The sequence below is a fragment of the Anolis sagrei genome, chromosome 1, assembly GCF_037176765.1.
Source record: "Anolis sagrei isolate rAnoSag1 chromosome 1, rAnoSag1.mat, whole genome shotgun sequence".
Classification (NCBI taxonomy): Eukaryota; Metazoa; Chordata; class Lepidosauria; order Squamata; family Dactyloidae; genus Anolis; species Anolis sagrei.
Window position 1 is genome coordinate 36,117,804 of NC_090021.1, and position 144,179 is coordinate 36,261,982.

The window sequence follows — 144,179 nt, forward strand, 5'->3', positions numbered from 1 at the left end:
AAACTTGATCACATAATTTTCAAGTTAACAGGAAACAGAAGATGCTGACACTCAATGAAGTAACTTTCCAGGTGTCTCCATCTTTGTAATGAACAGTAAAATGTTTTTAATATATCTATATATGTGAAAAAAGGAAAACACTGTGTTGAGCTGCAAGCCTGGAAAGTAATAGGGTTTTGTTCTTTCTTTATATTAACAGTTAGGTAAGCAAATTGGCTTTGCATGAGAATAAATAATAGAAAATCTTTTTTGCAATCCCAAATTCGCTTAGATAATGTATAATGTCAGGATTGTGTGTCACCCCATGCTTACTATAAGAAGGAGTACAAATCATACTTGCACTAATTTATTTTCCCTACTAGTATCCCCAATTTCAACTCCTCCAAAAAGGTCAAGGAGAAGTATGTGGCTTTCTATCTGTCCACAACAGCCTTGTGAAGTAGATCAGCTTAAGAAAAAAAGCTAATGACCAGCCAATGAGTTTTGTGGCTTAGTGGGGAATTCAGTCTGGATCTCCTTAACTTTGGTCTACTTGTTTCTGTGGAAGAGTGCCAGAGCAAGCTAGAAGGTCATGGTGAAATGGAAGAGGCCTTTGCAGCAGATACTCATGGACCAAGGCAGAGTTAAGCTCCACTTGAACAAAGGAATCTAGAAGAAAAATATATATAACACTTGCACTTTTAATAATTCTGCAGAAGGGGGCACTTCAGCAGGATCAGTGTGTAGCTCTTCCAAACAAATATCATTAAGACAAGAGCTCCATCTTCTTTTGAATCTTATTATCCTGCCACGCATTTGCTTTACAAGAGTGAATAAACTTGGAAGCTTTCTGGCTACCTACTTTCCTGAGTGTGTTTTATTTATTTGACACAGTGGGTTAAACTGCTGAGCTGCTGAGCTTGTTGACCAAAAGGTCGCAGGTTCGAAGCCAGGGAGTGGGGTGAGCTTCCACTGTCAGCCCCAGCTTCTGCCAACCTAACAGTTAGAAAACATACAAATGTGAGTAGATCAATAGGTACCGCTCCAGCGGGAAGATACTGGTGCTCCATGCAGTCATGCCGGCCACATGACCTTGGACAACACTGGCTCTTTGGCTTAGAAATCAAGATGAGCACCAACCCCCAGAGTCGGACACGACTAGACCTAATGTCAGGGACAAACTTTACCTTTTACCCTTATTTATTATATCAGGAGCGAACCAAGGATGCAGCTGAAATGTATTTAAAAACAAACAAAAGAACCACAAAGTTTGAAAACTTGGCATTTTATTAAATGTCCTTTGACCAGTAGCTGGCCACTTGGAGTGCCTCTGATGTTGCTGTAAGAAGGTCCTCCATTGTGCATGTGGCAGGGCTCTGGCTGCATTGTAATAGATGATCTGTGGTTTGCTCTGCTTCACACTCACATGTTGTGGACTCCACTTTGTGGCCCCATTTCTTAAGGTTGGCTCTGCATCTTGTGGTGCCAGAATGCAGTCTGTTCAGTGCCTTCCAAGTTGCCCAGTCTTCTGTGTGCCCAGGAGGGAGTATCTCATTTGGTATTAGCTATGGATTGAGGTTCCGGATTTTAGTCTGCCACTTTTGGACTCCTGCTTCCTGAGGTGTTCCTTTGAGTATCTCTGTAGATCTTAGAAAACCGTTTATTGATCTAAGGCATTGGCGTGCTGGCTGATATCCAAACGGGGTGGGCCAGGGATGTCACTGCATTGGTCCTTCCACTATTGGCTGCTACTTCCCAGTGAATGTCAGGTGGTGCAATATCAGCTAAGCAGTATGATTTCTCCAGTGGTGTAGGGCACAGGCATCCTGTGATAATGCGGCATGCCTCATTAAGAGCCACATCCACTGTTTTAGCATGGTAAGATGTGTTCCACACTGGGCATTCTTAAGTGTAAGACCCAGTATACTTAAGGCGGCTCATTTATGAATAAACACTCAGATACTTGTTTTGTGCATTTTTCCATTTTATATAGAGCTTTTTCTTCAATTGCAACACAAGTATTAATTGGTATTATTTGACTCAGTAGTGTATAAAAGCAAGGTTGTGCCCACTGACACATTCAAATAGGCTATTGTTCAAATTCTCCTCCTGTTGACGTTTTGGACTTCAACTTACATGCATCTCAGACATTATGGCTGAGGCACAGCAACTGTGGGAATTGAAACCCCCATCATCTGGAGGACCAAAGATTGGGCTAATTGATCCTTGTAAGTCATAAAACACAACACATGCCTAAATGTTTGCATCTTTCATTAATTTAATTTTCAAGGTTTAAATATGCAATGGAGGAATTGTGCTCCCCTCACACTACTAATGAGTTGTCCCATTATCCATGGCCATGGACTAGGTTGGCTATGGATTATGAGAATTGCTGTCCAACATGATCTGGAGAGCCACATGTTTCCTATCCCTGGGTTAAAGCCTCTGATCAACAATCTGAGAAGATGCACTGGTTACATTAAGCCTTTTGAATGACAGTAGCCTAGCCACCCTTTATTATAGGCATGATCTCCAACAGGAATACTGTCTTATATAGAGTGAGAGCACTGACTCATCTGACTGGCAATGCTTCTTGGGTTTCATGCAGGATTCTTTTCTGGCCCTATCTGAAGATCTCAAATATCACCTGATGGTCTGCCATCCAATCAGGGATGCATCTACATTATAGAATTAATGCAGATTGACATCACTTTAACTGCCATGGCTCAATGTTATGGAAGAGGATGGGTCATGAAGAGTGCTTCTGACAATTAAACATATCTTGTGCATCCAACCTATCCTCCTAGGAATATTTACATAATTCTATCTGATTAAATCTCCCAAAATCTTTTGTGTTTTATTCTTACCAGTGCGGAATTCATAGAACAATAGTGTTGGAAGAGACCACAAGGGCTATCCAGTTCAACCCCTTGCTGTGCAGAAGCCATTCTGTCTTTTGGGCTGTTAAGCACCTCGGCTCCACTGTCACCAATACACACCCACATAGGTATGGGCATCGAATCATAGAGCTGGAAGAGACCACAGGAGTCATCTGTTCCAAGCCCATTCTGTCATACAGGAACACACAATCAAAGCACTTTGGATAGATGGCCATCCATTCTCTGTTTAGAAACCTCTAGAAAAGGAGGCTTCCTCACACTTCCACAGTTGAACAATTGTAATAGGAAGTTCTTCCTCATATTTAGGTGAAATCTCTTTTCCTGCAATTTGAAACCATTGCTCCATGTCCTAGACTCTGAAGCAGCAGTATACCAAACTTTCCCCCTCCTCAATATGACATCATTTCCAATACTGAAACATAGTTACTATCATGTGCCCTTTTAGCCTTTTCTTCACCAAGTGTGTATGTACACAGTAGAATGAATGCTGCTTGACCCCACTTGAACTGCAATCGTTCAATGTTTTGGAATAATGGGAGTTGTAATTATACAAGCTTTTTAGCCTTTACTGATAAGAGTGCTGGTGTGTGTGTGTGTGTGGTTTTGTAATGTAATTTTTGTTGTTTTGGCCTTTTAAGTCTCTGCTGCTGTGTTTTTCAGTGTTTTTATGAGTGATGGTCACTAGCTGACCTGATAAGTGTATTGTGTCCAAATTTGGTGTCGACCAGTGGTTTTTGAGTTATGTTAATCCCACAAATGAACATTACGTTTTCATTTATATAGATAGTAGTTTCCAAACTTTGGGCCCCCAAATATTTTGGTCTTCAGCTCCCAGAAGTCCTGATTGTTGGTCAAGTTCATCTGGGCATAACGTGAAAAGAAAGAATAGGCTGCTGGAAGATGAAGTCCAAAAACACCAGACTTCTCAGGGGGGAATTAATCTTATTCCAGCTGTCCTGTAGGCCTCTTTTCATGTAGAATGTGTAAAGCAGTAGTTCTCAACCTGTAGGTCCCCAGATGTTTTGGACTTCAACTCCCAGAAATCCTAACAGCTGATAAACTGGCTGGGATTTCTGAGAGTTGTAGGCCAAAACACCTGGGAACCCACAGGTTGAGAACCACTGGTGTAAAGTCTACCAGAGCAGAGCTATACTCAGTATAACTGTGAATGTATGCACCACCTGAAATACCATGTCCAGTTCTGGGCGTCTCAATTCAAGAGGGATATTGATAAGCTGTAATGTGTCCAGAGAAGGGTGATCAAAATGATCAAAGGTCTGGAAGCCAAGCCTTATGAGGAATGGCTGAGGGAGCTGGGTATGTTTAGCTTAGAGAACATTGAGAGGAGACATGATAGCCCTGCTGAAACATTTGAAAGGATGTCACACTGAGGAGGGAGCAGGCTTGTTTTCTGCTGCTCCAGAGACTAGGAGAAATGGATTCAGATTGTGGGAAAACAGAGTCTACCTAAACATGCGGAAGAACTTTCTGACTGTAAGGGCTGTTCGACAGTGGAATGTACTCCTGGAAGGACAGCGGAGTCCCTTCTCTGGAGGTTTCTAAACAGAGACTGGATGACCATCTATTTCTGCATGGCAGGGGGTTGGACTGGATTCCTGCATGGCAGGGGTTTGGGAACCTCTGTATGGTTGAACATCTGGACTCCAAGTCCTATGAGAAGCTGGGTGTGTTTAATGCAGTGGTTCCCAACCTGTGGGCCGTGGCTCAAGGGTGGGCCATGAGACCTAAAATAAGGTCTGTGAGACATGTGGGGAAAATTGGTGCCAGGGTCTGTTCCTGGAGTTATTTGGGGTGCTGATTCAGAAAATTGCACTGGATATACCACCTCAGCTCTAGATTATTAAATATGGTTTTCTGTGGGTGAGTAGATGGTGACTACTGGATGGTATATGTTCTGTATCAAAAACTAGAGCTGAAGTGGTCTATCCAATGCAATTTTCTGAATAGGCACCTCAAATAACCAAACTGAATCTGAAGTTGACCAAAACCTTATTCGTACCCAGGTTGTTAAAGGTTTTTCGGGCTATATGGCCATGTTCTAGAAGCATTTTCTCCTGATGTTTTGACTGCATCTGTGGCAGGCATCCTCAGAGGTTGTGAGGTCAAAAAGCCTTCGACAATACATTGATTTGTAATCCTTTTGGTACTAATGTTGGAGAGTAGTCCCTGGTCAAAGTGGTCCCCGATCAAGTGGTCCCTGGTCAAGTGGTCCTTCGTCAAAAAAGGTTAGGAACCACTGGTTTAGTGGGAGGTTCAGTCAGCTACACTGTACAACAGGCATGGGCAAATCTGGGCCCTCTAGGTGTTTTGGACTCCAACTCCCAGCACTCCTTACAGCCTTGGGCCCTTTCTTTTTTTCCCCTCAGCCTTTTAAGCAGTGGGAGTTGAAGTTCAACACAGTTGGAGGGCCCAAGTTTGCCCATGCCTGCTGTACAATGAATGCAGTTTGACCCCACTTTATCTGAAATGAGTCCATGCTGTGGAGCCATGGGGACTTGGTGAGGCACCTTGTGGTCTCTACAACTTTATGGGTTTTCTTTTTAATGGCGACATTGGTTTGAGTAGCGTTCAAGAGCCTGAAGTGGACTGTCTAGGGTGCCTCGATCTGGCCCCGGGGGCCTCTTCCAAGGGGTGAGGTCTTATGCCCCTATGCTGGCGAGGGAGGGCTGGAGGCGCCCCACAGCCGGCGAGGGCGCCTGGCTGTGCCCTGGGAAGGGCTGTGGGCCCCGGCGCGGCTCGGAGGCAATCCCACCCTCGGCTGCGCCGTCCCCCTCCGTCAGGCGGAAGCCTCTGCCTCTCGCCTCTTCTCCCGGCCAGCCTTATAAATTCCCTCTCCCGGCTCGGAGCGTGATGCTATCTGCTGGCGAAAGTGGCGCTGGTCGGCTCCAGGCGAGCGAAGGGGCGCTGAAGAGGAGGAGGAGGAGGAGGAGGAGGAGGAGGCCGAGAGGGCCGGAGGAGGAAGGGGAGAAGCAGCCCCGGGGGCAAGCGAAGAGGAGGGAAGGGCCAAGGCAGCGAGAAGCGCAGCCCTCCGCTCTTTTTCTTGGCAAAGCGCACCAGGCGTGAGAGGGGGAAAAGAGAAAGAGCAGCAGGCGCAGCTCTGCCTTGTTGACGGGGTTCTTTAAAGGAAAAAAAAAAAAACCTGTGGAGAAGGAGGAGGAAGAGGAGGAGGAGGAGGAAGAGGAGGAGGAGGAGGAGGAGGAGGAGGAGGAGGGGAACTCCTGGAAAAAAAGTGGTGGAGCCAAAAGTAGCCGGAGAGAGAGAGAGAGAAGGGAGGGAGGGAGAGAGAGAGGAAGGTTGACCAAGCTGGTTGCTTGCTTGGTTGGTTGGGGCAAAGAGTTGGAGGAGGAGAAGGACTTGGAGAGGAGAAGGAGTTGGGCTCGGTCCCGCTCGCTTTTTGCCACGAGACGGTGGCTGCGGGACAGAGAGAGAGAGAAGGGGAATAGAGAGGGATAGAGACAGAGAGAGGGGGAGAGAAAGAGAACAGGAGAGTCGTGGAGAGAGAGAGAGAGGTGGAGAGAGAGAGAGAGCTTTTCTGGCCCGAAGGGAAGGAAGGAGGGGAGGCAGGAAGGCGTCCAGAGCCGCCTGCCCGCTGCTTTGCCGCGCATCGAAGTCGCATCTCCCCGAGAGGCGCTCCCACGCGCGAAAGGCACCGACACGTGTTCCCATCCTCCGCGGGAGAGAGGGAAAGGCCGGCAGCCGGTGCCGTCGCCACGGAAGGAAGGAAAGGAAGGGAGGGAGGAAGGAAAGAGAAGGAGAGAGAGAGAGAGAGAGAGAGAGAGAGCGGCGCGGGCAGGCGAGTCTGGGAAGGCGAAGCAGCCCTCGGGGGAAGAAGCGCGTTTTCCCCCCCACGCCACTCTTGCGTCTCTCCAAGAACGCTTCGCCTCGCTGTGGTGATCCTCTCCTCCGCTCTCGTCCCTTCTGTGCTTTTCAATAATCTATATTACGCTCTCTCGGTCTCTTTTGGGGGGTAATATCTGGAGAGATTGAGAGAGAGAGAGAGCAAGCAACCTGCTTTGCGGAACCTGTCGCATCCTCGCTCAGAGCCCCGGCTTCCCACGACTCTCCAGCTCCACCGAAAAGCCCACCTCCCTCTCTTCTCAACCTGTTGGTGCTCTTTCGAAGAGGACGCGGTTTCTCCGGCTCGGGGGAGAAGCAACCACCCGGGACGCGCTGGACTCCTGGGGTCCACTTTGGCCCTCTTTCCCCCTTGGAGGGAGCTGCGCCCACCTCTTTCACGCCCCGGGAGAGCCGGCGCCGCCCCCTCCCCTTCAGAAGCCCGCTCCCGAGTTCTCTTCTGAGTCTTCCCGGAGCCTTAAGATGCACTGCTACCTCCTGAGCGTCTTCCTGACCCTGGACCTGGTGACGGTGGCCTTCGCCCTCTCGACCTGCAGCACCCTGGACATGGACCAGTTCATGCGGAAGAGGATCGAGGCCATCCGGGGCCAGATCCTGAGCAAGCTCAAGCTCACCAGCCCCCCGGAAGAGTACCCGGAGCCCGAGGAGGTCTCGCCGGAGGTCATCTCCATCTACAACAGCACCCGGGACCTGCTCCAGGAGAAGGCCAACCACCGCGCCGCCACTTGCGAGAAGGAGCGCAGCGACGAGGAGTACTACGCCAAGGAGGTCTACAAGGTCGACCCCAAGCCCAACTACCAGAACGCCAGTAAGTCCCCGGGATGGGGGACGGAGGTGGGCGTGAAGGAGGGGAAGGGAGGCACGGGTGGGTTGGCAGCCACGGGCACCTCCTGGCAGCTCCGGGCAAAGTCCCTTGCGGGGATCCTGCCTCATCACACTCGAGAAAAAAATCCACTTAAAATCCAGTTCCTGCCTCCTGCAGAATTCTGGGGTTTGTAGTTTAGGGAGGAGCCTTTAACAGCCTCACAAAACTACAAACCCCAGAATTCTGCAGGACGCAGAAACCGGATTTTAAGTGGATTTTTCCCCTAGTGTGATGTGAGCTGTTGCTCCCAAAGGGGGATAGACGGTCTTCCACTCCTTAGAATACCACGCACATGCTCAGTCTGGTGTTGCTTGCCCTATAGAGACCCCAGGTGGTAATCTGTAGTTAGGAAAGAGTGATCTCTCTCTTGTCAAAGGCTTTCATGGATTGCTGAGAGTTTTCCGGGCTGTCTGGCCATGTTCCAGAAGCATTATCTCCTGACGTTTTTACCTGCATCTATGGCCGGCATCCTAAGAGGTTGTGAGATCTGTTGGAAACTAAGAAAGTGGGGTTTATATATCTGTGGGATGCGAATCAAGGCCATCTTGATTAGCATTGAATGGCCTTGCAGCTTCAAAGTCTGGCTGCTTCCTGCCATCACTTTTATGAATGCCTGATATCGAATTGTGCCACCTTGAGTCGCCCTATGACTGAGAAAGGTGAGCTATAGTAAATAAATAAATAAATAAACCAGGGGGAAATCCTGACATGAAAAAAATCAGGGCCAGCTAACACCTCCCAACAAAGTATTCCGCCAGGCAGGAAGCAGCCAGGCTTTGAAGCTACAAGGTCATCCAGTGCTCATCAAGGTAGCCAGTTGCAACATTCACACCTGCCCTCCAACAGACAAGTGTTCTTTCTCCCACCTTGGACATTCCACAGGTATATAAATCCCACTTACCTAGTTTCCAACAGACCTCACAACCTCTAGGGATTGCCTGCCATAGATGCAGGCAAAACATCAGGAGAGAATGCTTCTGGAGCATGGCCATACATCCCGGAAAACTCACAGCAACCCAGTGATCTTTCTTTCCAAGCTCTCCTCCCTTGTCTCTCTGTTAGGCTCCTAAAAAAATTGAAAGCAGCATTCCTTGACACACCAGGATGTTTAATTTAATCTTTTGCTCAGAATGATCGAGAGTTGAAAGAGACTACAAGGCCCATCCAGTCCCAAACACTCTTGATAGATGCCAAGCAGCCTCTGCTCAAAAACCCCCAGAGAAGGAGACTCCGAGGCAGCCTATTCCACTATCCAACAGGTCTGTCAGGAAGTTCTTGCTAATGTTTAAGTGGAGTCTCTTTCCCTGCAGTCTGAGTCCATTGCTTGGTGTCCTAGTCTCTAGAGCAGCAGAAAACAAGCTTGCCTTCTTCTCAATGAGACCTTCTTTCAGGCATTTAAGCCTGCCTATCATGTCCCCTCTTTCATGGAATTTGTGGTTCTTCCATGGAAAAGTGTAGTGGAGTCGGATTCCTGTGGCCTGATAGTGTCTCTCTTGAGGCCTGGTGAAAAGTCTATCAGGAATGAAGGTGTCCTGGCTGAGGCTTAACTCCAGACTGGGGCTGAGATGGAAGGGAATTCCTCTGAGCATCTGCAGAGTGTCTCCAGTTTACTTCTGAAGCTCGCAGAACAACTGTTCTTGAGAAATCCAAGATCAAGAGGGCTTCTTTGGCTTGCGAGACCAAGTCTCTCCCACGTCTTTGAGTTATTTTGGAATATAAGCACGAAGTGGAGAGGGGAGAGGAGGAGGTCAATCTCCAAATTATGGGACATCTGGCAGTGCTGGCAGGTCGCCCCCACTTTTGGCGGTGCCTGGTGCCTTCGGATGCCAGAGGCATTAATATGCCTCCTTATCTGTTCTCATCCTCCAATTCTCTCTTGTTTACTTTTCAAAGTTTTCCTCTGGGTGGGAACGGTGGCTTCTCAGTCTGTTCTCACTGGACGCTCTCCGCCCAGTTCATCCTGCCGCTAGCCAGCAGTCAGTGCAAGTTTCCCCTTTAGGACTTTGCCAGCACCTGGGTCAACAAACCTCCCTTTAATAGGATTAGTTTACTTTGTTCAGCAGTGTCCCAACTCAAATCTCTTCAGCTCTCTTATCGCCCTCCTATCTCCCAGTTCAACTGGTAGCCTCTAAAGCAGATCCATTCTCTCAGTGATGCAGGGATTCCTTTCAGGTTTTTTTTTTATGTCAGGAGCAACTTGAGAAACTGCAAGTTGCTTCTGGTGTGAGAGAATTGGCCATCTGCAAGGATGTTGCCCAGCTGGAGCTAACAAATGGGAGCTCACCCCACTCCCCGGATTCGAACCGCTGACTGTCAATCAGCAGTCCTGCTGACACAATGGTTTAACCTATGCACCACCAGGGGCTCCATTCATTTCAGTGCATCTTGGAAGGAAAAAAGAAAATAGAGAGATCTGTAGCATCTCCCTTCCAAAAACTAGTTTCCTCTGAAGTTCACAGCTTAGGTTGGTATAACTAGACAGTGACAGGTCATAGAAGTGCCCATGTGGCTCCTCTTTTCAATGGACTAGGCATTCTTGTTACCGGTGACCTTATTTTCAGGTATAAAATGATACTCCTATTGTTCCTTTTTTTTTAAAGTCCAGCTTCCCAGACACAGTGTGAGTGTTTCAGCTGGAGCTGATTACATGCATTCATTTCTGAAAAATAAATTAGGACTGGAAGGCGCTGGCATTGTGTGTTGGTCAAGAGCCACTGTGGTCCAGAGATAGAGCCTTGCTATTGGAGGTGGCAGAGCTGAATTCAAATCCCGTTTCCGTTTTGGCTTTGCTTTTCTGGGCTTTGGCTAAGTGAACTGTCTTAGTAAGTTGTTCAGAGTCATTCTGCACATTTTGTCTCAAATGTAAATCCTGTTGAGCCCAGTGTATTTTTCCCCCAAGACTGTGGATTCATAATTTAATCCTACCGTATCTCCTCTGGAGCCCCTGGTGGCACAGCAGGGTAAAGTGCTGAGCTGCTGAACTTGCTGAGTGAAGGTTGGCAGTTCGAATCTGGGGAGCAAGGTGAGCTCCCGCTGTTAGCCCCAGCTTCTGCCAGTCTAGTAGTTTGAAAATATGCAAATGTGAGTAGATTAATAGGCACCGCTCTGGTGGGAAGGTAAAGGCGCTCCATGCAGTCATGCTGACCATATGACCTTGGAGTAGTCTACGGACAACACCGGCTCTTTGGCTTAGAAATGGAGATGAGCATCCTCCCCCCAGAGTCGGAATGACTTGCCTTAATGTCAAGGGGAAACCTTTACCTTTTGTCTCCTCTGAAGTAAGCTGCCTTGTGCCCACTTGGGCTCATTTCCAGGAATTGCTGTCTTAGACTCTTCAGCTGTAAAGTGCCATCAGAGTTTCATCTTGAGGATATATGAACGATATTATATGCATAACTTACATTACCAAATTCAGTGACATCTAATCATTGCTGGTTTTGTTGGGATGGGGGAGGGGGGCAGAAATAAGGCACAGAAATAAAATCTCTAATGTAAGTCATTATGGCAAACCGTACATACAAGGAATGAAAAATTCTACTGTGTGTCCAAGATACAGTGTTTTGCTTTGTTTTGTTTTCCATTCTTCTCTTTCTCCCCTTACCCACCCCCCATTCTTTTATTGCCATGTCTCTGGAAAGCAAATACCTCTTGTTATAATGGGTAATGCAGCCATCTTGGTAACTTTATCCCAGACTTACTAATTGTAGCCTCTTCTATTTATTTTGAATGCAACAAAGGTGTAGCTTTAAGGCTTGCTGAGGCTTGCTAGAAATAGTCCCAGGATGCCAGCCAGAGATCTCAGAATCCCAGTTGCTGGGGAGCTGCCTCTTCTCTCCTTCTTTCTAATTGTTAAATGACAATCCCTGGAAGAGGACAGCCTGGCAAGCAAAGGGTTTTATTATTGTAATTAAGGCACTATCTTGCCCTAAGGGAAGGAAGAATTTACAAAGTGTGCTGGAGTCAGCCTGCCATGTGTGAGCACTCTCTCCTTCTCTGGTAATTTGTAGCAATAAGGCAGAGACATGCAGAGGAGAACTCAAATACACATGCAGGCACACGCGCAGGCACACACACACATAGATGTAAGTGCATTTGTATTGAAATGCCCACCCACTGACATGGATGCAGAACTGAGGGAAAGTGTCTTATTGAACTACTTTTTGGACACACTGGGAATCATAGTGCAAAAAACCAAAAAAACAAAAAACAGCCCTCCCCTACTTGCACTGATGTTGCTGATATCTGGGAGAAACTCTTAATGCTTAACTTTTTTCCCATGTCAGGAGTGACTTGAGAAACTGCAAGTCGCTTCTGGTGTGAGAGAATTGGCCGTCTGCAAGGATGTTGCCCAGGGGATGCCTGGATGTATTGATGTTTGACCATCGTTGTGGGAGGCTTCTCTCATGTCTGTGCATGGGGAGCTGGAGCTGACAGAGGGAGCACATCCATGCTCTCCATGGGTTTGAATCTCCAACCTGTTGGTCTTCAGTCCTGCCAACACAAGGGTTTAACCCTTTGCATCATCGGAGTTCCTAATTCTTTACCGAAGACATAGTTTTTTTGCAGAGGAGAATTCCCAAACTCTGCCACCAGTTTACTCTCAACCATATAAAGATGTGACCCCAAATAAATGAATTCCTGTGACTTGCATTTTGTCAAACTGAACTATCAGAAATCCTACTGTTGTCATCATTGTGATCCTCATCAGCTTAGACTGCAGCAAAAAAAAAAAGTGAAAGTGTAGATTGCAGGTAACCACCAACAGAGAGCATCAGAAGTTTAAGAGTTGAGAACTCTGCTAGCGTTTAGCCAGCCCAGCTGAGCTAATGTTTGGTTGGGAAGATCTCTAAGTGGGTTAACTATTTTTCCACTGCTGTCTAGTTATGTGTGTTAGGTTGGACAAGCTATTCTAACAAATATGCAGCCAAGAAAAGATGTGTATGTGTAGGTGTGTGCATATGTGTGTGTATATGCTCTCTCTCTCTCTCTTTCTCTCTCTCTCTATATATATATGTGATGAGAGAATGAGATCCCACTCCAGAGTTAATTGAAAATACATTGCTACATAGCTCTTCCCCCTTTCCTTCACAGTTAAACCTTTTTAACTCTGCAGGTCCTGCATTAGTCAAGGAGGCAATGGTGTGGGAGGGGGAAGGAGATCTCCACAAATCTACTGAGGTCATTGAGTGAAAGGCATGGGAAAGAGTCATCACTCAAAGGGCTTTTTTAAAAACATCTTTTTTTAACACAGAGATATTCGCATTTAGTAACTGAGTACAGCCCAAGTATTACAAATATGTTCTAATTATACTTGAAGTCCACTATATATCACTGAACAGATTCCCCCGATAGGTCTTTGTGGGACATTTTGTAAAGTTCAGTCTAAATATTTTTAGCAATGTAGAGATTTTAAGAAGGGGGAAAGAAAAAAAATGCAAAGAGATATTGTATATATCTCAAGGCATATTTTTGTCTTAAATATTATCCTTGGCCAACTGTGCTATATAAATACCGTAAATATGAATAGCCCTGGCATCGTGCCAATCTCCTGGGATGAATTTTAGTCAAGAAGGTATTTATGGGATATAAATAATACTGTGTCAACATTTAAAGAAGGGACCTGATTAGCTCAGAATTTATTCGTATTAATCTTTCTCGTGCTGTTAGTTTAAGGCTCAAAGTGAAGTTGTGCTAAGGTTTTGCCGTAAGTTTGCACCAAGGGGATAAAAAACGGAGGAGCTATTGCTAGATGGTCCTACAGGGGCTTAAAAAGACAGTGACTTTGAGAGTGGACATAACAATTTGCATGTGTCAAGAAAAGAGCTTGGAAGGGTCATCTTGGGGATTACAGTTCCCAACATAAAAAAAAGTCTGGTAGCTCAAAAGGCTAAGTTTTCCAATCTCTAGTCAAAGAGAAACTAAAAATACAAACAAAGAAATATCATGGAAGATGCACTCTTAAATCAAAGATTTACCTGTTGTAGCTGTTTAGAAGAGTTCTGTGGGTACCAGGCCCGTAGCCAGGATTTCGTTTTTTTTTGGGGGGGGGGGGCTGAATTTTTTTCAGGGGGGGTTCGGGGGGGGGGCTGAATTTCGGGGGCGGGGGCTGAGTCTGAGTGAAAGAGGGTCTAGCCTAGCAAACCTTTTGTATCATTACCCCAATACCCCCATGCATATAGGGGATATATTGAGTATGGTGATCAGATCATGATATGAATAAACATAACAGTTTAAATAATGCACCAGTAAGGCCTTTTCACGAACCACCATGAGAATTTCGGGGGGGGGGGCTGAAGCCCCTCAAGTCCCCCCCCCCCCCCCGCTACATGCCTGGTGGGTACCATAAATGGCAGAAAAGACATATTAATGGGTCTGATAGAAATTTATTCTTGAACCTTACTAGAAGCTAAATAACTGATCTGCAACTATCATACTTTAGACTAGTGGTTCTCAATCTGTGGGTCCTCAGATGTTTTGGCCTTCAACTCCCAGAAATCCCAGAAAGCTGGTAAACTGGTTGGAATTTCTTGGAGTTGTAGACCAAAACACCTGGGGACCCATAGGGTGAGGACCACTGCTTTAGACATTTCATGAGATGACAAGATTCCTTGGAAAAAATGATAAAAATGGAAAAGCAGTAACAGAAGAGAAAGAACACAACCCAAGTGGAATCATGGAAGCCAGAGTCCTGACTTTGCAAAATCTATCAGAACTGTTGATGACTGGAACTGTTGAAGGTGTCTCATTCATAAGGGTGTCATAAGCTAGGGTCTTAATAGCAATTGACAACAGTAGGCTAGGATCACACATTCTATGAATAGAATTGTTGCCTGATCACAAAGATCTACAAACAGAGCAATGTGGCATCGGGGAGGAAATATTCAAGAGTTCATCAAAAGATGGAGGCTGGCATTTAAATATTTGGAAAGAAAGACATATAGTGATGGAAATCATAAGTCAGCAGTTCTCAACCTGGGGGTCGGGACCCCTGGGGAATCGTGAGGGGGTTTCAGAGGGGTTACCAAAGGCCATCAGAAAACACATATTTCTAATGGTCTTAGGAACCACTTTGGCAGAGAAAGCTGAATATCTCTCTGCTTGTCCTTCTCTTCCTTTTTGGAAACAGACCTTCTCTTGTCCTTCTCTTCCTTTTTGGAAATCCTCCCACCAGAAGCCCTCCTCCTGCTGTGATTGGCCAACCTCTCAGCTGGCCTCTCAGCCAAGGGGAGAGCTGTTTCTGAGACTCCAAGAGGGGAGGGGAGAGCAGGTGTGCTTGGCGCATGACAATGTGGTGAGATGTGCAGGTGAGAGAGTGCGTGTGAGGCTGGAGGCAGGCTTGTGTTCCTTCAAGGCAGGGGGAAAAGCACTCTTTGATTGTAGGTTAACTATGAATACCAGCAACTACAACTCCCAAATGGCAAAATCAACACCACCAGTATGCAAATTTGGGCATATTGGATATTTGTGTCAAATTTGATCCAGTGAATGAAAATGCGTCCTGCATATCAGATATTTACATTATGATTCATAATAGGATTCATAACAGGAGCAAAATTACAATTATGAAATAGCAACAAAACTGATTTTATGTTTGGGGATCACCACAACATGAGGAACTGTATTAAGCGGTCACAGCATTAGGAAGATTGAGAACCACAGTCATAGGTGGTGGGCTCACGGGTGAGAGGAAGGAGGGAAAGGATTTGTTAGAATGTTGCAATGTACCTGTTTTGCTAATAAATGTAATTTTTGCTTGTCAGTTGTATAAGATTAAACATTTGAACAACCTCCCCCAAACATACAGAACAATGTGGCAATAGAAATAGTCTGCTGAATAAGAGCTGCTGGCAGAACAGCCAAAATGGAGTAGGGAAGGGATAATGAGAAATGCAAAGGAAGTGCAAGTTATACCACATCAAAACGTTTTCTAGCCACATCCACTCTGCTGGCACAAAGTTAGGTTAAAGTAAAGACCATGCTAAGTATTTTCTAGCATCCCTTGCTGGGAATGGTTTGGATTCAGCACAGCTTCCTCTGCCATAGTGTTGACTCAGGTGGCTCTTAGCCAACTAGGCTTGTGCTCTCAGGCTGCAAACCCATGCTTACCTTAGAGCAGTGATTCCCAAACTCTAGTCCTCCAGGAGTTTTTTTTTTTTTTGAGCTCAACTCCCAGAAACCTCAGCAGTCTTGGCCAATAAGAATTCTGGAAGAATACCTCCAAAACTCCTGAAAGATCAGAGTTTGGGAATCGCTACTGTGGAACAAGCCCAACCACATAAAATGAGATTAACTACTGTGTTTGTGCTGTTTTTGCTTCAGGGCATTGAAATCTAGCAGTAAAACCTCAGTTCAGCTTTGTTATCTGTTTCCTCCTATGTTTCTATAAACCTCTACTTTTTTGTAATCAGGGTCACATGATGTGATGTTCTATAGGTATGGACATTGTGTGATCCTCCAGTGTTGGTGAACTGCAATTCAGTTTTTTAAAAATGAGTAAATGATGTGGTCGGGATGCAAACATGCAGATGTAATTGACTGGCTTTCTGCACCTCCAACGTTCCTAACTATTGACTATGCTGGCTTGTTCTGATGGGACTTAAAATCAAGCAACATTTAGAGGAAAATACACCTCCCAATACAGTATTATATAAATGTCAGTGAAAAAACTGACTAATTTCACTATATCCATTTTCCACATTAGTGCTATACATGCACACAAAACCTGGATAGCCATTCCCCTTTCCTGGGACCACAACAAACTGTTCAGTTAGAGCAGTTAAGAAATTCAGAGTATTCTGACACCAAACTCTAGTCTCCAGAGTTCAGCTGAAAGTAACTTCCATGAATGTAGCCCATGGAAGGCAAAGCCTTGTCCAAACCATTATCTTGATGTGTTGTTGAAGGCTTTCATGGCTGGAATCACTGAGTTACTGTGAGTTTTGTGAGCTATATGGCCATGTTCCAGTAGCATTTTCTCCTGACATTTTGTCTGCATATATGGTAGGCATGTTCAGAACCTGATGGAAATAAGACAAGTGCAGTGTGTGTATATATCTGTGAAATGCCTAGGGTAGGAGAAAAAACACTTGTCAGTTTGAAGCAAGTGTGAATGTTGCAATTAGCAAGCTTGATTAACATTGCGTAGCCTTGCAGTTGCAAAATCAATTAGTGAGGGTATTTGCATGGAGGTAATCTGGTAACTCAACCAAGAGTTCTTTCTCCCACCCTGGACATTCCACAGATATATACACACTCCACTTGCCTCATTTCCAATAGACCTTTGAACAAACCTCTGAGGATGCCTGCCATAGATGCAGGCAAAACGTCAGTAGAGTATGCTACTGGAACATAGCCATACAGCCCGAAAACCTCACAGCAACCCATTCTCTTGATCTTGTTTTTAATTTGCTCATGTGTTTGTTCACCAATGTGTCAGGGGGGACTTGAAAGCCAACCACCATAATAAGAGAAGCAACAACATATATTTAACTTACGCATATTTAAAAAAACAAAACAGTTTTTGTAAAGCTTCGTTATCTGAACTGAACTATTTATTACTATCATGAGAAAATAGGCTACTTTTGATATATATAAACTATTCTATGAAACACACTCTCAAGGACAGTAACTCACAGCTGGAATGCCTCCAGATGTTGCTGAACATTAGGCTTACAGAACTCCTCACTGTTGGCCACAGTGGCTGGGTCTCCAGGGAATTAAAGTCCAATAATATGCATCCAGTAAATGTTATTTGCCATGAAATGTACATGGGACTGTGTGTTATTCACTCTGGCAGGAACAAATTAACAGAGGGCCAGTTCATATGCCCTACAACTTCTAACTTGCATCTTCTGTGTATGTTCATGGTGCAGCTCATTTCATTTCAGTTCATGGTGCATGTTCATTTGTGCATTGGCCACACCTCAGGGAGAAGTGCAAAAAAGAGCATTGTTCCGTCAAATTAGATTTCTGCCCCTGAAATAAAATTTTCCTCCAGTCCCCAAATTCCTAGCATTACAGAGTGCAACTCTGAATTTTCTTCACACCCAGAAATCTGAACTTTTCAGTGTTCACATTCACTTTCTAACTTTGCCAGTCCCTTTTCTTTTGATGCCTCAACTATAGTTCTAAATGCACAACTGAAGTTTTAAATTACTGCAGTACTAGAAATCTGGGGACTGAAGGACAATTTTGTTTGATTTTGCCATTTTATATAGGTCACCAATTTACTGTGCCACTGTATATAATGGGACAAGCATCCACAGATTTTCTTATCCACAGAGGGTTCTGAATCCAAACCCAGCGGCCACTGTACAGTTATTATTTTGCTTTCCCTTCCCTTTGCTTTCAAAATCCAGTTGGGCTTACTGAAGTTGCCTACTTCTGTTTTAATGGGTCTGAATTGTACCCAGATTTGTTTATTTATTCATCCTTACTGCTGTGGACAGACATGTAGCCGGGGGGGGGGGGGGGGGGGGGCTTGAGGAGCTTCAGCCCTCCCCCCCCCAAATTCTCAGGGTGGTCCACAAGAAGGCCTTACTGGTACACTATTTAAACTGTTTTGTTTATTCATATCATGATCTGATCACCATGCTGAATATATCCCATATGCATGGGGGCATTGGGATAATGATACAAAAGGTTTGCTAGGCTAGATCCTCTCTCACTCAGACTCAGCCCTCCCAAATCAAAACCAGCCCCCCCCCCCCCTTCAAATCAAAATCCTGGCTACGGGCCTGGCTGTGGAAAACTATAGCTTTGGTTTTAGTATTGCTACAGAATGCCAACATAAGGATAGTGAGTGAGAGATTACTATTTTATTTCGAGGAGAATTAGAGTGCATCTATAATCCCATTTAGCTCCACTTTAGTGGCCAAGGTTCAACGCTATGGAAACATGGGAGTCGTAGTTTAATAAGGCCTTTAGCCTTCTCTGCCAAAGAGTGCTGGTACCTCACCAAACTACAGCTTGCAGGATTCCACAGCATTGCACCATAATAATTAAAGTCAGCCTGTATTAATTCTACATTGTAGATGTAACCTTCATTAGTAGTGCATCCTTCAGACCTTTGGTTGTATAGTTGTATTATGTTTTTTGAAGTTTATTATTAATTATTCTCCCTCTCTCTTTCCTAGTTGAGGAAGAACTTGGTTCATTTTATTGAGAGTTTTGCTTGAGTAAGAACTGGGCTGAAGTTTAGAGAATTACTTATCACTTTGATGTTTGGAGGTTGGGATATAAATTTACAGAGTCCTGAAAAACTGCAACTGTTTATACTTTTCATAGCAGTTCCACATGAAAGCTAAACTAATGTAATGCAGAACAGGTCACCCCCACCTCTACTCCTTAAATTGAATCTCTAGTCTACACCTCAATTTTATGGGAGCCACTGGTGTGATTTATCCTTCTATTGCCACTATTTCATGAATATTTGCTTCTCATTGACTTTTTTCTTTGCTAAATATTTCACCTAATGAAAGAAAACATTATAAACTAACTATGCACAACAGCATGATTCTACTTTATCAACAAGGAATTGATTTGCTCATGTTTATGTGTGTGGGTCTCTTGGCCTGAGAGGCATTCAGTTGACTACTACAGTATAGCAGCCTCTGTTGGATGTATTGTCGAAGCCTTTCATGGCTGGAATCACTGAGTTGTTGTAGGTTTTTTGGGTTATATGACCATGTTCTAGAAGCATTGTCTCCTACATTTCACCTGCATCTATGGTAGGATGCAGGTGAAATGTAGGAGACAATGCTTCTAGAACATGGTCATATAGCCCAAAAAACCTACATCAACCTAGCTTCTATTGGGTTTCTGTCTTTGAGGATTATATGATGCTACCAGGAAAGAATGGATAAGAGCCAAATTAAGACAGCTATCTTAGAGCCTTTATGTTTCTATCTTAGCTTTTTGTTTCTACCTTAGCTGCATTGAAGGGATTCAGGGCATCTGCACAGAGATCACCTTGCCAGTCTTTCCTGTTATGGTGAGATGCATGCTCTTTTGTACAAAATGATATTATTTATTTCTTTGCATGTGTGCATATAAATTAGAACACCAGGCTTGTAGAATGTCCTTCCCTTGGACTCAGAGGCCTGATGACCATCAACACTAGCCTCAAACTAGGATATTCATCACTTGGCTTTTTGAACCAACTGCTCATAGCTTGAGTGGGTTGTTAATTTGTTTAACTCCTTAAAAGGCATTTTAGAACCAGGATTTGGGGTGGCCTTAAAACTGGATTTTAACCTGCTAAAACTTGTTTTGTTACTTGGATTTCACTATAAAATCTTCAGATATGTTGGTGATGGATATAAATAGTTAAATAAAATTTAAAAGTAAACATTCACCATTGTTACATGGAATAATATCAGCATCTATCTCTCTATGCCACTGTCAATCCCTATCCTTCTCAGATTAAAAATGTAAAGAGTCAAACCGAGGACTCAATTAATCCAACATTTTGATCCCTTAGTGATCAGAGAGATGCCCTTGGGAAGCTCACAAACAATGCAGGAATGCAATTACATGTTTCTGCTAATGTTGCCCTTCTACTGAAAGCATTGTTCCCCTGAAACTGGAGATATTATAAAATTATCACATTCAGTTGCTGTGTCAGCTAATGACTTCTATTCAGGGAATAGAGAAGCCTATCTAGGGTTTTGTTCAAATGTTAAAGGGGCTGTCCAAGGTGCTGAACCTATTTTATGGCTCGGTTGAAACACTTTGGACAGTTCCTTTAAGTCTGAACAAAAGAAGAGTATATTTATTATCCCATTGACATTAAACCATTGGCCACCATTACTAAGAGCCACTGTTAGTCTTATTCCAATAAGCCCCTCTTGAAGCTGTCTAAATTGATGTATCTTGTGGCTTCACACTCTGTTGTTTAACTATGACCAGTGTGAAGATCTACTTCCTTTTTTCTCCTGTACCTCCCATCTACTTTTTTCCTTTATTGCTTTAAAGCAGCTGTCTCCACCCAAGCACACCACTGAGATGTGTTGGACTGCAATTCCCATTATCATCAGCTTGTATATGCAGTCTGTCATCAACAAGTACTTGATTAGGAAAGGCTACGTTAAGTGTGACAAAATGTTAGGAAAATGGGATAAACTTATCTCTCCCATTTCAGGGTCTCATGATGGATCATACAATCATTCTTTAACTATGAAAAGAACAATGTTTCATTGCCTTTGGACAGATCTATTCTATATCAAGCTTTTGGTTATTTATCCCGAAAGTCAGAATTTAAGACACAACTGAAGATCTAGGTCTTCCGGCAGGCCTACCAGTCAGTTTTAACATGTGAATTTTAACCTGCATTTTATTGGTGAATTTTGATGTGCATTTTACCTTATTATATGTATTTAATCGTGTTTAATATCTCTTTGTTTTAACCATGCTGGTAATAAACCAATTAGTGTTGTTGTTTTTGTTGTTGTTAAGAAGAAAGTAAGGAGGGATACCTCCCCATCTTGAGTTACAAGGCATCTTCAGTTTGGCTGGACTAGTGGTCATTGCTCCCCATTCATTCCTTGTAGAACATGCACTACTGTGGCATTAGTAAGGCATTTTGCATGGAACTTGCGTTGGTCTTCCTTTGTGCTGTTGTGTGGAAGGGGTGGCAGGGGTTTTGAGTTCAGTCCACTGCTATACAGGAATACACAGTTAAAATGCTCCTGAGAGATGGCACTCCTGCCTCTATTTTAAAACATGCAAAGGAGATTCTCTGAGGCAATCTATTTCATTGTTGAATAGCTCTTACCTTATATTTAGATGGAATCTATTTTTCATGTAATTTAACTTCATTTTTAATGTCCTAGTGTCAGGAGCAGTAGAAAATAAGCTTGCTCTTTCTTTTCATGACATCAGATATTTAGAGCAAAGCTTTCCAAACATTTCATGTCGGTGACACACTTATTAAGCATGCAGCATTTTGTGACACAGTAATCCAGTTTTATTAGCAACCCCATAGAAGAAATATGGATGCATACATAAACTGTAATGATGAAATGTATGGGGACACAACATATCTCAATAAAATCTTTCTTTTATATTTAAGAAATATGACTTAATGTTTATTTCGCATAGACTGTGAGATTTCTCATTATGTTCACATGACACACCTACACACTACAGCCAACATACTAACGTGTCATGAAATACATGAAATACGTGTCATGAAATACTATAATGCCAGCACTTTCTTCACCAAGCTGAACATATCCAGCCTCTTAAACCAATTCTCATAGGGCTTGGTTTTCAAACCTTTGATGATTTTGGTCGTCCTTCTCTGGACATGTTCCAGCTTGTCAATATTTGACTTGAGCTGTGGTTCTCAAAACTGGAAACAGCATTGAAGAGGAGGACTTACCAAAGCAAGATAGAGTGGTAGCATTGCTTCCTTTTATCTGCATACGTATTTTAAATGTTACGTTCTTGTGTGGAACTGGGATACATTAATTGTTGATAGTATATCCAAGGATCTCAGGGTAACACACAATTTAATAAATTGGAACAATTTAAATCATTAAAATATCAATTTACTGGCTAAAACCATATTAAGCATTTTTACAAATATCAATATTCTAGCCAGTTTCTAAAATGACTGGGAAAAATGTGTCTCCCCAGAGATTGGTTGCTATCCCTGACAATTACCAATAATGCCTGGGATATACAGGAGTTACAATGCAAAAATATCTGAAGGGATATATATAGGTTTCTCACCCTTGCATTGTAGAGTATAAGACAGCTTTCTCCCAAAGAACATTAGCTTCTAAAATCTGAGATAAAAGCACAATATCCCAAATCTAGATAATGCTGCATGTGTTTGACAATGCAATTCTCTAAATAAGCACTCTGAAGTGAGCCAAATTGAGTTTGATAACAGTTTCAACACAGATATATATAACTACATAAATCCCACTGAGTTCAATGAGTTTATTCCTAAATGATAAAGTATGCAATTACTATCCCATTTACTTGAAAATCAGTATCAAACTGCAAATGAAATGTGAAGTCCCATACTTGTTTATTTAATAAGATCTTCTATGTCAGTCTCACAGGAATGACTGGGCTTGACTTTTTCTTGTCCCCACATTCCCATAGCAATCTTGCTAATTTTTGTCTATTTACATCACTCCATAGAATTTTATGGGAGTCGGGGCTAAATGAATGTGCACTTACTGACAACCTGATTATTTTTTGGTCATGTTAGAACATAACAAAAAGGAGAAAGCAGGAGCTGGCCTTTATAGTTACAATGCTAGCCAATGTTGCTTCCTCCCCTCTCCACCCTCCAAGTTTCTACTTGCAGTCACCTCCTCTAAAGTTGCCAGATTTCAGTGTCTGGTCATGAGTCCCAGGGTTTGGATCCTCTTCTCCTGTTTTCAGGGCATGAAAGAGAAATCTAAGTACAAGGGCACTATCTTTAAAGTGTCTCTCTATATATGTCCATAATTACTTAGATTTAGTGTGTCTTTAATTTGAATGGTAGGAGCTCCCGGTGGCACAATGGGTTAAACCCTTGTGCTGGCTGAATTGCTGACTAAAAGTTCAGTGGTTTGAATCTGGGGAATGGGGTGAGCTCCTTTCTGTCGGCTCCAGCTTTCCATGTGGGGACATGAGAGAAACCTCCCACAGGATGGTAACACATCTGGGCATCCCCTGGACAATGCCCTTGCAGACAACCAATTCTCTCACACCAGAAGCAACTTGCAGTTTTTCAAGTTACTCCTGACATGAAATAAAATAAAATAAAATTGAATTGTATATCTATGTAACTTTGGTTGATGATTAATATGTCATCCTGAATGATGATATCACTAGGGGCTACCCTTGTAACACTGCCCTCATAACATCAACATGGTCATCACAAAGGGATGTTCCTAGATCTCATGTTTTAATACTGAAGTCTCAAGGTATTGGGATAGTTCTGACCTGGCAACCCCACCCTCCACACAGTTGGCAAACGCACACATACTAACCAATTATGAAGAGTCTGGGCTATTAAAGAGCCTCTCTCAACATGTGCTGTTAATTGTGATAAAGCATAAGAAATAAATACAGGACTTTTTTTTTCTTTTGAAACAACATTGTCCTTTCAGAGACAGAAAGAGCCTAGAAGAAGCCTCTTCCAATCGGCCTCATTTTTCTTATGTCTGCATAGTGTCTCTCATCTTGGGAGTCTGTGCATTATGCCTTCAGCGGAGGTTCCCATTGCATCTTGACAAAACAAGTGATTAGTGAGAATATACAAATGTTTCCACTCCCATTACACAACCATCTGCTGCACTTCTTTCTCCCACCTTTTGAAAAATGCTTTTTTTTAGTCTGGGAAAACTGTATTTCCCAGGTATTCTAATATAATTTGGTAAGTTAGGAGTGTATCATCAAGCACATTGCTTAGATTATTAGTGGACAGCTATGGCCCTCCAGATGTTGTTGGACTGCAGTTCCTATTAGTCATGGTGGACAGAGCAAAAACGTGGTATATTATGTTGCAGTCCAAAAACATCTAGAAGTTTCCAGTTGCCCAATAATTGTTTAAACTAAAGTGGGGAGGGGGGGGGGGAGGACAGAGAGGTGTATTGCTTATCTGTTCACAGTGGTCTTACCCAACCTCATAACTTCTAGATATGAAGAATAATATATTCCAGAAGACTCCAGAAATAATAGTTTTGCTGACTAAGGGTTTCTGAGAGTTGTAGTCCAATTTATCTTCAAGGCATCAGACAGAGAATGGCTGTTTTATAGTGTATTTTTGGAGTGTCTGCATGTATGTTACCTTTCTTTCAAGGAAAATTACTGTCTATGATTAGATGTCCAATTCCATATTTTTAACAGTTTGCTTTATAAAATGGTATAGTTTTAAGTACTTGCTTTCTTCCTCTGTCATTTTTCTCTGTCATTTTTACCTTGGACTCAGAGCTAGATTATATGGCAGTGTAGACTTATAAAATCCAATTCAAAGCAGCTGGGATCGGATACAGGATTATATGGAAGTGTAGATCCAGCCTTAAGTATTCTTCAGCTGTATTGGTCTCTAACTCACAGAATTCCTGACTATTGAATAAGCTGGCTAAGGCTTTTGGGAATTGGAGGCCAAAATAGCTGGAGGGCTATAATTTGAAGATGTTTGCTGTAGGGATTTGATGGATCCTCCAGGCAATTCTATGTATGCTTTACTCAGGGTTACCATGGAGTCACCCTGAAGACCTGACAAATTCCTAGATTTGAAGTCTGGTAGTTTAACAGAGCTTAGTTATATCAGGTTAGGAACATATCCCTCACAAATACAATAGTCTTCCCTGTATTTATCAGATAATTATTGTTTTAAAGTTTGTTTTTTTTTAAAAAGGATGGCCCGGAACAAAAATTCTGACTTGCACAATGTGCACCACTGCCACATCATTCTAAGTCAGAGATGGGCAAAGCACAGTGCTGCAGAAGTTCCTGAACTACATCTCCCATCAATGTTCATAAGCAGAAGAATGTGGAAGTTTTTGTTTAGCAATATCTGGAATACCAAACACACTCTGCTCCAGTTATAACTCCAAAGTGTTTTGTGGGGGAGTGGGAATAAGAGGTACTATGAGGTAGTGATTTGAGTGCTAGAGTAGGACTGTGATAGGCCATGGCTCAAATCCATGCTTGGCCATCAAAACTCACTGGGTGATCTTAGGCAAGTCACACTCTCTCAGCTTCATAAGAAAGCATTGTAAAACCCTCTTTCAACCAATTGTTCCAAGATAATTACATGGTAAGTTCAGCTTAGGCTCCCTATAAATAAAAATGACTTGAAGGGACACGGCAACAACTAGATGAGAAGGAATATTGTGAATTTGACCTTGGTCACATTTATTTGGTTCTTTACCTCACTATCGCATCCATGCTATATTGACAAAAGGTGCATTTGCTCTGTCACACATGTAAACATTGTGGAAAGTTCTTATAAGAATTCATTCAATACAATATGATCCTTTTATTATATTATTATTATATTTATTTCTACCCCACTTTATCTCCCCAGAAGGGATCCTTGTATCCACAGCACCAATATCCATAGTTTTTTTTTATGCACAACCCAACAAAATACATCATTTCTAGGCATTTTATGTCATTCAGTAAACCTCTATGGTATTCTTGGGTAAGTGGTCATTTATGTCAATAGAATTCACTATTTTCCATGGTTTTGCATATTCATGTGAACTCCAGGAGCATGTCCTCCACTATGTAGAGATCATACTGTACTTTGACATTTCTTATTTATACTTTGATGTCTAAATTTCAGTCTTATAATATGGATATCTGATTGATTTTTTTTTTTAAAAAAAAGATCATTGCAAAAAAAAAAATCTAAGCGGGAGGTCTTGCCTGGAGTGGAGGATTGCCTTATATATGTTTTTAAAGTATCTATATATCCATTTAGCAGCATTAAACTATCTACTGTTGCCAAAGCTCAAATTGGAATGTTCTGGGAAAGATAATTCAATTTTTAGTGGTTGGATCTGTGTCAGCAGTGGTAATTTCAACACTTCCTGGGGAGAGTCTATCAGTGATTATTCTACACGTACAGCAAAATGTAGCTGTAAATCTCTCATTCTTTCCAACTCCCCTTTTCTCTCTCATAGAAATGTGTGATATTTTCCTTGTTTGGCCAGTGTCAGAGTGTTTACACTGGCATCCTCTCATTCTAAACCCTGCCTTGAATTTTAAAAAGAAGCCCAACTGCTTCAGGAGGCTTTTTGTTTTCTGATCAAATGGTTTTTTTGTTTTTGTTTTTCTGCTTTGTTGTTGTTGTTGTTGTTCATTCATTCACTCGTTTCTGACTCTTCGTGACCTCATGGACCAGCCTACACCAGAGCTCCCTGTCAGCCATCACCTCTCCCAGCTCCTTCAGCATCAAGCCAGTCACTTCAAGGATGACATCAAGGATGTTTTTCTGCTTACATTCAGCTTTTGGGATTCAACAGCTTCCTCAATACAGGTAGAATGTGGGGGTTAAAACAAAACAAAACAAAAGCCATTTGCCATAGTGCCTTGAACAGAATGTAAATACTACAGCCCTTTATCACATTTCTCTTTACAACTATTAGATGGATTTTTTTTTGTTTTTTTTAGGAGGAATAGAAAATCAGCTGGGCACTTTTGGCCTTTAAAAAGTGGTGCAAAATTCTATTAGAAAAGTAGATTGTAAATATGCCCTGTGTGCTAAATAAGCTTGGTAGTGGACAGAATTTGGAAAAGTTGCTTTCCTGGGACTAGAAACCCAGAGTTGCTCAGCCAGGATAGAGTGGGCCACTGGTCAATTGGATGGGTGACCCCGTAGCTTACAAAAACCCAAACTCAGGGATGGATTGATATGCAGGGATAGCACCAACTTACATGTAAATTGATTTGGGATTGAAACCTAAGATAAGAAACAAGAATAGAAAGTAGCAAGAAAACCTGGAGAGAGAGAAAATAATGGCAGACAAATCATCCATTGGGAGTTGAAGTCCAAAACACCAGGAAGGCCAGAATTTGCCCATGCCTGTTTTATATTCTTGTACACTTCCAGCAACTTTATCTATTTCAATTTTCAGGAAGGGCCAAGCAAAAGCAATATCTAGATTGGCCCTCCAAGGGCTGGTAGAATTATATCCCAGTGAGGTAGGCCTTTATAGGCTGGTCCTGAAATTCCTATTCTTGGGTTTTATTATTATTATTACTCCTCTCTAAATTCCACAATGAAGTCCCTCAACTGTCTTTTCCCAGCTGTCACCAACGAACTTCCCTTCCTTGGCAAAATTCCTCCTGTCACTCACAGAAGCCCCTCCCTCACTTCCGTAAGAGTTCTCTGCACTGGGATTGGCTGCCTCTAGTGTTTCAGCTGTTGCATAGCAACCACTCAGTGCCATGCAACAATGCCACAATCCCTGTTTCCCCCCACCAGACTGGGGCTGAGAGGAACTGAGACTGACCAACAACTGGAGGGCCATAATTTCCCTAACCTTGTTCTATGAAAAAATGACTACTGATCAGCCAAAATCCATGGTAATCCTGATTTAGGGTTTTGTAATATTCTATTTTATAGAGATATTTTTATAAGGGACATTTTTCATTTGAGCTTGACCAAAAGGTTGAGAAGATTGAAGGATGATCACAATGATTTACTGGTAGAAAAAGATATGGTTTACAGCTATTATGGGGAAACTGTTCATATTTTATTGCATAAAGGAAAAGGTAAACAGGATGCATTTTATTTTAATTGGTATCCATTTATTTTTTTATTTTTTTTTTATTTACAGTATTTATATTCCGCCCTTCTCACCCCACAGGGGACTCAGTGCGGATTTCAATGTACATATACATGGCAAACATTCAATGCCATAGACACACAATATATAGAGACAGATGCAGAGGCAATTTAACATTCCAACTTTTCATGAGGGTATTCTGGCCACCAGGGGAGCCGTTTCTTCACCATCCATTTGTGACACAGATGAAGTACTTCCTCATTCTTTGCAGGCTTGATGGTGATTTTTATGGCACCGTAAATTAGTTAAATTAGCCTCTCTGCGTAGGCAGTACCTAAGTTTCCTACCTGACAGATGCAACTGTCTTTCAGGCTGCAAAGGTCAACAGCAAGCTACACAAATTGGTCGGACACTCACTCCAACCCGGGCTGGCTTTGAACTCATGACCTTTCAGTCAGTAGTGATCTTAATGCAGCTGACTCCCAGCCAGATGCTCCACAGTCCCGGTGCTTATTTAACGTATTTATCCAATACGTTAATGATAAAAACACAGATACTAGTGTTTCAGAACGAGAAAAAATAAGCGCAGTTTGAAGAAGGAGGACCAATTTGGATAGTATGTACTGTTATCTCTTATTATGGGCTCTGTAATTTAGATAGTGGTGAGAGATCTGGACAATAATTAATTTTATACCTTTCTGTTGTTCTACTTGTCCTTCTTGTAGAATTAATTGCTGGCATGGGATGAATAACAGAAGAAGGGAATATTGTTTATTTTGTTTGATTCTATGTTTTGCAAATTAATTATCCAAAATGGGTTGTTGTAGGTCTTTCAGGCTATATGGCCATGTTCTAGAAGCATTCTCTTCTGACGTTTCACCTGCATCTGTGGCAAGCATCCTCAGAGGTTGTGAGGTGTGTTGGAAACTAAGAACATTGGGTTGATATATCTGTGGAATGCCCAGGGTGGGAGAAAGAACTCCTGTCTGTTGGAGCTAGGTGTGAATGTTTCAATTGGCCACCTTGATTAGCATTTGATGATCTGACAGATTTAGGTGTGGCTTGTTACTGCCTAGGAAATTCCTATGCTGAGAGGTGATTTGGTGTTCCTGGTTGTTTCTTGCCCGGAGTTCTCCTGTGTTTGAGTGTTGTTTTTTATTTACTGTTATAATTTTAGTGGGGTTTTTTTTAGTACTGGTAGCCAGATTTTGTTCATTTTCATGGTTTGTTCCTTTCTGTTAAAATTGTCCACATGCTTGTGGATTTCAATGGCTTCTCTGTGTAGCCTGACATGGTAGTTGTTAGAGTGGTCCAGCATTTCTGTGTCTCCAATAATATGCTGTGTCCAGGTTGGTTCATCAGGTGCTCTGCTATGGCTGACTTCTCTGATTGAAGTAGTCTGCAGTGCCTTTCATGTTCCTTGATTCGTGTTTGGGTGATGCTGCATTTGGTGGTCCCTATGTAGTCTTGTTCACAGCTGCATGGTATACGGTAGACTCCTGCAGAGGTGAGAGGCTCCCTCTTGTCCTTTGCAGAATGTAGCGTTTGTTGGATTTTCTTAGTGGGTCTGTAGATTGTTTGTATGTTGTGTTTCTTCATCATCTTCCCTATGGTTCCCTTGATGTATGGCAAGAACACTTTTCCTCTGCGTGGATCTTTGTGTTTACTCTCGTGGCTTGTTCTCGGTCTTGCAGCTCTTCTGATGTCTGAGGTAAGAGTATCCATTGGCCTGTAAAGCCCAGTTTAAGTGGTTCAGTTCATTTTGGAGGAGGTGGGGTTCACAGATTCTTTTTGCATGGTTTGCCAGGGATTAGTGGTGCTTCTTTTTTAACTTGAGTGATGATTGGGGTTTTTATGTAGATATCTATCTGGGTGTGTAGGTTTTCTGTAAACTATGTGACCCACATGTTGATCTGGTTTGCTGATGACTAGGACAATTACCCAAAATGTTTGGAAACAGAAGTGTTTTGGACATTTCTTTATTTATTTACTATATTTATATACCACCTTTCTCACTCCAGGGGAAGGGGACGGACAGACTCAAGGCAGTATACAACATGTTACGTGAATCTAATATGTACCGTGAGCATTAGATTTGAGTATATATGGTATTTAAAAACAAACACTGTGCGGATATTCTTATCTCTGTCCAGTTTGATTTTCGTATCATTGGTCATTTGTGTTTGATATGAAATCATGACATGCAGGACCTCTTAACTATAGAAAAAAACGGTGCTTGCAGACAATTTGTGGGGGTTTTGTTACTGACTTTCAAGTTGACTTCAATTTATGATTACACAATAATAGGATTTTATTGGAAAGATTCATTCTGAGTATACTTCAGCCAAGCTTTTCCATGGCTGAGTTAGGATTCAAAGTCCTACTTTAGCACTCAAATCACTATACTATGTTAGCAGGTAAGACCATTGCACATTTGGAGACTATACTGTGATAAAAACCACAGCAGTTTCTCATCTTTGATTTCTGGCAGTTTCAGGAATGTAGTATGTATATCTGTATTTGTTTATAAACTTGCTAGCAGATGTGCAATGGCAAAGTACATGTGTTGCATGAAGATGGCTTCTACTTCAATCCTTGACATCACCAGGTAAGCTCAAATCCTGGAAAGCACAGTGGTGATATTCTTGGAAGTACAAGATAGATTTGCACTGGTCGGACAAGAATGCCTCAGAGTAATAGGGTTAGATACTGTAAGTGATCCAACTTGTCCTCCCTTCTTGCCTACCTATCCTAACTCCTTTGTAATGTAAACTGCTACTCTTGGGGATGTTTCTCTACTTCTTCCCAACTTTCTGTCTTTCCGCTCTTCCCTAGAATGGAGCTATTTAAATTAAATTCAGTAATGTTTGTATCTTAGAATGGAGTTTCTATAATTAAGTCTTCAGTTTGTGTCTCTAATTCATTGTTATCTTTGCTCCTTAGTCAGAATGCCTAACTGCTGCTTGCACGGACAATGGGATTCTCTATCACTTTATGGGCCCAGCACACTTCTGCTGCACAACTCTGCTTCCTCTTCTTATGGGTTGGGTGCCTTGACTATCACATTGGTGACATTCCGGGTCCAGCACATTTCTGCTGCACAACTCTGCATCCCCTTCTTGTAGATAGGATCTAAATAGACCAGGGGACCTCAAACGTTTTAAGAAGAGGGCAAATTTACCTCAGAATGTTGGTAGGACAGACTATAGTTTGAAAAAAATGTAAGGATTCCTATGCACACTGTGTATATCTTATCTGTCATGAAAAAAAATATGAAAGAACAATACAAGGTATAATGAAGTACAATTTTAAATAACATAAATTGACCAGTATTTCAATGTGAAGTGGGGCTTGCTTTTGGCTGATAAGATAGTCAAGTTAATTAGGATTGTGTGCCTTCAAGTCATTTCAGACATAGGGTGTCCCTAAGTTTAAAGTTTAGGGTGTGTGTGGGGGGGTAAATGACCCCAGAGGGCCGCATCTGGCCCACGGATCCTACTATGAGAACCCCTGAAATAGACTAATGCTCTGACTAAGGCAGTTTCCTGTGAGTACTTTGCCATGTAGCTAGAATAGAAATGACCTATTTTCTTGAGAACAGCAGATAGAACTGTTACTATAGGAGTAGCAAATCCATTCTTAGTTTTATAGCCACAGCTTCTGGAGTTGCTCCTAGATGTATAAGGGCTATTCATAGAAGAGACCTCATGGGCCATCCAGTCCAACCCCCTGCCAAGAAGCAGGAAAATTGCATTCAAAGCACCTGCGACAGATGGCCAACCAGCCTCTGTTTAAAAGCTTCCAAAGAAGGAGCCGCCATCACACTCCAGGGCAGAGAGCTCCACTGCTGAACAGCTCTCACAGTCAGGAAGTTCTTCCTAATGTTCAGATGGAGTCTCCTTTATCGTAGTTTGAAGCCATTGTTCTGCGTCCCAGTCTCCAGGGCAACAGAAAACAAGCTTGCTCCCTTCTCCCTATGACTTCCTCTCACGTATTTATACATGGCTATCATGTCTCATCTCAGCCTTCGCTTCTTCAGGCTAAACATGCCCATCTCTTTAAGCTGAACCCTATTCCTGAAAAAGATGTGATACGATGAAAGCTCCAACCTGGAGCGGTCATGAAAGTGATAGTGAATTTGCAGACCCCACAATAGGTATTCACCAGCCACGTTTACGCAATCCTTATAATCAGTTTGAGTTGGTATCATGCCACACATTTAGTTATGGAATTACTATAGAGGCAGGGGATGGAATGTGATCAAGCCTAAATATTTTTGAGCCTGATTGATAAAATGTTCTGATGTGTATTTTCTGATGTGGAAGTCTCTGGGCTCTGTTCAGTACAGAAGCCAATAAATGGGAGGCAACCTCCCCTTCAAATTGTAATCATTGAGTACCCAAAAACTCTTCCACGGAATAACTAGGAGCTCTCTCCACATAACTGGATTTTATTTTTGGGGTTTTTTGTGGGGGGGGGGGAGGGGGGCTGCAGGTACTGTGGCATCAAAACATCTAAAGGAGTTTTTGAACTGTCATAAATCAGAATGTAGTCAAGAAATCAGAATAAGAAAAGTCATGACATGGATCTTATCAATTTATCAGACAAATCCATGTTAGTTTTTTCAGTTTCTATGGATGGTTGGGAAAACTGTATAGGAAGAAAGCTGGCAGGAACAGAATGGACTCATCTAAAATGTAGTGTTGGGCAGCAGGAGGGGGGATTTTGCAGACTGCCTGAAAAGTTTTTTAAAAGTAGATGTGAGAGTGAATCTACCACAAATTCTACCTAGAAGTGTGGTAGTGAAAAATGAATAAACTGAGGCTATTGTACTTTGGACACATCGTGAGACATTATGGCTTATGAGAAATGCAATTATGTTTGGTAAAGTGGAGGAGAATAGGAAAAGAGGAAGACCACATCATAAGTGGGTAGACTAATAAAAGAAGTTACATTCCTGAATTTGTAGGATCTGACCAGGGCTGTTAAGAACTGGGACTTTTGGAGGTTTCTCATTCATAGAGTTACTATAAGTCAAAGCCAATGAAAGTAACTAGAACAAGGACTACATGTAGGAGAGAATGATGTTTTTGAACTGTTCTGGGATTACATTGGCTTTAGTCCACTGATTTTCCTTTGCTTGGTAGGTAAGTCTTTAGTATGTACAGTAATCCATGGAGGATGGTAGATATGGAAGTGAGGAGTACTTGCCTGTTTGTGTTTTAAATTCAATCAAAAGACAGTGAGGGTTTTAATTTATTCTTGCTAGGTAATTTCTTTCAAGAGTGAGTTGAAGTTGCAGAATATTTTGGAATATCTCTTTTTAAACATGTGGTGCTTTGCCTTTGAATTGCCATCTGAGCTAGAGTTCCACATGAAGTGTAACACCAAAAAAGAGGAAAAAATAAACAGACTGGCAGGTTATTGGTAGCAGCATTTGATAGCAGTTGTCATCTGGCAACAGCATATGGCTGCAAGATGGTCATAGCATGTGGTTTTAGAATTCAGGGAAATAAGCATGAGTTTATGCACTGTACCTTCCTGGTATTCCACACGCACACCCCTTCCCATAATAAATGATGATCGGACCATGAAGACCTTCCAAATAAACATGTTTTAATGTCTTTCCAGCATTCCTTCTGCCAAAGCTGTTACTCATTTAAGAGCCAGCACAGGCCTTCTATCTGAAAGGTTCTCCAAGGGTAAATGCAAACTCATACTTTCAGCTCACATTAGCTTGAGCACTAAACTTTCCGATAGCTACAAATGGGCTATATTAATTGGAAAGAAATGGAAGGCTGAAATCACAATGGGACATTCCACACAATCAGATTTTCTTGGATCCTATTTCAAACAGAAAAAAAAACCACCAGGCAAATAATAATAGAAATTGTCAGCTACCTTAAAGGAAAAGCACATTTGGAGCAAGTCATATGCAGCAGCACGATATCAGGATACAGATATTTTATGGTGTTCGTTGTAATGCTTTCTTTTTAACAGAAGTGCAAAATGCATTGGCTTCCAGATATTGTTGTGCTGTAACTGTTATCCCTGTTGGACATTATATACAATAGTGAGGGGTGATGACAACTACAACCTAATAATATGTAGAAGGCAGTGTGTTTCCATTTTCTAGTCAGTAGGATTGGGGGTTGCTGGAAATCAACAAGTATACCTCCAAAGCAGGTTACATTGTTATGATGAGCTTTTCGAAGTGTTTCCCTTGGAAAATGGTCTGAAAACTGCAGCTGATACAAAATGTGGCAGCTAGTCTACAAGCCTACCCAGGATGTTAGATCAGCATCAGATACCCAAATGGTTCACCAAAGAGGGTTGAAAGATTAGGGACCATGTTTTCTCAGTGGTAGCCCCATTCCATTGGAACTCTTGCTTACATGTTTTTAAAGATGTAAAAACCTTTTGAAGATCCTGAACAGGATACTCCCAAGAATACTGTAGCTACCTCTTACATTGTAGATCCTACATTAAACAAAAAGTTGGACTAGATGATTTATCAAGTCTATGAAAGAAATCAGGCAATTTCAAATAGTTGCAACAGCTATTAGACTGCTATTCATCAAGAGGATGAAGATATGCATTGATGTGGCATTCTACTATTAGATAAAAAAAGGAAATGTTTCACAGTTGACAGCAACCACCTGGTTGCTGTCCTGACAGATGACTGATACATGTTTGGTAAATATATACCAAGGGTTTTGTGTAATGGCATATTTTCTATAGAAAGGCATCTTTGAAATTCTTGCCAGCATTTCTTACCAAGATCAGTCTCCTATATCTGACAGGCCATCTTAGTTTGGTATTACAAGCAGACAGAGGCATGCTGGTTATATACAAGAAACTTTCTCTGCCACTGTTTTGGCATAGCAGCAAAGAAATTTAAATATAAATATGCCCTTATACACTGCTCACTTGGTATAACAGTTCGTTACTGTAATCCCCACAGCTTGTTGCTTCAGTGGAACTGGCAACATGGAGTTTATTCTTTATAGGCTGGTGCACAGAGAATGGTCTTTGCTCAAAATACTTTGCCAAAATTCCCCATTTCTATACTGCAGTGACTCCCAACCTTTTTTTGACCAGGGACCACTCTCCAACATTAGTACCAAAAGGGTTACAAATCAGTTTTTGGTCAACTTTAAATTTGGTTTGATTATCTGGGGTGTTGATTCAGAAAATTGCATTGGATAGACCACATCGGCTCTAGTTTCTGATACAGAACATATGCCATCCAGTAGTCGCCATTTGCTTGCTCACAGAAAACCATATTTAATAAACCTCAGCACTATAAGAGGGTTTTGCGAGACCATTTCCTCTCATTGCAACGGCATAGTAATGTTGAGGCTGTGGACCATATTTTAGTTCTTGCAGATCACTGGTGGTCCCCAGACTACAGGTTGGGAACCACTGCCGTAGCGGCTAGTAAATAGATATTACTCCCTTGTTCTAGAATGAAGGGAATGGTTCATTTATGTGTGTAATGAGCAGTCCCGGATTCTAAAACTTATTCATTAACAGAGGTCAGGCTAACCCATTGCACATTGATAGGCAATTTCTTTTTCAAAAAAATCTGACAGTTTGATGCACTGTTTTCAATAGCACAGCGTACACCTTCTTACCTGCTTTTCTCTTTTAACTGTTTGGAAATGATGTTTCAAACTGTTTTTAATATTGCAGATAATTGAACTCTATGTTAACAGTAACCTTTAGTGTGTTTTTATCTTTATTATATTGAATCTATATTGTACTTTTACCCAAGATTTTGGCTTATTTTGGATTTCAGATAGGATGCTCTACCCATATAGTACCTATTTCAGTGGCAGATTGAACAGCATTAAAACAAGCTTGTGTTTGCTTAAACTTCTCTGGCTGGTAATTTTATAGTAATCTGAAAAGGCAACTGTCAGTAGCTGCCTGTGAGTCAGTTCATTTGGGAAAATTACTGTAAAATTTACAAGTAAATTTTCCTCCACTCTTAAGAGTTAAATCAAGGGCTATTTATGCTACATGTTAGTTTCTGCAGTGAGTTTTGGAAAGAAAGAAGAAACATCAGGTTTTTACTGCTGTTAAAATATTTGCAATTTTAAATCTTGCATTCCACCAACATTTAGCTAGTCATCACCCAAGTTCCTTTTGAAGAACCCAAAAACCTTTTAAAGAGGGATCTTAGCTCTGAGTCACAAATTCCTCTTAATGTTTGTTTTCTTTTACCTTGTTATTTTTCCTATGCATATATGTATATATTCTCTTATTTAGGTCTTTTTCACCTGCTTGTAAAAAAAAATGCAAAAGGCTTGGGATATAATTCTTCATCTAGAGACCTCAAAGGCAAAAGGCCCATTTAGTTTACATGAAGCCAAATTGTAACCTTGGACAGTCTGACCTGCTTTTCTTGAAAATGACTGACTTTCATTTCCTTCAGCAGCCAGGACATGGTTTGGAAATTCTGTTCTTTGGAACCCCTGGCTAAATCTCCAAAGCCAGCTATTGCTGAAGTGTGCCAAAGAGAACAGGAGTTCTTCCTGGCAGAGAGGATTTTGGGGCGGACAACTGAGAAGGGGGAAGAAATTGGATGGACAGAATTTATTTGTGCCATAGAATGCACTCACATCATCAAATCTGTCTCCATGAGGGTGCTATACTTTGATACCTTTTGGGTTTTATTTGTTTTTCTCTTTAAAATGAACAAAGGAAATCAATTTCTTTCTTTCTTTTTTTTTATAAATAGTAATTGAGTAAAAATGTGAAGTAAACGTATGCCAAGGGGCAGGATTCCAGCACAAGAGTGATTTTCTCCATCCCGAGTGTGATTTTGAGGACTCGTTAAGGGAAAATATGCTATGCCAAGTCGCTAAAGTCCTGTCAGTATCACCTTGCATGAACTGCCTCTTCTCTAAGAGTTAGGCCTGAAATGTTTTTCTGATAATAGGGGTAAAGGTATTGTACATTCTCTGTTTTAAATCATGTCATTTTAACTCTTTAAAAAGACCTGCCTGGTTGAAGAAACCAGTTTTTTAAAAAAACCAAGTAAGTACATTTCAAGACAGGAAAAAGCCCCACAATTCAGAATCAGTTTTTCCGACAATAGTGCCAGTTGTCATAACGGTATTGCAAGCAGCGCAGTTTGTGTTCAAGCTGTGTTTTACAGAACTCGTTGCTCCAATGGTAACAATATTTTTTCTTTTTAAAATAAAAAGCATGGAATCAGTTGCCATGCAGCTCTGTAAGCACAGGAGTCTGTCTTGATGGATAGTTCCTCCTGTGATCAGCTTCTCCGCTTCTCATTAACATATCCTTTAAGGTGACTAGGGAAAGTAATCTTCAGGATAATTGAGGGACTGGCTATTTACGTTTTTCTATGCCCAAGGGTTTTACCTTCTGCAAATTTGATTATTCACAGACTTCATTAAGATGGTTTATGTAGGAATTCCTAGATCCTCCAGTGCGACTAGAGTTGTGTTGGAGGATCTAGAGATTCCTAGAGGGAACCTCTTCTGGTGAAGATTGACCATAGGGTCACACTGGAGGATCGAGAGACTATAGAGAAGTGTTTTCCCAGGTATTTGAAGTTTCCTGTGGCCCTCAAATGTGTCATCTCCTATTTAACTTGCACATAGACTTACTGAGAAGTGTAAGAAATAGTGGTATATCTCAGAAATTTCATTATTAGCATTAACAAGCAGAAGGACCACAGTAACCAGTCCCTAACCATTACCATAACCCTAACAAGGTGTAGCAGAGAAATAAAAACAGACTTAGTCTTTGGTTAAAATATGAAGTAGGTTTACTTACAAATTCTAAAAGTAACATCTCATGGTGAGAGGGTCTGTAAACATGTGTTCTGCAAACATGAAAGAAGAAGAGAGAAGAATTACAGGGCTACAAGATGGGAACAAACTGAAAATAACTGGAGATTAAGAGAGGTGCTGGAAGAGAAAGGGTGTGGCTAAACTAACAAGCTGAAAGTTACATAAACATACTACACATATAGTCTTAGAGTGATCTGCAAACTATCCGTAATTGAGTAGGCACGCTAAGGCTGCCAACTCTGACAAGATGTATAACTTAAGAAAATAAATATAAAAAGATTTAACATGTTGATATGCTGATGTTATTAATAATTAAATAGTGGCAGGATAATACAGTGGTAGAAATTCATCCTAATAGGCTACTGTGATAGTCATAGTAAAGTTCCTCAAATCTCACAGCCAGTATTCATGCTAGTTGGAGATTTTGGGAGTTGTATTCCAAAACAGTAACTTGGTCCTAACCTTGGTTCTAGCCCCAGACCAAGAAATGTCTATAATATTATTGCCTCGAACTGATAACTTAGCTTGTCTCAAAGCAAACCTGGTTTCTCGATATTAGACTAGACCTTCCAGACAATGGGTTATGCTGGCTAATATTCAGGAGAAGTGCTGTTTGGCAACACCGGAGGAGTTTGGGAATCCCAGGTTTAAGCTAACATGTCCCCTTCTATCAATTGCTTTCTAAATGTGGATGAGGCAGCAGTCCTGTATACTCTTATCTGCAGTAGACCCCTATGGCTTACATTTAGGTAGACATTTGCAGATTGTATTTATTTACACGTAAGTAAATTTGAATGGAAACATGACACGCCAAAGTGCATGAGAATAAGAACTGTATTTGTCCCTATTGAGAATGAAGAAACTCTTTTCTAAGGAAGGCAAGGCTGGCCTCCTTCCCGATATCTTCCTGCTGACAAGCAAAAATGTTTTTGTTTATGTTCACTTTTGGCAAATATTGGATGCTAGTATTGGATAAAGGCAGAATATCAGCCAACCATCCCAAGTGTGTTTTCTGGAAGCAGTGTGTCACCTTTAGTCTTGTTTCTTCCAACTGATCCTAAAGTTATGCTGACATGGCAGCACTTAAATTGAATTTTTATATTAGCTATGACTGAATTATCTTAAATTCAGCTACAGTAGAGTCTTGCTTATCCAACATAAATGGGCCTCCAGAACATTGAATAAGCGAAAATGTTGGCTAATAAGGAGGAATTAAGGAAAAACCTATTAAACATCAAATTACATTATGATTTTACAAATTAACATCATGCCTTACAACAAATTGACAGAAAAAGCAGTTCAATACACAGTAATGTTAGGTAGTAATTACTGTATTTACAAATTTAGCACCAAAACATCGCAATGTATTGAAACAGCTGTGGATCCAGGTGGGAGGCAGACTGCGTTGGATAATACAGAATGTTGGATGAGTGAAGGTTAGATAAGTGAGACTCTACCTTACTTTGATTTAACATCATGATTATAGACTTGACACTCAACTGTGATAGTATTTCGTAAGTAGAGTTATATATGGGACTTCTGGTTCAGTTCAGAACTCAGTTCAGAAATTTGGATTTGGGACTGGTTTGGTCTATATTTTTCTGGACTCAATCCATTCTGTTCTGGGTCTCAAATATGAATTGAGATTTAGAAATCTGGATTGCCAGACTTCTTCTACTGATTTACATTAGGAAACCAAAAATAATATATATATTAACATTTAAAAATATGGTATATCCTAAAGAGGAATTAAACCAACTCAGTGTTGTTCTTGGGGATTTGTATTAGGCATCTTTTAAGATTTAAGATTTCCCAAACACAGTTTGAAAGCCCTATTCTTGATTACTTTTGGAAATTCATGCTATTTTATCCTTGCACTGTATTCCTGGATCATCAGTTGGATAAGTTTTCTGGATGCTGTAGTCCAAATAAGTAACCTGATATGTAGGAGTTCGCAGTGAAACCTGTATTTGCCTTTCATTGATGAGAAACTCCGGGATCATATAAACTAAAATCTGGATGCTCAGATGAATCTCCGAAGAAGTAAATAACTAATACTTCTATTTTATTTGTGATCATTTCCCCAACATCACAGGATTTTCTCCGCAGGGCCATACTGGCCCTATATCTTCAAGTCCTGAATTGCCCAGGAAAAGCATGTCTACCCTTTTGTGTTCCTTGCATTTCAGTTTGTCTTGAAATTATGGATTTACACCCCCACCCCAATATAACAGTTAACAGTCCACTATAAACTTGACTTTCATTTTGTAAATAGGTTTGCCACTATCTGAAAGACAACCAAATCTGAGAGAAATTGAATAATAGAACAATGAGATCCATTTGCAGTTGTTTATTCAATGTAGAATGTAGGATGTAGTCAGATTCCTCCAGAATGCTTTAAGTCACTCATTATGGGAAAATGAACTCTACCTCTTTGTTTCTAATGTGCTTGGCCTGTGATTTTTGTTTTTTTTTTGTTTTTAAATTGAAATGGAAATGTTCTCACATTTTGTCCCTATTGAGAATGAAGAAAATATTTTGGCACACCAGGCATTTCTTTAGGATGGAAATATCATTTCTGAAGCAGATTTTGAGGGTGTGTGATAGGTGCGGGGAGGCCTATCCAAAGGATGGATTTGCTCTGATTGAAGAAATAAATGGTGCTGTTTTGATAGTTGCATACTGAATGAATTCAGCAGCTGTTTAAGTTTCCAGATGCTGACCAATAGTTGCACAGAATATCATGCCTGACCTTGAACTAATCAAGATCCCTGGAGCCTGTGTCTGAAATATTAACTATTCATCCACTTGAGGGAAAGGGGTGGGCTGTCCTTTTTGTGAAGGTATTACTCTGGCCTTCCTTGGGGCCTGTTATGCTTTGCTTTCCCCACTTTCACTTGTTGTATAATGTTTTCTTTTTCTGCTTCGACTGCTGTGGTCACCATCTTTCTTTACAAAGGACACATAGTTCTTCTTGTCAAATCAACAGTGTTCCGTTCATAATTCTTTTAGTAATGAGGAACATGCAGAAAGGAGGTATGTGGGCAGCTTTGACAAAATATGCATTGAATTGATTGGTTTGAAAGGTCTAAATGCAACTTGAGGAGGGCCTTGGAGATTTATAGATAAATAATGAAAAGAGTCCATTGAGGATTTTTTAAATTTTTATTTATTCTCTGCCCTCTAGAAGTAATTTTATTCCATGTTATTTTGTCTAAAAAAGACCTTTTAGTAAAACAAACAAGCAAACAAACAAACCCAAACTAGAAGAATTCAGCCTGGCAGTAGTGCAATTTACTGGGTTGTTGTAGGTTTTTCCGGGCTATATGGCCATGTTCTGGAGGCAACAGAACATGGCCATATAGCCCGGAAAAACCTACAACAACCCAGTGATTCCGGCCATGAAAGCCTACAGTGCAATTTACATTTGGGAGGGAGGTTATTTAGAAGAGGGGAGAGTATCAGAGGAATATTCTTCTTGAACCATGATGCCCAGAATAGGACACAGAATTGTAAGTCTGTTTTTGAAAGAAATGTTCGAATTCATCTATCAGCGAGATTGTAGTAATTCAACTTTTGTGTGAACAACTGCATTTGAAGTGTTCCTTGAAAAAGCCTCTGTTTCCATCAGAATGCATCTTCTTGAAAACAAAGTTTTTCTCCAAGGTGGTGTGATTTAATGTAGAACTCAATTTTCTTGTGCTGGTAGTTCTAAAATGAAAATTTCCCAGTTTTAAATGTAAGGTGGCATATTCACATTGAACAAATGAATGTTTCGATTCATTCGAGACAGTATTTGGCTTAATAGATTTTATCTTCTGATCAATCTTAAATGATGGAATACTTGTCACTCACTTCCTCCAAAGTGCAAATATGCATTTCCCTACATGCAGCAAGGATCTATGTAGTGTTTCCTTTGTGTATAACCATTTCAAACTCAGTGAGACAATTCTTTGCCCCACTTGTTTAGTCAATATCAATATATTGGACCTCTGCCTAGTTGTTATTTCCTGGGCCTAAGAAACTGAGAACATACTTCATGTCTTCTGATTTGAGGAATTTCCTCATTACTGATCTGTTTGCTTCGGAACCATATTCCTATAAACCCAGACTCAATGAAAACCTGGAATCTGAAATACTACTGTGTCTTTCCATTGTGTTTGGGACAGAGCTTGGAATTCCATTCCATTGATCTTGAGTAAGAAGAAATCCACTACATTTTTGATAAATTATTATTGAAAATGAATTGAAATTATATTCTTAACTGTTCCTGTGCTCCACTGGAAGCTATGGGTTAGAGATGGAAAGAATATTTGAAAGTATTCAATCTTATTGAACATGGGGGAACCCCAACAAGAATTCACCCATGTCAAGCAATCTTCATAGTTCAGAACATTTATGTGCAGAAATGTTCACTTTTGTGTGCAGAAAATGCTTTTTTCTCCATAGCAATTTTGCTTTCTGTGTAGAAATGCAATGTTTCCAGTAAATAAGCTTTTTTTTTTTGCGTAGAAACATATTGAGCTGTGCATAGTGCCCCATTTTTGAGGACATTCTCACAAAGGAAGGAAGAAAACTGCTAAAATTACTCAATATTTCTCTTAAGAACAAAATTAGTAAAGTTCTGTATTTCTACTATGGGGCATAGATAAATCAATTGGTTATCTTATCTGTTCATTTATTTTTATTTTAATCAGTGTTTCCTTTTGGCTGTTTGAGCTAAATACTGGACTCCCCTCTTCTACCTTTCCATGTCAGTAACTTCTTTGTCATGGTATCATCTCAGTTAGTCTTCTTTCTGTTTCTTTGTGCATTCTAGGTTTCTACAGCCTACTAAATGCTAGTATTTCAGATTAATTTTCTCCAGATGTAGCTGAACTTGCCAGCATTTTTCCAGGTCCAGAATATAAAACAAACACACACACACACACACCTCTATTTGATACTTTGGAGTAGTGTGGGAGGGAATGAACGCAAAGTTGAGGAACTTCTGAAACTTACTTCATTGTAAATATTCATGATGTGTAACATGAATTTCATGATAACATTACACGGGCTTTTCAGATCACTGAAATATGGAGCTTTATTTTTTTTAAAAAAAACAGCATAGCTTGGTTTTCTCACCTCTGGTATAATTCCATGCTTCACAGCTTAACTGAATAAAAGATGCTCCATATCCACCCCACCCCCTATATGTCCTTAGGCAGTTCCAACAATGCAAGCTGTTTTTCAGAGAATTTTGATGCCTTACATAACATTTAACTGCCAACTCACATGAGGTTACTTTCAACTGTACTACTTTCAGTAACCAGAGGTGATTGTTTTGATTGACACTGAATGTGGGAGGGATGAGGCAGTGCCTTTTTCCATCTTTCCTTCCTGGATGTATACTGGGAGAAAGTGGAAAAAGGCATGCCCGTATCCATGTCAGCAGCAACAGATCCAAAGACTACAGGAGGAACCAAGATAAGGAAGTCAAATTAAAAATTTACTTGGGATTTCAAAATAATCTTATCCTGGGTGCAAAAAGTCTTGGTTGGGCCTACAAAAGCACTCTCAAAGAACTAAGACAGGAGGAATGCCATTTAGACCTTCAGAAAAATGTGGGCATTGCAGTATGTTAGCCAGGCAAATTCCTAGATGAACTGTTGTTTCATATAGTAAAAGACTGTCTTGGAGATTAGTTTTTTTCAGACTCCAGGTATTTGCAATCAGCAGGTCCTTGCCATCACACATTAGTGTGTCTTGCAAGAATGTAGGTTTGGATTAGAGAGAGACTGCCTATTTTGAAAGGGATAATCTACTATTCATGAAGATATATGACATGGGCTCTTCCAGTGCTTATTTTGGGCTACAAAGGAATATAAATATAGGTCCTTATTCAACGCAGGGGTCCTCAAACTAAGGCCCGGGGCCCGGATGCAGCCCCCCAAGGTCATTTACCTGGCCCTTGCTCAGGGTCAGCCTAAGTCTGAAACTACTTAAAAGCACACAACAACAACAACAATCCTATCTCATCGGCCAAAAACAGGCCCACATTTACCATTGAAATACTAATAAGTTTATATTTATTAACATTGTTCCTCATTTTAAGTATTGTATTGTGTATAAGTGTTTTTTGCACTACAAATAAGATATGTGCAGCGTGCATAGGAATTCATTCATGGTTTTTTTTCAAATTATAATCCGGCCCTCCAACAGTTTGAGGGACTGTAACCTGGCCCTCTGTTTAAAAAGTTTGTGGACCCCTGCTCTAAAGGCTCCATGGATTTAAAAGTTTGAGAATCCCTGGTCTAGAAGATTGTTCTTGTAGTCCTTTCAAGCTCTATGATTCCATGTTCCCATTTGAACTACAGCAAATAATATTTAATTCATCATGAAACTACAAATCCAAAGGATTCAGAAAATGCAACCAGGGTAAATAAAGTGGTATTGAAAATGCTATAATTGTGAATACAATCCTGGCATGAGCAGTTGAGAATACACCATTTTTTCCTTGAAGGAATGGGGAATAGGAAATGAAACCAGGTTTCTCTCAATTAGTGCTTCTGGGAGTTGTATGGAAAATCTCCTCATGACACTTCAGCCATTCATTTTGGCCTCTAGCCTGCAGAAGGTTTTGGTGATGGGTTTCCAGTTCCTCCAACTTGATTCATATTCTAAACTCCTACTTAAGAAAGGGGTCTTTTTGTGGCATCAATTTACAATGTCCACCTAGTTCAAATTCTTTCACTGCTGTCACTTTGGTAAAAGAGCTCCCAAAGGTGATTGTGCAACATTGAAATGTGTCATTCACAGACAAAGTTTCTTGATTTGAAAGGGTTCATTTCTCCTTGGTCATTCTTGATTTTATTTACCTGACAGAGTTAAAAAAACACAAAACTTTAGGGTGGATCAGATTCTTAAAGCTCTTTTCAATATGCCTAGCCAGGGCATCTCTCCAGGTTTACAGTATTTTAAATAGGTCGGTTTTAGGACTCACAAGACTGTCTGGGTTTCAGAACAATATGTGAAAGCCAAATGGGTCAGGAAAATAGTACACTTTTAAAATGTCTAGCCAGGATTTGTAGGAGGAAAACAATTGCACTGGTAAATTTAGAAATTTGTTACACATCAATTGTTGTTGTTGTTAGTCTTGTATTAAATATACCCATTATCCTTTTTGAATTATTCTTGTAAAATTTATCCCCTTTTACATTTTGTAAGGAAACATAAATCAGGCCACCCAAAAGAACAATCTTTCTAGTAAAGCACTTATATATACCATAGCCAAAACAAGCTTTCACTTGCTAAAATTTCAGTGACAATAACGGTAACCCGTAGTAACTTTTGTATTGGTCTGTACTTGAATACCATATTCCAGGGTACTGGAAAATGAAATACAGTAAATTGACATTTTCATGTCTTGTTTTCTCTGACTGTCAGAGCCTTTTCCCAGTGTGACTTCCTAGGATTTTTGTAAAATTGTAATAGTTATGTGAGAGGGAATCTGAGTCCAGTTACAGCTGGTGGAGTCTGTGTTAATATGCATTAACAGCTATAAGTTGCAGCTATCCAAGGTGCTAAATTTTATTTGTTGGCATGCCACAGCACCTTGGAGAGCACCTTTAAAGTTCAGACTAAAATCTGGAGCACCTTGTTGAAATGAAAACCACCAACCATTTATGCCTATGTTTGGGAAATCTGTAGCTTACTTCATTCAGAGTCAATTCTGCCTCTGAGATTTGGTCAAGCTCTTAAAAAGCAGGAATGTCCCAATTGCCCCACCTCTCACTTGCCAACATGGCGGGAGAAGCTAGGAATGGCAGGAAACATTACTTAGAGGGCAATTAAGTCCTTAGTAAACATTATTTGGGGGAGGGGGCTAAGTCCTTCAGCCAGCATGATCATTTTGTGATATCAATTTATGGTTATTATTTTGATTGTGATAATTATATCATACCTCTTATACACACATACACAATTTTCATCATACTCAAAGAACCCAAAGCCCAGGCATCTAAAACTTTGTGGGGAATGTGAATTTTTGAGTTATTTTTTGTTTAGACAGAATAATTAAGTGTAACAAATTAAGGACTGAGTGCAACAATGGGTCAAGAGGTGACAGAATAAGAAGGGTCTTCTTAAGAGCAGACTTCTCTAGAGGAAGTATGGTGGTAGGTCTCTCCCTCCCCTGCAGGCTTATATAATGGCAGTGGTAACAACAGGACTGCAATGAATGCGGGACAACTAGTTCTCAAAAATCCTTACATTTTCCAGAATGCCTGGGACAATGGTGAGAATTTAAAGGAATCTGCTGCTTATGGCAGTCAACATTTGAGAGTCAGTTTTAATATTATTTATTTATTTATTTACCATATTTATACCCTGCCCTTCTCAACCCCAAAGGGAACTTGAGGCGGCTTTACACATAGGCAACTTGAGGGTTAATCCCTCCAAATGCTTGCAAAGGCTTAAAAGCTTGGCTTTGGTAAGTGGACAGCCTCTGTATGTCAACATGATTTTGATCTCTAAGACCCTACCATTCCTTCTGCCAGTACTTATTGTCTAACACTGGAACCAGATGATAAAAACGATGAAAGCTGCATTTTTTTACTTTTTAAAATAGAATTTGTCATAATGCTAGTTATCAAGGGTTCTTCCATTTTTCTTATTTTAACTTTGCTAGTGCTGTAGAGGGAAACAATTTGGCATAAGTAAAAGTTTTGAGAAATTATAGGAAGTGAGCTGTGTGTCATCCCACTGTCCTTCTTTTGGTAGTCCTTCACTTACTTCCTATATGAATGCATGAGGCCCTGTGACAAGGAATTATTAGGATAGTGCTTAAAAGACACCAACAAAATAAAATACAGTCGAATCTCAGTTAACTGTTATGGAGGAAACTTGCAAAAATGAAGAAAGAATACTTTAAATAAAAATTATCATATAAAAACTGTATGATACAGTAAAATTCATTTTTATATAAAAAAATGAAATATGTTACATTAAGGTTATCTTTATTTGTTTTAATTACTGTATTTTAACATTAATATCAAATCAATACAGAGTTTATGGTATGGTATAGTATGGGGTATGGTATTAGTTAGGCCTGTTTTTAATAATAACTCTCAAACAACCAGAAACTACATTTATCCAGAATCTACCAATCCCCATAGGTGCTGTTTAACTGTATAGTGCATGCCATATGCATTAAAATAGTTCTTAGGCAAGACCCAAAACCAGGTTTAAAAAAGAAAGAGCTGAGGGTAAAACAGAGCTAAGAATTTTTTTAAAAAAACTTATGAAAACCTGGGTTATAAAATGATATTTGCCTGTTCCAGCGAAAAAGCAAGAGTAGATACCCGGCAAGTTTCTCAGGCAAAGGTGTTCCCCAAACTGGTTGCCATTACCAAAAATACCTTTTCATTTATAGCCAAGTACTGTACTTTACCTCAAAGGGGCACCTAAAGAAGTCAATTCCCTTTAAAAAAAGTTTTCAGGATGCTTTGAGTCCCCTTTAGGAGAGATAAAGAGGTGTATAAATAAATATAATAATAATACATATGAGAAGAAATGACTACTCGAGTGACATGCCCCCAAACAGCTATTCTGTGTCAAAGGAATGAATATTTGTTCTTTTTTCAAAAATTTCTTTTGCCTAGAAGAGTTTGTACACAGTGTCAGATCACCATGGAGAGTTTTACTTATTTTCTTTGGGATACAACCTCTTTTTCTTTGGTAAATACAGGGATTGCTTTTGCAGCCAAGGGGTCAGTGTCTTTATCTGAACTGTGTGCAGCTGGTTGAATACAGTCTGGCACCAAGCACCCATGTCTGTGCAGTTGGATGCCAAGAAGAGAATCTGCCTGGATGCCTTGCATTCCAAACCTGTTTCCTTGCAAGTGTAATATTTACCAGGTTTCACTTTAGCTGGAAATGGAAAAAAGAAAGAGGTACAGAGAAGATTGAAGGGGTGGGGAGAGAACAGAAGGATTGAATCTTTCTCTAGAAGTGTGTGGTGCTTTGGTTAAGTTGGTGCAGAGTTGTTTTCTTTGGTTATGCAACACTCAGTCCCCATTCACAGATTCAGCTGCCCATCCTTCATGTCAAAGGAGTGTGTGTGTGTGTGTGTGTGTATATATATATATATATATATATATATATATATATATATATATATTAGGCCTGGGTAACAACGGAAAAATTTGTTTCTAAAATCAATTCGTTTTTTGGGGTTTTTTGCGTTTCGATATTTAAAAGAATTCCGAAATTTTCCTTAAAAAAAGTTCGATATTTATGAAATTTCGTAAATGGTAAAAAAAATTACAAAACAATAACGAAACAATAACGAATCGATTCGTTAATGGCGGCCGCGATCGTGCAATACGCTAAAAAAACTTCTGAAGCTTCCCTCTCCCTCTGTTGTTGACTGTTGGTGTGATATTATAATTTTTTTCACTAATTAAACAAAAAACAACTATAAAACTTGCCCCAGACATGCGGAAATAATAACGAAACGACCTCAAATCAATAATGAAACGAATACATAACGAAATACGAAGCATTTACGAAACGAATTGAAAAATTCGTTTCGTTTTTAAGTTGCTCCAGAATGGTTCGTTATCGCTTCGTTAAAAAAAATAACGAATTTTTAACGAATTACGAATTTACGAAACGAAACCGCCCAGCCCTAATATATATATATATGTGTGTGTGTGTGTGTGTGTGTGTGTGTGTGTTTTATTCCATTACATTACATTTTCATGCCATCTTTTCACTAGAACAGGAGTTGGAATCATGCAGTTTTTCAAGTGCTGTTGGATTATAACTCCCAGCACCCCTCACCATTGGCTGTGTGACTATGGCTTCTGGAAACTGTTGTCTAACATCTGGAGGGCCACATAAGTTACACCCTTGCACTATATAAAAGCACTCAAGGTAACAAACAAATGCACTGGCCAACATACCTTTTGTGCCTCAAAATGTATCCTTCTTTTTGTGTATATTTGACCCACTGATTCCAAAAATAGCACTGTTTTTTCCCTATCAGAGCTAGTTTTTGAGGCATAGAACATATGGCATATGCCAGTTCCCATCTCCTTGCCCATAAAGAATCATGATAAGCATATCTAGGAAACTAGAGCTGATGTGGCCTATCCAATACAACATTCTAAATCAGCACCCCAAATGTCCCCATGAACAGGCCTAAAAACCAAGTCACCAAGAATGTATTTTGTCAGGCTGTGATATCATTTAAAACAAATGAAATAACAACACAGTTAATTATGTTAAACAACCCCATTTAAGCCATCGCAGCAAACACCTATTTAAATGATGAATTTAACTGTGAGGTTATGAGCAGCAATTTACTATGAGCAGCAATTTACTATGAGTGCAAATGCTGGGACCTAGTTTAGCATGAAACAAAAATGCAGGAAGCAATTACTGCTTTGCTTTAGAATTATTTTGGCCTATTTCTTTGGGTTTTGGAGAGAGAAATTTAAGTTTCATTGTGATTATGCCCCCCCCCCACCACCCAATGAACCCCAACCATCGCAATATGGAAAAAATGGCCTTTAACATCAGGATGATCTGCTAGGTCAGTGGTTCTCAACCTTTCTAATGCCATGACCCCTAAAATGGCCCTGTCCTGATGTCAAGAGAAGGCTGCCTGAGGCAAGCGGCGGGTGAAGCGTTTTCCCTCTCCCTTCTCCTGGCATCAGGACAGGGCCACGGAGAAGGCCAGCCTTTCCACCAGCAGTGTGATGACCCCTCTCCAATTGGAGATCAACCCCTCTGGAGGTCGTGACCCCTAGGTAGAGAAACACTGTACTAGGTGATCACAGTGGTAAAATTAGCATCTGTCCCAGCTTCGTTGTATATCCCTGTTTTACATGAAATGGTTTTTTCACTGTATGAAATGAGCCAAGGAAAGATAATATCCTTAGCATGAGGAAATTTGATCTCATGTATAAAATATGTTTATTCATTACCTATAGAGAGGGCTGTTGCATACCCCATGAGTATTTAACTGCATATCTCCTTAGCCATCTATCTTGTTGAGTCAGATGCTTGAAACTGGAGTCCGGTGGGGAATTCACCCTATTTCCTGTGGCAACCAAGGATGCAGTTTTCCTTTCCCTCCCCCAGTGCCATACCTTTTAAACAAGGAGTGCTCCAAACTGTCCCTGGGAAGGTGCATTTCATACCAAAATGTTTGCAGAACACATCCTCCCAATCGCTTTGGCATTAATTCTTTCCCCTGTTCATGCCAACACACACACACACACCAGGGTCATCTAGGAACTGGAATTTTCTACATGTGTTCTGGCTGCTGTTAGTATAAACAAAAGCACTGGCATTTGTAATTTGGGCTGCCTTGTCTCTTTAGAATGGATGGGAGAAGAAGGCTGGTTTCTGAGTCATTTCTATGTTTTCTTTCTTTTTTTTAATAGTGTGCTTTTTCATAGCAAGGCATTTGAATGTTAAGGTAACAGTGTCCTAGTGATGATTAACCAGAACAAATTACAGTACAACTCCTTTACTGCAGACTCAATATCCACAGTTTTGCACTCCACTGCTCCAAATAATATTTTCCCCCAGAAGTGTTTGTGGATTTTTCTACATTATCTCCAGTGCTATTCTTTGATATGCTCCTGGTTCAAGTATAGTCAATATATGAGGTTTGTTATCTGTGGTTTCCGTTATCCATAGGGGAATTCTTGGAACATATACCTTGCAGATATGGGGCCGTAAATAGAAATGGGGTATGTAATGTTCTCCCCCACTGCATCCCTGAATACATCTAGGCATATGACTAGGATTAGGTTAAAAATAGAGACATTAGGTGTTCACTTGAGACAACTGACGAATTTGCTTTGAAAAACTATTTTCTAAATCCTTGGAAAAACTATAGGCCAGATAAATAGCTTTTCAAAACTCTGAGTCAAACATTTGCATTCAAAAACAGATCCAACAAATTAGATTATATGTGACAATTCATAAAATATATAACCTTAGGAAAAATTAGCTTGGTTATATCGAAGAAAATGAGAGTTCAGCTGAAATCAGTTTAGAAAAGGTCTGCTTGCATAAGAAAAATGCCACAGTTCCAAAAACAATGTGCTATAAACAATTACTGAAAAACATTTAATTAATTCCATTTTCTTAGTAATTGCAACCACCATGTTGGAAATGATTTCTGTAAACAGCCTTCATTTGTGACAATCTAATTAATGTCAGGAATCTTGCACTCAGTTTGAATATCTTTGCATTCTAGAAAAAAGGCCAGAAATGCTTGATTTTTCCTCTATTAACACCGCTGTTTCCCAGGCTTTAAAAAGGAATTGTGGCAAGTTGCAAGTTATCCCCTTATTAACACCACAGTTTCCCAAACTGAAAACAGGAATTGCGGCAAGCTGCAAGTTATCCCTGGACAAGACAAACCAATTGGCGGTTTTTAAGGCTGTCATTTCTTGAATCTCCTGGGCAGAGGAGGCCTTCTTGAAATAATAGTAAGCCAAAGAGTAGGAGAATTTTTATTACAAGATATCAATTAAGAAAGGAACTGTCTTTGACCCCATCATGCTGCATTATATGCAAGTGTAGATGGGGCCTTTGTGCTCAAGTAAAGGAAAAACCGCCTTGAGTCGCCGATAAGGCTGAGAAAGGTGGTATACAAGTATAGTAAATAAATAGTAAATAAATGAATAAAATATATAATTATTCCAAGTGAGTGAGCATTCACACCTCAGTTTAGCTTAGCTACCATTGAACCAGACTTTTCTTTTGTAATATTGGCAGTATCCCCAAAGGTAGTGACATGTCCATTAAAATCTACCCAATCCTGAAGCATCTGTCTGCAAGATTACCTTTCCTATTTTTAATTGGAGAATGACATACTGTACAGTCAATTGCATATCTATTCAGAAGCAAGCCCTACTGAATTAAGTTGGAGTTACTCCCACATAAGTGTGTATTGGAAGATTCTGTTTGGATTATTTCACTCATATGCAATATATTTATCTCCTACTCCTGAGTATATGTGTTTTCAATATGGCTCACAAAATAATAAAATGTTACTTGAGATAGCTAAATAAAATCTAAACTTCAAAAAAGCTGAAGAGGAGTATAAAGCCGGACAATAAAACACAAATCAGAAGTTAATGTCAGAATTTAAAATAACATAGAAAGTAAACACCTGGGGGGGGGGGGGGATCAAAAAATCTCTCTAAGAGTAAGCTTTCTTAGAAGCAAAATATGAAATCAAGAAGGCCCTTTCTTCAATCTTCTGCCTTAGGCTGGATCTATACTGCTATCTAATATAATTTAGAACTGCATTGTATGGTCAGTGTCTATCCATATAATACAGTTTAACTGTATTGGACTACATTGTATGAGTCTAAGCTAACCATATAATCAATTTCAAAATATGGATCCAGCCTCAAATAGCAGGAAGATCCAGAAGAGGGTATTCTACAGGTGACAAGTTAAGAAGGTTCTGGCTCTATTAGAAATGTGAGAGATAGTATTGTATCTCACAAGCTGAGTGAGTAATTGGTATTCACAAATAGGTGAGTAAATACCAATTCAAAATCACCCTACACACACACAGAGTGTGACAAATAAAGAATGAAAGATTAGTCTTTTTTGTAAAAAAATATAAGCTAGATTTACTTACAGATCCTAAAGCTTATACAGCCAATTAGGAGTGGCAAATTCCAGATTGGCCTTAGGATGGTTAAGACTTGTATCCATTTTTGGCACAATTATGATATTCCTACAGTTTTTATTTGTTTAGATTCCAACATAGAATGATAGAGTTGGAAGAGACCTCGTGGGCCATCCAGTCTAACCCCTGCCAAGAAACAGGAAAATTGCATTCAAAGCACCCACAACAGATGGCCATCCAGCCTCTGTTTAAAAGCTTCCAAAGAAGGAGCCTCCACCACAGTCCGAGGCAGAGAGTTCCACTGCTGAACAGCTCTCACAGCCAGGAAGTTCTTCCTAATGTTCAGATGGAATCTCCTTTCTTGTAGTTTGAAGCCATTGTTCCGCGTCCTAGTCTCCAGGACGGCAGTAAACAAACTTGCTCCTTCCTCCCTTTGTCTTCCTCTCACATATTTATTCATGGTTATCATGTCTCCTCTCAGCCTTCTTTTCTTGAGGCTAAGCATGCCCAGGTCTTTAACCTGCTTCTCATAGGGCTTGTTCTCCAGACCCCTGATCATTTTTGTCGCCCCCCCCCCTGGACACATTCCAGTTGTCAATATCTCTCTTGAATTGTGGTGCCCAGAATTGGACACAATATTCCAGGTGTGGTCTAACCAAGGCAGAATAGAGGGATAGCATGACTTCCCTGGATCAGCACATCTTTAGGGAAATAAAAAAGTTTTGGATTTCTGTAAAATTGTTATGGAACACTAATGTTTTTCTTAGTACTATATTAAATAATAATAGTATATAGCAGTACTAACATAGTATTACTATCATATATTGATATTTAATAAACTAATATCAAAGCAGATCTTAAAAAAACAAGTGTAAGTTGATCAAATATGTTTCCTCTGGTAATATAAGGTGCATATGCTCTGCTTTAACTAAGATTAAGTGTTTTGTATTTTTACATTTCCCCTTTCTCATTCTTTCAAAATATTAATGTACATGCCCAATAGTTAGTTTTAATTCCTGCATGTCTAAAACATTGGTTTCTCAACAGATTATGTACAGATTTTTTTTACTGTTTTCCTAAACAATTGTGGATACTGGACAGGCTACCTTTCAATGTAGGCTTCCAAATAAATTTGGGATAAATGTTGGCCCTGTCAAACAAGCCAAACTGTGTAGGATTCCAAGAGCACACTTATGCTGTTAAAGAGTTGATTTTTCCATCTTAGCTACTTCCTTTGGTTTCAGGGTTAATATATTGTTTATATCGAGAGTGGGAAGTGGAAGCACTTTGGAAATAATTGGATTCATTTCCAAACCAAAGATGTCCATCAGATAATGTGAGAGCAAAAGTTCAACAACATCTAGAAGACCAAAGCTTTTGTACCCTGACTTGAGACTAATGAGAGGGGGGGGGGGCATTCACTCCAAGAAGTCTCTATATGTAGACTTGCATCTGGTTTATAAGGACATACTAGCTAGATTATGGGGAAAGGAAATCAAAAGGTAGTGAGTGGCCATGGGAGAGAAACAGTGAGCTGAGAATTAAAGAAGATTGGTTAAATGATTCAGTTTGTCTCCTGCAAGGGGTCGAATAGGAGTCACTCAGCACCATCTTCTGGGTTCGGTCCTCATGGAAAGAACAGAGCCACTGTAGAACAGTGCCTTTTAATCCCATCCCAGCAAGATGATCCAGAAGGATACCATTATTTATTTATTTATTTATTTACTATATTTATATACCGCCTTTAGCACCCCGAGGGGGGGACGACGACTCAAAGTGGTTTACAACATGCTAATGGCAAAAATACAATGCCAGCATACATGTAAAAAGAGAAATCATAATAACTAAACACTAACATATAACTATAAATATAAATCATTTAAACCATTAAACATGAGACATAAACGGGTTCTTCCAAGAAACTCTGGAGCTGAACTCCACAACCAACCAAATTTTTCAAAATCCAATGATCATAGGGACAGAAAGTGAGGTGAAATTTTCTGAACAGAGAGACAGAAAGCAAAACAAACACTGCAGGGATGTTAACCCTTCCCCATGCTATCAAAACTTATCTAGCTATCCATCCATCCATCCATCCATCTATCTATCTATCTATCTATCCTTCTATCTTTATCTGGTTGGAATCACACTTTAAAAATGTACCTGTTCCGACTTACATACAAATTCAACTTAAGAACACACCTACAGAACCTATCTTGTTAATAACTTGGGGACTGCCTGTATATTTTAAAGTTTTGGTGTTGCATGCGTTTGTTAAATTACATCAAATTTAGTATTTATGAATTTATCTATTAATTACCTACAGCATGTACTACTTATACTTGGGACTGTGCAATGAGACAGCAATAGGAACACTTATTATGCTAACCAGATTCGATTTGGATGTTTGAGACAATTTTAAACAGAGGATTTTAACATCAAGATAAGTGATTTCAGTGTTTTTGTATGTGTATATTCCATTTATTTATTTATTTATTTATTTATGTATTTAGAACTTTTATATACCGGTCTTCTCACCTCCGACAAGGGACTCAGGCCGGTTTTCATACTATTCTAGTATGTTTCCGCATTGAATGTCTGCCGTTTATATGTTGGGCTCCATCCTGAGTCCCTTCGTAGTGAGAAGGGCAGAATAAAATGCTTAAAATAAATAAATAAATAAATAAATAAAGTGAAAGTTGACCACATAGATAAGTTGAAGGCAGGTTTTGGGACCAAAATTATAGATTTTATTAGTCTATGGATAAGTCAAGGCTCTTTCGCTAGAGCAGGGGAAGTGCCAGTGCCACCTTCAGAGGCCAGCCATCTCTAGCTCCTACCATAGCCTTTTTGTCAGATAGACCTATAAAAAAGCCATGAGTGCCACAGTGGAGTTAGTAGATGTGTAGTTGGTGCTCCTTTTAGATTCTTCCAGGATGGACTAAGTTTTCACTTATAGCCATTCTAGTCAAGGAAGGGGATAGTTGCTTTAAAAAATAAGAGTTTAGCTGCAGTTCTTATATTGGCCAGTGGATAAGGTGACTCAGGGGTTTTAGGGTCATTTTAAATAAATTTTCTAGACTTATTCATGAGTATATATAGTGTGCTGCAAGTGCTGTAGTTTGCTTATCTGCCCATCTCACATACATTCATTATCAGGAATTCCTTGTAGGTTTATCAAGGTAGAGTTAAAATGTTCTTTTCTTTTTAAATTTTATTTTACAAGAACAAAGAATCAGATTTGAGTTGGATTTCCCTGTGCTAAGGCGGAGACACACAAATACATCAGAATAAGAGATCGAAACTGAATTGTGAAATAGCTTGAGAATGTCTTTTTACTGCAGTTTTCTAGATTTCAACACTACTAAGTTTGTCATGGATGACGGCTTTGTGGTTCTTGTGACACTGTTGGAGAAAATTGGATTTAGGGAAAGTTTATTTAGTTCTCTAAATAATCCAAAATGTTTTCAATTTATTTTCCCCTCAGCACAGCATGCTTCAGTATTGCCTTAGATGTTATACAGTGAGAAGACTAACTATCAACCCTTTTCTTAGGCCTCAGGGTTTGGCTTTCCAAGAGTGATGTAGAAAAAAAGTGATGTGTTCAAAGCATGTCTTGGCTGTGTAACAGCACTTGTAGTTACAAGTCCTTTGACATGGACAATTATAGTGTATAATTACATGTCTAATGTGCAGATGTTTGTTCAAAGATGTAATACAATGTTCTAGCAAAACAAAGTAGAACTACAGAGAGCTTCTGGTGGGTGATTTTCTGTCCCTTCGCAGAAGGCTGGAAGTAATCAATATGTTCAAGAGCAAGCTGGTGGTCAATTTTTGGAACAAGGAGATGAGGCGTTAACAAATGTGAGGTGAACTTGTGGTCAGGATCTAGTAGTATGGCCAGGCAAATTTGTTCAGCACTCCCCTTTGCTACTTAGGAGATTAAGAACAATACATGCCTTATATCAGCAGCAGGAATCACATGGTCCTCCACATGTTACTGTACTGTAACTCCCATCATGTCTCATGTTTGGCTATACCAGTTAAATGCACTGTGTTCATATTGAGGGCTGTCAGTTTCCATCCTTGTATGACATGTTGTAAGTCCCAGGTAAGGCAAGAAAATATATTACTTGGTCAGACACTGTCAGTGAGTTCTGAAAACAGACTGTGTGCTCAGGCATTGCAATCAGGAGTAGTAATTGCATAAAGCCAACTTTTCTTATCGTGTAAGGTAGTAAGGCTGAGTAATCTCTCTAGAATGTTTACATTTTATGTATGTCTTATGCTTAATGGTTTTAATTGGTTTTAAATTCATAGTTATATGTAGTAATTCGTTATTATGATTTTTTTGTGTACTGTATATTGGCATTGAATTTTTGCCATTAGTATGTTGTAAACCGCCTTGAGTCCCCCAAGGGGTGAGAAAGGCAGTATATAAATACAGTAAATGAATGAATGAATAAATAAATAAATCTCTCTGGCCATTTCATTGGTGGCACCACAGCTCAACAATGTTCAGGCCTGGAAGCTGCTCCAGGGGCAAGATAATAAGCTGTTTAGAACCTCATTCCAGAGCTTTTCCTCCAAGTTCTGAGGTACACCTTGCCAGGAATTTTAAGGCTCATAAAAACAAGATTTTCCCATGTCAGCATCATAGCTTCATATTACTTGTAAGACATGACCATCACAATCCAATTCGCTAAGCTTTGTGTTACGAGAAAATGGTCTGTCAGGCAATAAACTAGCTTAAAATAAATGAAGGTGCTATCTGGAACCAGGGGCTGGTTTCAAGGAGTGATTTTATTTTACACAGTGTTCACAGATTGAAATCACTTTAAATGCCATGGCTGTACTCTACGGAATCCTGAGATCCATAATTTGGCGAGGTACTTTGGAGTCTCTGTTAGTGAATTCTAGTACATTCCCTGAACTACACCTCTAGTGCTCTGTAGCTAAGCATTCTGTGTACCTCACCAACTTACAAATCCTAGTTTTTAATAGAATGTAGATGTGACTTCTAAAATGGCATCAACTTCTATAACTGTTTGGGAGCAGATACACTGTATCTGAGATAAGTGTGATATAACATTGCAAATAATTAAAGACTGGTGACCCCACAATATCAATGCACAAATATGATTTTGTTGGTTCATCCCTCTGACCTGTCATAAGCTTTGGCCCTGTCAATCAGGAGATTTAGGACACACAGAAGGTCCCAGGCTCAATACTCAGCGTTTCCTGTTAAAGGACTTTTGTCATAGAATGTTGAAAAGTACTGCCAGAGAAAGGAGATAACATCGAATAGATAGAAAAATAGCTTGGTGTAGTTAAAAGATTTCTATATAGGCAAGTAACATTTTTGAACAGTGGGGAAGTTGATACGCACAAGGAAGTGCTTCACACATTGTCACTGAAGGTACACTGCTCTGAGGATATGCAGTTCTTGTTTTTATGCCTTCTAAAATACAACATTTCAGATAGATAAGCAAAGTGTACTTCTAATTGCAATTCATTAAAATAATGTGTTTTTCAGCCATATCCTCTTGTAATGTTTGAAGCAGGGGATGGGGGTGTGCCCAGTTTTTTAACTGAGGGGAGTGGTGAAAGTTCTGGAAACTTTAGGAAGTTTCCTCCCAACCAGCTGGATGGCCACCAGAATCCTCAAATAATATGACCTACATAGGGAACTGAGAATGTTTGTGTAGGTTTGAGCTAGTTCTAAGAGGAATTCCCAGTGCCGTATTACACTTCTCTTCTGCTGCACAATTTCTTATTTTTGGAAACATAAGCAAATGAAAAGGAAGGAATCAGGAACAAGTAAATTTACGATTCCAAATGATGCCTCAGGTAAAAGAGAATTAATTTGGGACAAAGCAGGTAAACCCTACTTTTTCCCAAATTAATTAGATACTCCATCAGACTTAAGAAACTACCTTTCTGGGATCGTTTGCCTTCAATACCCTTTCAATGAAGTTGAGGACCCATCCACACAGCCATATAACCCAGAATATCAAGGTAGATAATCCAGAACATCTGCTTTGACATGGGTTATCTGAGTCCACACAGCCATATAATCCAGTTTAATGTGAATTTTATATGGCTGTGTGGAAGGGCCTGAGTTAAAGGAGCACTGTTTTTAAACACTGATTTCAATGGGAGCCATACCATCTGAAGGAGCATTAGTCATTCTTTTAAAAAGATATAAATTACCTCCTCAGTTTATGGCGGCTTTAGAAATGGTAAGATACCCCCTACTCCACATTTGAAGTTTGCCTCATGTGAAGGGGACCATTGCTGGCAGTTTCTTAAGTGTGTAGAAAGTAAACTTCTTATTTATTACTATTTGAGTAAAAAAGCAAGCCAAGCCATGCAGAGTATAACGAAATTAGGTCAATCACAGATCCCATTGCTGTCACCACTGTAAAGACTTAAGAGGATCCTGAACTAATATTCCATTAACCGATCCCCTCAGACCCCCACACACGTGCCTTCAGCTGTTAAACATCTCACAGCTGACTACCACTTTGAAAGATCAGGGTACAGGATTTTACTTATTTAGGTTCTGGCTGAACACTAACACAATCCTGTCACAAAGCACTTCATTGTGTGTTGTGGAAACGTGAGTGTGTAATGGTAGGGTTGCTGCCACCATTCAAATTTTAGTTTGAAAAATTGTCTTGTTGTTAAACTTGAGGTAAATCTTCTTAATACACCAGCTCTTCTTTTTGGCTCCCTTCGAGTGACTGAATTGTAAAGATGTTAAGATTACTGGAATTTATCTTATATAATGAATTAAGGCTGAGGCAGTTTAACAGTGAACTAGAGAATAAGTTTATTAAGAGCTTTGAAACATACAACTGACTTCTATGAGGTACACAAGCGTATTTTGTTACTGAAGCACAATCTTCTTAAGAAATTGTTTCTTTAAACTGAGTTTCCTTTCTTTCACAGGAGCTATTTCCCTCACTCTACTCTATACCTGTAGCAGTGAGTCTCTTTGTCAAGCCTCTCTTGGCTGTCTCGCAGAGTATCTAAGTTTCCCCAGACTACTCTGTCCCTAAGAGAATAAAACAACTTGTGTCCTAACTCAGCACAAGAACACAGGTCTTCACTTTGACTTTCCTAGTCAAACTCTGTAGAAGCACCTGCCTCTCTCTCTCTCTCTCTCTCTCAGAGCTGACAGCCTTTTTACACTCTCTGTGTGCAACCCTAGTTACTATTATCTCTCTCTGATGCTAGGGCAGGGGCAGCTGGGACAGAAGGATAGTGTTTAAGCCTAAGCATAATGGAGCTGTGCCTGCCTGGTTTTTTTTGCAAGTAGGGGTACCTGATATGGAAGGAAAGCCTTTAGTCATCCTCTGGGTCAATGCAGAGGATGATTCTTTTCCTCTTCTAGAGGCCAGAACAGTAGCAATTGGAATAAAGAACCTTTTCTCAGCTGCTGGTGTTAGACATGAAAGCTTCAAACATAGTTCAGATAACACTGTTTTCTCTTCTTTAACTTATACTTTATAGGCTTTTAGCTTTAGTTTCTTAATGGCAACACATTATTTTGACTTATCATTTGAAAACTGCATTGCTGCTGTTTCAGAGCCTGGCCTGGGAAGCCATATTGTCAATAGACTCCCATCTCCCACGGCAGATCCACCCTTCCCATCTTCAGCAAATTCTCCATTCATGCTTCTGTGATTCCATGGTTCCTAAGAATTTTCTAGATTAAAGCGAAACCATTTAACTGGGATTGTTTGCCCTCAACACCCTACATGTTTACTCAGCATGTAACAATACCAAAAGAATTCCAGTCAAGAGTACACCACAGTGGTTCCCTTCACTGACTTCACACACATAGCTTGGATTAGTAAATTGGCATATCTGCTGACCAAACATACCAGAATGAAATTGTAGAAGGAAGTGGCAAGATGTGTGTGTGTGTGTGTGTATTGCACAAAATGTAGCCTCCATATGCAAGAACTTCTGGTGCGGTCAACTTGCAAGGAAAGAACAAAACCAGTACCCAAAAGTAAGGTTAAAATCCTGCTAGTAAGTAATGGTGTCATCAGTTTGCATTACAATGTTTTTGGTTGTTACATAGCTCAGAATTCTCTTCTGACAGCACATTGACCTCTCCAAACCCAATTTATAAGCTATGCAGACCCCACCCCCTACCCTGCCTTGCTAACATGAACTTAACTTGGTTTTTGGATAGCAAGGCAGTAACTTGGTGAGTTAAAGAATCTTGCAGAACTTTGCAAAGTGCACTACAATCTTCAGGTTTCTCCAGCCAGCATAATCATTAGTCAAAATGGCCAAGGAGTCTAGAAACTGTATTTTGAATCATTATAAACATTTTGCTAATCTATGACACACAAAAAATCCATCAAAAGAGATCAGTATCAAACAAGATTCAAAGCTACTTCTCTAAAACATCTCCCAGAACCCCCCAAGCATAGTGGCTGGAGGATTCTGTGTGTGTGTGTGTGTGTGTGTATAATTTTTCAAGCATTAGTATCTAAAGTGTTCAAAGTGTTTTCCATGCATTATCGAGTTGTAATCCTTACCACCATTCTGTAAATGAAAATATTATTATTGTTGTTGCTGTTTGCATAATACTATAGAGTGGAAGACGTCTAATGCCAAGAGCTTGTGTCTTGCATAAAGCTACCAAAGGAGGTCATGACAGAGGTGAGATTTGATGATGCATCACTCAGTCACTTAGCTACTATGTTACACCAGCTCAGTGATCAGATCTGCTGGCTATATGCAATCAAATCAGGTGATTTTGCCTTTGCCAAAAAAAGGAGGCTCAGTTTGCATCTTCCTCTCCTCCTCCTCCTCCTCAATTGCCTTTGAGAAGATAAGAGGCAGGCCTGTGAGTAATGCACATTAATCCTAGCTGGAAAAGGAGCAGCAGCACTTCATGGAAGGAGATGAAAGCATTCTGGATATAGTTCTTATTTGATTTTTTTTTTTTTGGATTCCAGGGTAAGCAGAATAGCAAAGTGCATACCTGAGAATTTTCCAAACACAACACACATCTACTTGCATATTTGATTTCAGCAGTGATACATGAGATGCTGGGATTTCAAGCCAAAGATGCGAGTCTAATGGAGATTTGGAAGGAACGTTGCCTTTCTCAGATGTTCTGGCAGAAGCTGAAGGGTTTTTTGTTGCTCGTCTGAAAAAGCAGAGGAGGACATGGAGGACCCACGTTGTGATAGAAAGAGCCTCTCCCAGTCTCAAAGGCCAAAGGCTTGGCTTGGAGCTTTGGCCATTCATATCCTAGTTCAACCCCTGTTGATTAGCAGTGATGTTGCACTAGGCATGACACCCGCTGTCTTGCACTGATTTTTGAAGGACATCTCAGATGATGTTTCATATTGGCAGCACTAACTACTAAACTACACAGTATTTTAAACATGTAACATGTTGTTGAGCCTCCTTTTCTTATTTTTTACTTATAAGTCAGCATGGCAAATGGTCCAGACTGGGAACTCTGCACTGATCTGCTCCAACATTGCTCTACTTCTAGCAGTAGGGTCACTAATCGTGTTGGCTATGGATTCTAGAAGATGTAATTTTTAAAAGTAACTTTTTGACTTATAAGTCCAACTTTATTCTATTCACATTCTTATTGAATAAGGACTGTTGTGTTCTCTGCCAAACTGTCTTGGAGGTGAGAATATTATATGTCGAACTACGCTATGTGTGACATCCAAGAATAAACAGTGGTTGTTGATAGACAGTCCTGGCTTCAAAGAAAAAAGGATAAAGTGGCTGGTATAAGCAATAAAATAGTTATTAAGATTTCCCACTAATTCTTTCTCTGTTCTGTTCAGCATGGAAAGTGTAATATAGTAGGAGAGATTCAAAACCTGGGAAAAGCTCCACATTCATTTTGAAGAAGCAAAATATTTTGCACTGGCCACCCTAAGCCAATGCTCCATTCTGTCACAATGCCATTAGTGGTGACTGCTTGGGCTCAAATGGATTCCCTGCTCACTGGGCAAGAATATATAATATCATTAATCATTCTGTAATCCCTAAGATGTAACTTTATCCATCATTCATATGGCAAATATAGTAGTCTAGCATGGTGGTGAAGAAAGATGAGACATACAAGATGGATAACTTTGAGGAAAAACATCGTTTTTGTGGAGCAGACTGCAGACAAAATTCCAATCTGGCACTCTAGCAATGTTTGAATACAAAATTCTGGATTAAGGCCTCATAATCATTCAAAATGCAAGTTTTCTTTGGGTCCTATTAAATATTTTGATTTATAATTAATCAAGGGTTTTGGTCCTTTTAAATTTCTGCATATGTTGCTAAATCCAAGAGAGTTTTTTTTTTTAAAAAAAATGTCCCACGTCACCCCTGGATACTCAAATTCTTGCTCACTGGAAAACACAGTTCAAACCAAAATGTAAAGCATAACATCCCCTTGATGTCTTGAGATTATAAATTTATGAAGTGCCGAGGCGAACGCATTCAGTGTCCTTCAACATTTTCTTGGGGCAGGGCCTCTTGTTAAGAGAGGAAGCAGAGTTACCAGTAAGCTTACACAGGCCATTGCAAAGGCATCTTCTTTGCCGTTAGATGCAGCAGCATTTAATGTTAATTATGCCTATTCTGGACTCTTTGGGATTTATATCATTTCCCAGGCTTCTGCTGCTGGAGAGATAATCAAAGCTGCGGTAGGCCAGGCGAAGGCTATTTCCCAGGGTGGACTGACTGATGCAGAAGTCATAAGAGCCAAAAACCAGCTGAAGGTCACTTTCTTGATGTCTGTTGAGTCTTCAGAAGGTTTGCTTGATGAAATTGGCTCCCAGGCCCTCGCCTCTGGGATGTATGCCTCGCCAGCCTCTGTAGTTGAGAAGATCGATTCTGTGATCACCACTGACATTGTGAATGCTGCAAAGAAATTTGCTAGTGGAAAAAAGTCAATGGCAGTCAGCGGGGACTTGGCACATACTCCTTTTGTTGATGAGTTGTAAGAATTAAATCGGGGAACAACTTCGAAACGAACTTGGTTTTAAGGCAGTTGCATTGACACCTATGATCATCTTACATTATTATTTATAAGTTCCTAGCACTTTGGATCTATCAGTGCGCACAGATGGACTAAAGTTCAGAACTCATACTCTTACAGGAATAAATTTATGGACTAATTAACAAGTTTCATGGATGTGGCAGAGATTAAACACATATGGTTGGATCTAGATAAAGGTGAATGTGACCAGTTATACCTGAGGGAAAATGTTGCCCCATCATGTTTTTCTAAATATGAAAGTTGCCTGCTTAGAATAAATATGTTCCAACAAGAGCTCATGCTTTCTTTCATGTGACTAACATTCAGCAGAGCAGTGGTGGTGCAATGAGTTAAACCCTTGTGCCAGCTAGACTGCTGGCCTGAAAGTTGGGTTGCTGACCTAAAGGTTGCCGGTTTGAATCTGCAAGATGGGGTGAGCTCCCATCTGTCAGCTCTAGCTTGCAGGGACATGAGAGAACCCTCCCAGCAGGATGGTAACACATCTGGGCATCCCCTGGGCTATGCTTCTCTCACACCAGAAGCAACTTGCAGTATGTTCTCAAGCATGTGCTTATGATGTTCTTGTCTCCTGGGGGAGAAAAACTCTTTGGTGAGCCAGAGGTTTGTAAACAAAAACCCTTAGGGACTCTGAAAATGGAGGGAGAGGAGAGCAGTTACGGAAGAATCATTAGAAATTGGGGGGCTCTCATATTCAAGAATAGAAGTCAGGGGGAAAGCCCTTAAAAATGTACAACTATGTGAGAGTTTCTCTTGTGTTCAAGTAATTCCCAACTTACATTGCAGTGGTTTGAGTACTGAACAATGAGTCTGGAGTCCAGGGTTCTTTCCCCCATTCATCCTTGAAATCCACAAGGTGACCAGAGCAAGTCACATACTCTCAGACCAGAAAACCCTCAGATAGGGTTGCCATAAATCCGAGATTACTTGAGGGCACACAAGAATAACAACATTTGTTGACCGCATTTGTTGACCGCCGTTCTCAGCCCTAGGGCGACTCACAACAACATTTTCTCTTGGCTAGATTTATTCATAGAGGGCTTGATCTTGCATTACTGAAAGAATGTGACTTCCCCGGGGTCACACAGAGGGTTTTGCATGTAGGAAATTGTGCCTTTATGCTAACAAGTAACATTATGACAACAGGCAAATTGCTACTTACAGCCAAACAGTTGAGAATTTGTTTCTTGGCTTGTTAAAGTACTCAATTTATATTTGAAACACTGTCTATTGTATCACTAATTTGATAGCCATATTAATGCTAGTGTCTTCTTTTCACCGCAGTCACTTGGAGATATATGTCATATCTTTTGTTAGCTTTGCTTGACTCTCTGGTCGTACTTGAGCAGCAGGTGCTTATGACAATATTTTGATTATCTCTCTGTGTGGCTTTTTAATTCCATGAGTCATTTTTAAAAACAACAACAATCTCACTTTGTCCCCATCAGTTAGTGCCTGTTATATTGATTTCAGTGTGCTGGTTTTTTGCCACTAGAAAATTTAGAATTTGAATTAGTCCTTTGTTTGCTTTGCTTTTGCTTTGGCCATCTTCTTTTGGAGAGAATCCATAGGGGTAAATAAAAGTTAAGTTACCAATCCTAAAAGTGTTGGTCTGTGTTAGTACAAGGAAGATTTCTATATAGGCAAGTAACATTTTTGAACAGTGGGGAAAGGGACACACAAGGAAGTGCTTCACACATTATCACTGAAGGTAGACTGCTCTGAGGATATGCAGTTCTTGTTTTTACACCTTCTAAAAATACAACATTTCATATAGATAAGCAAAGTGTACTTTTAATTGTAATTCATAAAAATAATGTGTTTTTCATCCATATCCTCTTATAATGTTTGAAGCAGGGGATGGGGATGTGCTCAGCTTTTTTAACAGAGGGGAATGGTGACATTTCAGGAAACTTTAGGAAGTTTGATCATATGCACTCCCTGCTAGGCACTACAGTGGCTAAAGTGTGAGTCAGGAGGGGGATGTTACAGAGGGATGAGATTACCAACCACTGCAATGAAGAAAAAAATGGGCATTCAGATGTATGTATCTAAAAAGATAGTGTCCAAAATGTATGACTTCTTCTTGATCATCATTTGGCGAAGAATGGCATGTGATATAGTTTGTCTCAGTAAACAGCACTGGATGCATTACTGTCCCAATATATTACATTGACTGGGACCCCAAAATTGCACTCTCATGCCTAATGGACATAGTTAAAGCAATGGTATTCCCCATAGTCGCCTATGGATGTGAGAGCTGGACCATAGGGAAAGCTGAACGATGGAAGATAGATGCTTTTGAACTGTGGTGTTGGAGGAAAGTTCTGAGAGTGCCTTGGACTACCAGAAGATCCAACCAGTCCATACTTCAGGAAATAAAGCCCGACTGCTCATTGGAGGGAAGGATAGTAGAGGCAAAGATCAAGTACTTTGGCCACATCATGAGAAGAAAGGAAAGCTTAGAAAAGACAATTATGCTGGAGAAAATGGAAGAAAAAAAGGAAGAGGGGCCGACCAAAGGCAAGATGGATGGGTGGGATCCTTGAAGTGACTGGGAAGTTTGACCCAATTCTCTCATTGGTGGGGTTCAGAATGCTCTTTGAATGTAGGTGAACTATAAATCCCAGCAACTACAACTTCCACATGTCAAGGTCTATTTCCCCCAAACTCCACCAGTGTTCACATCTGGGCATGTTGAGTATCTGTGCCAGGTTTGGTCCAGATCCATCATTGTTTGAGTCCACAGTGTTCTTTAGATGTAAGTGAACTACAACTCCAAAACTCAAGATCAATGCCTACTAAAGCCTTCCAGTATTTCCTGTTGGTCATGGAAGTTCTGTGTGCCAAGTTTGGTTCTATTCCATCATTGGCAGAGTTCAGAATGCTCTTTGATTGTATTTGAACTATAAACCCCAGCAACTCCAACTCTCAAATGACAAAATGAACCCCACACTTGCCTCAACTCCACCAGCATTCAAAATTGGGCATATCGAGTATTTGTGCCAGTTTTGGTCCAGTGAATGAAAATACATCCTGGATATCAGATGTTTGCATGATACCTCATAACAGTAGTAAAACTGAGGTTATGAAGGAGCAACAAAAATAATGTTAAGGTTGGGGGTCACCACAACATGAGGAACGATGTTAAGGAGTTGCGGCATTAGGAAGGTTGGGAAATACTGAACTATTATTTACTTACAGTGCATTACTGTGGCTTCTTACTTACTGTCACACTACTGCAAAGCAACATTACATTACAGTGGAAGAAATCAAGAAAGCAGATACACTCGGGACTTGTAATGACTCACATAAACTTCAAGAGAACCGCAGGATAGAATGATCTGAAAACTTGCTGATCAATATATATATAAGCCTGAAATATATATTCTGTAATATACTAATAGAGGTCCAACTGAGAGCTTTACAGAGACCACCCTGAATATCCAGCTACCGGAGAGAGAATTGGAAACAGTCTTCAAACACTTCTGCAGTGCATTACAGCTAGTGAAGAAAGCCAGTGACAGAAAAGACAACTGTTGCCAAATTGAATGAAAAGTACATGTGGTGTAATCTGGTGCACCTTTGGAAGATCAAATGATTGCCTGTTTGACTTTCCAAATTGAAAAATCTCCCTTTCCTGTTTTCTTTCAATACATTCTCATCTTTTTCTTTTCTTATTGGTACAAAAACTAGTAAACTACATTGTGAATTCATAATGAAATGATCAGTTCCATGAATAGATAGCAAATACGTGGCAGCTGGGTCTTCAGAGGTTCAGAATGAAAAGAGGCAAGGCATGGGCCTGACTGCATTTCAGGGTGGAAAGAGAGTAAAGTAGTTGCTTGAAAATCCTATATGTTAGCCTTTCCAAACCATTGCCCTCCAGATGTTCTGAGCCACATCTCTTATCAGCTCCAGCCAGCACAATTAATAGGAATGAAGGGAGTGGTAAACCAAAACATCTGAAGGATACCAGGTGGGGCCTTCAATAGGGCTGTTCAGACATGAAGGCTGAATACAGCCCACCGTCTTCCTTGCAAAATGCTTTTTGTCCCAAAAGAAGCAAAGTCTTTATCCCATGGTATTTATTTATTTTATCAGAAGCTGCAAAAGGTTGCAATTGGCCACCATGATTAGCATTGAATGGCCTTGTAGCTTCAAAACTTTGTTGCTTCCTCCCTGGGGGAATCCTTTTTTGGAAGGTGTTAGCAGGTCCTGATTGTGAAACAACATTAACACTTGCTCAAACAGACAACGGTTCTTTCTCCCACCCTGGACATTCCAGAGATATATAAAGATCATTTTTCCTAGTTTCCAACAGACTTCACAACATCTGAGGATGCATGCCATGGATGTGGGTGAAACGTCAGGAGAGAATGCTTTTGGAACATGGCCATACAACCTGGAAAACTCACAGCAACCCGGAATTAGCTTTGTTCACTTTCTTCAATTACATCATATACTCAAATCTAACTGTCACATTCCACAAACACAATTACCTCTCTCCAAAATGAATATTTGGACATATCTCCAACATGCTCAGACAGCCATGTTACATTAGGAAAAGTTGTCTTCTAAAGAAAGAGAGCTTCTTTCCCACTGTTAGTGAATTGACATTTTCAAAGAACTACCCACCTTTATTAACTTGTAAGAGCCAAACTAGATATTATGCCTTACATCCAAGGTGGGCAAAGTACAGCCATCCAGATGCTATTGGGCTGCAGAAGCAGTCGTTTAGGGAGTCCAACCATGGGCAGTATAGCCAATGGTGAGGAAATGTAGAAGCAGAGGTGAAAGATTTGTTGATGACTGCATTGTTCCTAGAATTACCTTTCATTTAGAGTTATATGTGTGTGTGTGTGTGTGTGTGTGTGTGTGTGTGTCCATATACATTATCCATATGTGCAACCACGTGTGTTGCTTTAAAGGGGCAATGTGGAGGAGTAGTGAGGAAAGAAAACTATATGGAAACATTTTTGTAAAGGTGACTGTGACAATGTTATAATTTACTTCTATAACCAATATATACGTATGAAAAGAAGTACTTCATCCTTTCTGTACCTTCGACTTGCTCCACAAGTCCCCCCTCCCCCATTCTTTGATAGGAAAGAATTTGAACTCTGGAAAGAGATAAAATGGAAGAGGGAGGGAGGAATTAGGATTAAGGAATCAGTGGGCTGAAAAAAGCAGGCAATATCCCCTCTTCTCACTGCTTTTCAGTGCTAATGATCACCAGAAAGCACCATTCATATTTAAAGAAGACTATGGGGATAATGTTATTGGGAACTGTCTGTAATGTGAAGATGTATTTATTTGTTTTTGTTCCAGGGCTCATTCTCTGGCACGTACTTTTGTTGAACTTTGCTTTCCATTTTATTATTTATACTGCCATATATGCATCTGGAGTCATCAGGAGTGAAGACTGGTAATTAGCAGTTAGTTTAGGGAGTCCAACCATGCTGTGCACACTTCTCCTTTGTTGGCAAAGCCTTTCATGAAGGCAAGGAGAAGGTTTATGACCCTTGCATGTTTGACAGCCAGGAGGGGATCCTACTGGAAATACGTGCAGTGACAGGATAATAACTTCTTCCTTTGGAATTGCGTTCTATGTAAACAGTATCAGTGATCACATTTCATTGTTATTGAAGGAGGAGATAGTTCTGGATAGAAGCCCATGTGTAGGTCAGCGAGTAGGCTCGACACAAGAGGGAGGAAAGGAACTTTTTCACCTTGTACAGAAGTGACTGATTTCAGCTCTTTGTGTGTTGTTTTCTTTTGTCTTTTTATTCATTTATGTTATCAGCTGAAACTTAAAACAACTTCTACAGTCCAACTGGACAGAGGTCTAGGGAAACAAGCCAGAGCAAAGAAAGTATAGCAACCACTTTTAATCACCATCAAGTGACTCTTATAAATATTTGCTTTTACATATACACGGACACTACATCAAAGCCTAGTATGTGGTCATCCTTGTGGCTGGGGAATAAAAGAAAGGAAAAACTTACAAGAGCTCCTGTGTTTGAAGATGTTGCAATTGATAGCAAGCGAAAGTACCTGGAGATGAGATAGTTGGAGGAAGGGAGCCTGCCAAAGTTTAGCAAACACATTAATACATCAAAATAAATCTTTAGAACATTGATTGCCCACTTTTGTTGGAAGGATTAAATTGGAGCTCTCATGTAAGTGTCACTCTGCCCCAGGGTATAGCCATAATAGAGAGAAATAGAGTGCCAGGGTCGGATTTTTTTCCATTTGAGAAAAAGAAAGTTGTTTATGTCTCTCTACAACAAGAAACATGTTGAATTGGTTCTGCTCACTTAGCAGAGTCTATCCAAGAATGCTAGATGTTTTTGCTCCCACTTCATTTGAAATGAACCAGACTCACATCAGCTGTAATTATCAGGTTTGAAATAGTTCCAAAGGAAAATAGTGGTAGTGGTGGTGATTTATTGCCCTTCTTTATCATTCTTGCTCTTATTTAAAAGGCAATCTCAGTGCCTTGTGCACTTTGTTACATTGCAAAATGAATTCTGGGTAGATTAATTGGAGTTTACCACAAAGTATAAAATGAGATCCCATCTGGAAAACCTTTCCCAGGTAGAACTCCACTATCTCTCCTTCCACAGAACTCAACTGTTGCCTGCATACCCACCTCAAACGTAATCGTTTAGTGGGTAGTGTAAAGTGTAGAAGGGGTGGTGGAGTGTCTGGTTATGTCCACATAGCCAGGTGCACAGTAATCATGGCATCCTCTGAGAGGTCTTCTGGGGGTCCCATAGGATGGCATAATCATTGTACAGCCAGCTATAGGGACATAGCAGAATATTTATTCCCCTCCCTACATGCTCCATCAGACTGTGCTGGAGAAGCATAACCAACAGGTTTATTTTGAGGGCTTTTGGATGGAGGAGGCGGTAAATTTTCCTCTCTACAATGACCCCCAAATGGGTCTATGACACTTAAAGGAGCCCATCCAATATCTTTCCATAGAAAATGATATCTATATGTGGTCTGTCTTTTGAGAATTGTTTGAGGTTTAACCCAATGAGCATCCTAAATGTTCTTTACTATCACCCTCACTATTCTCTAACAGCCACTTTGAGTCCCCTTCAGGGGAGATAAAGCAGGGTATAAATATAATAAACATAATAATAATACCTCATACACCCCTGTGATAGTCTAAACTTCATGTTTTTATGTGCTGCAATGATGTCATGTTTGTGTATGCATGTAAACGAGAATGAATGAATCCAATTATAGTAATGGTTTTATATGTGGAATCATCTGATAGAATAGGGGAAGGTAATACTGAGAGGTATGTGTGTGGATTGGAATTGACAATCAATCGTCTTTATTGCATCAAAACACAATAAAATGCTTACATTTGGGGGAAAATGTGTTTGGGTGCTGGTTACATTTGGCAGGATCTTCTCTGCAACTGCCCCTGAATTATGCATATCTCTCTCTCTTAATGGATGCCAGGGTGGTTGCATACTTTTCCAATTTGCAACAAGTAACGAAGACAATGTTCTTCATTAATAAATTAAGAGCAATGGCAAATAATGGTGCCTTTAAGGAGCTTTCCATAGGAAGACTTTCTCACAGATTGATCCCCATTCTCATAAACAAGGCACAAGGACAGGCAAGGAGCAGGTCTGCCAATGCAAATTTCTGCCTCAAGGCCCAAATGTTTTGGGCCAAGGATGAGAGGTGATGACAGAGAAATGTGCGCCTGCTTGTGAAGTTTGTCTTGCTTTGTTTTTTTAGACTACCAGATTGAAACTGGCACCAGTGTAATTTCTAAAAGTGCATTTTAGTTCATTCCCAGTCAACAGCACCCAAAGATGGGCTAAGGTTCCCAACTGAAGTATATAGTGCCAAAGGATAGTAGAGAAAGAAAGTTGTGCTTGCTGTGTTTGTTTAATAGGACAGCAAGCAGGTGATTTGAGGGAACTGGAAGAAACAATTTCTGTTCTGAACAAGAAGCCTGAAATAATGTTTTCCACTTCATAATCTCTTTGGGGCAAGAGGTATCTGTATTTAAAGGCACCAGTAGCCAGAGATAATTCTCAATTAAACTGGTTTGGGTTTCCTCCAGTCCTCTATTTTATTCTGTCCTAAGACTTCTTAGCAAGTTGAAATTACACATAGTTGTGGTTTTGGAAGAACTTTGGTATGTGCTATTGTTTTCACATGTACAGTAGCATTCACCCAACCTTTGACCTTGTTTACAGGTCCCGAGTTCACCTTTGGCCTTGAAAATGAATGGAAGAATTTGAGCTTTGATGCAACTACTAGCCCAAAATAACTACTTATTTGCAATTCATGCTTTTTTCAATATTTCTTTTGTGTGTCAGGAGCGACTTTGAGAAACTGCAGGTCGCTTCTGGTGTGAGAGAATTGGCTGTCTGTAAGGACACTGCCCAGGGGACGCCCAGATGTTTCCATGTTTTACCATCCTTGTGGGAGGCTTCTCTCATGTCCCCACATAGGGAGCTGGAGCTGACAGAGGGAGCTCAACCCATTCTCCTCAGATTTGAACTGTAGACCTGTTGGTCAGCAGTCCTGCTGGCACAAGGGTTTAACTCATTGCACCAACAGGAGTTCCCATTTTCAGTAATGAAGCAAGCAAGCAAAGTTTATTGATTAATCCATTGACCTCATCAACATTAAAAACAAAAACAGAAATGTGCACAAACAGACAAGAATCACCATCCCAAGACCCCCACAACAGTGAACCAACACACATTCAAACCTGATTAGGTTAAAAGATAACTAAAAATATCGTCATTAAAATGTCAAGATAAAATTTCATACCACAAAAATTAAAAACGAAGGTTAAAATGAAGGTTAAAATAGACCAGCTATTACACAATCCCAAGTAATGAAGGAACAATTAAATTCCATTACAATTATAAACTAACAAGAAAAAAACTTCCCAGCACTTGTAGTGTCATTGTATTGCTGTTATTGGCACAGACCTATAGCTTCATTAAATGATGGAGGAGAAATCTCAAATGGTTCAAGTGGTGGTTCATGCTATCCCTTTTGTTACTGTTTTTTTCAGCTTTTTTGTGGCCATACAGAAGTTACTGAAGAAGCAGATGGAAGATGTGTATTTTGTGCCCCAGGGCTTATAGCATTCAGAAGTTTTAAAGTAACTAAAAAGTAATATTCTCTTATGTTTGAGATACATGAAAGAAAAGAGTTGTTTCTAAAATGTAACTAAATTAATCACCAGTTGGTAGTTAGAAGTATAATCAGAGGCAGCCCTAGGTAATTTTCAACAGTAAGCAAACAGTATTTTGGTTCCCCCCCAACCAATCACTGATATATATTTTCTGTTCGTCGTGGGAGTTTTGTGTGCCATATTTGTTTCAGTTCATATTTGTTTCATTGGTGGAGTTCGGAATGCTCTTTGAACTATACATCCCAGTAACTACAACTCGCATATGTCAAGGTCTGTTTTCCTCCAAGAGCTCCTCAAGAGCGCCTCTGGGCAAAACCAACTATACTGCAAATGCTAACTGCGTAATGGGTTGAGCTGCCCCTGAGTATAATGATAACAGATAACTTTTTAAAAGTTATCTTCTTGATTCCGGCTGGAGTGTGACTGTTTCCTTGCCTAGATACTGTAAAACAGGAAAGCAACAGAGTCACCATTCTTGGGAGAGTCAAGACTTGGACCAGAACCCAATGCAAACTCTTTTTGGTGATTCAGCCTATCCCTGTTTGAAAGGCTTGGGACCAGAAGTCTTTCATATTTTTTAAATTTTCAGATTTTGGATTACTTGCAAATATACAGTGAGATATCTTTGAGATAGGACCGGCTGGACGAGAAAAACATTCTACTTCTCTTAGTGAAGTTATTTTTGTTGAATCCCCATTTTGGCCAATTTAAATCAGGGATGGGAATCTTACAGCTCTTCAGATGCTGTTCAGTAGTTGCAACTCTTGCAACATATGGAGGGTCACATACTTTCCATAAATCACATGTATACAAATCAGCTAAGAAATAATTATCTCTAAGTATTGGATGAATCATTAATTGGTTCTTTTGGTTTAGTGTTTCTAGGTGTAGTGGTTTGAGAGTTGGGTTATAATTCCAGTTTGAATCCCTGCTTCAGCAATACGACTTTGGGTTGCCCTACTTGGTGAAACCACTAATTTCAGTTAATAAAGCCTTTATTGGTTTGTTCACTTTGAGAAATCTCATTTGAGATAATTAAGATAATTCTAAGTTACTATCCAGTTCTTGAGTAAATGTAGTAACTGAGTCACGTGTTCCATTACAGCATCCCAAAACATGTCATGCAGAAGCAACCTTAAACTGAGTCAAACTCCAACTAGGGCAGTGATATTTATTTTGTGTGGCTGAATTTAAGCTCTCAAGTCTGTCCCTGTCCCTCAATGTGACAACTTCAAAAGCTAAGGCTGGATCTACACTACCCTATATCCCAGGATCTGATCCCAGATTTTCTGCTTTGAACTGGATTATATGAGGCCCCTTCTACACTGCCTTATAAAATCCAATGCAGTTAGTGTAAAAGTTTATATCTACAACTTTTTTTGTTATACCCCCCTAATAGTCAAGAGATAAAACATTCATTCTGTGGACAGGCAGAAATGAAATCTATGCATTTCTGAAAAAAAAATCAGGTTAATGCCACATTTACAAGTTGCCACAGCTTTGAGATGAAGGCAAGATCTTTGTAATATTTATTTATTTATTTATTATTTGCACTTGTTAACCGCCGCTCTCAGCCCTAGGGCGACTCGTGGCGGTGTACAAAACATAGAAAAAACAACAATTTACAAAGAGTCAAGACCACAACACAACATCTTACTAATACAAACATCTAATTAAGCTAAAAATCCGCTTCGTCTTATTTTGGGGTCATAATCAATCTCATAGTCGTAGTCCATTCCGGTCGTCATTCCGATAACATAGCACTCAATTGAAGGCCTTCTCGAAGAGCCATGTTTTCAGGCCCTTACGGAAGGCCATAAGGGAGGGCGCCTGTCTGATTTCAGCAGGGAGGGAGTTCCATAGCCAGGGGGCCACCACCGAGAAGGCCCGCTCTCTTGTCCCCGCCAGGTGTCTAATATTTTGTGTTTAAACAGGGAGTAAAACAATTTGTCTGAAACGCCAAGCTATTGGTTTGGGTTGCATACAATCAGCATGAATTCCTTAAATCACATAATGGATAGATGGAGAGAAATCCAGGGCCTATTTACAATAACATATAATGTAGTTTCAGAATGCAGATCAACTGCATTGAACTGGGGCCCCTTCTACACAGCTGTATAAAATCTAAGTTGTCGGTTTTGGACTGGATTATATGGCAGTGTAGACTCAGTGACCTTCCACACAACCATATAACCCAGAATATCAAGGCAGATAGTCCACAATGTCTGCTTTGAACTGAATTATCTGAGTCCACACTGCCATATAATCCAGTTCAATGTGGATTTTATACATCTGTGGGGAAGGGGGCTCAGATAATTCAGTTCAAAGCCAATAATGTAGATTATCTGCCTTGGTATCCTAATTATATAGCAGTATAGAAGGGCCCTGGATTATATGGCAGTGTATACTCACATAATCCAGTTCCTTCTGCATTATGTGAGTCTACAATGACCATATAATATATTTTCATAATACAATTTAACTGCATTGAATTGCATTATATCTTATTACACTGCTATATAATGCAGTTCAATGCAGTTAAACTACATTATGAGAATGCATTATATGGCAGTGTAGATGGTGTTGGTTTTTCACATAGTTGTTGCATTGGCTAAAGCAGAATGGAAGTAACTAGAATACAGAAGGCACGGAAATCATAGCAATGCAGGCCAGTTGTGGAACAGAGCATTCGTAGAAGACTATACACTAGTGGTGTCCTAAATAAATATTTTATTGGATGCTTTTGCATTAGAAAGTGGTTTCTTTAGAGACTTTCCAAGTGGGGAATGTTTTGGTGAGCTCAGTCTGTGAAGATTTTGTAGCCTAGATCTCTTAAAATGGCATGCAAATTCTTGGGGCATTGCGCTTGTGTAACCTCGGGAGCTAGTCCAGTCCTTACCTTATTCATGTTGTCAGTCTTTCTGACACATTCTACTGTTTCTTCAGGTAATCCTCAAAGGCATTCACCAGCTTTTACTATTGCAGAATATCATATGTATATTTCCCTGCGGAGACAGCTGGTGGAGCTACCACCAGAAAGGATGCAAATTCCCTTGTTGATTGGGTTGTTGTACATTTTTTCACAAGAAGAGCAATCAGAAATAGCCATGTATAACCCAGGAACAGCACCCTGTTGTTTGATGCCACAAGTACACAACCAAATCTGTTTGGAGAGATGGCCAGGCAGCCAGGTGCTAAAAATAGTAGATAATGACAAAGTTCTGTTCCTGGCTTAAAAGTGTGTGTTCCTGTTTCATTGTCTAGTGCTGACTTGGACAGAAGTAGTTCTACCCCATAAAATTTGTTTGTGAGCCAGAAATTTTATGAAATGTGTGGCGAGCACAGTTTCTCTGGCCTGCACATAGAACTGAACTTTTGCAATCATCCGCATAACCAAATCTCCTCATATCTGCATCTCACGGTTTTTTTTTAAAAAAACTGCTGGTTTCCGACAGAAGTCCCATGGTAGCCATCTTGGAAGCCTCTAAATCTCAGAACAAAGCATCAAGTCTGGACAATGGAGGCAGAAATCCTGGGACCAACCGGTCTGTATGTGCACCTCTCCTGAAGTCTCAAGATTTTTGCCCTTCACTAAAACCCATGATTTAGTGCTGTCTGGAAGCGCCCTTCGTCTAAGCAACATGTGTTAAATGCAGGGCCTGCGGGCTAAAGCCAACCAACCAACCACATCATTTTATGTGTCCCACAAGGCATTCAATACCAAGACAACATAGTTATATGCATACAAACTTACAGTTACAAAGAGCCCTTTGATGGCAACCATAAATTTGATGTGGCCCTAGGTGAGAGTGGGTTTGACACTCCTGACTTCTTTCTCATCTGTGAGGAAATTATACATCTTAAGGTGCTTCCACACAGCCCTATATCCCAGAATATCAAGGCAGAAAATCCTACAATATCTGCTTTGAACTGGGTTATCTAAGTTCACACTCAGATAATGTGGGATTTTCTGCCTTGATACTCTGGGATATAGGGCTGTGTGGAAAGGCCCTAGGTTTTATCTTGTCCAAGCACAGGCATTATATTATATTAATGAGGAACATATTCTATATAGCCTATCTAGCTATCTAGAGAGGAGTAATTCTATTGCCATCACCAGCAACATTCTAAGTATGGTGATCAGCTTATGAACAGCATAGGCATAAGTTACATAAAGCTGTTGGAAGCAGTCATTAGTCTGCTTGATATCTATCTGCTTGAAGTGGTTTTTATGTAACAGCTGAGGTTCTCCTTGATCTCCAGCTCATCCGTTTATTTTACTGGGCTTTAATTATTTATCTTATCCATCCAGTTAAGTTAATGGGCTTTAAAAGGGAGTCAACAATTAGTGGCCATTAACTTTCCTTTTGTTTTATGCCTGAATTCATTTGTTTATTTCTCCCTGGGTCCCTTCAGTTTTCTTCTGTACCTTCTTATCATTCATAAATCTAAAATATTTTTTCCATGGGTTGTTGAAAAAACCAATACTTTGCCATTAATCTTAAGATATCAACCATCAAACGTGATGAAGGTTATGATGCTGCTTCATGTTTTCATATATTTAAATTAGTCCTCTTTTTGTTTACCTTAGAATTATCTCTCTTTACGTTGTTTAAATGCCTTGAAGGCACTAAATCCTATTCTAATCTGACAAACTAAACAAGGCCAGAGTAGGTTAATATTAGGTGGGGGACCACGATGGAATACCAGCTGGTGTGAGCTACCTTATATACTCATAAGTCTATAAATTTTAATAAAAACCACAACCACAATTTTAATTTCAAAGAGGAGGTATCCCCTTCTTTGAATGGCAAAAGGAAGGAACTTAGTCCATCTCAGGAAAATCTAAAATAATCACTAATGCACGCACATGCACACACCGCTTCTGGCCTTTCTGAATGCCTAAATGGGGAAATGAAGATAGTGGTATTCATATTTTCTCTTCTCTGCTTATGCAAGGGCCATATCAAAATCCATAATTTTGGTCCTGAAACCTTCCCTCAACTTATGCAGGAGGATATATGATATATTCAGAGGAAGGTGATAGCAAGCCACCTCCTAGTATTACTTGCATGAAAAAAACCCTATAAAATTGATGGCCAACTAAAGGCCAAGAGGTTACTTGAAGGCACGTAGTTTACTTTTCTCTTAATGGAAATAATAATAATAATAATAATAATAATAATAATCTTTATTTATATTCTCTCTGTCTCCCCTAGGGGTCTCAGAGCAGATTATAGCAGACATAGGCCAATATTCAATGCCTTACAGTCACATACAATGAGACACAGACAAGGCCAAGGTTTCTCCTTTTTCATTTCTGGTTTCTGGATGCAGTGCTCAACTCTGGCTCTGGGCAAGGTGTTCTTTCTCCATTTTCAAGCCGAGGAGCCTGCATTATCATCTCCTGGTTGGAGCGTCTTTTGCCTTTTCCTGCCGAAGCTGTACCTATTTATCTACACACATTTGCATGTTTTCTGACTGCTAGCTTGACAGGAGCTAGGGCTAACAGCAGGAACTCACCCCATCCCATAGATTCAAACTGCTATTCAGCAGCACAAGGGTTCAACTCATTGTGCCACCGCGGCCCAGGCAGCTTGTGGAAGCAGAAAATGTGCTTTTAATTTAAGTTACTGTCCATGATATTATCTAATCGCATCTTATTTTCAGAAAGGATACTGCTAATAATTAAATTCAGGGTCTAAAACGAGTAAAATATACTGGTCAACCTATAGCAATCTATATTTGGAAAATCACATAGAAGTGGAGCACCAAAACGAGGAGCAGATAACTGCTTAAATATTTCCCCTACTGTTTCTCCAGTCTTGATTGCCATTCCACCTATTACACTTTCAATTTTAAAAGCCCATTGAGATAGACTAATAACCCATTTGATTTACATTTCAAAACAAAGAGGGGCAACTGCTAAGTGAATTTGGAACATTTTCTTCTTCTTGTGACTCCCAAAGCAATAGCAAACAGATTGTATCACATCTAGGTCTTGGACACATGATTTCTGCTCTTTGGACACTGGGATTGGATTCTGAAGATGGAGGGGGAAAGATTAGTGAGGACAAGAGGACCCAATTAACCCCTCTGTGTCGTATTTGTGTCAATTCATTGGTGTTTTTAGCCGGGGGGGGGGGGGGGTCAACTTGGTGTACAATAAAAGATTAGGGTAATTTAGAAGTTGCAAAAATGGGGCCCCATATAGCAGCACTTTCCCCATGCCTGTTACAAAAGGAGACTGCATTTAACCATCAAACGTGGATGCTTTAAAATGGCACAGATAAAAATGGCACCTATATCATTATGACAATCCATGCCAGAGTGTAAAATGATGCTTTAAAATGCATATAAAGAAAATTTCCCCTCCTCCACATCAGTTTTGGACTTCTTTGCTTTGTGTAACATCTTAGATTTGTTGTGCGATTATCTGCTTTCTTTCCTCTTCTCTGAGAATTGAGACACTTGAAATAAAAGACAAAACACATTGTCAAAGAGTTTAGATATTTTTGCTCCAGGCTTTTCCTTTCCTTTTTAAAAAATGCTACCCAGGGCAAACTGCTTGTCATTAAATTCTATTTTCTTGGCAATTGCGATTAAGAGTATGCAAGTCTAGAGTCATTTGTGAAACATCAACTGTCAGGATTTTGTTCCAATTTATAATCATCCAGGATTTTCCACCGTTGCTTTCAAAGAACAGGGTTAAACACATGCCCCGAAAGAGAGTTGGAAACGGTTTGTTGATCGCTATTAATCTGCTGTTTCCATAATCAAATGCACATGTTTGTTTATCTGGTTAAATTGCTAATGATATCAAAATTGGCTGCTGGAGACTGAATCATCCTGCAGACATTTCCGTTGCTGTTTCTTGAGGCTGCCTTGTGTTGTGGCTTGTTAAAGAACAATATATTTATGCTTTTAAATCATTACACTAACTTTTTGCAGATCTCATCTCGCCCAATGGCCCCACCCCCTATTTTAGAAGAGTGAGATTTGATGTCTCAGCGATGGAAAAAAATGCTTCCAACCTGGTGAAAGCTGAGTTTAGAGTCTTTCGCTTGAGGAATCCAAGGCCTCGCGTATTGGAACAGCGGATAGAGCTTTATCAGGTAACAGTGTGGCTCTCTAATGCCTTTTTCTTATGTGCTTTCTGTCTGGGGCATTGTTATGCTATATAGACAAGAGTGACTTTAATGTTCATTTTTCTTTTGTAGTGAACTCTGGGAAATGTAGTTCTGTGAAGAAATTCTGAGGATCTCTCACAGTGAATTCTCGCTACCTCACCAAACTACAAATTCTAGGAGTGAGGCCAGTTTAAACGATTCCCAAATAGATTGGAAATTTATTTGAATGTTTTTTAAAGTTCACGTATGAGATGCCATTAACGTACTGTGACAACTGGAAAAGAAAGCATGCACATCCATCCCTCCATTACTTTACATATCACCTTTCCCTCCAGACTGGAACTCGTGGCTGCTTACAAAATAAAAAGAGTTACAACTGAAATGGCCTGTGGTTGAAACATATAAAAAGTTATGATCAAAACGGTATCCATAATTATGTATCCATATTAGCAGCTGAACAATAAGAGTCATGTATGAAAATAAACCTAGTCCATTAAGTCTCATAGTCTCTATTCAACTGTTATGTAAATGAAATTATATCATGTAAGCTTAAAGTAACATACCCTCCTGCAAGTATGTTCTCAGAACCAAATCGCGTTGAGCTCAGTGGAGCTTGCTCAAAAATGTGTATTCATTAGAATGAATGCATGTGTATACTGCAAGTTTAAACCCAATAATTTTTGTTTCAGGCTTTGGTGCAGCCGGAATGTGGAAATTTAATAGATATTTATTCCCCAAGACATTTTTGCCAGGAATCATGTCTATTAAAGTTTGAAAATATAATGAGACATTCTTCTAAATGGCACATCATTGCTTAAATTTCCCAAGGAAAAGATGTTGTTCCTATGGTAAAGTTTCTTTGCCATCAGAACTCAAACTGGGGTGTGTACCATCTTCATTTCATGTTGGAAAAGATGCTGCTGCTAGCCGTTGACACAAGGACCTCCATTTTTTGCCCTGTTATTGAAAAAGAGGTGGTTTACCAATATTCAAGTCCATGAACTGTCTGCAGCCAGTTTGAAGTGGGTTTTCTAGAAATCTATGCAAACATGATAATAATATGGTACTGGTCTCTGGCATATTTGGGGGAAATAAAGCCTGCCTTATTTGATAGTGTGAGAAGCAATGGTTTTCAATGATGTGTCAAACCTGAGATTTTTCACATGGTTAAAATGGAGCAACAGATATCACATAATGTTCCTAGTTTCCAGCAAACCTCACAACCTCTGAGGATGCTTGCCACAGATGCAGGCGAAATGTCAGGAGAGAATGCTTCTAGAACATGGCCATACAGCCCGGAAAACCTACAACAACCCAGATATCACATAATCACAGATAAAATTGCTATGTAAACCTTTATCATTTGAATAGCGTATGTGGGTGAAGAAGTGTTACAAAGGTGGAGAAATATTGCAAAAAGAGGTTCTACCTTAATATGGCTTCAGGATAGAGTTAAAATTCCAAATCCATGAATGAGGAATACATTTATGAGGAATCAACTTTAATTCCATAATAGATTTCGAATTGTCAAGTTCATCAGAACTCTTCTTCAGAACCAGAAGTTATTTCTAGCTATCATGTTATCTACATGACTACAAATGACCTATCAAGTCTGCATTCTTCCACCTTGTGACTTAGTTTAATTGTGTTCTTCATGAGTTTAACATCTCGCCTTTTTTTTTACTTTGTGTCTCAACCCTTAGTTTTACACTACTTGGGTCCGTGAAGAGTTTTAGAGAATTTTTTTAAAATAATTTCATTGAGTTTTCTAAAGTTTTAGAGAATCTGAATACCTGAACACTATTTTTGCTGCTGATAAAGATATAGTCCACCTGTGGATTTTCTATTTTGCTTTGTCCTTGGGGACCAAAATTTGTATAGGCTAGAGTAAAACACGTGATAATAGATAAGATTAAATTAACTAGTTGTGTGCATAGGTAACACTTATAACAAACCTGCTAGAATAAATCTGCCAGTGGCAGGGCTGGGAAAGCAATGGTTTATATACAAGTACAATAGATGGATTTTGTAATCCAGATAAGTTTCTTTTCCCACTGTGTATTTACACTGGTGTCTTGATAGCACAGTGTAATAGTGAGTTGTATTACTGCCTTAACCTACATGAAATTTACTCTATAATTTACTTTGCTACTTCATTCACTTACTCAGAATACGAGGACTAACTGTGTTGACCATAAAATAAAATTCAAAGTACATGTTATTCTGACACTATGAAGGTATCACCACAGTGTGTTGCTCAAATTAGCTTGCTCTTATTTTGATTCATGTGTAATCATAAATATGTTCTACTGATTTCTTTGGCACATATTCCCATGTAAGCATACATTAGAGTTATAGCATTAATCCCCCCCCCCCCCAGTACTTTTTCTCCAAATCAGCTCAATTAAACCCGGTTGACTTTACTCCCAAATAAATCTGCATAAGATTACACTCTGAAGGGGTGTTTTTTTCTTTTAAAAAGGTAATGGCCAAAAGTGAGGTAACGTCATCATCTCATCCTCTGTGATCTCAATTGACCCTCAATATCGGTCTTTCTTTTAATGATGTTGATGTATGTTTCATAAAGTCAAGAGTTCCTGTTATTTCGTTTCTTTCAGCACCAACTAATTCTTCCACATAGCATTAACTCCCTTGCAGCTTAATATGCAATCCAGTTAAATTAAAATGCTTAGATTTAAAGCCAATTATTTATACTAAGCCCATAGCAATGTTTTGGTATTTTCAGCTTAATCAGGTTGTAGGTTTTTTAAACAATCATTTGAGTTTATTAATTGGGTAGGGGAGACGAATGAGAGTGGAACTTAAACTGTCTTGTTTGCTTTGTATCTTTGGCAAATAATTCTGAAAACATGGTGTGATTTCATGGGATGGAATCATGGGCGCTAAAGTGGTATCAGATTGTTACAGATGTGCAGTGTAGGGAAATTAAAAGTCTCACAGTTCCACAGCATTGTTATTAAGAACGCGGAGTTTATGACTTTTTCTGTATCTTTGTAATAGAAATCAAATGTGTTAATACTGAAATTTATAAGTGAGCCTTTTTCTTTTTCTTTGTAATCTCTTCTCCAACTTCTGTTAAAAAGAAACAGCATAATAAACATTTTTCATTGTGCATTCTATCAAAAGACCAAGACTTTAGCTAATATCTGGTGGATAGAATTCTTTAAAAGAAGGGAGGAAAAGAAAGAAAGAAAGTGATTAAACAAACAAGCTCAAACATCCACCAGTGTCTCTCACTATGTTTTTAAAAGATTGATGCCAAATGCAGGATTTATTGGAATTTGATCAGATAAAAAATTGGATGTTATGGGAATGTCTTTGAACCCATCTCCTTGGCAGCACTTTTTAAAGACTTCATCACATCTTTATTTTATTAAGGTGCTTCTGTATTTAGAAATAAGCCTCTGCCCCCATTTTTTGTTTTATGAGAAGGCATTCCGGAGAGGAGCATAGGCATTCTGGCAAAATAGAACAAATGACAGAATGGAGAAGGGCAAAAACCCTATCCATTGTTTGGGATGGTTGCGGCGATCTTGTTTTTATGGTAGTTTATTAGCCACAGACTATAAAACAATACCGTGTTCAAATGGCTTCCTATGGAAACAGTGCCATGTTTTGGCAACACTTCATAAAGCATCATAAAGAAGGGGGCTGAAATTTCGGGTTTTATTACCACTGTTATCTGAGGCTTTAGCATGCTTACGTACCTGATAGGCTGCTGGAAGGGGAGGAATGCAACATGCAATGTGGAAAAGGAGGAAAAAACATTGCACTGCACTGTGCTTCCAGCAGCACTGTGCATCTCAAGGGGGACATTATATTGAAAGGAAGGAATCAAGGAGGCAAAGGGCTTAAGGCATTTTCTGTTCTTTCTTACACTGGTGTGGCTCTGCACTGCTTGTTCAATCCCCAAAGCATTTATTGTTCTATTCCTCAGAGTACACTGAAACCTCTAAGTCCCAGGAAAGACAAACGAGCTTGCTTAGGAAAAGGAGTTGCAGGAATTCTTAGATTTTGGAAGCTCGGTGTTGCTGTCATATTGAAACATTATCTTGGATGTTTACTGGGGGGAGGGAGGGGATCTGGGTGTGTTTAGGTATTTAGACTGTTGGGCAGCCTTACTTGTGCCCACATACAAACTATGCAGGCAGTGTAAATCTAGTATGGAGGTCACTGCAATACAAAACTTCCTCTTCTGCCCCGTGATGGAGATAACTTTCTTTATGTTCCAGTAACGATGAAGCCACAGTCAGTGAGGTGAAGACAAGGGACCTTCTTTTTGACCAACGTACATTGTGGAATTTACTGCCCAGGAGAGGAGGTTCAAATTCCCCTTGAAAAAGTTCTGCTATGACCAAAAACCATGTTTAACTAAGTTACAAGGCATTTTTAGAGGAAACTGTTACTCAGTGTCCATTCTCCCATTCAAAAGGTTCATGAGTGGACATGTCTCCACCACAAACAAGCCTTACATTACATCTCCTAGATCTTAATAATTACAGACCAGTCTCTCAAGCATTCGTACTACCAGCTTTGACTGATATGCCATTTGGGCCCCTTTCTATAATCGGAGCACTTAAAGTTGGTAGGGCACATGCTAGTAACCTCGAAGTTGGACATCTGCAGTACGCTTTACATTGGGGCCCATCTGTACCAAATCTGGAAACTCCAATTAGTTCAAAATACAGCAGCCAGACTAGTTACAGGAACATCTAGGAGTGAGCATATTACACCCATATTGAATTCATTCCACTCGTTGCCAATTAGTTTCTGTGCAAAGTACAAAGTGTTGGTTTTGACCATTAAAACCTTACATGATTTGGATCCAGGTTTCCTACAGGATCACCTTCTCCTGTACAATCCTCCCTGAACACTGAGGTCCTCTGGTGGATTCTTATTCCAACCAGCCAAAACCCAACTGGCAATTGTCACCCAGGGGACCTTTTGATTAGCTGCCCAAGACTGTGGAATGACTTGCCGGAAGAGCTCCAACAGCTAAATCAGCTGTCAGAATTTAAGAATCAATTGAAGACTTATGTCTTCCAACAGGCCTACCCAGTCATTTTTTAATTATGAATTTTAAACTCATGTCTTGTGTTTACAGTATTTTAATCTTTGTTCTGTTTACTTTAATATATGTCATACAGATATGTTTTAATAGAAGTCTTTTACATAATGTTTCATGATAAAATGTTTTATTTATGTTATGCCCCACCTCAAGCCATGAGGAGAGTTGAGTAAGAAATAAAATCATTGTTATCATTATCATATCGTTTTAAAATAATTGTTTTTATGGAAGTCAAAACAGAACTGGAAGTATGTACATTTATGAACATTGATCTCCTAGCTATTTTTATTGTCCTGCCCTCAACCAAAAAATTCCCATATTATGGTGTAAAAGAAGAATCCAAAAAAAAAATGTTTATTGATATTTAAGGAGAAATATTTAGAAAACACAACTGATCAGGCATTGCAAGAGATATATATGCTTTGGCAATATTTTATATTTTTGGTTTTGGGTGACTCATATAAATTTTTATTCCATCTGCTCCAAGGAATGAAAATGCCTAGTTTTTTCTAAATATATCTAAACCTATCATCTTTCTTATATACGTCTATAGATCTCCATACAGTTGTCTTGATTGTTGATATTGATAAATTATTGTGATTTGTTGATACAATTAATTGTTTGCTTAATTGATTATGAACTTTTGGTAAAAATTCCACTGGGAATTAGCTGGGTGTCTACTGGAGTTTTGCTGTGTTGTGTTGTATCTGTCATCGGTAGTGCATGTCAGCTTTTTTTCATCTTCATCTTCATTTAGGAAAGGGCAAAATACAGGGTGAGGCAGCATAACTTCCTTTTTTAAAATGTACGCCATTCAGTCGGTTGAAGACGTAGCGGAGTGATAGTGGTCTCAATCGAGAGGCAGGAGTATAAAGTTTTGTCCTGAAACAGTTCAGTCGCCATCATGCATTTGAAAAGTGAGGAGCGTGCTTTTGCTGTTGAGGCCTACTTTTCGAGTGGATTTGGATTGGCCGCCCGCTCTCCAGATTTGGCCCCTTGTGATTTTTTTTCTATGGGGTTTGTTGAAATCCCATCTTTATGTGAACCGTCCAAGAACCCTACAAGATTTGAAGACCAACATCCAGGAAGAAATTGCCAATATGATGCCTGCTATGCTGGCAAGAGTTATGACCAACGCCAGAAATTGGTTTACTCAGTGTATGGAGAATGGAGAATGGGGGACGTCACCTACCTAATTTGATCTTCAAAACTACATAAAATAAAACTTTAGGTATGCGCCTACATTATAAAAAAAATTCTGATTCATACAATGGGTTTTATTAAGTTTTGAAAAAAGGAAGTTATGCTGCCTCACCCTGTATATGGGATTAGGATCACTGCTGGCCATCATGAAGTTTTTGATATCACTTCCCAGAATCCCTGCCCACTGGCTCTGCTAGTTGAATGTTTTGGAAATTGAAGTCCAAACCTCTGGAGGACCAAAGCTTAAAACACTGTAGAGGAAAGCAAGATATACTAGATTTTTATGCTGGATCAAAAATCTTGTGTTCAGTTGTCGCAGTTAAATTTTAATATGGCAGGTCATGACTACACAAAGATTTACAATGACTGGAAGAACAGCATAAATCAGCATCCCTAGAAACAGAAAGGATGGCTTTCTTGAATTTTTGTGGTTTAGCTGCCATGCCCTGAGATATTAATACAGTTTACCGTGCCTTAAGCAAGTTACAACTAAACACTTGTGCCTTTCTCTTTTCTTCTGTCTCCTCCTTCATGATCTTAGTCATATTCTTTTGCAGAAGTTTATTTAATTTTGCATTGTTTTGCATTGCATATCTGTTCTGCATAGATATCAACATCTTCTAACTGCAGAAAGTTACACTGAAAGTTCGGGTTGCCTTTTTGTAATCTTGTAGCCAGCAGTAGGAATAGTATACTTTTGGCAAAGATGGCTGTTTAAGGACAATGTTTGGCTGGGATGAGAAAAATAAAACTTATGGCAGTATGGTTGTTCTATAAATCCTTTGAGATAAGAGACAGAGAAGCCAATATGAAAAACTGACAGTGAAAGAAGAGGATGGGGGAGAGAAATTATAGTTACATGTCAGCTCAGAAGCCCTCCTAGCATTAGCCCAAACCTTATAGGCTAGTGCCAATCAAATAAACAAATTGAATTATGAGAACCCCCCCCCCCCCACACACACACACACACACACAACTCTGATTTGACAGGGACAATCCCAAATAATTCTCCGTCATCCCATTTCTTCAACAGCTTAGAAAATGTCCCAGTTTCTCTCTTCTCTTCTCACTTTTCCTCTTTCTCTTTCACATTGGTTGAAGCAAACTGAATTCAAAGAACAAAATAGTTTGTACTTTATCAACTTAAGAAGGGCAAGAAAAGAGGAGGGCAGAATCTTTCTCTTCCAAAAAAGGATAAGGCAGAAGCAAACTTCTGCAGCCTTTCCCGGCTGATATGATCTTTAATAGCTTTTGTCATCTTTCCCACACTCTGATACTACTAGGCCACATGTGCCCCAGTTTCATCTGTGAAATCTTGGAGGGTATGTGAGAAATAGGGGCCATGGTAGTGCAGCAGGTTAAACTACCACTGCTGAATTTGCTGACCAGAAGGTCAGTTGTTTAAATCTGCAGGACAGGATGAGCTCCCGTTGATAGCTCTAGCTTCTGCCAACCTAGCAGTTCGAAAACATGCAAATGTGACTAAATCTATAGGTACCACTCTGGCAGGAAGGTAATGGCACTCCATGCAGTCATGCTGGCCACATGACCTTGGAGGTGTCTACAGACAACGTCAGCTCTTCCACTTAGAAATGGAGATGAGCACCACCCACCAGAGTTGGACTTGAGTATACTTCATGTCAAGAGGAGACTTTTACCTTTACTATGTGAGAAACATTTGTGTAAATTGAGTCTACATTAGTTGAGAGTGAGAAAATGATTCTGCTTCCTGGGAACACATTTAAAAGTACTCCCAATGATGAGGGCATGTTTTGCATGTTAAATATGACAGCAGGAAATGGAAGCATATGTTAAGAGGCGATTGTGACTGTGTGAACTAAGGGCATCCAGCATAGCTGCCTTACATTCGCCCATGTCCTAATTGGGTTTGGCCTGTGCGTGCAGTATGTACTCTGTGTTTGCAGCATTGCATGATGAACGTGCTTGGCAAATTCTCAGGAAGCGGATCACAGAACTATAGGCTTTAACACATTTGGCAAGTCTTATGTACCTTTTGTATTTTGGCACAAAGGCTGCACCTCGTACAATAGTTTATAAGGACCACATTCTGCTCTCAATTATTGCCAGATCCAAAGCTTGTTGAAGCCAAAGGAAAGACCCCTATTGGCTTCCGAGGATGTAGGGCCATTTCCCTGTGCCATTGCAAAGAGCATTACATGAATGCAGTTGAAGAAAGCATGACCTGGAATGTTTGGCAGGTAGACCGAGTCACCAGAAAAATAACAAAGACAGCTTGACCTTCTGTTTCAAGACACTCCTGCAAAATATGCTGGAAAAGCTTTTCAGCAAATAACTGTCAACACAAATAACTGTCCAGGGAAAAAAGAAAGGAAGAAACTCATATGTTGATGTCAGAGCTCAGCATTCAGGCACTGCCAGGTGGGGAGGGCTATTTATGGCATTTATGTCCAGTCTTCCCTTCAAGGATTTAGTTAATTGGCTTATTTCGTGCCTTTCTCCCGGCCCAAGGTTGAAACCAGTTTACACACATTAAAACAAAATACAACCAAAAACTTTTATACAAATGTTAAAAGGCAGATAAATGACAACTCTTTTTCAAAATACAAATTATTAACAGTTTTTAAAAACATATTTAAAACATAATAAAACACAGACTCAACATCTCCCATTAAAAGCTCTAGCTGCTATGAATTGAAAAATTAAGCCCTCCCAAATAAAAAGGACTTTGCTTGCCAACAGAAAGACATCAGGCAGTGGTCAACCAAACCTTCCATGGAAAGGAGTTCCACTACTTTGGAACCTTGAGACTTCCTCTGCATGACTAGTTGCTCCTCCACTAAGCTGCCCCCTCCAGAAAGAATGGGGTATATGTCAAAAATGGGAAAATTGAAATAAGAATATTTTCTGACAATAAGAGTTGATCTTTCAAAATTTATATATTGATACCGAATGTTCAAATTCTTTTGTCTATGGAGAGTAGAGCACATATGCTCCTAGAATCATAGAGCTGGAAGGGACAACAAGGATCATCGAATCCAATCCCTTGCCTTATAGACATACTCAAGTAAAGCACTTTTTAAAGATGCCCATTTAACCCCTTTTAAATAATCTGAAGTGATGAAGAGCCCATCATCCACCAGGGTAGTTAGGCTATTCCACTCTTGAAAAGCTCTTATAGACAACAAGTTGCTCCTAATGTTTAGATGGATGCAAAATAAGTCTTCACTGTCAAACTTGCATGCCATGAATTTCAGCTGTCCCTTACTGCTATTTTGAAAACCTGTTAATGCTAATACCATTCACCCTGAAGGCTACCGAATGTGAATTCCTGCCATAAAGCCTAGATAATGCCTACTGCAGTGCATATCCTTGAACTCTATTTTTGCACTTTGTACATTTGGAAGAGAGAATATCACCCAAATAGCATTCAGTCACAACTTCTTGATTTATTATGGTTCTCTATGGCTGAATCTAAACTGCCCAATATTCCAAGATCTGATCCCAGATTATCTAGCAGTGTAGACTCATATAATACAGTTCAAAGCAGATAATCTGGGATCAGATCCTTTGATATAGGGCAGTATAGATCCAGCCTAAGATATGTGAAAATGTAAGTTCTAGTTCATCACTTATGTCCTTCAGACAGTTAATCCAATAGCTAAAATGGATCTGGGAGGCAGTAGGGCACAGAGCTCAAATCGCCTACCTCACTGAGAGAGCTGCCTAGATGATTTTGGGCAAATTAATATCTCTCATCCTCTGTTTCCCATCTGTGAAATAGGAACATTGCTGATGTATTCTGCAGTACTTTTATGAGACTGATAGTTGATGGAAAACAGCTTGTGTACTCTTATCCCCATTACTTTTGCAATTTAGGTGGGAGATTGCAATAGTGTCATTTTCTTGGGCCTCTGGTCCCTGAATATAATTATTTTGCCAAATACTTTGTTGTTTAGCTGTATTTTAGTGAATTGTTTGAATTGTATGGCAGTACTTTTATTTGTCTTTCAAGCTTCCTCTTTGGCCAAAGAAATGAACTCCCCCATGACTGTGCCAAAAAGGAGGGGCTGAGATGATGCTTCCTTCATTCCCTCCAACCGCCCCAGTTTGGCAAGGACTGCCCCAATTGATACTTTTTCATCCTACTTTCTCACTGATTTCGAAATGCTCTGTCCTCTCCCACTTTCTTAATTTGTCCTCTCTTTAAGTCAGTTGCTGAAATCTGTGTTCAAAGTGCTCAACAGAAGGGATAGGAGGAGAGTGGTACAGGTTTACTGTTCACAGTAAGTTTATTTAGTCACCTCAGAATACAAAAAAAAAAGTTTTGTATATTTTTCTTCATTGATAATGTTTACTTAATTGTTGTTTCGCCTTTGACTACACGTTGGCCACAAAGTCTCAGTTTCATCAGTGAGATGATGGAAAGTATGTAATAATAAACTATGAAATATGTTGAGTAAAAGCACCGGCTTAGTCTAAGAATCTAACTAATGACCTACACAGCTACCTGTAGTCACAACCTACTCAATAAAGATTTATTGGGAGTGGAGGGATAGTTTTCTCTCGTTGTACACCAGAGTACTTATACACTCTAAATATGCTGCTAGTTATCTCAGGTTGAAAGTCAGGCTTTATCTTGCTCTTCCTGTTCACACTAGATCAGTGTTTCTCAACCCTCTTAACGCCGCAACCCCTTAATATAGTTCCTCATGTTGTGGTGACCCCAACCATAAAATTATTTTTGTTGCTACTTCATAACTGTAATTTTGCTACTGTTATGAATCATCATATAAATATTTGATATACAGAATGTACTTTCATTCACTGGACCAAATTTGGCACAAATACCCAATATGCCCATATCTGAATACTGGTGGGGTGGGGGAGGGGTTTATTTTATCATTTGGGTGTTGTCGTTGCTGGGATGTATAGTTAACCTACAATCAAAGAGCATTCCTAATTCTACCAAAAATGGAATTGAACCAAACTTGGCACACAGTACTCCAACAACCAACAGAAAATACTGGAAGGCTTTGGTGGGCATTGACCTTGAGTTTGGGAGTTGTAGTTCACCTACATCAGAGAGCACTGTGGATTCAAACAATGATGGATCTGGACCAAACTTGGCATGAATATTCAACATCCCAAATGTGAACATTGGTGGAGTTTGGGGAAAATAGACTTTGACATTTGGGAGTTGTAGTTGCTGGGATTTATAGTTCACGTACAATCAAAGAGCATTCTGAACCCCACCAATGATAGAATTGGGTCAAACTTTCCACACAGAAACCCCATGACCAACAGAAAATACTGTGTTTTCTGATGGTCTTTCTGACACCCTTCCCTACTTGTGACCCTCCCCAAGGGTCCTGACCCGCAGGTTGAGAAACATTGCACTAGATGGCCAGAGCTTACAAATGTTTACTTTTCAACTGAAATTAGAAAAATACTCCAATGACCATGTTGGGTAGAGTAGCAGTATATTGGTCCGTTGGTTTCTGTTGGACTTTGTTTACAGCACCCCCCTGATTGCCAGCATTAACCCATTCTCAAATCTGATTATATAAAAATAGCATTGATGCGATTCCTCGTTTAAATGACAAAATTGAGATTTACTTTTTGATTGGGGGGGGCGTATTTTCAAGCTATGGATCATTAAATCTGTGGATTCAGAATCTGTGGATTCAGAATCTGTGGATTCAGAACTTTTTGACCGTAGTTCATAAAGTACATTTTTCATACTCTGGCTAGAATGACTCTAGAGTGTAACCAAATGGTACAACTGCTCAAGATTGTGATGTGTGGGTCACTTTTAATTTGAAAATTTGGGGTTTTTAAAAATTAAGATGTGTACATTCTGTATTTTTGAGAGATTCAGTTTAAAATTCAAAGTTTTAAACCTTTTGTCCTTTAGATTAGTTCTACTCAAAGTGGTAGACTCTGGATAAATGCCAGTCCCTTGCAAATTTTTGAGAAATATGTGATTGTACCCAAGGGGCTCAAATTTAGGCTCTGGCATATTGGTGAAAAATTACCCATCTCTCACATTAGATAGCATGAGAAGCACTGCACTAAATGTTTTTGACAGCAGCTCTCAAAATCCTTGGCTATTGGCCAAGGTTGCTGGAGCTTTTTGGAGCTGAAGTCTAAAACACCCAGAGGACGAAAGAGTGAGAACTACTCTCCTGCTGCATCAGATGACAAACCCCAGAATTCCATAGAATGGTTCCAGATTAGTTAAAGTAGACTCATAGTGTTATTAACTGTGTAGTGTGAAAGGATCACGGGAGACAACAAGGTTTTCAGAGGTCACCGAAACCATGCATTTTCCCCACCTCAGTTTCTTTGTGTGTCCTAATTGTCCCAATGAGTAACCTGCACTCAAAACAAGAAGCTACCATCAGGACAGAATACAGAGAAAGGGAATGGGTGCCAATTGGCAAAGAGATCTGGCAAGCAATCTTTTATCATCCTATTTGTTTAACATATCATACTTAAAATAGGATTAGTCTTGGAGGAAGGCAGTGTGAAAATTGGAAGAAGAAACATCAACAATTTAAGATATGCCGATGATATCATAGTACTAGCGGAAAACAGCAAAGACTTGGAATGGTTACTGAAGAAAGTCACGGAAGAAAGTTCACAGGCAAGTTTACAATTGAACCTTACAAAAACAAAAAAAATACCACATGATTTACATAACTTTAAAGTAGATGATTAAAAGATTGAAATAGTTCAAGATTTCCTATGCCTTGGCTCAGCCATTAATCGGAGCGGAGACTGTAATCAAATAATCAGAAGACTAGGACTTGGAAGGACGGCTATGAAGGGATTAGAGAAGATCCTGAAGTGTAAAGACATATCATTCCTAAAGTCAAGATAATCCATGCCATTATATTTCCAATTTCCTTGTATTATTGTGAAAGCTGATAGGAAGAAAATTAACTAATTTGAAATTTGATGCTGGAGAAGAGTTCTATGGATATGGAGTGCTGAAAAGACAAATCAATAAGTCCTAGAGCAAATCAAACCTGAACTTACTCTAGAAATCAAAATGATTGAACTGAGACTGTTATACTTTGAACATATTATGAGAAGACATGACTCACAAGAAAATGACAGTAATGCTTTGTAAGGTAGAAGGTGCTATGAAAAGAGCAAGACTGAGCTACAGTTAGACTCAATCAAGGACATCACGTCCTTGAGTCTGCAAGAGCTGAACCTGTTGATGACAAAGTTATTTGGATGTCTCTCATTCATAGGGTCACCATAAGTTGAAGTAGACTTGATGGCAGTTATCAACAACAGTATATCATCTCATGTCCAAACTCAATTGTTAATTTTCATTTCTAGTGAGAGATCATCAAAGTGATCTGGTGGTTTGTTATGAGACTTATTTATTTGTGTTTTTGTCATCCCATGGTATTTATAGAACTTTTTAATTATGTTGATGTCTTCTTCACTCACTTTAAAATTATATAAATATTTTGTGGTAATTATTTTTGTTGTCTTAATGTTCAACAGTAACCCTGCTTTTGCACATTCTTTCTTAATTTTCCTTTGTAGTTGTTCAAAAACTTGTAATTCATTATATTGGCCAACACATTTTGGTTCCTCAAATGTTATCCCTGTTTCGGGGTATATTGGATATGCTGATTCGAAAAATGTCACCGGTTTCCTTTATCAGCTCTAGTTTTTGAGATACAAACATATGCCATCTACCAGTCATTGTCTGCTTGCCCATAGAAAACCATGATAACCATATCTAAGAAACTAGAGCTGAATGCAATGCAATTTTCTGAATCAGTGCCCCTAATAAATCCAGGCCTCAAAACCAAGACACCAAGACATTTGTTGGGCTGTTTTGTTATTGTTATATTCATATCTTAAGTTATACATGCTTGTTTCTCCATTTTTCACAGTTATTTGGAAATCAATCCTCATTTCCATACAATAGAGTGATAAAAGTTTTCAAGTTGAATACTGATGTTAGTCAGCTGCAGTTAAACCAGCAAAGCCTCTTGTGGTACCCTAAAGAAATAAGATTGCTGATGATAAGGGATAATGTCCTACAAAAAAATTATAGTGACTAACAAAATTATTGAGCATTAGCAATTGTGGACTTCAGCCCATTTTCTCCAAAATAATCTGATTCATTTTGCTGCAGTATGACACGTTTTGTGCAAGATAAATCTGATTAGTCTTGAAATCTTTTTTTTTTTTTTTTTGGATCTTCCACCACCAGCTCAATGAGGACATGAACTCACATTGCCTGTTCAGGTTGATGGCCCCTCCATTATGGTACCCAATTGGAGTTTTTACATTTGGGCTGCCAACATTGCATTGAGGAGTAAAATATATTTTAATTGACCTTGACTGACTGTTGGATTTGAAAGCAAGGTTTTGAAAATATAAACACCATGCCCTTAGTATCTGCTGTGGTTTGATTCAAAAACCTTTCTTGTATGTTTACCAAAATATATGGATTCTTAAGTTGAATCCATAGTTATAGAATCCATGTAAATGCCAGATATAGGATCATGTTCATTTGCTTGAAGAGAATTTACATAGCTGTCCTTTGCACCCTTCTGTTATATCCAAAGCTATCTGCAGTCATAGGACCCTCATTGGAGATTTTAACGCGGGCCTTGCTTTCTTCTCTATGTAAAAAGGAGCAAAATCACTAACTGGTTATCTTGTTTCATATTGATCCAGATTTTATAAGGACACAAATAATCAAGAATTTATTTTTTGTATCAAAGTTGTCACAGTAAAATATTCAGGGGTCATGTTAAAATCCAGTTTCATGCTACATCTCCCTATATGCTGATGGTGAAACCTCGTTATAGGGTAGTTATTTTCTATGGTCTTCTCATTTTGCTTTCAATCCTTATATGCTCTCTTTTCACCCCTTAATAAAACTGAAATCTACAGAATATATATTTTCTTCTCTTCCTTGTAGGTTCTCAAAAACAAAGATCCAGCATCACCAATGCAACGTTACATTGATAGCAAAGTAGTTAAAACAGATGCTGAAGGTGAATGGCTATCTTTTGATGTAACGGACACTGTACAAGAATGGCTCCACCACCGAGGTGACTGTACAACAACCTTTTTTTAAATCTCTCTCTATGCTTTAAAAGGCTGCATAATTTCATGTGTATATGTGATCTAAAGGTAACCCCTCTTTTTTTACATTTTTACAGATAGGAATCTGGGATTTAAGATAAGTTTACATTGTCCCTGCTGCACGTTTGTGCCTTCAAATAATTTTATCATCCCAAATAAAAGTGAAGAGCTAGAGGCAAGATTTGCAGGTAATAACAAAGCATTACAATTAACAGTGCATTCGATGAACAAAAGGTGTTTCTGTAGCCCATTTAAGACTGTCAAATGTGAGTTTATACCACCTTTGGTTGATGGTGGAAGATCCAAATCAAAGGAAAAAGACTTAGAGATGTAGATATGGAATGGCAAGGAAAAGATTTATATAATGTAAGAATGACAATGAACTTTAAAAATGCAATGGTATTGATTGCATTTATATTCTACAACAGAAGCAAGAGATCAGTGGGACTATAAATGAGGGGCTGTAATTCCCATTATTTCTCACATATCTCAATTGTTGAGAATCGAAGTTCAACTGAATGGTTCCATATTTGCCAACCCTCCTACAAGATTTTAAACATATATATTAGAGTGCTAAGCTGAAAGGGACTTATTTCTAAGTAACCATGTTTAAATTGTATTTCACATCATTACTTAACTTGTGGGAACGAGGGAGAGGGCCTTCTCTGCTGTGGCCCCCCGCTTTTGGAACTCGCTACCTAGGGAGTTCAGGCAAGCCCCTACCAGAGCTGCTTTCTAGAAAGATCTAAAAACCTGGCTGTTCCAATGTGCCTTCGGAGAGTGACCACTCAACCCATCTGGTTGTTCCACCTATAGCTGTCCTTAGATTAAAGCACCTTCCCATGTCTCCCTATAAGGCCAAACTCAATTGCTCCTCCCTTCAGGGCTCCTTCTCTTATAAATGCACTTTTATCCCTATCTCACCCAGGGTTTTAACCTTTTAACATTTTACCTCATACATCTGGCATGCCCTCGGTGTTTGATTTGATTATCCTATTTTATATTGTTTATTTTATTTGTTATTTATATATTTTGTTATGATGTATTTTTGTTATTTTGTGCTTAATCATGTTGTATTATTTTGGGCTTGGCGTCATGTTAGCTGTCCCGAGTCCCCTTTGAGGAGATGGTGGCGGGTTATAAATAAAGATTATTATTATTATTATTATTATTATTATTATTATTATTATTAATAATAATAATAATAATAATTTTAGCTGGGTTAGGGTGTGTTAATATGTGTAATGTGAAAAATGAAGGTATACTCTATATGAGATGAATGAGTATTAGTTTGAAAAGTAAATAGATATCCTGTCATATTATACTACAGAAGAAGGCATTTTCATGTCATATATTACAATTTATCAGATGGCTAATCTTTAGTATTGATGGAAAGGTTGATACAGTCCAGTGTTTTCTAGCAATAATTTGTCCTGAGCTGCATAAACATATTTTTTTTCTATATTGAGACTGAAAACAAAATGCTGGTTTAATTCAAAGGAACCTCAAAATTGCAACTCAAAGGATTGGGAACATGATATCAGCTCACATCCTTCTATTTCTTCTCATGCAGTCTATTTTTAGGTTTTTCTAAATCAATAATAACAGTCCTAGACGCTTGGGAAGTGTTTGACTTGTGATTTTGTGATACGAAATCCAGAATATAGATCTCGTTTGCTGTGACATACTGTGCTTTGTGTCAATAATAATAATAATAATAATAATAATAATGGTTTTGTGTCAGTAAATAATAATAATAATAATAATAATAATAATAATAATAATAGGGACTTGGGGCAGCTCACAAAAGCACTCAGTAGCACAGACATGTAAATACAACAAGACACTTAAACAAAATCACACTATAACTATAAAGTCCACATAAACAAATTACATAAAACATTGTATAAAACCCCTACTGACTTAAAAGAATCAATAAACCCAGCAGTGGCTGTGGATATAAAATAAAACTGTCATTAACATCAGTCCCATAAGGTGCAAGTAGGGCATACTAGGGTGAAACAAATCACTAGGTCCTCGAATATAACAGGTAGGGTTCTAAACATGGCCAAAGGCCTGTTTAAAGAGCCATGTTTTCATATTTGTTCTGAAAACTTGAAGAGTGGGGCTAGTCTAATTTCTCTAGGAAGGGCATTCCAGAGCCAGGGGACCACAACTGGGAAGGCCCTCTCTCTCATACCCACCAACCGCACTTGAGATAGAGATGAGACCGAGAGGAGGGCCTCCACAGCAGATCTTAAAGCCCACAAACCTAGATTGCCATGGCACTCACATCCAACAATAATGGTTAATGTTAACCTTCAAATCATAGTTTGTAAACCAACTTCACACTAACATTTGAAACCATGCTTTAGGGCTGTGTATTCAGTTTGGGCACCAAACTATTGCTCAAACTAAGTTGAAATGGAATTGGTGAATGATGATGAAAGGGAGAATGTATCAAGTGTTTCTGATATTCCAAATTGTTTTCAAGGTTTTTCTGAAATGAACCACAGATATAAATATGAGAGCATGTAATCATTTAACACAGTTGTGGATTCCCACATTCACATATACATACCAGCATGTTATAAGCACATTAACTGATGCCAGTGATCCTGGAGTTTGGTGTTTTTGTTTTTTTAAAGATTTGAGTTTCTTATAAAGAGATGGTTTATATAATTTGTTCCAAAAGAGCAACACAATATTTATTACCAAAATGTATTTTTTGAAGGTATTGATGACTACACATATCCCAGTGGTGAGAAATTAAAGTCCAGTAGGAAAAAATTCAGTGGGAAGAACCCACATCTTCTGCTAATGTTATTACCCTCCTACAGACTTGAGTCACAACAGTCCAGTCGGCGGAAGAAGCGTGCTCTAGATGCAGCCTATTGCTTTAGGTAACTATGGATTGAAATGCTACATATCTGTGTGCATGCATAGAAATATCTTAAAGTTTATGTCATGGTTTCTCATTAGTTCCTGTGGTATATTAGGGAATAACATGACATGATATGAGTTTTCATATTGCAATTTTGCAACAAATTTGATTAATAGCGTAGTGGTTTCTGCAAATCACGGGTAGGCAAGGAGCACTTCTTGTATTGTTTGTGGTTCCACTTAAAAATGTGGCCTCCACTGGATACCTTTTTTTCTGGCCACTCCTGGGACCCTTTCAGTTTGCACAACTGTAAGAATGATGATCTCACTTTAACTACCATGGCAATGTCGAATCCTGGGATTTGTAGTTTAAGAGGTTTCCATAAGATGTGGCCATTGCACTTAAAGCAGTATCAATGTGCTATACATGTATGGAGTGAAATGACTACTGGAAACCTTTTGGAATGGCAACTCCTTATTTCAAAAGACAGTTAAACATATGTTTTTAAAACCAGAATGAGAAAATTGGCCTTTGGTCCACACTGTTGCTTGAATCTTCTGTAAACAGAAAAATGATTTGAGTTCACATGAACAGAGGTAGTTAATACAGAGGATGGCCATAGATAAAGATGCTACAACTCAAGTCACATAATGTCTGTGAAAAGTCACTATTTTCAAGCCCATTGATTTCAAAGGGAAGTATTTAGAACCATGGTTAACTTTCATGGTAGCATCATTGTGGGCTAAACATGTTTAAATCCAGATGCCATGTGTGAATTTGAAATACAATTCAAATATATAAATAAATAAGTTAAAGAAAAAATGTAACTGAAAAAGGTTTTATTTGAAAATGGGTTAGAAAAATGTATGTATTCTTAATTATTCAGGTTTAAGATGCTTTTTTGGAATAAAAATAGCATTCTTTAAAGAATTTGATTGTACACGGAGTTAAAATTTGATGACAGACAGTTTTTGTTTTCATTTTGGATAGCCGTATTTAAAACAGGATCATGAAATATGAACTTAAATAATTTTAAATATTGAAATACCCCTAAGATTCCAAAAGGCATCAAGATTCTGTTTCAACTCTGTTCATAAGACTAATTTCCATTGTTCCTTTCTGTTCCTTTTGGCCTGAACTGTTCCAAGTCAGTTTCTCATATCTGAAATAACATTGATGAAATCATAATACTTAAGGAGCATGATTAAGCATTTGTAAGCCTCACTAACTTAAAAAAGGCTTAATTTTTATGGTAATCTGCTCATTAATAAGAATTAATAATAAAAGTGTACTGCTGGCTTCCAGTAACAATATCAATTACACACTGAAAGCCGTCTTCAAAGTAATTCTGCATTCATACTTTCAGCTGTGTGTGTATGTGTACATGTGTTTTCTGGTCCAAATGTAAGCATGGAAGACACACATTCTTTTCACAGTCTGTTGTTCATCCAGACAGTGGGAAGATGGCCTCCTGTGCACGTATGGATGTCTGCATGTTGAGGTCCTCTATGTGAGAGGAGATACTTTTTCTTGATTCGGGATTATTTTTTGGTTCTTTCTTTCTTGTTTACACTGGGATACTTTCTGGTGCTCACTGGGTGGTGGATGGGCAAGGTTAGCATTTTTGGTCACCTGGCATCTACACCGTCTATTAAAATCCAGATCATCTGCTTTGGACTGGATTATATGGCAGTGTAGACTCATATAGTTTAGATGATGATGCACAGCTAATAGGCTCGCTTGAAAAAAACGCAATTACATACTGGCTTTGTTAGCTCTGTTGGCCTTGTTGACACTACTGGCCACATAACTTATTTTAAATACTGTAAATAAACCTTGGGTAGTTTTACAAACTGTATTTTTGTTTTTATATTAGATATAATTTAATTGTTAGGTTATGTTATTATTAAATTTTAGATTTGTGTGTTTAATTTGGTTTTAGATGTCTGGTTTATTCTGCGTTTATTGTATTTGTATCTATGGTCTTATCAAGGCATTGAATGTTTGCCTTTTTTACCCATTGGAATCTGCCCTGAGTCCCCTTGGGGAGATAGGGCGGAATATAAATAAAGGTGTTTTTTTTATTTATTTTTTTTATTTATTATATAATCCAGTTCAAAACAGATAATAGGGATATATATATATATATATATATATATATATATATATATATATTCTCTGAACTATTTGGTAGTGTAGATCCAGCCTATGACATCCTCTGGATCAAGACCATAAATGACTGATTCTAAAATTAAGCACCTGTATCTATTAAGAATTGTTTGTGGGTTTCGCAACATTAGACTGTCCTAATGTCAGAATGTGCTGACGTGTATTATTTTGCAAAAATGTCAGCTACAGGAAATGAGAGAAACAGAGCAAAGGGTTTATAACGAAACTTCTGCAAAGGACTTTATCAGTTCTGGTGCCTTGGCTGTGGAGTGCCTTCCACTTGTAATCCCAATTAGATGCCATGTTAAAACTTGACTTTTTCACCAAATCTTTTGAGGTCAAGAGATTATGGCCTAACTATGCAGTGTGCATAGTTTTAAACACGTTTATGTTGTTTTACCTGTTTTTTTTCTATAACTCAACCTCAGAGCTTTTGATATGAGATAGGAAATACATATTTTAATAAATTACAATAAACTCTCTTTGGGTCTCAGATTGATTCCACCTTAAAATACACCAAGGGGCAAAGTGTATTTGGATTGCAGTCTCAGCTCCAGTTTTATTGTAGTAACATATTAGTCTTTTTCTGCATTTTCAGGAACGTTCAAGATAACTGCTGCCTGCGTTCATTTTATATTGACTTCAAGCGGGATCTTGGGTGGAAATGGATACACGAACCTAAAGGATACAATGCAAATTTCTGTGCAGGAGCATGTCCGTATTTATGGAGCTCTGATACTCAACATAGTAGAGTAAGTCTCTTTGAAAACTTTTAATATATATATAATGGGATAATAAAGAGATGAAAGCCTCCAATCTTTGTTCCTATGGTACTTCTGATTATTCTGATTCAGAGGAACAATACCTCTGAATGCAAGTTTTTGAAGAGCACCAGAGCTTGAGAAAGTTTTTTTTTTAAATAGCTCCCAAATTTCCCAAGACAGCATGATCTTTTCCAAGCTGTATGGGGGAGGGCTTGTCCCCATATCTTCTTGTGTGCAATCTCTGGACATCTGGTTGGCTACTTTGGAAATAAGATATTGAACTAAATCTTAGACAGTCTATTCTAGTTACTACAGTCTTCTTTAGTCAACTTGTCTAAGGGTTCTCGAAAGACCCTTTACACAGTGTCACTATATCCCAGGATCTGATCCCAGATTGTCTTCTTATCCCAGATTATCTGGCAGTGGAGACTCATATAATGCAGTTTAAATCAGATAATCTACTCATATAATCCAGTTTAAAGCAGATAATCTGGGACCTAAATATTGTCAAATCAACTACCGTGGCACAGTGGGTCAAACCCTTGTGATGGCAGGACTGAAGACCGACAGGTTGGATGTTCGAATCTGGGGAGAGCTCCATCTGTCAGCTCCAGCACTCCATGCGGGGACATGAGAGAAGCCTCCCATAAGGATGGTAAAACATCAAACACATATGGGCGTCCCATGGGCAATGTCCTTGCAGACAGCCAATTCTCTCACACCAGAAGCAACTTGCAGTTTCTCAAGTTGTTCCTGGCACGGAAAACAACAACAACCTTGTAATCAATTGAAACCATAGAAATGTGATTTTATATGTGAAATAGAAATATTTTCATATGTTTCCTTTCCTTCTAGGTACTCAGCTTGTATAATACTATCAACCCAGAAGCATCTGCATCCCCATGTTGTGTATCCCAGGATCTAGAACCCCTCACTATTTTGTATTTCATTGGGAAAACACCCAAAATTGAACAGCTTTCTAACATGATTGTAAAGTCTTGCAAATGCAGCTAAGGGATACCACAGCATGTGCATTCTCTCCTCAGAAAGGAAAGGAAGAAGAAAAAAAGAAACATGCAAAAAGGAAGAAACAACAACAACACTAAAGAACACATAGGATCATCAGTGTTTTTTTAAAAGAGGAAAAAAGCGGTACTAAGTCCGACTTGTTTGAGAGTTTGTTTCATTGTTTTGTGTTTTGTCTTGTTTTTAAACTGTCACCTGATGCAAAACCGTGAAGGCCTTATTCTACATTTCAACAACATGTTTAGTGAGATAGACAAGAAGTATTTTTAAAGGAAAAAAGGCAAAAAAATACAAGAAAGAAAAGAAAAAACGAAAAAAACCTTTTTAAAATAAAACACTGGAAGAATTTGTTAAAGTCTTATGTGAAAGGAAAAAAACAGGAAAAATCCCTTTAAGTGGAGTTGCTGTATCTGTCCCGTGGCTTACTTGATCTCTGTGTTGTCATGCCATAGACACCCAATCCGTTCTTTGTAGTTTTTAGAATTAAGAGTGCATTATTTATTTTTATGTAATACGATCAAACGAGACTATGTCATTGCCATGGGAGGGGAGGGGAACAGGGAGGGAGGAGAGACACAAATGTGCAGACCAAATAAACTGTTAGAAACATGGGTAATGCCTTGGGAACATGAGCTCAAAAAGGTCCTGGAACGACAAGTTCAGCTCAATTAAAATGGTAGTCTGTTATTACATTACAAAGGAAGTCTGCCTTTTTAAAAAAGCCACACATACCTTGTTTTTCTTCCCAGGAGCCTAGAATGGCTTTATGTAAAGCCTCATACCATTGTTTTTTTTTTAAAAAAAAAAAAATCTGAAAAACGTATTAATAAAGGACATTTTGTTTCAGTCTCAAAGACTAGTTTATTAAGATTTTTTTTAAAAAAGAAGCAAACTGTAAATGAATAAACTGTCCATTTAGTAAATCAGTGAAATATTTAATATGTACTGGTCTAATCTTCAGACCTTAATATGTTGCTGTATAGCTATTTGCTTTGGGATTGTTTGTTTCTTGGTATAATGTAACCATACCTATAGTACTACAATAGGTGGGTAGTAAGAAGCCAGCTTAATTGGAAACATAACTGTAGACCTCTAATGTAAACTATTAAAAATTAAGTACTTTATGTGTAATGTGTAAATTTTCACCATATTTTTGTACTCTGTTAATACTGTCAACTTTGAAGAGTTTGAATTTGGGGGCTCTTGTTGATCACTCAGAACCATGTGTTTCCCTCTAGCTGGCCAGTACGAGTAGAGTCCCTGTATTTTCAACTTGCACTACAAATACATGTTTTATAATATTTGCTATATACATGTGCTTTGTATGTTGTTTTTCCTGATTGTGACATAAGCTACCTGACTCCATGTTTTGTTCCATTTACCCCCCCCCCCCAAATAGATTTAAAATACAATTTTGTGGAAAACAATTCCCTCATGTATACTTCTAGATACATTAGAACTCCAAACTTTTGTTTTAGAACAAAGACTTACTAACCCCTTGGAGTCAGTATTGATTAGGACATCATACATTTCCATACAGAGAGGGTTTTTTTTTTCAGAGCAGGGAAAAGAAGGAGCAAATCCTTTTTCATGGTCCATGTCCTGGACTAATTGTACACACAAATATTTTATCAAAAAATAGGTATTGTGAAGTGATGAACCATGTGGTAAAATGTATTGTCGAATGTTTTCATGGCCAGAATCATGGGGTTGTTGTGGTTTTTTTGGGGCTGTGTGGCCATGATCTAGAAGCATTCTCTCCTGACATTTCACCTGCATCTATGGCAGGCATCCTCTGAAACGTCAGAAGAGAATGTTTGTAGAACATGGCTATACAGCCTGAAAAACCTACAACAACCCAATGTGGTAAAAGTCGGGAAAAATATTTTTAAGAACTAGAACTCTCTCTAGCCACATTGGCTGAAAAAATTGGGAGCTGTTGTTTCAACAAGTAACTTTTGTGTTTTTGATGGAGAACCAAATATAATATCAGCATCTACATCAGCCATGTACAGGGAAGTCCACTGATATGCTCAGCAGCCACAATTCTTCTACTAGGGTGCATATCCTTTCCTGCTGTTGAGAGAATTTGTACTCTTCCAACATTTGTTCCTTTTTAAAGAATTGTTAAATTTCATAAAAGGCTATTGGGATCAATTCCATCCTCAATTAAAAGAAAGGAGGATAGGGAATGGCAGATTACTTTCGATTGTTGTGCAACATTTGCAAAGCTTCTGATATTGCACACAAGTGGACCATTAAAAACAAAAATAAATACATCTGTCTATTTCCTAGGGGAGGCAGAAAGGAACTGAATCCTGTTTCCCCCTTCTTCCCCCAAATGCTAATCTGCAGGATTTCAATGTGATTTTTTTGAAATTAAGGGTTATGCACAGAACCCTGGCAATGTATTGTTGAAGGCTTTCATGGCCAGAATCACTGGGTTGTTGTAGGTTTTCAGGTTACATGGCCATGTTTCAGAAGCATTCTGACGTTTCGCCTGCATCTATGGCGGGCATTCTCAGAGGTTGTGAGGTCTGTTGGAAATTAGGAAAATTGGGTCTATGTATCTGTGAAAACTCCAGGATGGGAGAAAGAATTCTTGTCTGTTGGAGCTAGGTGTGAATGTTTCAATTGGCCACATTGATTAGGTGTGACTTGTTACTGCTTGGGGGAACCCTTTGTTGAAAAACTGTCAGGCCATCAAATGCTAATCAAGGTGGTCAATTGAAACAGTCACACCTAGCTCCAACAGACAAGAGTTCTTTCTCCCACCCTGGACTTTCCACAGATATATAAACCCCATTTCCCTAGTTTCCAACAGACCTCACAACAGGATGCCTGCCATAGATGCAGGAGAAACGTCAGGAGAGAATGTTTCTGGAACATGGCCATATATTCTGAAAAACCTACAACAACCCAGAACCCTGGCAGTTGGATTGTCCAAGCAACACCAATTTACAGACACTAACTGAGCCACTTTTCTCAAAAACACACCTGGAAACCTGCTTCACCGCATATATGGGCCCCAGATGGATTTGGCAGATTTGCTAAGTGTTCAAGCTGAAAATGATCCTATGTGCGATTCATTTTTACTTTTTAAATCCCAGGTTCGTTTGTGAGGAACCGTTAATGTTTGAGGATCAAGATGTTTGTTTGCAATATTAGGATGTTTGGAGTAAGGTAGGGAGAGCACAAGTGGGGGTCTATGCTGAGCAAAATCCTCTGGTATTTTTTATAGCTGCCATCAAAGTAAAAGGACATCTTTTGACAGTGAGTTCAGATAATTGTTGAACACATTCCATTAAGTGTTTAAATTATGGAGAGCAGCACAATCCTCTCCAAATTAATTCAGAGGTAAGTCTAATTGAGTTTAAAGGGGATTGATTGCTTTATTACTATGCCTTTCACAAACCTCAAAGATTAAGTTAAAACAACTAGGCTAAGGCCTAAAGACAAACACCATGTTCGATAAAGAGCAAAAACGACTTGTAAGACTTTCCTGTGATAGTCATTGAAACCCAAGGCTATTATTGTACATGGACCATGAATATACAATGGTGGTTTTTCAAATGACTAGGTTCTCAGATGATTTACAGCAGTGTTTCCCAACCTGAGCACCTCCAGATGTCGTAGACTACAATCACTATCTTCCCTGGCCATTGGCCAGACTGGCAGGGACTGATGAAAAGTGTAGTCCAAAATGTGGAAGACCTCACATTTCAAAAGGTTAATTTAGAGGAACAGGCTTTATATCTGTGCTTTACTATGCTTTTATTAATTTATTCATTCCTACCCTGATAACACTTCTCTCTTTTTGTTCATTAAAAGAAGTAAACAGATTGATTCAGTGTGTTTCACATTATTTCATACTACTTTAATTGTTTTCAGCAAGTGCATTTCATTCCTTTCCTATAGGTAGGTATGTGTGTGATCTCTGACAAACCCATATGAATTCTGTCAGTGTCTGAAAATTCCCAGTATATAAACATAGATGGAAAGAAAGAACATTGTATTTGAATTGGGGCCAATTCAAAATGTACCAAGCACACCCTAGAATGGTGACCAAATAAGTGCTGATCTACTGCCTCTAGAAGAAGTCCCTGTGTATTCAATGAAAGCATGAGCAGTATTACACTCACTAAGCATGATCCTAATGTCACCCAAGAAGTCAGCGTGCATGACTTTAGATGGAGTGATGGTTGGCCCAACCCCACTTACAAATCCATTCAGCCTGCATATTGTTTTTATGGGAGAGTCACCACACTGCCTTGGTCTGAAGGTTTACAAACTCTTACAAAGCCATGTGTGTGAAGGCCTGCCCAAAATTGCATCCACCAAGATATTGGTCTGTGCCTGAGATCTTGTACTGAGAAACATATTGGACAGTTCTGACCAGGACGATGGATAGTGTAGGATAGGGGAGACATCAAATAAGCATCTGGCTATGTACTTATAACCAGACACACAATGGCAATGTCATCCTCCAGGAATTATAGAGGGCCCATTGAGACTAGGCAAGATGCTTCTGTTGTTGGTTATAGGATCATATCCAGATGTTTTATTAATGACCTCTCAATTGAATAGCCATGGAGAGAGGGGCCCCACAAGAAAGGGAGACCTGTAGAGTTTCGATGGTTGTGCAACTTTCAATTATGTCACTAATAGGATAGAGCCCCCGGTGGCGCAGTGGGTTAAACCCCTGTGCTGGCAAGGCTGAAGACTGACAAGGTCGCAGGTTTGAATCAGGGAGAGATGGATTAGCTCCCTCTACCAGCTCCAGCTCATGCGGGGACATGAGAGAAGCCTCCCACAAGGATGATAAAACATCAAATCATCCGGGCGTCCCCTGGGCAACATCCTTGCAGACAGCCAATTCTCTCACACCAGAAGTGACTTGCAGATTGTCAAGTCTCCTGACACAACAAATAAAAATACTAATAGGATGCTATTTTATGTTGACTGTAAGATTGTGAGATGCTTCAACCAAATAGTGCAAAAGTGACCAGACCTATACTGATGACATTTGTAGCCAAAGAGGACTGTTGAGAATCCTCTCCTGGCAAACTACCAGAAGAGTAGCTTTCAAATTAATAGCTGCTGTATAGAAGTTGTTTTGTAATCACTCCATATGGAAGAATAGGGATTACAATTCCTATTCTATTTCTACTTCAAAATATCAATTGCTGAAGTCAAATAAAGTTATTCGGAAGTAAATATGTAACAATGATCTTCACCATTATGTTCTCATAACTGAGTTGGTTTGTTGCAATGGAAATTACTGCTATGTAAATACATTTAGAATACAAATAACACTACCATTTGCATTTGCAGCAATGGTTGATGACTTTGGTGTCCATTCAGTGGTGAAGCTACATTGGGTTTAATCTGAATCTTAAAGGAACTATCCAAGGTGGTGAACCCTGGCTTGAAATATGTTCCACACCTTGGATAACTCCCTTAAAGTTCAGATTTTAAAAGATTTGGTGCCCCAATAATACAGAAAATATTAACTGCCTTGTGCGTGCTGTTGACATTCTATTCTTTTTTTTTTTACATTTTTATATAGAATGGGTGTTCTAAATTCACCCATCCTTTATTTTCAAGTAATGGAACAAAAGTATGCAAACAAAATTTGCATTGTCATTTGAAGTCACCCCCCCCCCCAAAAAAAAACTGCTTTTAACTGGAAATCAGTTATATGCTTGCAATTTAATTATGTTTTAATATGTGATTTTATAGATGTGACTGTGTTGTGCCCTGCCTCGAGCTGAAAGGAAAGTTGGCTTGTTGTTGTTAATGATAAATCTCTAGTAGCTGCACAGGTGCTACACCTAGCAATGCCTAACAATGGGTTCCTTCTCTGGAAAACCAAAGAGGAATTCTACTAATAAAGGTAACATCCTATTTTTGGGATGTGATCAAATTTCTGTTGTTTTACTGACAGTGTGGTGGAGGCTCATTCTTTGGAGGGTTTTAAACAGATGGCCATCTGTTGGGGGTGCTTTGAATGCAATTTTCCTGCTTCTTGGCAGGGGGTTGGACTGGATGGTCTCTTCCAACTCTAGGATTCTAGGATTCATAATTTAAATAATAACAATAAAGTCTCACATGTTTGAGACACACTAAAATTGTAACTGATTCTGAATATTGAATCTATTTTATAAAGGGTAAATAATCCTAAAGCATGTGCAAGCAGAACCAAAGGATTGAGCCGTGGAGGAACCAGGAAACAGTGGTCATTGACCCTCTCTTGCCAACATTTTGATTTGGCATGAAGTGGTTCATTCAAAGGCAAATCTAGATTGTTGGAGCACCACAACATGGTTGACTTCATGCTCCTGGGACTGACTCCTAGATTCCAACAGGTTACTTCATTAAACTAGCATATCAAATTTGATTGGGAGTTCTCATCAGTTTTCTGTTCCATTTAATTTCTTTTTTTTTTTCTATGAAGATGAAGAAATTACTGTTACACCCACACCCAGTGACAAGCCAACTACATGACTTCACATCGACTTTATAACCACATATAATTACATAACCTCGCAGTTTATTTTATTCCAGAACTCATGGCTCCTGATAGACTCTGTTCTGTCTGATCTAAGAGGCAGATCTTGGACAAAAAAAAGTGTTTCAAGACACTTATACAATTAGGTTTTCCCCATCCACCCTATATCAAATATTCTCCTTTTATTAACTACAGTTTGATTCAACCAATATAGAAGGAATGTTCTGTGTAGGGCAAGGGGAAAGACAAGCTCTACTAACTGAGTACTTGGCATGACCAGTCACCTTTTAATGATGCATACATAACTCCTTGTACACATTGTTTTTTGATGGGATGGTTCTCAGATTTCCATCCCTGCATCGTAAACTCTTTTCAGAGCATGTTCTGTCCCCTTTATTGCCTTTTCCTCCTAGTTTATATGCATTGCATGTATTTTATAGCAGATGGAGTTTGCAGTTTGGATCCAGGGTAGACTAAGTTCAAATCCTTGCACAGCCATGGAATTCACTGTCTATCAAGCTAACCTACTTCACTAGCAAAGAAAAAAGGATAGCATACACATACAGGTAGTCCTCAAGTTACAAACATCTGACTTACAAACAACTCATAGTTAGGAACAGGAGTGAAACAACTGGAAGCAAAAGAAATCTACTTCTAGGAAGGGAAATTCAATCCTGAAAGAGTTATCATGGGGGGAAAGTATCTCAACTGAAGCTTTAGCACAATTCCTTGCTTCTACAACAAGCCTTTTTTTTTCAAAATCTAATGATCACAGGGACAGAAAGTGAGATGAAATCTTCTGAACAGGGACGCAGACAGCAAAACAACCACAGGGGTGTTGACCCATCCCTATGCTATCCAAAACTTAAAGATAGATTAGATAGATAGATAGATAGATAGATAGATAGATAGATAGATAGATAGATAGACAGACAGACAGATAGGCAGGCAGGCAGGCAGGCAGGTAGGTTGATTACTGGAGTTACACTTAAAAATGTACCAGTTCTGACTTACATACAAATTCAGTTTAAGAACAAGCCTGCAGAACCTATTTTGTTCATAACCTGGGGGCAACCTGTATACCACCAGTAGGCAAGCAGAGGTATATCTGCACACTACTACTTTAATAAAAAAAAAAGTACCAGAGGCAGAAATAGTATGTAAAGAATCGAAGAAAGATGCCTAACTAATTTGTGTCCCTGTGTAATGTAAATCATATGTGCTGCTGAAGGAAAAGGAGTTGCTATTACAATCTATGCCAGTCCACAAACAGCATATCACTTCCAATCCCCCCCCCCCCCCCAAACTGTGGCTTTCTGGCAGCTGGCCTTCCTTACCTAGCATATTCTGGGCGATGCAGTCCAATATGTCTGGAAGGTTGAACTGGATCAATTCTTCCCAAAGTGAAGATCTGTGGATCGCCAAATCCCAAATTGTTGGTTTCTGTTGGTCCACACACTACAGCAGGCTTGCACAATCTATGGTCTTCCAAGAATTTGGGACTCCACTCCCAGAAGCCCTAACCAGCTTATCCAATGGTCAGGAATTCTTGGAGCCAAAGTACAAAACACCTAGAGGGCCACAGGTTGTGCAGGTCTGCTCTAGTTAGTGCTTCCTGAAAAGAAACAATTGTAGTCAATGGCCACAATTTCGGGTGTATTAGAGGGTAAAAAGCCTGCCCCTGAATCAGATATTTTGAAGGGAACTACTCTAGATTATCATGGAGTTTGTCTAAATGAGCCCCAAATGCCTTACTCATCATAAATGGTTCTTAGCAAAGTTGGGGGATACTCTGGAGTTTTGTTTGAAACTCCAAAGTATCCTGAGGCTTCGGGACAGTTGGATTAGGCTACTATCGCCCTTTCCTTGTGGTTATCAGCACAGGGAAGAAGGATAAAAAGGAGATTTTCCCCTCCTCCTTGCTGGTCATGCGGGTGCCCCATTCTGACATCAGAAGAAACATTCATGATGGTGAGGAGCACAGGAAGAGCGATGTGGATGACCAGGAGTGATGGAGTAGATGCGGTCTTGAGTCCTCTGGACATTGACCTCAGATTCTGAGTGAATGCGCTGGATCTGGGGCAACTTCCTGATAAAATTACACTAAGCTATACTACATGGTGAAAATGAGCCCCTAGTGAGTTTTTGTTTTGTTAAGCATTCATTTCACCTTGGCCTTTTCTCTAAAACAGCCTGGCAAAATAGATACATCTTCCAAATTGCTGAATTAAAATCAAATCACTTTATATCATGTGGAAGTATTTAGAAGACAAATGCGTCCCGCTGTGAGTAATCCCATTCTAATATAACTACAACTGATTAATTATATGCTGACAATTTATTTTGCAAGTTTATATAAATGTAAACACATTTATGTTCTACTCCATAGAGAAGTTTGATAAGCTAGTATTCTCTTCAGTTGCTTACTGACATAGATACGGGCTGGATCATTTTAGTAGAGCTTGGAATACATTATGAGATGCATAATTTACTTACCAGCTTTGATGAAAAGAAACAAAAGGATTTGGAATATTAATGAACACATGTTCAAAGAAGAATTACTGAACTACGCTGCACAGAGAAGAGTAATCACAACTTCCAAACAATTCATTTCCTGTTCATAAATCAGGAACCTTCAGTGGAAGGAATATTTTTACAGTAGATGACAGGCAAGTAAATATAAAACTCTACAGCCTAATCCCAGACCAAACTAAATTAATATTAATTATCACTTTTAATTCTTCTTCCTTGTGTAGTATCAATCAACCCAAGAACTAACTGAATTCTCAAATGTGGAAGATTTTTAAAAAAATAAATGGATAACCTTATTGTTTATTACATTTGAAACTGCACATTGAAAATTTACACTGACAACGTTTAAAAGCAAATACTAATAAAATATTGATGAGAAAAAGAGTATATCCACAGTCCCATAGTTTTAATTCTCAAAGGGGTTCTCTCATTTGGGGCACGAATTAACTAGAATTGATATTTACTCTCCATCTATACACACCAGCCATTTATAATGAAAACTCACTTAGTAACCCTTGGACAAGTCACATACTCTCAGCCTTTGAAAATCCTGTGATAGGTTCATTTTAAGCTCCTCCAACACACCTGTATAAAATCCATATGACACTGGATTGTATTTATTTATTTACCACATTTATATCCTGCCCTTCTCAACCTTGAAGGGGACCCAGTGTGGACTTAAATAATCCAGTCCAAAGATGATATTATAGATTATCTACCTTGATATTCTGGGTAATCTGGCTGTGTGGAAGGGCCCTGAGAGTCACCATATGTCAGAAATTACTTGAAAGCATGCAGCAGCAGCCGCAACAACAACAACAACAACATCGAGAAGTTGGAGAAGTCAATTTTTGAACTACAATTCCTAGAAACTCATAGGCAATTGATGGTTTTGGGAAGTGGAATATGCCAGGGACTACAAACATAACTTTTTCCAAGGTCAGCTATGGATTCGTTGCTTTTTGATTTTATAGAAACTAAGGGCCCTTCCACACAGCCCTATATCCCAGAATATCAAGGCAGAAAATCCCACAATATCTGCTTTGAACTGGGTTATCTTAGTCCACACTCAGATAATGCAGGATTTTCTGCCTTGATATTTTGGGATATAGGGCTGTGTGGAAGGGCCCTAAGGTGGGTTATTTGTTATCTAGAAACTTCCTATGTATATTAAGTGAAGAGCTGGGTTTGGTTGAGGATGGAGATGGGTATTAATGCTGCTGCTGGGGCAGTGAGTGGTTCCTTCTGTCTTTTTTGAGGGGACCCAATTTTTCTGGAACTGTTGCTACTTGTCACAGGCTTACGCTTACCCTCTAGATGCGGGATGTGTGTGTCTTCAGAGTTAGATGACCATTTTCAGCTGTTCCCAACTTTCAGTAGACTGTACAGGCAACATGATGTTTTGATTATCATATTCCCCTTCCCCGTTCTGGGTTGCATAATTGCTACGAGTTCCCTGAAAAAAGGGGTTGCTGGTTTGACTCCACTGTGCTGATGCATCTGCAAGAGAGAACCCCCCCCCCCCCCCCCGGAGCTATAATTTCCCAAGAAATATCATCTGGATCCATTGGTCTCCTGGGGCACATTTTAATCTCCCTACCCTTACTCTTGCAGAGCTTCTGAGTCTCAGTGAGATCTGTACATGTCATCAGAACCGAAGAAGGCTTCTCTATCTCAGGATCACTATCTAGCTTCTGGCTGGGAATTTTGTGGAAGTACAGTCCAAAGAAGTAGCAATTCCAAACTTTATAAATATTCTTCTAGAGATTGCTTACAATCTTAAATTCAAGGAGTCGTGCAAGGGAATTTGAAGGGAGGCACATCTGCCGCCTTCTTGCAGGTTCACGACAGCAAGTGAACCAAGATCAAAGTGTTCTCAGTATCCCCATCTAATTGCAAATGCAGCCACAAACATTTGAAAGAAATGGGACTTGTTCCTGGAGGAAAGCACCGTGGAACAATATTATGCAGTGTACAAATTCCATCAAACCACTGTACAAATAAACAATGCTACTGAATCACACAACAAATCATCGCACAATTAGGCCACACAAGACCATCTGGTTTACAAAGCAGCCTCTGAGCCAGAGAAGAAAACTTTGAAGATAAATATTCCCATATGTGAAAGGCAAATAAAACAAAATTACTACTCGCACGGAGCATCATTCTGTAATATAATTCTCCATGGGAATAGATGGTTTCATACAGGGATTGCAATGTTTTGAACAAAACTTGACAGATGCAGGGGGGAGGAGTGGAATTACAAATTGGTTTGGGCGCCGTAAGAGGCTGAATTACTGGCAGTATTGGTGTCTCTTGTGCTGTTTTGCTGTTTTTTGGCTGTGAGTATCATTGTGGATAAGTTCTCCACAAGATCATTCTAAGTCCCAACCATGGTTTTTTGCTGATCTAGGAGCAAATGCTAACATACAGGCAGTTCCTCTGTTTTTTATTTAAATGGATAAAAGCAACAATTTTAAATTATCTTTGCACTAGTTCAGACAATGGTAAAAGTAAAGCTGTTCACTATCGGAGCCTGCTCAAGTTCAACAGAACTAGCCTGTAGAGGATAGGGTTGGGTGAGAATTTCATTTGTGCATTTTTGGACAAGAACTTCCCTGAACTTACAAATTTCTTCCAAAATGTTATGGAAAGAACTTGAATGTGGGAGATGGTGACAGACATATTTGCTCATCCAAGCCAAAAACTTTGAGTGTTTAGCTCTTAAAAGACTGACTTTAAACTCCTGTGTGTTCAACTATTTTTATGATCCAGACTTAAAGTTGCCATTTCTTCTTTCTGATAGGTCCATTATTTTCAACAGTCACATGGGACTAAAATACAATATGGTCCACTCCATGCTGAGAATAACAGAATTTGGTCAATGCAGGAGGCTAAGACTGTTTTTCCAAAATCTGCACACTTTTCAATAGAAAGAATTACAGATTTTTTTAAATAAATGCAGCTATGCAAACTGTCTTCAGGGCAAGTGTATAGAATAGATTACTAATTCTTGAACTTGAAGGGGGTGTCACCAAATTACAAGATCTGTCATGGCATATGGCAACTCATATGGTCTGCTATCTTATATGGTTTGAAATAGTATAGTAGGAGAAGCTGAGGAGCCTTCTAATCAAGGTGAAAGAAGAAAGTGCAAAAGCTGGGTTGCAGTTAAACATAAAAACTAAGATTATGGCAAAAAGGCTGATTGATAACTGGCAAATAGAGGGAGAAAATGTGAAGGCAGTGACAGACTTTGTATTTCTAGGCGTGAAGATTACTGCAGACACAGACTGCAGCCAGGAAATCAGAAGACTTTTACTTCTTAGGAGGAAAGCAGTGACCAATCTCGATAAAATAGTGACATCACACTGGCAACGAAGATCCACATAGTCAAAGCAATAGTATTCCCCGTAGTAACCTGTGGATGCGAGATCTGGACCATAAGGAAAGCTGAGCGAAGGAAGATAGACTCTTTTGAACTCTGATGCTGGAGAAAAATTCTGAGAGTGCCTTGGAGCGTGAGAAGGTCTAACCAGTCCATACTTCAGGAAATAAAGCCTGACTGCTCACTGGAGGGAAGGATATTAGAGGCAAAGATGAAGTACTTTGGCCACATAATGAAAGACAGAAAAGCTTAGAGAAGACAATGATGCTGGGGGAAATGGAAGGAAAAATGAAGAGGGGCCAACCAAGGGCAAGATGGATGGATTGTATCCTTTAAGTGACTGGCTTGACTCTGAAGGAGCTGGGGGTGGTGAAGCTCGACAGGGAGCTCTGGTGTGGTCCATGAGGTCACGAAGAGTTGGAAGTGTCTGAACGAATCAAAGTATAGTAGCTCTGCAATATACCATCCCCTGATTTAGAAATCTGCCTTCTTCCTGCACACTATTCCCTGCTTCATGGGGAGCAGGCTTAATGATGCAAACAGAAATGGATTTAAACCCAGAAATCATTTATTTTTATAGTTTTAAATTGTTTTATATGAATTTTATTATGTGATTTAACCTGTTTTAAACATTGTATTTATGTGTGTTCGGCATTAATTGTTGCCAGTGTGTACACTGCTCTGAGTCGCCTTCAGGCTGAAAAGGGTAGGATAAAAATGTGGCAAATCAATCAATCAATCAATCAATCAATCAATCACATCCTTGTAGCCAAATGTGAAATGCTTATAGAAGTGCTGAGACCCACAAAGAACCCCAGTGAATCTCAGCACTGATATAATTTTACATCTGGCTATGGGAAGACGTTTCTGCAAGCTTGTCCACTTTATTTGAAGCAGGGAATGGCTTTGTGCTGGATTTCAGAAACCATTCAGTACTTTAAGGGGGGGAAAGCCTTGGCCACTGTGGCGGATGAAGCAACTACTAATCCCTCCAGTGTAAACAACAACAGTGACAACAACATGTGTGTGCATAGCGGAAACTTAGATATTCCTAAACAGGATATCCATCACAGATTGACTTTACTGTGTAAACTTTATTACACATAAAAACCAATTATTTTTGCCACCGAATTATACTGTATATATTAACACATTTCCAGAAATTGTTTTCAAACTTTATGTTATATGTAGAATGCTTCCAGATTTGTTCATGGTGGCTAAGCTAGTGGCTCCTTCTGTACCACAATATGTAGATTACTTAATAACTGCTTGTGAATTGTCTTCATGCCACATTCTCTAATTACTAAAATCTCAGTGTCCAACAACAAGGATAATCCTGATTTTCAACATTCCTTAAGTGTGCAGAAGTGGTGGGCTGTCTTCCTATTGAAGGAAAAGGAGTCCACTATTGTGCTTAATAGCAGTTGTCAGTTTCCACAGTAGGGCCTCTACAACTCCAAGTTGTACAGAAGCTATGTAGATCTGTGGTTCTCAGCCTGTGGGTCCCCAGATGTTGTAGCCTTCATTTCCCAGAAATCCTAACAGCTGGTGAACTGGCTGGGATTTCTGGGAGTTGTAGGCCAAAACACCTGGGGACCCACAGGTTGAGAACCACTGATGTAGGCGCTTGACCCTATTCCCAACCCAAGTTCAGCACCTGATAGCTCCCATATAATCTGGAGTAGCTGCAGAGAAGTGCCCATGAAAACTGAGTACTGTTGTTCTCAGTCTTAATGAGTAGTTTCCAGTTGATCAGTACTTTATTTATTGTGTTGTCGAAGGCTTTCGTGGCTGGAATCACTGGGTTTATTTATTGTTCTCACAATACTAGGCATGTTTTGTAATGGAACAGTTTTTCCCTACTTAAAGTCACAGGGAGACAAACACTCCAACAACTTCCTATACATTCATACTGCTAATTTGTTTTTGTTGTTTTTGTTTTTGTTTTTTTTAAAAAAACAGATTGAATGTATCTACACTCTACAATACAGTAGTTTTATGTTTATGTTTATTTAGTTAGTTAGTTTTAAAATCTCTGGGATCACACTGTGGGCTTTTTCTCTAGGTTGACGTAGTCTGACTGCTATTTCCACAAAAAGATACAATTGACCTCTTCTGCTTGAGGACATTCTTTGCCAGAAACCCAGGGGAGCTCCAGAAACTTCGTTTGTTTGTATAATGCTTGGTATTTAGTATCTTGTTTTTTATTTACCTCTTTGCACATTTTACATTTTTGGTGATGGAAGAAGCATTCCTTGTTTTTTTTAAAGAGAGGCCACAAGTAAGGTTGCCAGGTCAGAAGCATCCCAGGCTCTGAGATTTTCAGGGCCAAAAGGGCCTGAGACCTTGGGATGGTTCTTGGTGATGATCAAGGGAGTGGGAAATTGTGATGTCATTAAGCAATAGTCATCAACTACCATTGCTCAGATCATTTCATTCAATTTCCTAAATTTCTAATACATGAAGTAAATATACCATGCAATATTGAAGCAACCCACATGACCCTCGGACCATGCACATGGCTCCACTAATTTAGAGAAATCTGAACCATATCAACACAACTCTCTGAGGTTCCTCCTCTCATCCTGAGATTTGGCAAGAAATGGCAAGGGCCTGAGATCCAAGACCAGCCTTATCACCTGAATCCTAGCTATGAGCCATGGAGGGAGAAAAGATTACAATTTAGTAGAAGTAGCGAATGCAGTGCTGACAGAGTGAGATGGCCACCAAACATAGGAGGGTTTGGTTACCAAGAAAGTATAGCAATCTTTTACAAGAAAAGTACTGTAACAGTCAGCACTCTACATCCATTTGGAGTTGTGGACACAACCCCTCCCCCCAAGTTAAAAACCATTTATTTTACCTGAGGGAACATGTCTCTAAGAATTTGTAGGTCTTCTAATGCAACTCTTATGGACAATGTCTGCTGGAAGTTGACCATAGTGTTGAACTGGAGGACCTAGAGATTCCTATAGAAACACATGAATGAAATTTGTGAATAATCAAATGCACAAAAGGTAAATCTGCAAATGTGGAGGGTCAACTATATTAATTTACAACTACCATAAGTTGGTTTAATTGTGAGGACGGGAGGGACTTGAGTGGTTTTCTTTCTGGCTACTTTGCCACAATAATTTGCCTGTTCTTAGGTAGGATGTATCTTGAATTAAATGGGTGAAGAAAGGCATTTGTTGCTCTCAGGCAGAAAAATGTCTTGGGTCAGTCCTGGGTAAAAGCTTTATCCAGCAACATAAAAAGAAGATTGCATTTTGCTGCCGGGGGGGGGGGGGGGGGGGAAGAGATCTCATACAAATGAAACTTTTCTTAAATGGCAAGATAATTTGGTATCTTCTTTGGCACTTAACATTATTTGGCATTCACCTTGCTTAGTAAGGCTAATAAAAAGAGAGGGTATGTCATAGCAAGGCCTGAAGGGATTATGACCTAAAGTTCTCTAGAGCATTGTTTTATATGACAGTTTGTGAAACATGCTCCCTTTATTTCAAAGAACATTTACAAAAATAGGCCTTCAGTTCCACTCCAGACTGTCTTCATTATGTAGATTTCATTTGATTAAAATGGCACACTGAATTACTTTTCATTTTTATCATGAGGTGAGAATAAGAGAAAGAAGATAAGTTACAATTTTGCTCTCCTTTCCCTCCTCCTTTTCTCCCAACTCCATGTAAGCGCTGTTATTCTGTCTATAAAGAGACTTGGGGAAACTTGCTAAGATTTTCCTTCAGGCCTGCATTGGATGTACACTGGGTAAGAGGAAATGTGGAGTGCTGTGATGCAGATTGTTATACCAGATGATAATCTTAGCACATGCTATTTGTGTAGATCAGTGGTGCAAGTGAGTCATCATCCAAAGCTGACCTTAGCTGCTGTGAAAATGGGCATTTCAGTCATCGTCCCCATAAAATTTCCTGGATTCTCAAAGCCAACACTGTGCTAGAATTTCAAGGTTTTTTCACCCAAGAAGTAGTGTAATTCATGCAGCTTTGAAAAGGTACTATAGGGCTACAACTTTTAGTAACTTGGGTTCGCATGATGCCATCTGCTAAAAGTCTCCTTTGTGAGTTTTTGTTTATGAGCTTTTGTTACAAATACACTTGATATCAATGTGGATCTTTTTAGAAGCAATAAACCAACTAATTAATTTGGCTGGGAGTCTCAGCTCCAACTAAGCAGGAATTCAGAATTTATCTGCCTCATGCCCCTTGCCTTGCTATTGTGAAAGAAAACCCAAAATCACCTTGGGAAGGGCATAATTTCCCCATCTGTGATCTATGGGATTTTTGTTATCAATGGTCAACTACCTCGGATGTATATTTTGTATTCCTATATTACCTTTATATATATATATATATATAGAGAGAGAGAGAGAGAGAGAGAGAGAGAGAGAGCTGAATAGATCCTGCTTAATTGCTCTGTTTCCATGCTATTTCCTAGGCTATTATATGTTGGGTTGTTGTAGGTTTTTTCGGGCTGTATGGCCATGGTCTAGAGGCATTCTCTCCTGACGTTTCGCCTGCATCTATGGCAAGCATCCTCAGATATTATATGTTTCTATCCACCTTATTGAACCACCTTATCGTTTAACCAGTTCGCATAGTGGTCCTCCCCCCCCCCCTTCAAAATTAGTCTGCTGTTGTTTTTGATGCTTGTTTATTATTGTTATGCTGTTTTATGCTGTTTTAATTTGGGTTTTTTAAAAATTGTATTTTGCCTTGGGCTTGGCCCCATGTAAGTCGGCCCGAGTCCCTTTGGGGAGATGGAGGCTGGGTTGAAAAATAAACTTCCTCCTCTTCTTCTTCTTCTTCTTCTTCTTCTTCTTCTTCTTCTTCTTCTTCGGCTTTCCAGGGCAAAGTCAGAGTATCTCATGTCTGGGCAATCCGAACCAGTCCACTGCCCAGATGGAATACTGTCACCATCGCCCTTTCCCTGCACTTATCAGTACAAGAAAAAGGGGGTAGATCATGACCACATCACTGCTGCTCTCACTCAAATTCTGTGAGAGCTTTTGGTTATTTCAGATACCCCATTCTGAAATCAGCAAAGGGACCTGTGCAACCAAGAAGAAGATTGTCAGGTTGTATATACCCAGGCAAACCTTTCTTCAGTGTCATGTTGGGATCCACAATTGGTCCCTGTCTTGATTGAAAGTTCAGAATTCAGAGACCAAAGGGTAAGTTAATACACCAGAGCTTCATCCTTTTCCATTCTGAATTATGGAAGACCATTGTAAGGAAATGACATTTCATTTATATATTGCATCCAAGTACCATAATCCAGATGAATTCCATCTCCAACTCAGATAACCACCACTTGGTGAACATTACTACCTTTCTCTGGGACTCATACAATGCCTTGCATATATCAACAATATTAGCTGAAGAGTGGGGGGGGGGGGGCAAATTAATTTTTCTCAACATGCTCCAACAAAGATGAAAAAGATTAAGCTGATTCTGAGCTGAGCCAAAGAAAGATCACCCATCCCTACCAGGCCTGGAGCATCCAAGCCCAGTTTTTGGCTAATAATGGCCACCAGAGTGGTAATTCTTAGATTTTAATTGTATTGTTTTAATGTTTTTAACTATTTATAATTATTGACTGTTTGTTTTTATTATGTATATATTGTGGCATCAAATTGCTGCTGGGGGTTGAGAAGGGCGGTTGAGAAGGGCGGGGTACAAATATTCCAAATAAATAATAAATAAATAATCTACGTAATATCATACTATCCTCACTCCACCCCACCCCACACACACAGTGCTACCCTATATTACACTGCATGGAAAAATATGAAGGATGATTTACTTCAGTGAGATATCAACTTCCCCTATATGCAACTGAATACATGAGATTAGTTTAGATCCCTGCTTCTTAAACCATGAGTCCCAACCCCAAATACGGTCCCCTTAGCTCAGTGTTGGGATCCTGAAAAATTATGCAACAGAAAACGTTTTCTGAATGCCACCTAGTGGCTGTAAACATTGCATAACTAATCTGTTCTGCATTGCTTAAAGTGGACTCTGCAGAAGACGCTTCAGCTGAACTTCATGAAAAGGATTATCAGCCTATTTATCAAGCCTTGCAAATGCTGAATTGTTATCAGTAAATGCTTGATTTTAATACTTATTAAATATATCTATGCACCCTGGATGATGTAAGCACTTCTTGGGGGAAAAGGGAATCATTAGTGGAAATGTTTAAGAACCTCTGCTTTAGATGATGTAGGACAGGCAAAATGGCACCCACAGAGAAGAAATAACCAGGAGACTTCAGGCAAAGTGGCCTCACTGCCTCTGTTGACCTGCCAAATCAGCTGAGTGATGTAGCTGCCCCATTCTGCATAATGTTAATGCTGTCCCTTTAATTCCCTTTTCTCTGAATATTTGGTCTGTTGGTTTAAAAGATCATGTCCTAAAGTCTTGGATTGGTGTTAAGACAGAAATGCAGGAAAATTCCATGTGATTTGAATTATAACTGTTGAAGCTTCTCCTGGCCAGCCTTTTTCTGGTGAGCTGAAATCATTGTTCAGCATTTGTACATTCTAGAAATATTATTTTGTTTGACTACAGCATCCTGAATCCATCCTGCATATCCATTGTAATGTTGACAGCAAGAATCTGAGGCATAGGCTAAAACAATGAACTTCTCTACATTCTGGATATGTGAAATGCACCCTATGTGGCTTGCTTCCTCAGTGATGGCATGATACAAAATTAAATATATCCTTAAAACTTACTGATTTGAGACAGTTCACTGCTCAGTCAACATCTGGTTTCCAGTTGAATCCAGGGTTAACTAAGGCTCTGCGCGCATCAAATGACTCGCCTGAGGTCACACACTGATTGGTGGCCTTGATCCCTGATTGAACTCAGCAATGTTCTAGTTCCCAAGAACAGATCTAAAGAAATGGATGGACCACACGTGCCTTTCAAATCCACATTCCGTCTGATGAGGCCATTTCCTCCGGCTTTGCTTCCTTCCTTTCTTGGATGTATGTGTGTGAGCATTTTTTTTTTATAAATCTCTCTTTCACTTGCATCAGGTTCTGCCAGATCATATTAAGGAGCTTACTATTTGACATGAGTGCCTGGCTCTGCTTTTACTTCCTAATCATATGTTACTTTAAAATGTTGAGCCACTTGTCTGAGATAAGGAAGATAAATTGTGCAGGATATGGTATATGTTTTTTTCTCTCCCTCTCTTTTTCCCAGAGACTAACTGGAGGCAGAGATACTTGAGGCTCAGCCCAAGGACTTGTGTTCTGCACTGGAATCAACTTAGGTTCTGTGAAGTATTAATACTGGGAGTTACTTGAGGACATATGGAGTGACTCCTATTAATCCAAGAACAGAGTTTGCAGAAGATACTTTTTTGTACTACGGTTCCATCCTAGCATCTGTCAGCCAGCATGAACAATAGAGTTATGGGAATTTATCTCTCAGACCCACTATTTCACTACAATCATACTATCACTGATAACAGATGCATACTAGGTGGGTGATAATATGTTACCAAAGATGACCACCACAACACTGGTTTGTCTGCCTCCTGCAATAAAGTCTGTATTCATCAGAAATAAACCTATCCAAGCTCTGGTGGAACTATCCTTACACACCTCTTTATATGGCTAAATGTGGGAAAAGTAATTCAAGTTCAAGGCCAAATGAGATAAAGCCTTTACTGTTTGTATAGAATGTATCATGCATTTTTTCTTTTGTGTCATTAGCAACCAATGGGGAATTTAACAGTAGCAGAACTGGGTAGGGTGCAGCCCAGATTGTACTGAGATAAGGTGGTGAGCAGCCATATCTATCTTCTACACTATGAAGGGGAGCCCCCGGTGGCGCAGTGGGTTAAAGCACTGAGCTGTTGAGCTTGTTGATCGAAAGGTCGCGGGTTCAATTCCGGGGAGCGGCGTGAGCTTCCGCTGTCAGCCCTAGCTTCTGCCAACCTAGCAGTTCGAAAACATGCAAATGTGAGTAGATCAATAGGTACCACTCCGGTGGGAAGGTAACAACACTCCATGAAGTCATCTCCAAGTCTTCAGCTTACAAATGGAGGTGAGCACCAACCCTCAGAGTCAGACATGACTGGACTTAATGTCAGCGGAAAACCTTTACCTTTTAAACTATGATGAGGAATGTTTGGCTCTCCAACTAATGTTGAACTGCAACTCCCATTACACCAGAAGGACATCCATTTATGAGGAATAATGGGTTTTGCAATCTAGCAATTTACTGGTTCCCCATCCAGGTCCTACACTCCAAAACTTCCTCCACCAGCATACAGTGCTCTTTGTGTATCCTTCCTGGTTGTTTTTTGAGGACACTTCTGGAGCATTCACCAAAAGATGAATAAAGATGGTTATCAGTATCACCAACTCTTGACATCTCTTACAGGCTTCCTGGATCTTTGTAGTCCCTGGGAGGTGATTCTTTATGCCAACCATTCAAAGCAGGCCTGTCCAGAATCTTCTGTTAATACCCTAAAACAGTTGCTATAGTACATGTATTAGTCTTTAAGATGCCACACGACTCATTCTTCTCATAGAAGGAAGTTTGCAAACCTCGATATAATAGCCAGCCTAAGCTTGTTTATTCATACAAACTCTTATTTTTACAAATCAGATGAGGGAAAATGTTTTCCTGGACCACTGATAATTAAGAATCCCTTCATATCATCTGGCTTCACAGCCATGAAAACTCTCTGATAACTGGGTTTTTGTTGTTGGTAGAAAAAGAAATATTCCAAGCTGTAATGATTAATGAGCCGATGTGAAGAGGTAACACAAACTTATGGGAAACCATTTCAAATGGTGATGTCAGCAAGGAACAATTCGCAGACATAATTGCTAAAAAATTATCAGAGACTTCCTTGTCAAGTATTTTGTATGTTTATAAAGCTGTTGGTGACTCACTGAGAGCAGTCTGGGAGACGTATTTGATTTGGAATCAGGGTTTTATTATAGCTTAACTGTTATGTAATAGTTTATTCAGACTAACGGTCAGCTATTCTTTCATGTCAACAGAGCCCAAGCTTGTGTGTGTGTGTGTGTCAAGAGGTTCCTTGTAATTCTTTTAGCAAAATGATATCTAACTGCTTTTCCATATTTTGCATTTCAGATATCACCTCCATTGAGAATGTCCAGGGAGAAAAGCTCTCAGCTTTCTTATTTATTTATTTATTTATTATTTATTTATTTTGGGTTTTTATATCCTGTCCTATCTCAACCTCCAAAGAGGGACTCAGGATGGCTAAGCATGTAACTTCACATGTCCGGCTTAGCATGTAACTTCACATGTCCACCTCAGAGCTAAAGCAGGCATTGAAAGGTATGCTGCCGATAAGAATTATCTGAGAATGGTCACCAGAAAAAGTAACTTCCCCAGGCTTTAGGTACCTATAGACTCATACTATAATAAAACTTGTAGCATCACCAAAGGCATTCCAAGTGGCCAGCTACTGGTCAAAGGACATTTAATAGAATACCAAGTTTTTAAACGTTGTTTTCTCAAATACATTGGTTTGCTCCTGATACGATAAATAAATACAATCATAGTTAAGTACATAGAATCATAGAGTTGGAAGAGACCTCATGGGCCATCCAGTCCAACCCCCTGCCAAGAAGCAGGAAAATCACTTTCAAAGCAGCCCTGACAGATGGCCATCCAGCCTCTGTTTAAAAGCCTCCACCATTGTTTATATCAGATTGTCAATGAACCACAAATCAGCAATTTAGGTACTCATGGAGGTATGACGTGGTAATGATGTAGATTAGCAATTTATTCTGCAAAGATGGCAATATCCAGTAAATAATTATGATGGTGAAAGCACACTATGTGACTTGGAGATATAGAAATTTGAAAGGAGCATGGGGAGCTCTTGCCATCAAAGTTGCCATCACAAGTAGTAGAGGACTGTGTTTAAGAACCAGAAAGCTTATTCCATCAGAACAATAAAGGGTCACCTAAAGACCCCGTATTTTGATAAATTGGTTATATGTGCAACCCTAAAGTTACGCACCAATTTGTATCCGTTATGAGAGTGGCAGTCACCTGCTCTTTGCACTGCAGGCTGAGCAATAGCATCAATCTGGTGGCAGTAAAACTCCTCAGCTTTCCAGGTTTTCAGATTTTTAGAGGCTCAGGGCTTACCATGATAGCTGAAATTTCAAAGGAGCCTAGAACTCCAGCAAGACTTAAAGCTGGGCTTCTATAGGCCTGCAGCACCTGTTTATATCCTGCAAAAACTCACAGATGAAAACCAGGACACTTGTGAGCAAGCAACATCAAGGTATAGCAAAAATAGCAAAAGTTATTAATGAGAAAGAACAGACAATCCAGAAAAGGTTTCAACAGATTTTTTTTAACCTGCTCTGACTGGGAAGAACAAGATTCCATCCTCTCTTCTCCTCTCCCCACTTTTGAATGGTTTTAATTCACTGTTTGATTTTATTCTGACAACTTCCTTGTTTTTAAAAATTTCTTTTAACATGGCTGACAGTTTAAACTGTAATCACTACCTGATGTTTTATCTTGCACTGAGAGAAAAATGGGATGACAAATAAACAAATATTTGGAACAAAATACTTCCAAGCTTTTGCTTTCTATGGACTGACAGAAGTTTAAAACACACAGCACAAACCCATTATCCACGGAAACTCCCCTACCAATCCTCTAAACAACACCCACTCAAAAGTGTGATTCTATCATAATCTTCCAGCCCAAATATAAAATCAAAATGTAGAGTTTGCTATTATCCATGATTTCAGGTATCCACATAGGGTCTTGGAACATATCATATGGAATTTATTTATGCCACACTGGATGGTGACCTATGACGAAAAGGTGAGTGGTTAAAAAAGAAACATGGGTTAAAACTAATGCATAATGAACTCAGTCAGGAGAGAGCTTGAAAACACTATTTATGTCACCTTTCATTTCCCAGAATCCCTTATTATGGTCCTTGGGGTATTCTGGGAATCATAGCCCAAAAAGTCCTTTCTCAAGATTGGGCTCTGGAGTTTGCCTTTTGAAGCTCTGCCCTTTTTTACTTTTTGGGAATTCTGATGGTGGCAGTGGACTCAAACTGTTAAAATAAGGGACAGACAGATGTCAGTCTTACTTCCTGTCTGGTCCTCCCTAGACTGCCAGAAAAAAGTAAGGAATGTGGCCTCCTAACTGCTCCATAGCATAGCATCTATATGTCTGTGTGGTTTGTATGGCTGAGAGAGTCTGGGGCCAGGGAAGGTGAGGATGACAATCTAAGCCTGGAAAGAGACTGGGAGCAAAATGCCAAAGAGCATTGTTGAGTTGATTCCATTACATTGCATTATCCAAAGAAGCTGTGAGACACATAAATACATATATACATATGCACAATTTTAAAAACCAAGCAGTTTCTCAAAAATCTTTTGAAAAGGGATTGGTGGGTGGGTGATCCAGATCCTTGAAAAAATGGCTTTTCCCCCTTTCACTTGAGAAATCCCAGACCCTTTAGAGTTTTTAAAAACCATTTTAATTTCTTGTTGGCTTTTAGGTTATGTTTTTTTAAACGCTGATGATATAACCAGACTGTCTAAAAATAAGCAGTAGCTATTTCTTACAGATGGGGAAAACCTGCCAAAAAATCTATGGAAAAACTGTGCCCCTAAATGGAAAAGGGGGTGAATTCGATTACTGCAACATTTCCAATAATACAACCAGATTATATACCCCAAATGACTGATTTCCTGTTGCATTTGGAGGCTACACTATGTGAATATGGAGCATGAAACTTAGGCTCACTCACAATTTTATTCTCAAGTAATCTTGTGTGGCAAATTTTGAGTGGAAAACATCTTGAGTGGAGTTTTAAGTCCTTCCCAGAATGTATCTACCTGAGATGGGCATCATGTGCATATTACAATTTGAAATGCAAGTGATCCTAAACTGCACACTAAAAATATATTATACTAGCTAGTTCAGCCCTTTACAATCATTTTAATTCAAGGAGATTGGAAATGCCAGTTCATGCCAAATGGCAGGGTTACAGGACTCTTTGACTCTCCAGAGGTTGTTGGTGCTAATACTGATGGTTTCCATGTACTTGGAGATGGTAATTCTGCTCTGAATCTTAGTTTGAAATTTGAATATGATGTCAAAGATAACAAGACTTATCCAGAAAATTGGTTTAGTGCTTGAGATAGCTTTTTTCAAATTTGCAAGTATAGTGGGCCCTTAATATCTGCCAGGATTTTGGTTCTATGACTCCCCCGCTCCCCACATGGATATCAAAATTTGTGGATGTTTCAGTCCCATTATCTTGAAATGGTGTAGTAAATGTCCCTCGTATAAAATAACAATATTAAGATTTACTTTGGGGAATTCAGTTGTATGGGAATGTGATTCTCTTTCAGAGGTAGAGTTTTGGCAATGGATCTATAAATTACGGTGAAGACCTATTCTAGATTGACATGGTCTTTCATATTGAGGACATAGATTTCCAAATGGAAGACAGTTATGACAAGTGTTTGCTTGATGCACCTTCCTTTTGACACGTTTCTTCCTTCACTTTGTATTTGTGCCTCTTCAAAAAACACAGCACTGTTGGTAACAGTTGACCTCCAGTTAGAACACTTGAGTGCTAGAGCTTCTTGGTGTTTATACTACATTTTTTAAGGTTAGCTTTAAGCTAATCTTTAAATCCTCTTTTGTTGACCACCAATGTTCCATTTTCCACTCTTAAATTGAGAATAAAGTAACTGCTTTGGGAGATGGTAATTGGACATTCTAAACTAAATGGACCAGTACAAACAGAGATATGTCGGTATGCCATTGGAAGATGGGACTCCCAGGTTGGAAGATGGCCAAAATGCTACTGGGGAGGAGCAGAGGATAAGTTCAACTAGCCCCAGATGTGATGACGCAGCTAGCTCAAAGCCGAAAGGAAGGCTAGCGGCCGACGGTACTGGAGGTGAACGACGAATCCGATGCTCTAAAGATCAACACACCATAGGAACCTGGAATGTAAGATCTATGAGCCAGGGCAAATTGGATGTTGTTATTGGTGAGATGTCAAGACTAAAGATAGACATTCTGGGGGTCAGCGAACTGAAATGGACTGGAATGGGCCACTTCACATCAGATGACCACCAGATCTACTACTGCGGACAAGAGGAACATCGAAGAAATGGAGTAGCCTTCATAATTAATAAGAAATTCGCTAAAGCGGTGCTTGGATACAACCCAAAAAATGACAGAATGATCTCAATTCGAGTGCAAGGAAAGCCTTTCAACATTACAGTGATCCAAATATACGCCCCAACCACAGCTGCTGAAGAAGCAGAAGTAGATCAGTTCTATGAGGATCTGCAGGACCTACTGGATAATACACCAAAAAGAGACATTATTTTCATTACAGGAGACTGGAATGCCAAGGTGGGAAGTCAAATGACAACTGGGATCACAGGCAAGCATGGTCTGGGAGAACAAAATGAAGCGGGACGCAGGCTGATAGAATTTTGCCAGGAAAACTCGCTGTGTATAACGAATACTCTCTTCCAACAACCTAAAAGACGGCTTTATACATGGACCTCGCCAGATGGTCAACACCGAAATCAGATTGACTACATCCTTTGCAGCCAAAGGTGGCGGACATCCATCCAGTCGGTGAAAACAAGACCTGGGGCTGACTGTAGCTCGGATCACGAACTTCTTATTGCCCAATTTAGAATAAAACTAAAGAGATCAGGGAAAATACACAGACCAGTTAGATATGATCTCACTAACATTCCTAGCGAATATACAGTGGAAGTGAAGAACAGATTTGAAGGACTAGATTTAGTAAACAGAGTCCCAGAAGAACTATGGACAGAAGTCCGAGACATTGTTCAGGAGGCGGCAACAAAGTACGTTCCAAAGAAAAAGAAAACCAAGAAGGCAAAATGGTTGTCTGCTGAGACACTGGAAGTAGCCCAAGAAAGGAGGAAAGCAAAAGGAAACAGGGATAAGGGGAGATATGCCCAGTTAAATACGCAATTCCAGAGGTTAGCCAGAAGAGATAAGGAACTATTTTTAAATAAGCAATGCATGGAAGTGGAAGAAGACAACAGAATAGGAAGGACAAGAGACCTCTTCCAGAAAATTAGAAACATTGGAGGTAAATTTCAGACAAAAATTGGTATGATAAGAAACAAAGATGGCAGGGACCTAACAGAAGCTGAAGAGATCAAGAGAAGGTGGCGAGACTATACAGAAGATCTGTATAGGAAGGATAATAATATTGAGGATAGTTTTGACGGTGTGGTGAATGAATTAGAACCAGACATCCTGAGGAGTGAGGTGGAATGGGCCTTAAGAAGCATTGCTAACAACAAGGCAGCAGGAGACGACGGGATCCCAGCTGAACTGTTTAAAATCTTAAAAGATGATGCTGTCAAGGTGATGCATGCCATTTGCCAGCAAATATGGAAAACACAAGAATGGCCATCAGACTGGAAAAAATCAACTTATATCCCCATACCAAAAAAGGGAAATGCAAAAGACTGCTCCAACTTCCGTACAGTGGCCCTTATTTCTCATGCCAGTAAGGTAATGCTCAAGATCCTGCAAGGAAGACTCCAGCAATACATGGAGCGAGAGTTGCCAGATGTTCAGGCTGGGTTTAGAAAAGGTAGAGGAACGAGAGACCAAATTGCCAATATCCGCTGGATAATGGAGAAAAGCAGGGAGTTTCAGAAAAACATCTACTTCTGCTTCATTGACTATTCTAAAGCCTTTGACTGTGTGGATCATAATAAATTGTGGCAAGTTCTTAGTGGGATGGGCATACCAAGCCACCTTGTCTCTCTCCTGAGGAATCTGTACAAGGACCAAGTAGCAACAGTCAGAACTGACCACGGAACAACAGACTGGTTCAAGATTGGGAAAGGCGTACGGCAAGGCTGCATCCTCTCACCCAACCTTTTTAACTTGTATGCAGAACACATCATGCGATGTGCGGGGCTGGATGAATGCAAAGCTGGGGTGAAAATTGCTGGAAGAAACATTTACAACCTCAGATATGCAGATGACACCACTCTGATGGCCGAAAGTGAGGAGGAGCTGAGGAACCTTCTAATCAAGGTGAAAGAAGAAAGCGCAAAAGCCGGGTTGCAGCTAAACGTCAAAAAAACCAAGATTATGGCAACAAGAATGATTGACAACTGGGAAATAGAGGGAGAAACCGTGGAGGCCGTGACAGACTTTGTATTTCTAGGTGCAAAGATTACTGCAGATGCAGAGTGTAGCCAGGAAATCAGAAGACGCTTACTTCTTGGGAGGAGAGCAATGTCCAATCTCGATAAAATAGTAAAGAGTAGAGACATCAGACTGGCAACAAAGATCCGCCTAGTCAAAGCCATGGTATTCCCTGTAGTCACCTACGGATGTGAGAGCTGGACCTTAGGGAAGGCTGAGCGAAGGAAGATCGATGCTTTTGAACTGTGGTGCTGGAGGAAAGTTCTGAGAGTGCCTTGGACTGCGAGAAGATCCAACCAGTCCATCCTCCAGGAAATAAAGCCCGACTGCTCACTGGAGGGAAAGATACTAGAGACAAAGTTGAAGTACTTTGGCCACATCATGAGGAGACAGGAAAGCCTAGAGAAGACAATTATGCTGGGGAAAGTGGAAGGCAAAAGGAAGAGGGGCCGACCAAGGGCAAGATGGATGGATGGCATCCTTGAAGTGACTGGACTGACCTTGAGAGAGCTGAGGGTGGTAACGGCCGACAGGGAGCTCTGGCGTGGGCTGGTCCATGAGGTCACGAAGAGTCGGAGACGACTGAACGAATGAACAACAACAACAAATTGGACATTCAGACAATGTGGCTGGTTCAGCAAAGTGGAAAATAAATAATAATTTCAAGCATGTGGTCTTTGCTTCTTTCAGAACAGAGATATAGTTTGAGCCATCTACAGCTCTGTTCTTGCTGTGAACTCCAAGAAACTGCTTTAGCTAAGGTGAACAGCTGTGCATTTCACATATCAGGTGCTCTTTTGTTAAAGAAAAGGTGAAAATTCTGCCAAGAGAACACCTAGCAAGAGAAATCAAGACAGATTTTGCCCAAAGGTACACAGCTGGCATGATTAAGATACCTATTTCAGTACATCTTGACAGGAGTGAGAGATGTATCCGGTGTGTAGGCAAACCCACAGATTTTTCAGGATGCTGTTAAATGACTTCAGGAGTTTGTAATCTTGTTTCTCGGGAAAAGATAATTGGAGAATATGTTTCCTTCAAAATTTTCACTGTTTTTGTAACTTTCTTCTCAATGCGCTTATTTAGACTTTAAAAAATGTCTATGTGTGTATGTGTGTGCTTATGGAAGGTAATGTCTCTACAAGTCATAGTCACAGGGCAGGACAGTTGATCCAGTTAAATGGATCAAATGTCCTGGTCCAGACAACTGGTCAATTTAACTTAGTTTTAACCATACTTGGGGGTGGGCTACTGCTCCCATCACTGCAACTTTTCACTCTGGGGCATTGTAGGAATGTAAAAGGCTAGAAACTGGGCTTCCAAGTGCTGTTTAGTGCACTAAAATGAGAGTTTAAGAAAGAAGGGAGAGAATAGTGCAGGAAACCAGGATATTAACCAAATTAATATTCTGTAACCTATGGATGTAAGAGCTGGACCTTAAGGAAGGCTGAGCAAAGGAAGATAGATGCTTTTGAACTGAGGTGTTGGAGAAAAATTCCAAGAGTCCCTTGGACCACAAGAAAGTCTAACCAGTCCATACTTCAGGAAATAAAGCCCAACTGCTCATTGGAGGGAAGGATATTAGAGACAAAGATGAAGTACTTCGGCCACATCATGAGAAGTCAGGAAAGCTTGGAGAAGACAATAATGCTGGGGAAAATGGAAGAAAAAAGGAAGAGGAGCCAACCAAGGGAAAGATGAATGGATGGTGTCCTTGAAGTGACTGGCTTGACCTTGAAGGAGCTGGGGGTGGCAACAGCCAACAGGAAGCCCTGGCATGGACTGGTCCATGAGGTCTCAAAGAGTCAGAAGTGACTGAATGAATAAACAACAAAACCACAAATATTGGATGCCATGAAAAAAAAAAAGCAGTGATTAATTATTCATTCATTCATTTGTTATCATATTATTTTCAGGGATGGGGCAGAAGTGCATTTTATATTTTCTGTCCTGGATGCCAAAATCATTTGTTTCCATGATTTGAATGGCAGAGATGGAGGTAGTGTAAGCCACACTCTTTGCTTCAGGTAGTAATGCATAATGGACTGGCCCTGCTGGGTGCTTGGATGTTGGTGCCCTAGCAGCTTCTCCAGGATAGCAGATACTGTCAATAGCTTTGGAAGTAGGGGAAAGGCTGCTAAGAACACCAGCATTTCAGGACTTCACACTGACAGAGAAGCAGATAAGTGCCCTGGTTGCATTGAAGGCTGCTGTCCATTGTATCATCAAGAAAATCAGAGTGTTCAGCTGACAGAAATCTGGATAGTTTTGAAGAGTGAACAGGTTCAGCACTGTGAAGATGCCAAGGAATAGAAGTTCTGTTACAGCGTTGTTTTTGGAAGGTTTTGTGTATTGATGGGGTGCAGCAGCCTTCACTAGGGTGATAAGATAAAGGGGATGCCTTTGTAGTCACCAAATGCATAGAGGAATATCTGTATTAGACCATCTCATTGCATGGTGCTGCTTCCATTCCACACATAGACAGACATAAGCTTCCAGTAATAAATTGTGACAGTACTATAAATACCAGTGGGTGTGTTTGCCATTTCTTTCCTTATAGGAAAGGAGTTTCACATTGACAAATATTTTAGTAATGTCATCAGTGGACAGGAGTGGAAAAGAATTTCTTTCTAACTGTGCTTGCTATAAAAAATAAGGAAGGGAGGTCTCAGAGTCCAGAGAACATTTTAGTTAACCAGGATAAGTCACTTCCTAACTTCTAATTGTTGTTCTTGTTTTAATTCCACACTGTTGACATTCATGACTGCAATTAATGTTGACCCTTTAGAAAGGATTGTGTGATTATTTTTATTCTGCCAACAGTTTTCATGATTGCTGCTTATCTTTTGTGACTCATGCTCTCTGTTACACACATGCATACACAGATGGTTTTGGGGAGTGAGAACAGTAGGCGAGTAGGGAGCGTCCATTAAAACATTTTAAAAAGGGAAGGATTATTTAACTTTCATCATTTATGTCTAATCATAACATCACAGAGTCGAAACAGACTACAAGGGCCATCCAATCCAACTCCTTTCCATGCAGGAACATAAATCAAAGCACTTCTGACAAACCTCTGCATTAAAACCTCCAGAAAAGGAGACTCCATCACACTCTGAGGGAGAAGATTTCACTGTCAAACAGCTCTTACCATAAGGAAGTTCTTCCTTATATTCAGGTGGAATCTGTTTCCCTTTGCAGTTTGAATTTGTTGCTCTTTGTCCTAGTGTCTGGAGCAGCAGAAAACAATGTTAGAATCATTTAGCCTTCCAGATGTCATCAGACTGCAACCATGCTCATATTAACAGTAATCAACAGTGTTGGATGCTGATAGTTGCATTCAACAACATCTGGAGCGATATAAATGATTCCCACTCTCTTCCATGTGGACCATTTCAAGAATGTGATCCCTACAGGATATGGTCTGCTTTTATATATCAATAACAAGGAGGAGGAGGAGGAGGAGGAGGAGGAGGAGTGATAGAAAGTCTCCCAAGGAATTTACAGTCTCAACTATGGGTAAGGTGTAGAGAGAAGAAATAAAGGAAGGAGCTGCAAGAGACCTTTTTCTTTCTCATCTTTAATACTTAGATAAGGTCCAATTACCTTTCCCCCCAAATAAAAGTATTCATGGCCTTTCCAATCTGAACACACTCAATCTCTCCTCTGAATTCAGAAGCTAAAAGCAGGGTCAAGTTTGGTTAAGTACTTGGGTGATAAACCACAAAGGAATAGGAGGGATTTTCACATAGGGCTTACTTAAATCTCCAAAGAACTGTCTTAGCAACAGCTAACAATACTGGAGTACTGGAATGCATGGTCTATTGGTCAAACCTGGTATGGAGCAGTGCCCTATGTTCCTAGGGGGTATATTATTTGACCCTTTAAAAAGTCTGTGAAGCAGAATAGGCAAAAAGAGAGTAAATTTCAGTAAATTTCCTGGCTTACTCGAAGAGTAGGGGACTTCTTCATTGGATTTAACATTAATGTATCACTGACACTGGGAACAGAAAAAGAGGCTGCCCCACTGTGACAGTTGGACATTCGCTCATTGGACATTGGCTCCCATTCTTATATTCAGCTTCTCTGCTAAAAACAATAATCCACCCAACAAAATATCAATAGAAAATGAAGTCAGTCACAAAACATTAAACCGTATTATTTATCTTCAATATTTTTCAAAAAGAAAAATGAAGCATAATATAAAAAGCAAAGCAGGCTTTTAGATTACCTTCTGAGTTCCAATTCTTCCTTTCCCACTCTCTGTATGCATATTTGTAAGTATATTTCTCCTTTCAGATAAAGAACACAGAGAGATGAAAGCTGGTAAGACAGTTCCCTGACTGTGTGTCCACCACAAAGAAAGTCTGGCATTACAGTAAAAAAGAGTGCAAGGTCTTTGAAACCTTTTTTTAAATGGACACATTTCATTGAATAAGAACACATACATTCTCCAGTAAGTGGTCTATGGCTCTTTCCATACTATACAATTAGTCCTATGCTTCTACTTTAATGCCCATGGTTCCATGAATTCTGGGATTTGCAATTGGGGGGGAGGTATTTAGAATTCCCAGCCAGAGAGCTCTAGTGCATCACCAAATTACAAACCCCAGTAGGATAGAATGCAGTCATGGTAAGTAAAGTGATCCATAGTGCTGTAAGTGTGTAGTGTGAATGTACCCTCTGTGACTTCACAAAATAGGATAATTTGAAGGAAAAGAGAAATGGCTTCATAAAGCAATTGTGGAAAATAGTCTCAGAAGAAAAGGTAATAGAGAAAAACTAGAGGTTTTTTATGGGTGGATGTGAAAGCCAATGGGGTAAACTGGCTTGAGCATTGGACCACAACTCTGGATACTAGGGTTTCATTGCCCACATGGCCATGGAAACCCACTAGATGATCTTATGTGAGTGACACACTCTCAGTCCCAGAAAATAGCATGGTAGGTTTGTCTTAGCATTATCATAAGTCGGAAATGATTTGAGGCTACACAACAATCATCATCATCATCACCACCACCACCACCACCAGTACTGTGGTAAGTGGTCTATATAGATGTGCTCTGAGATATCAGCTGTTCAAGACTGTTTGGGGAAGGGATCAACACACTTAAAGCTCAATTGGAGCTACCCCTGGTATTCCCACTGAAAAGAAACCCACTCTAAACAAGGCAGGCCACAAATATTCTTCAGATGCTGACAGTAATGTCCAATACCCACTCCATATGAAAGATAACCAAGACAGCCTAGAGACTCTGCCTCATTTTCTCTAAACGTAAAACTAGATCTTTACTTCTCCTCTGCATGTCCTTCTGTCTTGCCTTCTTGACCTCTGGATTGCCAACTATTCACATGTCCTCGCTTTCTCAAAGTGGATTGGGAGAACTAGAAAAGGAAAGCAGAAAATATACAGAGCATGAACAATGGCTCTAACCAAGCAAATTAAAAAGTAGATTTTTCTACTACTAGATTGAGAAATAGTTTCCCTTTTACAAAAACCCATACTGATAGGACTATCACCACTAATTTACTGCTTGACAGGCTTAATTTTTGTAGACAAAAATAATAATACTTGGATCAAGCAATCGAAAGATATACATTTTGAATCTGCCACATGTCCCTGTAAGTTAAGGGATAAATTGTAAATTGCTACCTGTTGATTTACCAAATTCCCAGGGATTCAATCATTAAATGTAGTTGAGGCTAACAAATGGATTGATGACATAGACCCTTTTAAATTATTGAGTTCTAATTATTGTCTCATCTGTCTTCATTCTATAAAATGGGAATAATAATCCCATACAAGATTCTTATGAGGCAGCACATAACTGGTTGCTATGGTTGCCCCTGAAAGCAAAGATACTTGTTTGCATCATGTCAAAGAAGAGCATCTCAAGTCTGGGCCACCTTGAAGGCAATTCCTTTCTTGTTGGCTAGACTTACTTGGGCAATAGAACGACACCTCATTAATTACATAGATTGAATAAATAATTCAAGATTTACTTTGCCAGAGATATAGAACAGTAAACGTCTCAAATTGCTGCTGGCCAAGTAATGGTTAGAACATGAAGGCAAAACTTGTTGAAAACATGCAAGCATATTTCTTTGTTTCATTGTGCTCTCTTGAGATGTCTATTAGAACTCCAGAATTTGTGCTTCACACTCTTTAAATATTTACCTTTAATTTCTGGGGAAAATCCCACTTTTCAATGGTTCTATGTGTTGCATTCAGTGGCACCTTCCCCCAAATTTGAGAAGTCTGTGATCCTCCTGGTGCTGTTGATCTCCTGCTTCCTTGACTAGCATAGTCACGGAGCCCTCTTGGCCAGTTCATCACATCTCCTTTCTGATTCCCAGCCAGCATCACACTACATTCCATTAACTCTCTCCATCATTGATATGGTTATCTACTCATCTTGGTTTGAGGAAGCATCTTCTTTCTTTTGTCCTCCAAGAACTATAATTAAAACCAAACTTATCACCTCATTATCATATCCATATGTTTTGCATTACTATGAGTAGCCGTACATACAGACAGCATATAAAGATTTGTTTCTGGGCATTTCACTCCATGCATCTCAGGGAGTAGACAGAGGATGCATTTACACTGTAGAGTTAATGCAATTTGACATCAATTTAATTGCCATGGGTCAGTGCTGTGGGATCGTGGGGGCTGTATTTTTACTGCATTAATTCTATAGAGCATACCCACCTTTAGTCTGCAAAGCTTATGCCACCCACTTTGTTCGCGTAGTTAATTTCTGAGATGCTACAAAATCCTTTTGCATATTCCAGATTAACGCAACTATGTCTTTGAAGTACAATCACTGGTTAGGTGTGGTGTAGTTCAAAACATCTAGCTGTAGGTTCTTAATAAATACATTAATGAAATGTGCAAATTAAGAGTTTCAAACTGGATTTCTTTAGTTGTGGTAATGTATAAGAGGCACAGAAAGTGTGTCACTCCAGATGTTGTTGGACTGCAGCCCCATTGAACTATAATCAGCATAACAAATGGTGAAGAGTGTTGGACATTAGAGTCCAAACATCTAGAAGGTCACATTTTGCTCATCTTGACTATAACAGTTTTCTTGATGATTCCACAATTTATTAGGTAGCAAAAACCAAAAACAAGAAAACCAGTTTACAAATATACTAAGGAATGGATGCAAAATACATGTGGTATATTTATATAATGATGGAATGGCCCCCTCTGCATGAACCAAAAATATAAAGTCTCCATTTGCCAAGATGCACAGGGTGGTTGTATGCAGGACATTGAAAACACAGCTGAAATTAAGGATTTGTTCTTCCATACTTATTTATGTGAAACAATTTTGAAGTTGTCTTTTAATAGACAATTTCCCATGGTTAAAAATAATAAATAGTAAAACAACAAAATATAGTATGGCAAGGAGCCTCTACCAAACTGACCCAGATAGCCATCTGTCAGGGGTGCTTCGAATGTGATTTTCCTGCTTCTTGGCAGGGGGTTGGACTGGATGGCCCATGAGGTCTCTTCCAACTCACGGATTCTAGGATTCTATAAGTATAATAGAGAGCATTTTCCGCCTTGTTTTGTACAGCAAACAATGTGAGTTTGTTCCATGTTTGTGTGTCCTACATGGATTTTTACATTTCAACACATTTTCCCGATGTGCGCATTTATTTATGCACTTTATACAACTTACTTTCTTGAGAGCCTAATAATAATCTTTTTTGTTAATTTCAAAGAGAGCTAAAAAATAGCCTCCAAATATTTTAATTCCCTTTGATCTCCTCAACAACTTTCACAATCCTTGTTTTGTTACTATGCTTAAAATACACAGTTCTAAACGTTTATTCTAGAACTTTTTTCTGTATACGTCTAAAATGGCAGGGAAAGTATTTATCTCCAGATGTGGTTAGGAGGTAATTAAATATTAGTCTTAACTTTGCACTTGTGAATGTAGGTATTACCAAAACTTTCCCTTCTCTCTCTTCTAACTTGGGATTATTTCTAGATAAGAATGTGGGCCAGAGAAAGGGGTAGATGAAAAGGTATGTTCCATGGAAGCTCTTCAAAGATATGTTTCCTCATATGAGAATATTATACAAATGTAGTCTTGACCGCATCATCCTATGGTTGCTTCCATTTGGAACATTTATAGGCTGAAGTGATAAATGTAGCAGCATCTTTAAGTAAGCACCAGAACAAGAGGAAAACCAGACTGCAATGTGGTTAGTGTGCGTAAATGAACTCAGTGAAGTGAGATGATGTCACTAGCTTATTAAGAAACATGACATTGTTGCAATGAATAGATTCAAATTCAAGCCTTATTGAAAATCTCTGGGTGTCTCTAGTAAGAAGAATCATCATCATCATCTTTATGTGTATCCCAAAGTGGCTTACAACATATTAAAAGCAATACAAGTCCAAAGCAATCAGGATATACAATTCATAAATCCATCTATAAAATAAAACATAAACAAACATTTAAAACAAAATACATTATTGTAAAGTCTCTTTGGATCATTGTGCACTTTGTTTAGCTCGATAAAAGTTGGCTTTCCTATCCCTTCAGACTATATTTCATCCCTGAAGTCCTGCTTAAACAGGAGGGTTTTGAGCTGCTTTTTAAAGGATGACAAGGAAGGGGCTGTTCTAATCTCCTTGGGAAGGGAGTTCCAAAGGTTTGGGAAGCCACTGAGAAGGCCTTCTCTCTTGTCACTGCCAACCACATTTGAGATGGTGGTGGCAATGAGAGTAGGGCTTCACCAGATGATCTTAGTTATTGGGCAGGTTGGGATGAGGAGATGCGGTCAGACAGATAAGTTGGACCTGAACCATATAGAGCTTTAAAGGTCAAAACCAGCACCTTGAATCAGGCTCAGAAACATATTGGAAGCTTCCCTTCCTTTTACCTCTTTGTCTTTGAACTAGACTTGAGTCATGCAATCCTTTGAATAGAATATAGTTTTTGATAAAGTATTGCCATCTATACAGCAGACCACATAGCCAACTGAAGCATAGGCGAGTTCGCAGCTTGAATACCTTTCTTTTGGGCTCCAATCTTGGAGCCAAAAAGAAGCCATTATCAGTTTATTCCCCCAATCCCATGGCATTTTGTCTGTCTAGAATTGTATGAAAAGTAGAAGTTCTTTATCTAAAATATCAAGACTGTTGGCACTTTGACCCTCAATGGCATTTTAACCACATGGAGAAATACATAAAACATGCTTCCAATTCAGGTACTATTAACAGAGAAACTACAGGACTTGCTTCCTTGTTTGGCACCCCTTTCCTCTATTTAGTACAGATCATAACTTGGGGAACATGCCTATTCTGATCAGATAATGAATTTTGGCAAAGCAGCAGTGAAAACCTAAGTAATTTCTAACATCCGATTTGTGCCCAGGCAGTGGAAGTAACTCATACGGAGAAATCAGACAATATCACCCATTCTTTCAATTGATGCATTTCCAGACAGTGATTCACAACCGTTGTAACAAAGCCAAATAGCTGAGGAAAACCCTTTTCACCTCCCACATGTTTACACTAGGTTTTCAAACATCATAATTGCCGGAGAAGTGTTGCTACCTGTTGATGCATCTGGAATCTAAATCAAGACTATTCTGCAAATTTTTCCTCTTTCCCTCGGGGACAAGGAAAAAAGTCAATTCAGGTTTCAGAAATTAATAGATTAGGTTTGTTGAAAACAGACTTGAGATTTCTTCTGCACCTTATTTGGTGATTTGAGCTATAGCTTACTTTCTTCTCAATATAGGCTCAAGGTAAAGCAAAACAAAATAGTTAAAACAATATGTGGAACAAAAGTTTATGCAGCATTAAATGAACAATCCAATGAAAACAGTGGTTTAAAACAATTAAAAGCACATTGTATGAACATTACTTATAACAGACAATGCACCCACAGCATATCTTTCTACTCCAAACAGTGAAAAGCTGAAGGCATGCTTCTGTCAGAAGATGACCATCCAGTCGTGCAGGAAGGATGCCTAGAGAGGTGTTTTCTTTAGGTATTTTCTAGATTCTCCAGCATTACTCCTGTAGAATTCTGGGGTTTGTAGTTTAGGGAGGAGTCTTTAACAGCATCACTAAACTACAAACCCCAGAATTCTGCAGGAGGCAGAAACTGGATTTTAAGTGGATTTTTTTCTCTAGTGTGATGAAGTGGTAATAAGGCATGCTTCTTCCAGAAGTCATTTGTTGGCAGAAGCTGGCCCACTTAAAGAGAGTTGAGAGGGACTTCTTTGAGGATGGTGGGACAGAGAAAGTCCTCCCCTAATTATTGTAAGACTGGCACACTCATATTGCTTTCAGATTGTGTAACCATAGGGCTTTATAGGTTATAATGTGCACTGAATTCATAGAATTATAGTGTTAGAAAAACCCCAAGGGCCAACATATGTACACAGGCATCAACAATTAAAGAACTCCTGAAAGATGTCAAGGCATCATCTCAAAAAAAAAAAAAAAGGTAGAGAAGGGAACTCCACCATACTCTGTGGCAGCTTATTCCACTATTGAACAACATTTACCATAAGGAAGTTCTTCCTAATATTCGGGGGGGGGGGGGAGCCTTTCCAAGAATGAGAATTCATTCTAGTCTCTAGAGCAGCAGAAAGCAAGCTGCTGACTCCTCAAAAACTATTGGGGTGTCCCCAAATCACCAACCTTTGGTTTAATAGACAAATGAGTAACCTATTATTTATTTATTTATTTATTTACTTACTTTACTTTCCTTATATACCGCTGTTCTCAGCCCGAAGGCGACTCATGGCAGTTCACAACCAATAAAGCAGCAAAAATTCAATGCAACAGTATAAAAACATTTAACAACTTAACACATTACATAAATTAGACAATTACTACAGTAACCAATCACTATCGTCTCATCATCAAAACCATAATCCAGATTCGTCATCCATTGTTCCATTCCTGTGTTCATTACCAATCATTGCACTAGTTATTCAAACGCCTGCACAAACAGCCAGGTCTTCACTTTTTTGCAGAATACCATTAGAGATGGTGCTAATCTAATGTCCGTAGGAAGGGCGTTCCACAGCCGAGGAGCCACCACCGAGAAGGCCCTATCTCTCGTCCCCGCCAGCTGTGCTTGAGAAGCAGGCAGGATCGAGAGCAGGGCCTCCCCGGAAGATCTCAAAGTCCTGGTGGGTTCATAGGTAGAGATGCGGTTAGCTAGGTAGCTTGGGCCGGAACGATTTAAGGCTTTATAGGTCAACGCCAGCACAGAGACCTGAAAAGGAGGCAAGTAAAGTCCTTTCATCAAGAGTTACACACTCCTTATAACTAATCCCCATCAATAGTCTAGCTACAGTTTCCATAGACACTCCCATAAAGAGTGTGTTCCAATAATCCAAACAGATGTAATCAAGGCATGAATTACTACGTATGATTTTTCACAGGAATATTTTTACTCCCACTTATTATCAATTCAATCATTGCATCATGTTCAAGCACTACAGCGAAGGTAGGAAACAGGAATGACAGATCTACCCAAATAGAATCATAGAGTTGGAAAAGACTTTGTGGACCATCCAGTCCAACCCCCTGCATTCAAAGCATCCCCAACGGATGGCCATCCAGCCTCTGCTTAAAAGCCTCCAAAGAAGGAGCCTCTACCACACTCCGGGGCAGAGTGTTCCACTCAAAGTTAGGAAGTTTTTCCTAATGTTCAGGTGGAATCTCTTTCCTGTAGTTTGAAGCAATTGTTCCACATCCGAGTCTCCAGGGCAGCAGAAAAGAAGCTTGCTCCCTCCTCCCTCTGACTTCTTCCCACATCTTTATACATGGCCATCATCATGTCTCCTCTCACCTTCTCTTCTGCAGGCTAAACATGCCCAGCTCTTTAAGTCTCTCCTCATAGGACATGTTCTCCAGAGCCTTTATCATTTTAGTCACCCAACATTACCAAATTTTATACACCACATTTCTTCAATTCTAAAATACCATCAGTTGTAAGGCACACTCTCATTTCAGTACCAGCGATAGGGGGATATATATATATAGATATAGATATAGATATAGATATAGATATAGATATAGATATAGATATAGATATATAGATATATAGATATATAGATATATAGATATATAGAGAGAGAAGTACCTGCAATTCTAAGATGGACTGCATTTCTATACAGGATAGAGTAAAATTGACATGTTGGCCCATGTCTAACTTTGATGGCAAAGAATGGTAGATTCATTGTGTATGGTAGCAAAAGGTAGGATGTTGGATTCAACCAGTGATCTAGAATTCATTGCAAAGACCAATTCAGAGACTCAGAGGAACTCCAGATAAAAGAAATCAGAAGCAAAAGCCTTTTGGAAACAGTGAGTGGTTTTTATCTAAGTTATCTGAGTTTCTTCTCACCCCATTCTTACTTCACTTGAAAGTTAGAGGTCAAGTAGTTAAATTCTCTGGTAAACATCCTCAAACAGCAAACCAAAGGATAGTAAGCTTTTTCTGTTAATGTGGTGGTGGAGATAAGCTATTTTTTGTCCTATTCTGGTGTGTTATCTTGCTTCAGTTACAGGAATCCAATGGAAACTGGTAACGCAAGTGGCTTAAATGCTCAAGCCAGGCAAAGTTTTACAGCTTTCAGATAACATTATTGCTGAGTTGCTAGCACAGGATAATATCAGACTGTTACAAAAGAATGAAAAACAGCTAGCAGGGAATAATGAATAGTTGAGGAAATAACAATAATTAGGAAGAATCCCACAAATGCAAGATGATTGGTGTGTTGACCTTTTCTTTGTATCCTAATGTGGACTGCAAAGTTTTACAGACCATATGGCACCAACTAAACCTTTAAAAAATGAGGAGGCAAGATAATTTGAAGAATAATGAGGTTACAGCAACAGTGAAGACACACAAATGCAAAAAACACAAAAAACACAAAAAACAAAACAAAAACCAAAGCCTTGTTGTGGGTTATCTCTTCAGCCAGAAAGAATCAATTGTTTCAGCTTTAGTTGATGGATGGATAGTTCCCAGTTGTGCTTATCAAGATTTGCTAGCTTTTTGGATTAGTGAGTAGGGTTTGGGGGATTGGATGTTTCTTTGTATAAACCTTTGGATCATTTTCTGGGCTTTAAAGTGCCTGTCAAATTGCCTTTCTTATTTTTGCACCAAGTGAAGTGAAAATACTCAAATTTCATGACAGGCAAGATATCACAATGTCTTTCTCACCCACCCCCCTCTCCTGTGCTTGTTTTATTAAATAAGTACTTGTAACTAAACACCTATGAAGTCAAGAAATCATTCAGATGTTCCACTTTGTAGTGACAATGCTGAGGCACATACTTTCCATGCAGAGTTCAACACTCTTAACTGATACACAATTGCAAAATACGAAGAGATCGTACATTCACATACACGATAAACAACCTGATTTTAAAACCATTTATGCATCTTAAAACACAACAGCTATAAATAATTTTTGTTGTTGTGGTTTATTCATTTAGCCGCTTCTGACTCTTCGTGACCTCATGGACCAGCCCATGCCAGAGCTCCCTGTCGGCCGTCACCTCCCCCACCTCCTTCAGAGTCAAGCCAGTCACCATCCATCCATCTTGCCCTTGGCCGGCCCCTCTTTCTTTGTCTTTTCATTTTCCCCAGCATAATTGTCTTCTCTAAGGTTTCCTGTCTTCTCATTATGTGCCCAAAGTACTTCATCTTTGCCTCTAATATCCTTCCTTCCAATGAGCAAGTCAGGCTTTATTTCCTGAAGTATGGACTAGTTGGATCTTCTCACAGTCCAAGGCACTCTCAGAATTTTCCTCCAGCACCACAGTTCAAAAGAGTCTACCTTCCTTTACTCAGACTTCCTTATGGTCCAGCTCTCACATCCATAGGTTACTATGGGGAAATAAAGAAATATACAGTTAATAAAAACACAGAATTAGGGAGATCCAGATTCTAGACAACAGTGAGCTACCACTGAGTAATGTTAGGGAAGTAACTTCTTCCCAGGTAACCTACCTCAAAGAGATATTGTGAAAATAAGCTAGATGTGGGACAAAGAGCCAAGCATGCTATCTTGAGCTCATTGGATGAAAGGAAAGACGTGTACGTAACTGACCATGTTATTCCCAGTTCCTATTATATATTTCCAAATTGCAAAATGCGTAAGTATAAGAGATACTGTGATGTTGGAAATACAACATGACCCATAATATACTGGGGGGGGGGGAATATTTAGTCAGATACCAATTGTACAAGTTCTCCCACTTAAAAGATGAGAGAGGCCTACAATTGAAATCATAGGTAGACCTCAACTATGAGAAATAACATGAGAAAACACATCCAGAAAATCACATTGTCTGATTTTATTTGCAAATTATGGTGGAAAATAAGTATTTGGTCACCTGCAAACAAGCAAGATTTCTGGGTCTCACAGACAGACTCCTCTGTCCTCCACTCATTACCTGTAGTAATGGCACCTACTTGAACTTGTTATCAGTATAAAAGACTCAACCTCCACAACCTCAAGCAGTCACACCCATACTCCACTATG

General features: G+C 39.5%; 1 protein-coding gene across 1 annotated transcript; it reads left to right on the forward strand.

Annotated features, from left to right (window-relative positions):
- Window positions 1-6,080: 6,080 nt before the first annotated feature.
- On the forward strand, window positions 6,081-105,807 carry TGFB2 (transforming growth factor beta 2). Its single transcript, XM_060754253.2, has 7 exons — window positions 6,081-7,563; window positions 79,541-79,704; window positions 94,956-95,088; window positions 95,200-95,310; window positions 97,857-98,025; window positions 100,774-100,927; window positions 101,795-105,807. The coding sequence occupies exons 1-7, from the start codon at window positions 7,218-7,220 to the stop codon at window positions 101,951-101,953; spliced, it is 1,236 nt and encodes a 411-aa protein (XP_060610236.2). The 5' UTR covers window positions 6,081-7,217; the 3' UTR covers window positions 101,954-105,807.
- Window positions 105,808-144,179: the final 38,372 nt, after the last annotated feature.

What these genes read in the sequence shown, in the direction of transcription:
- TGFB2 (XM_060754253.2), top strand. Translation starts at nt 7,218, where the DNA reads ATGCACTGCTACCTCCTGAGCGTCTTCCTGACCCTGGACCTGGTGACG. An exon ending in GCCCAACTACCAGAACGCCA is followed by an intron (nt 7,564 to 79,540) that starts GTAAGTCCCCGG and finishes AACTTTTTGCAG; the next exon opens with ATCTCATCTCGCCCAATGGC. An exon ending in GATGCAGCCTATTGCTTTAG is followed by an intron (nt 98,026 to 100,773) that starts GTAACTATGGAT and finishes CTGCATTTTCAG; the next exon opens with GAACGTTCAAGATAACTGCT.